We start from the raw sequence: 144,179 nt of genomic DNA on the forward strand, positions 1-144,179 counted from the left end.
CACCCAGCGCCTAAATACTAGGCCTCAAACGCAGCCGCCTGTCTACAGCCAATGTGGACAAGCTGACGTTCATAAAAATGAACCAGGCATGGATCCCACAGGATCTGTCCGTCCCTTGTCCAGATTAGACATTAACTACCTCCCCTTAACCATATATTATTGGACTCCAGGGCACTTCCTCATTCAATCCTATTTTTATTTTCATTTTACCATTATATTGCGAGGCTACCCAAAGTTGAATGAACCTCTCCTCTGTCTGGGTGCCGGGGCCTAAATATATGCCAATGGACTGTTCCAATGTTGGGTGATGTGAAGCCTGATTCTCTGCTATGACATGCAGACTGATTCTCTGCTGACATGAAGCCAGATCCTCTGTTACGGGACCTCTCTCCTCTGCCTGTGTGCTGGGCCTAAATTTATGAAAATGGACTCTTACAGTGGTGGGTGACGTGAAGCCTGATTCTCTGCTATGATATGAAGACTGATTCTCTGCTGACATGAAGCCAGATTGTCTGTTACGGGACCTCTCTCCTCTGCCTGGGTGCTGGGCCTAAATATATGCCAATGGACTGTTGCAGTGGTGGCTGACGTGAAGCCTCATTCTCTGCTATGACATGCAGACTGATTCTCTGCTGACATGAAGCCAGATTGTCTGTTACGGGACCTCTCTCCTCTGCCTGGGTGCTGGGTAGTGTTGAGCGCGAATATTCGAAAAGCAAATTTTTTTCGCGAATATCGCAACTTCGCGATTTCGCGAATATTTCGAATATAGTGCTATATATTCGTAAAAACGAATATTCGTTTTTTGTTTTTTCCCCCCCCCACAAAATTACAGTACACATATAATTGATTGTTTCCCAAAGGTCCAACAGCTCAGATCTTACTCACATTGCCTAGAAAGTGATTGAGGCGCGAATCTTCGTAAGGCGATTTTATTAGCGCACATGCGAATATCGGCACGTCCCAGAACAGAGGCAAAGGGCTTTGCATTCATACATTAGTGAATTGAGTTGCGAATCTTCGTAAGGCGATTTTATTAGCGCACATGCGAATATCGGCACGTCCCAGAACAGAGGCAAAGGGCTTTGCATTCATACATTAGTGAATTGAGTTGCGAATCTTCGTAAGGCGATTTTATTAGCGCACATGCGAATATCGGCACGTCCCAGAACAGAGGCAAAGGGCTTTGCATTCATACATTAGTGAATTGAGTTGCGAATCTTCGTAAGGCGATTTTATTAGCGCACATGCGAATATCGGCACGTCCCAGAACAGAGGCAAAGGGCTTTGCATTCATACATTAGTGAATTGAGTTGCGAATCTTCGTAAGGCGATTTTATTAGCGCACATGCGAATATCTACACTTGTCCCAGAACAGAGGCAAAGGGCTTTGCATTCATACATTAGTGATTGAATTGAGCTGCGAATCTTCGTAAGGCGATTTTATTAACGCAAATGCAAATATCTACACTTGTCCCCAGAACAGAGAGGCAAAGGCCTGTGCATTCATATAGTATAGCACCATATTCGCGAATACGTAGAACTTCGTAAAATTCGATTTACGAATATTCGTATTTTTTATTTTACTTTCCACCTTACAGATTACATTGATCTGTACTCTGTCAACTACTGTCATCACCCCCCACTGTATCTCGATTGATTCCCAAAAGTCTCACATTCCCTAGAAAGTGATTGAGTTGCGAATCTTCGTAAGGCGATTTTATTAGCGCACATGCGAATATCTACACTTGTCCCAGAACAGAGGCAAAGGGCTTTGCATTCATACATTAGTGATTGAATTGAGCTGCGAATCTTCGTAAGGCGATTTTATTAACGCAAATGCAAATATCTACACTTGTCCCCAGAACAGAGAGGCAAAGGCCTGTGCATTCATATAGTATAGCACCATATTCGCGAATACGTAGAACTTCGTAAAATTTGATTAACGAAAATTCGTATTTTTTATTTTACTTTCCACCTTACAGATTACATTGATCTGTACTCTGTCAACTACTGTCATCACCCCCCACTGTATCTCGATTGATTCCCAAAAGTCTCACATTCCCTAGAAAGTGATTGAGGTGCGAATCTTCGTAAGGCGATTTTATTAGCGCACATGCGAATATCTACACTTGTCCCAGAACAGAGGCAAAGGGCATTGCATTCATACATTAGTGATTGAATTGAGTTGCGAATCTTCGTAAGGCGATTTCATTAGCGCACATGTGAATTTTGCATAGCATATGTATTATGCGATGCGAAAATTCGAATTATCGCATATGCGAAATAATAACGAATTTGAATAATCGCGAATATTTTACGAATATTCTTTCGAATATTCACAAAATTTCGCGAATTCGAATATGGGACATGCCGCTCAACACTAGTGCTGGGCCTAAATTTATGACAATGGACTGTTGCAGTGGTGGGTGACGTGAAGCCTGATTCTCTGCTATGACATGCAGACTGATTCTCTGCTGACATGAAGCCAGATTGTCTGTTACGGGACCTCTCTCCTCTGCCTGGGTGCTGGGCCTAAATATATGCCAATGGACTGTTGCAGTGGTGGCTGACGTGAAGCCTCATTCTCTGCTATGACATGCAGACTAATTCTCTGCTGACATGAAGACAGATTCTCTGTTACGGGACCTCTCTCCTCTGCCTGGGTGCCGGGGCCTAAATATCTGAGAATGGACTGTTCCAGTGGTGGGTGACGGGAAGCCAGATTCTCTGCTATGGAACCTCTCTCCAATTGATTTTGGTTAATTTTTATTTATTTAATTTTTATTTTTATTCATTTCCCTATCCACATTTGTTTGCAGGGGATTTACCTACATGTTGCTGCCTTTTGCAGCCCTCTAGCTCTTTCCTGGGCTGTTTTACAGCCTTTTTAGTGCCGAAAAGTTCGGGTCCCCATTGACTTCAATGGGGTTCGGGTTCGGGACGAAGTTCGGATCGGGTTCGGATCCCGAACCCGAACATTTCCGGGATGTTCGGCCGAACTTCTCGAACCCGAACATCCAGGTGTTCGCTCAACTCTAATCACTACCTTTGATGGCTCTGGATGGAATCTAGAGAGATCTTGGCACGACACTGGCCTATCCTCCTTATGGACCCAGATATCCATGATGTATTGCACAAATACCCACAGGTGACGTTCAGAAGAGGCCAAAGCCTTAAGGACTTATTGGTATATAGCCACTTTGCTCCACCGGCTACACCGAATACCTGGCTGAGTCGTTGCTCTGTGGGTAGTTTCAGATGCAGTGGCTTTGTAGGTTGTAATAACATCAACCCTGGTAAAACCTTTTACAGCACCAATCTTAAACACAGCTTCAACATCGGAGATTTTATTTCATGCAGGACTGCTGGGGTTATATACAAGATAACAAGTATTTGTCAAAAAAAGTACATAGGCAAAACGAAACGAGAGCTACGCAGGCGCATAGGAGAACATCTCCTCGGTATAGAAAAGTGGCGCGATACTGCTGTGGCCCGTCACGTATGCAAATTGCATCAAGAAAACCCCAGGGTCATCAAGGTCATGGGCATCGAGGCTGTTAGCCCCCCTAAACGAGGGGGAGACTGGGATAAGATCTTACTACAGCGTGAGTCACGGTGGATATTTCTCCTACAGACGGTCACGCCGACAGGTCTCAATGAACAGCTGAATTATAGCTGTTTCCTGTAGACAAGTGTCTGTTTTTGGTGACCGTCCCCACCAACTTAATTGGCTTCATTTTATCTATAATGTCCCTCCCCTTTAAGTCAGCAGTACTCTGCCTAGGGCCTTTATCTCTGTCATTTACTTGACATTGTTTCATTTTTACCACCTATTACTTTGACAGTCAGTATTCACCACCGATTAGACTTTTCCTTAGATATATGATTATCTTTGGTACTGACTCATTGTGACCTGTCTCTCTGTTTGTATCACTGTACATGAGTCGATTTTATCCACTATTGGATGAATAACCTTGAATATCTTTAATTGGAACCGATTGTGGTTAAAAAATATTCGGGTGTATGTTCGAATGTCCGATCGTCTTTACACCTTCGAATATTATGAAGCATTCGATATTGTAGTTGCTTTCGATTATTTTCGCCACCTTGGACGGCTGCCGCGATCTAGCGACATCCAGTACGAGATCGCGCATGCATTTTTTTCCTGCGCTCCAGGCCTCGGTCCGGTTCTACGGTGGATGCATGCGCTGCGCTTACGTGCGGGCTGGCAGATGCGCTCATTGGCCATGGATCTTACAGGTGGCAGCAGCGGGAACCAGGTAGTTATTTAAACGAGGAGGGAACGCCAGGTTAGTTGGCTTCCCATGTGCAGGCATATTTATCCATATACTGCATTACTTCTTCACCTCTCATCCATGAGGTAACCCACGGAGGAACCGACTATCTTGGCGTACCTCAAGACTAGCTGACCGACCATGTCATTTCTGGTCTGTAAGATTGATCATTTCATCTAGGGATCGATCTGCTTGATTTTCTTTCATCTCCCCTGATGAACTGCTCTATGTCCTGGCAGTGAAACATGCGTGTAGGGATTTTTTCATGCATTTTTAGGGACATATAGAACTCCAGATTGAGGGACAGGCTCCGGACGGGGTCGTCCTTATAACGACGAGTGCCCTGTGGTCAGGCTGCTACCATACCTTTAGTATCAGGGTGGACTGGCAAGACAGCTATAGGGACCGTGTAGGGACCCTGCACACATGTGTATTATTGACAGCCTTTTTTGTTTTTCCCTGATGTTTATCCAGATATCCACACAGAATGAGCAACTATCAACACATTGTGTGGTGTAGCATCTGATGACCGTCCCTGGGTACCAGTAGGACACGCTGGTTACTCAGTGCCGCCGAGCACTTTAAACTATTGTACTTAGTTTTGGGATAATCATTGGCATTATTGATTAGTGGTTATTAACCATGTATCCCAATGTTTGTTTTCGCACACTATATTTAGGATTTTTTATCTGCATATTGATTAAATGTTATGTTTTAGGATTATCCTTTCTGATTTACGTATTTACTCCAGGTAATCCATAGTGCAGACATACCTCAGATCTGACCTCTCACTCCCCTTTTGATTAGTAACTTGTTTTAACAATAACAGATGCAGCAAAGACTGCAATATTAAGTACTTTGCCCAAAATGGGTGTTTTTTTTTACTAACAGAATATGACAGCAGTATATAACGCTTGAATTTCACACGTACAGATGCAGCAAGGGATGTAAAATTTAGCATTTTGCACAAAAAGGGTGTTTTTTTAAAACCCAGAAAATTATAGCACCTTTCTAGCTTTATTTGCACACTGACTAATGCTGCAAATGCACTAGATGAAGGGTATTGCCAAAAATGGGTGTTTTTTTTTTAACCCAGATTATTATTGCAGTATTTCAAGCTTGGATTTCAATGTCACAAAAGCACATATGCAGTGCTGGTGCACTGAGCTTGCATAAAATGGCCGCCGCCCCCCACCAAACTAACAGACGGATAAAAGTATTTTTTCTCTGGCACTGGGCTCAGGGCAGGGTAAAAATATTGTGCACTGCACCCACACAACTAAATCTATGTAGATCGCTGAGTTCAATTGCTGTTCTGATTAAAGTTTCTTTCCAATTATCTCCCTCACAGCAGCAGCATCATCCGCTCCCTACACAGAGTGACGGGCAGCGCTACGTGACTCCAGCTTATATAGAGGCTGGGTCACATGCTGCACTGGCCAATCACAGCGATGCCATTAGTAGGCATGGCTGTGATGGCTTCTAAGGGCACAGAGTTAAACACTTGTTGATTGGCTGCTCTGCAGCCTTTCAAAAAGCGCCAAGAAATTGCCAAACACCGAACCCAAACTTTTACTGAAATGTTCGGGTTCGGGTCCTGGGTCCAAAAATCATAAAGTTTGGGTTCGCTGAACCCTAATCTAGAGTCAACAAAGCAGCAGCAGGGCCTCTCCTGTCTAACGGTTCCAAATCCTAAATACCCCAGTGACATTCTCTAGAATTTTTTATTAATTATTCCAGTAACAGGGCATCTTAAGAGTCCTGTATTGTTATTTATCATCATTACCTCCCCCTCCTTTCCTTCCTTCTTCAGATTTAATAACTTTTCCCTCATTTCCGTTCGATCACAATTAAATTTCATCCATTGATCTCTCTTGGATGTGGTGTCTCTTTCTCACGCTACCTCTCAGGCGTGAACCCTGATTCGCCATGTGATCAACATGGTAGGCTCAGAAAAGAACATCGAAAGTTGATAGAGAAGATATCCAATTGGATTGTGAACATCATGGGGACGTGCGACATGGTGGGTCAGTATGTGTGCAAATGCCTACACGAACTGACTGATGGGTCTGCCCCCTGCAAGTTCTGGGTCTCCAAATTTGGCATATGGCCTGAGCTTGCCCTTTACGGCTTTGAGGTGCTGGCCTGCCCTGCAGTCAGTGTATTGTCTGAACGTGCGTTTAGCACGACTGGAAGGAGTTATCACAGGTTATATATTTCCAATGTTTTGGGGTGTACCCTAATTTAAAAAAAAATAACCAAAAGGCAGTGTAGGCTACCTCCTCCTCCACCGCCGCTTCCACCTGCACAGCCACATCCACTGCCTTCTCAACCTCCTACTCCATATGGACCTCGTCCTCCTAGATCAAGATTATAATGTTTTATTTTTACATGTTTAATGTTATTTAAAGTAATTTCCCTATCCACATTTGTTTGCAGAGCATTTGCCATGCTCTTAACCACATTTTTATGCATTTGCAGCCCTCTAGCCCTTTCAATGACATTTTTAGAGACATTTAAGTGCTCAAAAGTTCGAGTCTACATTGACTTCAATGGGGTTCGTGGTCAAGTTCGGGTCACGTTCAGGGCAGAGTCCGTAGTTCCTTGGCCAAACGAGGAGGGGAGACAAGGGGAACACATAGCAGTTCCAACAGAGGCAGGGCAACACTCTCAAAAGCCAGTGACAGTTTCATGACACCCCGCTAGCACCCTCACCCTGATCCGCTGCTTAGTGTCACAAGGAGGGAACATTTTGGAAGATGGTGAAGGAGTACATAGCAGACCGTGTCAGCGTCCTCAATGATCCATCAGTGCCTTACAACTACTGGGTGTCCAAGCTGGACATGTGGCACAAACTGGTGCTCTACACCTTGGAGATGCTGGCCTGCACTGCCGTCAGCATTTTGTCTGAGCGGGTCACCAGCAGGCCCGCGCCTCAAATCTTTTACTGGGTCAGCTCACTAGCAGGCCCGCACCTCAAATTTTTTGCAAGGTCAGCTCACCTGAAGACCCTCACATTTAATTTTTTAGAGGGTCAGCTCACCCGCAGGTCCACACATAAAATCTTTTACAGGGTCAGCTCACCTGAAGGCCCTCGCATTTTATTTTTTATAGGGTCAGCTCACTTGCATGCCCTCGCATATAATGTTTTAGAGGGACAGCTCACCAGCAGGTCTGCACCGAAAATCTTTTACAGGGTCAGCTCACCTGCAGGCCCACACCTAAAATCTTTTACAGGGTCAACTCACCTGCAGGCCCTCACCTAATTATACCTAATAGGTAATTTGCGCGCATGCTGCCTTGCTTGGATGTGGTAGCTGTTCTCAGGCTCCCTCTCCGGAATCGAACCATGATTCGCCCATTACCCATGGTCTACATTGTTTGGGCTGAAAATAACATCGTAAGTTGATAGGGCAGACATCCGAATGGATCGTCACCATCACGGGGACGTGCAATCATCCCCAGTTTATATAGAGTCACCAAAGCGGCAGCAGGTCCTCGCCCATAATGTTTTAGATGGTGAGAATAGAAGGCCCTTGCTCCAAATGTTTTTGAGGGTCACCAGTACGCCAATCATAATATTTCAAGGCTGTGTATGATGCCCTCCTTCATGTGTAACAAAGGGTGTATTTGGGTGCTGGTTCCTTGTAATTTTTGGCAGCCCTTTTACTTAGTGCATAGGCTTTATGAGTGTAGGAGTCACACTACATAAACAATTGTACCACAATGTGAATGAGGCACTCCTTTATGTGATATACAGGTTGTATCGGAGTGCCTCTTTCTTGTAGTTTTTGGCAGCACTTTATATACAAGTAAATATACAGGAAAGAACGTTTCCTTTAAATTTTTTCTCTAAAATTGGTTTTGTGCGTATTATTGTCAGTCTGTGAAAAGTGGCGTACTATTCGGACAACATCGTTCCCAGCAGTGACCTGCGAGTACAAGATACATCCAGACATCCTCCCCATGCTGTTCCAGAGCCATTTCGGTGGTGTTTCCATCAATTTCTAACATTTTCCTATGAACCTATGTACTAAGCACCCTCCCCTCTTCAGAGCAGGGTGTGCCTGGTTTAATGCTTGGGTTCTCTCATTGATTTCCATTATACTCGGGTGCTCGATCAAGCACCCGAACATCCCGATGTGTTCGGCCCGAGCCCCCGAGCACTACGTTGCTCAATCAACACTAGTCTTGACCCAAAAATTCATCTTCTGCTGCTCACCTCTTTGCTGTCATCTATTCACCTTGTTTTTCTTGTTTTCTTTAAGAAAGATCATAGAAGAACACTAACTAAAAAAGATGGATAAGGCAGGAAACATTAGCTTGTTCTGAGCTTTGATATCGTTTGCAGCAATTTATTTAAATTTTGTAATGTGTCAAATGACTTCTAGTCAGTCATTGTGATGCCAAAATTGTGATAGTATGTTTTATCAACTGAAAAACTATCTTTTCAGATGTATTTTTACAATTAATCATGATAAATTAAAAATGACAGGCATTCATTTAAAGAAGTCAATGCAAATATTTAAAATGTTACCTTTTTTTTTACAATGTTTCAGGTGGCTTATCAGTATTAACCGTAATGTGTGTGCACATGACAAATTTCAGGTCATTATATTTTGTATTTACACCAGGCAGGTGAAGAAAAGTGCTCATTAGAGACTCAAGACTTAAGTTATTGTTGATGAGCTGGTGCAGCTCCTGCCACCCCCCCAACCCCCATACCCCCTCCAGCAGTCATTGCAGTGGAGTATGATCTCAGAGGGTCCCCCCAGTTAGACCTTCTTGAGGATGTGCGATGGAGCACGTAGGCAGCAACCAACTGACTACAAATGATGTCTCGATTGTAGCTGGGTTTTTCATCCCTCTCAGAAGGTGTAAAAAGGGCCCCATTTTGGACCAGTAGCGAGGGGATAACATTGTGAAGAGGCAATAGTCATCTCTCTGCCGAATTGTGATAATGCAGCTATGACTACACAAGCAACTCAGCATATATCTTGCTATTTGCCCAAGGGATTTGGAGGAACTCCCTGCCTCCATCTCCACTGCATACTGCTATGGTCTGTTGGGGTCATCTTTGTTGTCGCCTTCTATCTCCTCCTGCCCCACTGCTGTCAAGTTGGCAGATAAACCACCAAGTTCTGTAGAAAATTCCTGGGCGATTATGTCCTTGTCCTTATCCTCCTCTTGTGCCAGTTCAGCCTCCACAGGGTTCAGGTAGCCGAGAAATGTAGGCTCTACATCTTCTTTCCCCTCACCAGTCAGATTAATAAGCATCCTTTCCAGGACATGAAGGAGTGGAATTAAATCATTCATCTGTACTTCTGGTAACTGACCAAAATAGTGGCCTCCTCAAAGGACCTGAGCCAACGGCAGGTGTTATGGACGAGCTACCACTGTCTAATATCAAAATTACATAGGGGAGTCATCCTGTTATCTGCATCATAAAGAAATCAGTCACGAGTTTCCTCTGCTCATACAGTCGGTCCAACATGTGGGGCGTGGAGTTCCAACGTGTGGAAACATTGCATATAAGGTGATGTAGGGGAACACCAAGGACAGCGTGTTTTGCATGGTAAGAGTGGCTGAAGTGCACGCACAGTTTCCTTGACATTTTTAAGACATCTTGTAGTTGGGTGGAGCAGTTCCTCCCTGATGTGACACCGTATGTCCAGGCTGACCAGGTGCACAACCGCGTGAAAATGCCATGCTTTGAATTGGTGGTATGCTGGAGGACCACCCTGAACTGTGCCACAGTGGAGACTGAGGACAAGGTGGAGAATGAGGAGGCAGAGGAGGACATTGGTGCAGAAATTCCATGATTACAACATAGAGGCAGTTTTGCCATCACCTGGCCTGGTTGCTGGTGTACTGTACCTGGGCCAGAACCACATTTACCCAGTAGGCTGTAAAGGATATATATTTACCATAATTACAGCTCCACATGTCAGCGCTGGCATGAACTGTACCAGAGGCTGACAGGCTCAAGGACTGGCCCACCTTCTGCTCAACATATGTGTGCAGGGCTGGTACAACTTTCTTAGAGAAGTATTGACAGCTTGGGACACTGTACCTTGGGTGGCCACAAGCTATCAGTTCTCTGAAATGTTCACGATATGGAAAGGGAGGGACTGTAGTAGCAGGAACTTGGCCAGGTACACATTCAGCTTCTGCACAATTGGATGAGTAGGAGGAGCGTCAGGAGCAATAGACGAAGGAAAGGAACGACAGCTTCCTTCTGCTGAGGTTGAGGAGCTCTGACTGCTGGAGAAAGCATGAGGGCCGTTGGGAGATGCAGCGGTTGCTGTGTCAGGTTGTACCATATTAGTACCATGGTTTTACCAGGCCACTTTATGGTGACATTCCATGTGTTGATGTAGTGCCGTTGTGCCAACATAAGCACCCTGTCCACGCTTCATCTTCTACATACATATGCTGTATACCGCCATGCTAATGTCCTCCATTGACTTGATAAAATATTCCCACACTGCAGAGTATGGCATTTTACCCCCAGGACTCCATGCTGACTGCCTGACGCTGCCTTTATGAACCTGTGCACTGCTAGTTGTTTCCTGACAGGTAGGCTCCTGAGTAGCAGATAGTCTACGCTGGGCACATTTGACTCCAGATCTCACACTGTTTCCACCATGCTGGCTTATTGGCATGCTGTCACCCTGATGCTGTCTCACAGGCTTGCTGCCACCCTCAACCCCTGATGATGATAATGAAGCCCCCTCTTCATCCTATGTGCAATCAGCTACATCATTACTAAATAACGACCCTAATGTCCCAGATAACTACATTTACATATATTACATGAAAATAGCTTAAGCTATACAGTTCTGTTTACGGCCTGTTATTCTTTTGTTTTAAAATCTAAATTTTAATATCAAATAATTAAAACCTTAGCGTGTTAATTACAAAAAGCCTTATGTGATCCTAAAATTTTCAAAGGTTTTGGTATTTTCTTTATTTCACTGATTTATCAGAGTGGCAATATTTGGAATTGGGTGCAATGAGAAGTGTTCATTTCACACTATCGCCATTCTTTTTTCTACTTTATTTCATTTACTGCTTCAATTATTTATCTTCTAGCAAGGGTTATATGTTGCTTCCTGTTAGTAAACCTTTGTCTAATTCCTCTAGGTACTCGCAACAAACAGTTACTGTCCTATACATTGGTTTACATGCACAGGTTAACATACACAAGAAAAGCCCACACAAGTGTTGGGCAAAATTGTCTGAACCTAACAAAGCCAGCTCAGCATCATGAAGTAATCCTAAAAAAGCAAACAGACTAAATAGGCTAAAATAATCAGTAATTTTTATTAAATACATAAATATGACAAAAGACACAAAAGTACATCAAAAGATGTGGTACAAATCACTCCTGAGGAATAGCATAACACAGATGTATATAAATGGAGGCTTGTAATACAATGCTAAAACGTCCCTGGAGATGGAAGGGAAGATAAGTGTTCAAGTGGGGCTGCCATAAAACAACACCAGAAGTCATCTCATTGGTTTTAAATCCCAAGGTACCAATACAAAGAGGTAGTGCACCACAAAGGTAAGATCTATGTTAAACCCTGAAATAAGGGAAAATGACAACAAGTATATGCAACTACCTAAATTGTATATAAGTATCAAAAACAGCGACAAACAATGAACTGGCAGTCACAGTGAATCACTATCAATGTGCGCTCCCAAACCTCCTAACATAGTTAAAGTGCAGAGTGCAAAAAGCAGGGAACAATGCCCTCATATTACTAACAATTGGATCCCATGAACCTACCCATGAAGTTAGCGGGAGATGATTCCTCAGGAGAGCCATACACCCCAATGCACGTTTCGGCGTCTGCCTTCTTCTAGAAAAAATTAATTGGACAAAGCAAAAAAGATAAAATAGGTGATAATATGAAAGTATGATACATACAATAGGATTGTTATAATTGTTTAGCAAAATAACAGAAATTATAGACATATGTAGCATCAAAGAATGAAACTACAATAATTGAAAAGAACTTAATTAAGATTGTCATATTTGCTTGGGAAAACAACTGAAATAAAAGACTTGTGTAGGTAGCATCAAAGATTGGGATTACAACTATTGAAAATAACTAAATAAGATTTCTTTTAAAAATGATATCCCCCTAAAAAACACTAAGTGGGAAGACATGCGCAGAGAGTGATAAATCCAGGAAAATGCCAAAAGTATAAATAAAAGAAGTGGAGAGAAACTAAGTCCAATGACATGCGCAATAGGCATACAGGCTGCGAGGCCGGAGTCTATATCCCACATACAAGCGCTAAAATGAGGAGCTAATAGGAGAGGAACTCCGGGGATCAGATTTGGTAAGTGATAGGTACAGAAGGAGACGGGCATTCTGTCCTATCAATTGACATGTACTGTCCGCATAGTTTAAATATGAGTCGCGCTATGAATGGATAAGAAAAATAGAGAAGGGCTTTGATCCCCAATAAATATACATAGAAATAAGCGCTCGGTTTAGTTGCTCCATACCCCTGAAGAAGCCACAGATGTGGCGAAACATGTTGGGGGGGGACACTAGTTCTAACATTTTAGACAAAAGCATTGGCATTGATACAGAGAGTTGTACTGCAGACAATCTCTCTGTGGTGAAGCAATCAGCTGATATATGACACCACATTATGAGAGAATGATAAAGCGGAATTGATGAGTGCCTGGGAGTGAGGGATATAAAGTGTTTCTATATATATATATATATATATATATATATATATATACACACACTGTATATATAAACCTAGAGGAAAGAGACACATTTCATTGAGAAAGGAATTTAGATATCAACTAATAAACCAATATATTGGAAAGTAACTGTTTGTTGCGAGTACCTATTGGAATTAGACAAAGGTTTACTAACAGGAAGCAACATATAACCCTTGCTAGAAGATAAATAATTGAAGCAGTAAATGAAATAAAGCAGCAAAAAAGAATGGAGATAGTGTGAAATTAACACTTCTCATTGCACCCAATTCCAAATATTGCCTCTCTGATAAATCAGTGAACTAACAGTAAATAGTAATACCAAAGCTTTTGAAAATTTTAGGATCACATAAGGCTTTTTGTAATTAACACGCTAAGGTTTTAATTATTTGATGATAAAAGTTAGATTTTAGGCTTAGGCTATTTTTGATGTAATATTGGCTACATCATCATCCACTACTGTCTGTTTATAACTTATGTCAACCTCATCAGTCTCAGGGCCGCATCCCTGACCGCGCTCAACAGGTGCTCCCACTCGATTATCATCATCGCTAGTTGAACGCATAAGGGAGGACGCAGTGTACCACTCCTCCAAGTCTGTGCTGGCCTGTAGCATTGACTGTCCTCACTAAGTTGTCCTTGCTGATATTTGGAGCAGACCCGGCAGCATGCATAACTTCCTGAGCAGAAGGAACAGCAAGAGAAAGAGGCAGTTACAGTGTGAGATTGTGGATAAACTCTGCCTGTATAATGTTTATGTTTAAATTGTATTGGAGCTGTCATTTGGCATTCCAGGCACTAGAGGCCACTGTTTTGCAGCATAGTCAGCACACTCTGGGATCTGCATATGCAAAGCAGATGATAACTCATGCTAGCTGCTTCTGAAAACCAGGAAGTGCTGATCTGACATGGTGGAAGCAATGTTCTGAGAGACTGAATCCGATTCCATCCTGGCTTGTGGACGTCCGGGAGTGAATGGACACGCAGAGGAAAGAGATTTGCTGTTGTCCCCTTACTGGATCCGGCTCTTTGAAAGAGAGATTGTTCCAGGAAGACAGTGTACAGCGTGTGGGCAGAATTCTTATTATCAAGCAAGGCCGTACGGTTGCTGAGATGTTGGTGGCCATCCCGGGTAAGCGACATCCTCGGGCCCAGAACGGACGCAGGTCAGTACACCTGGATACTGACTGTGTTCTACAGTGTGGCACCTGAAGTAACAGAGACTAGCCTAGGCCTTATAGTAGTTAGATAGTTAGGGTTATATGTTTTGCTAGGCCTTACTGTACTGGACCGTGGCGCAGTATTTGACTTGCAGGCTCTGCTGCGTCCACCACCGGCTAGGTGTGTCCTTTTTAGCGGCATGGCACGACTTGCAGGCTCTGCTGTGTGTGCCATCAGGACAGGGACGGTGACTGTGGGCCTGGGGTATAACTTAGTCTGTGTATACATATATTGTGTTTTCACTATTGTTAAACTTTCTGTTCTTGCATATAAAGCTTGTGTCAGTGTCGCTTTACTTGTCTGTGACTTTGCTGTATCCTGGGGAGCCCACCCCGGTACACAGCTTACAACTGGACAGGTGAGGACACAGAGATTGTTCCTGGGCCATGCCAACTAAGTGTGTTGTCAGAGGAACCCACCGATTCCTGGCTGTTGAGTATTCTGTTCCCATTTTTTAAAATCATTTGCATAGTATTAACAAGTCTATCAATCCTGTGATTTTCATAATTCCATGACTTTTCTTTATTAGTGTTGCACTTTCAATGTTGAAGAGTGTATAGACTAATACCACATTTCTATGTGATAATTAACTCAGAGGTTCTTAGCAAATATACTTTGATCAAAATACATCAAAATACTTTTATATTTTATATTTTGATCAAAATACATTTGTGTCCACCTACCATGGCAAGGTGACTTAAGTCCAGGCAGGAACCTACTGTATTTAACACCTATTTCAGTTGGGTTGGGTCTCAAACCCAATTCTAATGAGTTGGCTGCTTTATATCTACAGTAACCTACATAGATATATGGGACATATGAACATTTTGAACTTATATATATAAGGTAGGGGCAATAGAAATTCTGTGCTGTGTTTTTTCTGTAACAAAAATTCTCCAAATGGCACAGAGGCACTCTTTTGCATATCATGCATATGACAGCTGATGTTCATATCTGACTCAAGAGCAATTGCTCTAAAGTTATTTAAGTTGACTTCCTCTAGAATTCATGAAATGCCATTTCAATTTTATCACACAGAATTTTAAAGTCACGCTTATGTGCACAAGTGGAAATTGCTCTATCCGTGCCATAACAATTTAAATGAGCTCCCTCTCCATAAGCTGACGATGTGTTTAAATGTCTGGTTTCATGAGCACAATTTACATTGTCAGCTTTTGCCACCAGTATGCTATTATTGCTAATTGCTGTGGTATTTCACTATAAATCAGATGGCTTTATTTCTTACATGCACAGATGCTAGCATCTCTTTAGCACTCAATATATACATGTATCACACCAGTGCTTAGAAATACTCAGTTTAACCATATTGTTTCATTTCAATTGAACATTGGCATTCACTGCTGTGGCAGCATTTTAGATCAGGCTGCATTAGTTTCTATCATTTCTATACCTATGTCATTTAACTATTTCAAAGGTCAAAGCCAGGGATGCAAAGCCCTCCAGCTGTTGCAAAACTACAACTCCCAGCATGTCTGGACAGCCTACAGCTATTAGGGAATGCTGAGAGTTGTAGTTTTGCAACAGCTGAAGGGTCAAAGCAATTAAAAAACTGTAACTTTGGTCTAAAGCCACTTAAAATAATAGTTGTGCTGTGATCAAAATCACTGCCATTAGCACACGGGTGTAAACGGCACACCCCCTTCCCAATGCAAATTTCTTAACCTAACCCCTTTCCTTCAGCCCATGGCCCTTCGGCTGCCCCCCTTTTGCCCCTACCTGGTGCTGCCTGAGGCGATCGCCTCACCTGGCCTCATTGGTGGTACACCCCTGCATTAGCACAACATTTATAACCTGCTGGTATTTTGTCAACACAGTTAAATCGACCAAAAACAGCAGCCAGTATTGTGCTTTTGGTTCTGCAAAAAAAGTATCACATGAGCTTTTAAATGAAACAATTATGATAATAACTTTATTTTAATTAGGCAGTTGCTATTTAGCAATTCTCCCAAAAAATTAAGCGGGTCATTCATTAAAACATTTTAGTTGCTGGTCTTAATAAGGCCATGCTGTGGCGGCTGATCCATAGAAATTAAGTCGAGGTCGCCGGGAACTCATAGTGGCCTGAAAAAAATAAAGTGGCCTCATATTGTAGGTGAAGCTAAACTGGTAGAAGGTGTGGTCAAGCCAAATAGGCATGTTTTTATTTTATTTTTTTGCAAGGAAATCAGTAGTTTTTATTGATATGATTTTGGAATCTATATGCCATTTTATTCTTTTTTTGGGGGGATATGAGGTGTCAAAAAAAATGGATAAGGCTACTTTCACACTAGCATTTCTATTTTCCGATATTGAGATCCGTCGTAGGCTCTCAATACCGGAAAAAAAAACACTTCCGTTTTGTCCCTATTCATTGTCAGTGGGAACAAATCATAGTTGATTCATTCCGTTCTGTTTGGTTGAACAAAATGCATTCTGTTCCATTTGGTTGCCTTCTTATACCGGAGAGCAAACCGCAGCATGCTGCGGTTTTCTTCCCATCATGGGATGCAGAGCATCTCTCACACTATCTGACACAACAGAAAATGGATCTGTCTCCCGTTGACTTTCAATGGAGTTAATGACAGATCCGTCTTGGCTATGTTAAAGATAATACAACCAGATCCGTTTATAACAGATACAGATGGTTGTATTATCAGTAACGGAAGCGTTTTTGCTGAACCCTGCCGGATCCAGCAAAAATGCTATTTCAAAGTACCCTAATCTGTCATTGTGACCTTTTTTCTACTAGGGCATTCACCATATGGAGCATATGTTTATATTTTAATAGTATGGGAATTTTAATCTTTAATTTTGAATGTTTATTTTTGTATTTAATAAGAGGAAAAGGGCTGATTTAAAAGGGCTGATTTGCATTTTTATGTTTTTTTTTTACATTTTTAAACAACTTTTTGTTCACCTTTTTCTCACTTATTTTTGGTGCCCTTAGGGGACTTTAACATGCAATTGTCACGGTAGGTGGGGAAAGGAGGAACACCAAATAAACAAACTACAACAGTAACACAGACTAGGCCCCAAAGCTAGTGAGGGGGGGGGGGGCGGAAGGTAACCTCCTAGTTATCCCTGAGCCTCTCCCTGACTGTTAAAAGTATGAGCAAATCCTAATAGTGGAAGAACTCATACACCGGAACCTGAGACCTGCTGAAACTGACACAAACACTAAATTAGGGAGCGGGAGCGGAGAAGAGACTGCTGGGACCTTCCACCACGAAGGGACCAGCGTCTCCCTGAGACCTAGACACAACACAGACACAAAGTAGAAACAGGATGACTTCGCTTGAGATGAGTAAGAAGTAGGAGAATGCTAACAACCAGCTTGGAACTCCAGAAGGAAATAACAATCGCAAGGTATGCAGTGAGAGGTGGGCTAAAATAGAGTCACTAAACAGCAAATGAGCAGAACCTGTGGAGATATGAGATCCTGCCCACAACAACAGACAGCAAGAAAAAACAGAAAGACCTGTCAGATAGACTCACATGCTGCAAGTCTATCTGATCTTCTCAGACCTCTCACAGGGCAGGCAGTGACAGCAATCATCTGATCGCTTCACCCATAGGCTGCAATGATTTACCTTTGCACCCTATAGGAGATTTATTGTGTTCCCATAGAGACATGTCACAGGCAGGCCTCCATAGGAACATTGTTATGGTAGGCCTTTATTCGTGTCTTTCAAAGGTCCAACGATACCATGTCAACTGAACGTCTCCCTTAATCTCGGCACAAAGCTCCATGGTAATGATACCTTAGATGCTGTGGCCATAATTGCATGCGATGGAATGAATTCCTTGATCAATATTATTGCAGATCACATACAAATGCCTTTGGGTGTCTGCTGTGCAAAGCAGCAGGCACCTGGTGGCTATGGCGCCTGCTCAGCTTCTGAGCGGGCACCATGTTTAAAGTCCCGACTTCCACTGTGCATGTATGGCAGTAGTCAAAAAGTTGTTAAAATAAAAGTAATTCCACCATATAACTAGTGCCTTCAGCATTCTAATAGTGCTTGAGAAAATCCTTGTGTATTTGAAAACTTTTATTCCGCTTTTATACAAATTTTCACTGCCACATCTCGAATCCAGCATCATCTATATGCAAGGCAGAAACTTTACCTGCTGAGCCACAGGCTTGACTGTGATGAATAAGAGGAATTTCTCTAACTAAAAACCGTCACTATTATTCATGCACACTGCACTGGTTTCTACTGTAGAGGTTCAGTTCCGATCTGCCTTTTTTTTTTTTTAGTTCAGACTTGCATCAATTTGGGTTGAATTGGTATAAATAACTCAGAATTTTTTCTGGAGTTTTGCTTTTTCTCTTCCTTCTCACTTCTCCCTAAGCTTGGGTACACAATGACAGCAATAGTAAATAATTTCTGAATGACACTGACATATAGAGACTTAGCTGATGTTAAGAGGGGGGGGGGGGGGGGGTTAGACATCTATTATCTGCCACGTATAATGCTGTCTTGACACCTTTTTCTGGGAAGTCTTTATCACCTACTGACTCCAATTAGGATAATGGAATCAACACCTTTGACCCAATGCTGGGTATAATTACCAGATGTGGATTCAGTTACATATTTATTCCCCGAATTTTTGTACAATCACTCAGAATTGAGAAAGCTCGTTGGAAGAACGAGTGAAACGTTTTCAAGAAATCCACAGTACGTCCAGTTGCCTTGATTTATTATTTACAGATATATACCATGACCTGGATAAATGAGAACGTTCATAGACATATATCCCAAATACTTGCCTTCTTCCAAGCCGATGGCACACTTTTTAGAGTTTGCAGTGAGACCCGCCTGTCTTAGTGAATCCACAACCGCCTGCACTTTTTGTCGGTGAGACTCCCAGTCGCTACTGTAAATTATTACATCATCCAGATATGCTTATGTATAACCAATATGTGGCCTTAGGATCCTATCCATCATACGCTGAAAAGTCGCCGGGGCCCCATGGAGGCCAAATAGCAGCCTAGTGTATTGGAAATGACCGTTGGGTGCAGAAAAAGCTGTCTTTTCCTTGGCCCTTTCAGTTAGCGGAATTTGCCAGTACCCTTTAGTTAAGTCCAATGTTGTTAAGTACCGAGCACTACCCAGCTTGTATATTAGCTCGTCTACTCTGGCCATTGGGTAGGCGTCAAACTTTGAGACCTAATTTAACTGGCGATAGTCATTACAGAACCTTATGGACCCATCAAGTTTGGGAATTAAAACAATGGGACTAGACCACTCACGGATTCTTCTATTACCCCTAGATCTAACATCTTGTTAATCTCTTGGGTAATGACCTCGCTTCGGGGACTCGGTAGGGCTTAATCTTCAGCTTAACACTGGGTTCTGTGACAATATCGTGTTTTATCACATGAGTGAGGCCTGGGAGTTTTGAGAAGAAATCGTTATTTCTCATACCGAATTCCTGTGATTCCTGTTTTTGATGGGGAAACAGGGACTCAGCAATTCTAACCTCAGGTATGGTGTAGCTTCGTGGTACCGAGTTTACCACCAGAGCTTCCCTATCTTTCCAGGGCTTTATCAAGTTAATATGATAGTTCTGTTCGGGTTTTCTCTTCCCAGGCTGATGAACTAGATAGTTCACCTCGCTTATCTTTTTAACAATTGTGAAGGGCCCTTGCCATTTTGCTAAGAATTTGCTCTCTACTGTGGGTATTAATACAAGCACCCGGTCCCCTGGACTAAAATGATGCAGTTTTGCACCCCGGTTATATATTCTACTTTGGGCCTGTTGGGCTTGCTGCATATGTTCTCGAGCCAAGGGCATGACTGCCTTGATCCGGTCCTGCATCTGTGACACATGCTCAATTATACTGCGGTACGGGGTAGATTCTTGCTCCCACATCTCTTTAGCTATGTCGAGTAGCCCTCGGGGCTGCCTGCCATACAGAAGTTCAAAGGGTGAAAACCCCGTAGATGATTGCGGTACTTCTCGAATGGCAAACAGTAAATAGGAAAGTAGGCAATCCCAATCCCTACCATCCTTGGCAATCACCTTTCTTAACATGTTTTTCAGGGTTTTATTGAATCTTTCCACCAATCCATCTGTTTGCGGATGGTAGACTGAGGTTCGGATATGCTTCACCCTGAATAGCCGACATAATTCTTTGGTCACCCTGGACATAAATGGGGTGCCCTGATCCGTTAAGATCTCTTTAGGGATCCCAACCCTACTGAACACCAGGACCAACTCCTTGGCTATGGTCTTTGTCGTCATATTTCTTAATGGAATAGCTTCTGGATATCTGGTGGCGTAGTCTAGGATCACCAGTATGTACTGATGTCCGCGAGCCGATTTCACTATAGGGCCTACCAGATCCATAGCTATTCATTCGATTGGCACTTCCACAATGGGTAAGGGTACCAATGGGCTTCTAAAGTTAGGGGACGGAGCTGTATATTGGCAATCGGCACAAGATGCACAGTAATCTCATACCTCTGCTACTAGCCCTGGCCAAAAGAAACGCATTAAAATACGTTCTTTTGTCTTTTCCATCCCCAGATGCCCCCCCAACACATGACCATGTGCTAGATCCAAGACCATCTTCCTAAATGGCTTGGGAACTATCAGTTGTTCTATGATGTCTTCACCTTGCTTGTCTACTTGATACAGTAAGTTATTTTGCATCGCGATATGGGGATAAGCAAGCGTGACATCTGGGTAAACCAGAACACCAGTTATTATTTTTACATTCTCCCGGGCCAGAACCAAAGTAGGATCATTCAGCTGCGCTGTGGCAAAATTGTCGGGTGAAACCCTTATATCCGCTAAGACATTGTCAACCCTCTCCTCTGGCTCCCCACTTACATCAGTGGTTTCGGTGTCCCCTGACATTACATCAAAAGGAAACACGGCCCCATCAGGAGATGACAGAACCTCATGAAGAAGCTCAGGTTCTGTGACTCCTGTTGCCCTTTCTCCAGAGATCGTAACCACTGTTGGCTCTTTAACCCTTTTTTCCCACAATTCCCAGAAAGGAAAATCCCTCCCCAGTATTACGTCATACATGAGAGTGGGTATTATCGCTACCTGACAGGTTACCTGTTTGAGCACAGTTCCTATGGTAACACGTGCCATATTATACTCACGAGTTTCCCCATGAATACAGGTGACCCCTACTGACTGGGTCTGTAAGCTATCAGAGTTTACCAAACTGGCTTTGACTAACGTGATCATACTGCCAGTATCCAGGAGAGCCTGCACCTCTCTCCCCTCTACTGACACAGGACACAGATGTTTATCGACCTTTTCAGGGGTCCTAATAGAACAAACCCCTTGGGCAAACATCAATTTCGTATTTGGCATAGCACTCATATCACACTGCATGGATTCTGAGTTTAACGGACAGTTAGCAGCAATATGTCCTGGCCCCTTACACCAGAAGCATTTGATAGGTTCTGGTCTCAGAAAGTCAGACTTGGACCTTTCGGAGCGTTCCGGCCAGAGTTCAGCTTTGGACCTTGTGTCTCTGTTAGGGGCCCCACCCCTCGCATGAGTACCCCCCTGCCGGGTACTTTCCTGGGTTAGGCGGGGCTTTTGTAACAGGTCCTTTGCCGCAGCATATCTTTCCACCAGAGAGACCAACTCATCTGTGCTGTTAGGGTCACCGTGGGTAACCCACTTGCATATTTCAGGTGGAAGGGCTCTAAGATATCTGTCCACTACCACACGTTCGACAACCTCTGGAGCCGATAGAACATCTGGTTGTAACCACTTCTTGGTTAAGTGTACCAGGTCGTACATTTGGGAGCGAGCTGGTTTGTTTGCCTGAAAAACCCAATGGTGCACTCTTTGGGTCCGAACTGACAAAGTAACTCCCAGACGGGCAAAAAAATCTCTGCTTTCAGCTTACAGTAATCCTGACCGTCGGCAGGATCCAAATCATAATAAGACTTCTGAGCCTCTCCACTCAGAAAAGGGGCTATCAACCCCGCCCACTGATCTAGTGGCCACCTTTCACACTCAGCGGTGCGCTCAAAGGTCATCAAATAAGCCTCCACATCATCCGTGGCAGCCATCTTTTGTAGGTAGTTCCCAGCACATATGTCCTTCTTCCCCATGGGACCAATTTCAGTCGACCAAAGGGTCTGGTCTGCAAAGCGCTGCACCACCTCACTCAAAGCAACACGATCTTTGTTTTGCATCTCGGTTAGAGCGGTAAGTTGCATTGCCATAGACCACGCCAGATCCTCTGTCTGCCGATTAGCTTCTTGCTGCACTTTGTTTGCATGTTGCTGGGCTGCGGTGGCTTGCAGCAAAGCTTTTAACATATCCTCCATGTCAGGAATCTCTCTATGCAGCAACGTAGCAGGTTTTAACCAGGACATAAACCTGTTACCAAGTCCAGAAACAATTTGTAAGCAGGCGTTACCCTTAGCAAGTATTCAGAAGCACCTGTTCCACTGAGCAAACAGGCTTCTGGCCCTTTAAGTTCCCACACAGCACTGCAGCATTCAGCTTTTCTGAGGTGTCTGAACAGCAACCTGTGATACTTGCAGTTTGCAGGCTCTGGACCTTCAGGGTCCCTCAGTGAGATGTGGCTTCTCTCACTCCCAGGACGTTCTGAGCAAGTGTGTTGACAGCCCAGTTATCTAGCAACTCCCCAGGTGCATCTCATCAGGACCCAGGCTTAGTTTTTTTTAACCCTTTCCTAAATAACTTTCTTCAGCATATGCTAAGAACCTGGGAGACACATATATACCCTCAATTACTTCACCCTGTGAGACACCACAAGGGGTACAGATTCCACTTTGGGGCCGCAATTAACAATGTACAGAAAAGAGCACAGAACATTGCTCCTGCCTGTACATCCCTCACTGAGGCCCGACAGTGGAATTTGTATACCCATATGCCGCTGACAACGATGTAAGAGTGTGTGGATTCCAAAATTCAATAGACACCTGAACTTTAGGTGTTTATTTTAGAAGGAAAATCGAAAAAAATATAGTATACCAGTATTACAAAAAATGATTACATGTAGTTTTTAGTGGTTGAGTAGTTTAGGTTAGGTACACTTTGATATTTTGGGGTACACATGAAGGCTACATGCACAAAAACGTATTTTGTTTCCATGTCCGTTCCGTTTTTTTGTCAGTATGTCCATTCCGTAGCCCCGCAATAGTCCTATTCTTGTCCGTTTTAGGCATTGTTACAATGGATCCGCAAAAAAAACGGATGGCATCCATTTTTTTTGCAGATCCGCAAAACACAGGGCCGGCTCTATCATAAGGCAGCCCAAGTGGCTGCTTGAGAGCGCAGGCAAACAATTAACTTACATTTACCTCGCTGAGCCTGTTTGCTAAGCAGCCCGGCCGCCCCCCACCCTGACTCTCACTCTCTCTCTCTCTCTAAGTCACAGAGCGGCACGCAGCTGACAGGATGAGGCAGCACACACACTCTGAGCTACGAGACCCTGGTGTATTTAAATCTCTTTCAGAAAAGTTTTTCCTGGGATTCAAACTCACAACCTTTCACATTAGAGGCACGACATTTAACCACACAGCTATGACAGCAGCTGTATAGGCAATTACATAATAATAATAAAAATATATATAAGACTTCTACTATAGATAACTTTGATACCTAGTGTACATACACATGACAGCTTCCCCAGCACACTGTGTATGGATGTAGCAGAGCTGGGTGTGTTGGGGAAACTGTCATGTGTATGGTTGTACCCTAGCTATCAATGTTATCTACAGTAGAAGTCTTATATATTTTTTTTAAGTAACTGGCTATATAGCTTTCATAGCTGTGTGGGTAAATGCCTTGCCTCTGATACAGAAGGTCATGGGTTTGAATCCCATCACAAACTTTTATCAAAGAAGGCTAAATAAGAACACGAGCACCAAATCTTCAACACTAGAGGCTGCTGGGAACACAGGAAGAGGAAGAGGCTGCATTGCATCGCTGACATGAAGGTAAGTATAAACGTTTTTTTTTTTTCTCAAATACCGGACTGTTTACTGCCATGGGGTAGGGCGGTAGGGGGGTAGGTGGGGCTATTGGCGCCATGATACTGGCACATGGAGGGGGAAGGAGAGAGGCACTTGATACTGGCACATTAGGGGGCAGGAGGAAAGGATGGCACTATGATATTGGCACATGGGGGGATATGAATCATGAGGGGCAGAAATGTGAAATGATGGGGGGGGCAAGAAATGGATATTAATCATGAGGGGCAGAAATGTGAAATGATGGGGGGGTCAAGAAATTGACATGAATCATGAGGGGCAGAAATTTGAAATGATGGGGGGGGGGGGGCAAGAAATTGACATGAATAATGAGGGGCAGAAATGTGAAATAATGGGGGGGGGGCGCCAAAATGTAGATTCGCTTGTGTTGACAAAAATACAAAAATCCCTGCACCGGCCCTGGCAAAACACATATGCTCGTGTGCATATAGCCTAATTCTGTATGTATTTTTGAAGAGTAGCATCTTTGAGCCACAAGGACTGTGATATATATATTTTTTTTAAGCAGATAAAAAGAAAAAGGTGTTTCATTGTTAATGTTGAGGATCATGAGATGGTCCATTGATAGAAATAATGTATTAGTACCACCAAGCATTTATACCATGCCACAGTATACTAAATAACATATAAATATTGAACAATAGGCTTTTTATGACACAGATTTGTGCTCTTGTGAAGCCGTCCTCACATACTTTTGTGCTGAAATACTGCCGGATCAAGGCACAGACTCATTTGACTATTCCAAACATGAAATGTGGTTAAATGTTGATTTTTACTTGCTTGCTAAATTACAAATGCTAAGTCTAAGTCATTATGGCAACTGTTACCATTCTGTAGACTTATTTCCTCAATTAAATGTGAACATCTGAAAAGGCGGTAATAAAATCAGCGCATATTGTACAATCTATATTATTTGTGTCGTTTCCTGTCAGTGTTCTGAGTTTTAACTCAGTAATGCTTGTTAACATATATATTGTGTATTTGGAGTGAATGTGATTTGCTTTGCCTTTTAAGAAGATTTTTTTTCAACACAGTCTGTTCTGTATTGATGTGATATATACCTGCTTGCTTTATAATGGATTATAAATCAAACCTGGCCAGCGAAAATATCCAATTTATGGCTAACAAAATTGAGCCATTACTCAAGGTAACAACTGCTCCACTTAAAGTATCCTCATAGATGTACCACTGACCATACGCCACAATAACCTGATCTATATTACTATATTTATGTTGTACACACAGATGAGATTGTTACCTGGACAGATAGAACGAGACTTCTATCTGAGGTTAATTCCCATCTTGTACAGTGGTTTCATATTGTTAGATGGAACAGAAATTCAAAGGGGTTTCATCCTCAGGATAGGGCATCAGTATCTGATCAGCGGAGGTCCAACTCCCAGCACCCCTGCTGATGAACTGAAGAGGCCGTGGCAATCTAGTGAGTTCTGCAGCCTTTTCCTAGGCCAGTGATATCACGTTCATTGGTTGCATGGCCTAGGAGCAGCTTAGTCTCAGTGAAGTAAATGGGGCTGATCTGTGATACCAAGCACAGCCGCTACCCAATGGATGGCGCTATGCTTGATAAGTTACAAGGAAGTTGTGAAGAATGCAAACCATATTGTGAACAGTACAGCTCCTAAAGCCTGACTGAGCCCTATTAAAACCCTACATTTATGTACATATCCGATATTTACATGTTCGCATGGGTACAGGAATCAACCTTATGCACATATATAAACAATAGAAACCCCAACGCGTTTCCTCCACATCTGGCGGTTCATCAGGGGGTGATAATAATGAATGTTCATAGGGATTAATATAATCATATAAAGGAGATGATACATACATGATAAGGTACTTATCTCCCTGAGTTCACATGTGGGCTCAAGGTGTGTGTGAGACCATGTCAGCAGATACTGATATACAATGCCCACCGTGCCTGGCACGCTGATGTATGGGGAGTGTTAAGCCACTTAAGCACCTTATCATTTATGTATCATCTCCTTTATATGATTATATTAATCCCTACGAACATTCATTATTATCACCCCCTGATGAACCGCCAGATGCGGAGGAAACACATCGGGATTTCCATTGTTTATATATGTGTATAAGGTTGATTCCTGTACCCATGCGAACATGTACATATCGGATACATACATTAATGTAGGGTTTTAATAGGGCTTTTGGCACGGGGACAGGGGGCCTCCACCATCAGGGGGCTTCCCTGGGCAGAGACTACAATTTAGGGCCAATAATAGGGATAGAATTTTCTACCCTGAGGCTCAACTTTGCTACTCCAGACATACCTACCGTTTCCTGCATTAGCCCTGCTATGAAACCAGTGACTATTTTGTTTTGTTAGGCGAGAGCCTGTATTTCTTTGGTTTATCACTAGGGTATTTGCCCTGTTACCCCTAAGGTAATTTTAGAAGCATGTTTATTTCCCTCATTAAATTTTCCAAACTAATGAATACATGTTGCACATCCATCATATCTACTATAAGTATTTTTTCTGAAACAGTAGAGTTCCCCCTATAATACACACACACACACACACATTACACACTCATAAATTTCCCCTGTAATATATAAATTACATGTATTTTTTCAAAATAATTAGCAGCTCCTCCATGCAGTACACACACAGCACTGTATATCCAGAGCTTCTCCACTCACAGTTATATATTCCTTTTCTCCAGTTGCAATATATATATATATGCAGCTCCTCCACTCACAGTAGATATATATATACTTTGGTGTCCATGTAATATGTTATATGTGGGCGAGACAACGTTGGATTTTAAAACTTGGTGTAATCAACACAGGTACACTATTCGTAAAAAACCTATGGATCTCCCTGTATGTAAACATTTTATAGATTTGGGCCACAAAGAGAGTGATCTCAAATGCATTGTTAATTGATCAGGTTTCGGTTTCCCGGGGGGGGGGGGGGAGAGAGGGGGGTTGCAATATAAGGCTGATGTTGAAAAAACGGGAATTATATTGAATCTCGATAAATACGTTAAAACCAAATGGACCTAATGTGGATTTCAAACCCTTGACTGTCATTTAAGATCTTGGGATTCAGGATTTTATGTCTTGCTTCATTTTCTGGTGTTCGATTGACTTGTACGTTTTTATCAACATTTTTTGTTTCTCTCTTTTTTAAAAATCTGCAGATGAAGAGTGAGGAACTTAGGACTGATGCAGGCCACATGGATTTATTCCCTTTAGGAGCTTCATTTAATTCTCTATGTATTTTCTATATGTGATACTCTTTTTTTCTTTTCCTTTTTGACCCTTTATTTAAATTATTGATTCATGTGTCATCCTTCCATTTTTTTTACCTTTAATAAAGAACTCCTTTTTGGGACTGAAGGGTAGTGATGCTTGGTTCAATCTACGATTTTATATGTTATGAGTATTATGTTTGACGGTTTGACGGTGAACTCTTCATGTGGGGTTTCGTGCTGTTGACGAGGTGTGACCCCGATGTGTTCCCTTTGCAGTCAGTAATCCCTGTGCAATAACATGCATGGGTTTTATTAATCAAAATACTGTTGCTGTCACCTTAGTAGTAGTTGTCCCTTTCACAATATATAATAGGCACGGATGTGCTTTACACTCTTGACCAGCATTGGGGTCCGATGTATGTGGTCTGGTGTGATTTATTTTGCTCCGGTTCCCAGTACACATATTAATTATATATATGATCATGATTAGGGATGAGCGAACTCGAACTGTATAGTTCGGGTTCGTACCGAATTTTGGGGTGTCCGTGACACGGACCCGAACCCGGACATTTTCGTAAAAGTCCGGGTTCGGGTTCGGTGTTCGTCGCTTTCTTCGCGCTTTTGTGACGCTTTCTTGGCGCTTTTTGAAAGGCTGCAAAGCAGCCAATCAACAAGCGTCATACTACTTGCCCCAAGAGGCCATCACAGCCATGCCTACTATTGGCATGGCTGTGATTGGCCAGAGCACCATGTGACCCAGCCTCTATTTAAGCTGGAGTCACATAGCGCCGCCCGTCACTCTGCTCTGATTAGCGTAGGGAGAGGTTGCGGCTGCGACAGTAGGGCGAGATTAGGCAGATTAACTCCTCCAAAGGACTTGATTAACTGATCGATCTGCAGCTGTGGATCATTGAGCTGCTGATCCTCAATTGCTCACTGTTTTTAGGCTGCACAGACCGTTTGTCAGTCTCATTTTTCTGGGGTGATCGGCGGCCATTTTGTGTCTTGTGGTGCGCCAGCACAAGCTGCGACCAAGTGCATTTAACCCTCAATGGTGTGGTTGTTTTTTGGCTAAAGCCTACATCAGGGTGAAGCTGTCACACCAAGTGCATTTATCCAGCAATAGTCTGTTCATTTTTTGGCCATATACAAAATCAGGGGCAAGCTGCGCCTGTCACCAAGTGCATTTAACCCTCAATGGTGTGGTTGTTTTTTGGCTAAAGCCTACATCAGGGTGAAGCTGTGACACCAAGTGCATTTAACCAGCAATAGTCTGTTCATTTTTTGGCCATATACAAAATCAGGGGCAAGCTGCGCCTGTCACCAAGTGCATTTAACCCTCAATGGTGTGGTTGTTTTTTGGCTAAAGCCTACATCAGGGTGAAGCTGTCACACCAAGTGCATTTAACCAGCAATAGTCTGTTCATTTTTTGGCCATATACAAAATCAGGGGCAAGCTGCGCCTGTCACCAAGTGCATTTAACCCTCAATGGTGTGGTTGTTTTTTGGCTAAAGCCTACATCAGGGTGAAGCTGTCACACCAAGTGCATTTAACCAGCAATAGTCTGTTTATTTTTTGGCCATATCCCAGTCTAATTCTGTCACTAAATCCATACCGGTCACCCAGCGCCTAAATACTAGGCCTCAAATTTATATCCAGCTAAATCTGTCCCTAGTGCTGTAGCTGGGCGAGTTATTTAGTGTCCGTTCAAGCACATTTCTTGTTCTGGGTTGAAATACAATTCCCAATTTAGCAATTTCATAATTTAGTGGTTCCTGCTATATCAGAGCTATTTGAAATCTATCCCAAAAAGGGTATATAATATTGAAGGTGCACATTGGGTCATTCAGAATAACTTCACACACACCCGCTACTGTGTATTTCCAAGTCTAATTCTGTCACTAAACCCATACCTGTCACCCAGCGCCTAAATACTAGGCCTCAAATTTAAATCCCTCTAAATCTCTCGTTACCCACCGCTGTACTGTTGTTGCTGGGCAAGATATTTAGTGTCCGTCAAAGCACATTTTTTGTTCTGGGTTGAAGTACAATTCCCAATTTAGCAATTTCATAATTTAGTGGTTTCTGCTATATCAGAGCTATTTGAAATCTATCCCTAAAAGGGTATATAATATTGAAGGTGCACATAGGGTCATTCAGAATAACTTCACACACACGCTTCTGTGCATTTCCAAGTCTAATTCTGTCACTAAATCCATACCGGTGACCCAGCGCCTAAATACTAGGCCTCAAATTTAAATCCCTCTAAATCTCTCGTTACCCACCGCTGTACTGTTGTTGCTGGGCAAGATATTTAGTGTCCGTCAAAGCACATTTTTTGTTCTGGGTTGAAGTACAATTCCCAATTTAGCAATTTCATAATTTAGTGGTTTCTGCTATATCAGAGCTATTTGAAATCTATCCCTAAAAGGGTATATAATATTGAAGGTGCACATAGGGTCATTCAGAATAACTTCACACACACGCTTCTGTGCATTTCCAAGTCTAATTCTGTCACTAAATCCATACCGGTGACCCAGCGCCTAAATACTAGGCCTCAAATTTAAATCCCTCTAAATCTCTCGTTACCCACCGCTGTACTGTTGTTGCTGGGCAAGATATTTAGTGTCCGTCAAAGCACATTTTTTGTTCTGGGTTGAAGTACAATTCCCAATTTAGCAATTTCATAATTTAGTGGTTTCTGCTATATCAGAGCTATTTGAAATCTATCCCTAAAAGGGTATATAATATTGAAGGTGCACATAGGGTCATTCAGAATAACTTCACACACACGCTTCTGTGCATTTCCAAGTCTAATTCTGTCACTAAATCCATACCGGTGACCCAGCGCCTAAATACTAGGCCTCAAATTTAAATCCCTCTAAATCTCTCGTTACCCACCGCTGTACTGTTGTTGCTGGGCAAGATATTTAGTGTCCGTCAAAGCACATTTTTTGTTCTGGGTTGAAGTACAATTCCCAATTTAGCAATTTCATAATTTAGTGGTTTCTGCTATATCAGAGCTATTTGAAATCTATCCCTAAAAGGGTATATAATATTGAAGGTGCACATAGGGTCATTCAGAATAACTTCACACACACGCTTCTGTGCATTTCCAAGTCTAATTCTGTCACTAAATCCATACCGGTGACCCAGCGCCTAAATACTAGGCCTCAAATTTAAATCCCTCTAAATCTCTCGTTACCCACCGCTGTACTGTTGTTGCTGGGCAAGATATTTAGTGTCCGTCAAAGCACATTTTTTGTTCTGGGTTGAAGTACAATTCCCAATTTAGCAATTTCATAATTTAGTGGTTTCTGCTATATCAGAGCTATTTGAAATCTATCCCTAAAAGGGTATATAATATTGAAGGTGCACATAGGGTCATTCAGAATAACTTCACACACACGCTTCTGTGCATTTCCAAGTCTAATTCTGTCACTAAATCCATACCGGTGACCCAGCGCCTAAATACTAGGCCTCAAATTTAAATCCCTCTAAATCTCTCGTTACCCACCGCTGTACTGTTGTTGCTGGGCAAGATATTTAGTGTCCGTCAAAGCACATTTTTTGTTCTGGGTTGAAGTACAATTCCCAATTTAGCAATTTCATAATTTAGTGGTTTCTGCTATATCAGAGCTATTTGAAATCTATCCCTAAAAGGGTATATAATATTGAAGGTGCACATAGGGTCATTCAGAATAACTTCACACACACGCTTCTGTGCATTTCCAAGTCTAATTCTGTCACTAAATCCATACCGGTGACCCAGCGCCTAAATACTAGGCCTCAAATTTAAATCCCTCTAAATCTCTCGTTACCCACCGCTGTACTGTTGTTGCTGGGCAAGATATTTAGTGTCCGTCAAAGCACATTTTTTGTTCTGGGTTGAAGTACAATTCCCAATTTAGCAATTTCATAATTTAGTGGTTTCTGCTATATCAGAGCTATTTGAAATCTATCCCTAAAAGGGTATATAATATTGAAGGTGCACATAGGGTCATTCAGAATAACTTCACACACACGCTTCTGTGCATTTCCAAGTCTAATTCTGTCACTAAATCCATACCGGTGACCCAGCGCCTAAATACTAGGCCTCAAATTTAAATCCCTCTAAATCTCTCGTTACCCACCGCTGTACTGTTGTTGCTGGGCAAGATATTTAGTGTCCGTCAAAGCACATTTTTTGTTCTGGGTTGAAGTACAATTCCCAATTTAGCAATTTCATAATTTAGTGGTTTCTGCTATATCAGAGCTATTTGAAATCTATCCCTAAAAGGGTATATAATATTGAAGGTGCACATAGGGTCATTCAGAATAACTTCACACACACGCTTCTGTGCATTTCCAAGTCTAATTCTGTCACTAAATCCATACCGGTGACCCAGCGCCTAAATACTAGGCCTCAAATTTAAATCCCTCTAAATCTCTCGTTACCCACCGCTGTACTGTTGTTGCTGGGCAAGATATTTAGTGTCCGTCAAAGCACATTTTTTGTTCTGGGTTGAAGTACAATTCCCAATTTAGCAATTTCATAATTTAGTGGTTTCTGCTATATCAGAGCTATTTGAAATCTATCCCTAAAAGGGTATATAATATTGAAGGTGCACATAGGGTCATTCAGAATAACTTCACACACACGCTTCTGTGCATTTCCAAGTCTAATTCTGTCACTAAATCCATACCGGTGACCCAGCGCCTAAATACTAGGCCTCAAATTTAAATCCCTCTAAATCTCTCGTTACCCACCGCTGTACTGTTGTTGCTGGGCAAGATATTTAGTGTCCGTCAAAGCACATTTTTTGTTCTGGGTTGAAGTACAATTCCCAATTTAGCAATTTCATAATTTAGTGGTTTCTGCTATATCAGAGCTATTTGAAATCTATCCCTAAAAGGGTATATAATATTGAAGGTGCACATAGGGTCATTCAGAATAACTTCACACACACGCTTCTGTGCATTTCCAAGTCTAATTCTGTCACTAAATCCATACCGGTGACCCAGCGCCTAAATACTAGGCCTCAAATTTAAATCCCTCTAAATCTCTCGTTACCCACCGCTGTACTGTTGTTGCTGGGCAAGATATTTAGTGTCCGTCAAAGCACATTTTTTGTTCTGGGTTGAAGTACAATTCCCAATTTAGCAATTTCATAATTTAGTGGTTTCTGCTATATCAGAGCTATTTGAAATCTATCCCTAAAAGGGTATATAATATTGAAGGTGCACATAGGGTCATTCAGAATAACTTCACACACACGCTTCTGTGCATTTCCAAGTCTAATTCTGTCACTAAATCCATACCGGTGACCCAGCGCCTAAATACTAGGCCTCAAATTTAAATCCCTCTAAATCTCTCGTTACCCACCGCTGTACTGTTGTTGCTGGGCAAGATATTTAGTGTCCGTCAAAGCACATTTTTTGTTCTGGGTTGAAGTACAATTCCCAATTTAGCAATTTCATAATTTAGTGGTTTCTGCTATATCAGAGCTATTTGAAATCTATCCCTAAAAGGGTATATAATATTGAAGGTGCACATTGGGTCATTCAGAATAACTTCACACACACCCGCTACTGTGTATTTCCAAGTCTAATTCTGTCACTAAACCCATACCTGTCACCCAGCGCCTAAATACTAGGCCTCAAATTTAAATCCCTCTAAATCTCTCGTTACCCACCGCTGTACTGTTGTTGCTGGGCAAGATATTTAGTGTCCGTCAAAGCACATTTTTTGTTCTGGGTTGAAGTACAATTCCCAATTTAGCAATTTCATAATTTAGTGGTTTCTGCTATATCAGAGCTATTTGAAATCTATCCCTAAAAGGGTATATAATATTGAAGGTGCACATTGGGTCATTCAGAATAACTTCACACACACCCGCTACTGTGTATTTCCAAGTCTAATTCTGTCACTAAACCCATACCTGTCACCCAGCGCCTAAATACTAGGCCTCAAATTTAAATCCCTCTAAATCTCTCGTTACCCACCGCTGTACTGTTGTTGCTGGGCAAGATATTTAGTGTCCGTCAAAGCACATTTTTTGTTCTGGGTTGAAGTACAATTCCCAATTTAGCAATTTCATAATTTAGTGGTTTCTGCTATATCAGAGCTATTTGAAATCTATCCCTAAAAGGGTATATAATATTGAAGGTGCACATAGGGTCATTCAGAATAACTTCACACACACGCTTCTGTGCATTTCCAAGTCTAATTCTGTCACTAAATCCATACCGGTCACCCAGCGCCTAAATACTAGGCCTCAAATTTATATCCCGCTGAATTTGAATACAATACATTGGGCCAAATAATATATTTGTTGTTGTGGTGAACCATAACAATGAGAAAAACATCTAGTAAGGGACGCGGACGTGGACATGGTCGTGGTGGTGTTAGTGGACCCTCTGGTGCTGGGAGAGGACGTGGCCGTTCTGCCACATCCACACGTCCTAGTGTACCAACTACCTCAGGTCCCAGTAGCCGCCAGAATTTACAGCGATATATGGTGGGGCCCAATGCCGTTCTAAGGATGGTAAGGCCTGAGCAGGTACAGGCATTAGTCAATTGGGTGGCCGACAGTGGATCCAGCACGTTCACATTATCTCCCACCCAGTCTTCTGCAGAAAGCGCACAGATGGCGCCTGAAAACCAACCCCATCAGTCTGTCACATCACCCCCATGCATACCAGGGAAACTGTCTCAGCCTCAAGTTATGCAGCAGTCTCTTATGCTGTTTGAAGACTCCGCTGGCAGGGTTTCCCAAGGGCATCCACCTAGCCCTTCCCCAGCGGTGAAAGACATAGAATGCACTGACGCACAACCACTTATGTTTCCTGATGATGAGGACATGGGAATACCACCTCAGCATGTCTCTGATGATGACGAAACACAGGTGCCAACTGCTGCGTCTTTCTGCAGTGTGCAGACTGAACAGGAGGTCAGGGATCAAGACTGGGTGGAAGACGATGCAGGGGACGATGAGGTCCTAGACCCCACATGGAATGAAGGTCGTGCCACTGACTTTCACAGTTCGGAGGAAGAGGCAGTGGTGAGACCGAGCCAACAGCGTAGCAAAAGAGGGAGCAGTGGGCAAAAGCAGAACACCCGCCGCCAAGAGACTCCGCCTGCTACTGACCGCCGCCATCTGGGACCGAGCACCCCAAAGGCAGCTTCAAGGAGTTCCCTGGCATGGCACTTCTTCAAACAATGTGCTGACGACAAGACCCGAGTGGTTTGCACGCTGTGCCATCAGAGCCTGAAGCGAGGCATTAACGTTCTGAACCTGAGCACAACCTGCATGACCAGGCACCTGCATGCAAAGCATGAACTGCAGTGGAGTAAACACCTTAAAACCAAGGAAGTCACTCAGGCTCCCCCTGCTACCTCTTCTGCTGCTGCCGCCTCGGCCTATTCTGCTGCTGCCGCCTCGGCCTCTTCCTCCGCCTCTGGAGGAACGTTGGCACCTGCCGCCCAGCAAACAGGGGATGTACCACCAACACCACCACCACCACCTCCGTCACCAAGCGTCTCAACCATGTCACACGCCAGCGTTCAGCTCTCCATCTCACAAACATTTGATAGAAAGCGTAAATTCCCACCTAGCCACCCTCGATCCCTGGCCCTGAATGCCAGCATTTCTAAACTACTGGCCTATGAAATGCTGTCATTTAGGCTGGTGGACACAGACAGCTTCAAACAGCTCATGTCGCTTGCTGTCCCACAGTATGTTGTTCCCAGCCGGCACTACTTCTCCAAGAGAGCCGTGCCTTCCCTGCACAACCAAGTATCCGATAAAATCAAGTGTGCACTGCGCAACGCCATCTGTGGCAAGGTCCACCTAACCACAGATACGTGGACCAGTAAGCACGGCCAGGGACGCTATATCTCCCTAACTGCACACTGGGTAAATGTAGTGGCAGCTGGGCCCCAGGCGGAGAGCTGTTTGGCGCACGTCCTTCCGCCGCCAAGGATCGCAGGGCAACATTCTTTGCCTCCTGTTGCCACCTCCTCCTTCTCGGCTTCCTCCTCCTCTTCTTCCACCTGCTCATCCAGTCAGCCACACACCTTCACCACCAACTTCAGCACAGCCCGGGGTAAACGTCAGCAGGCCATTCTGAAACTCATATGTTTGGGGGACAGGCCCCACACCGCACAGGAGTTGTGGCGGGGTATAGAACAACAGACCGACGAGTGGTTGCTGCCGGTGAGCCTCAAGCCCGGCCTGGTGGTGTGTGATAATGGGCGAAATCTCGTTGCAGCTCTGGGACTAGCCAATTTGACGCACATCCCTTGCTTGGCGCATGTGCTGAATTTGGTGGTGCAGAAGTTCATTCACAACTACCCCGACATGTCAGAGCTGCTGCATAAAGTGCGGGCCGTCTGTTCGCGCTTCCGGCGTTCACATCCTGCCGCTGCTCGCCTGTCTGCGCTACAGCGTAACTTCGGCCTTCCCGCTCACCGCCTCATATGCGACGTGCCCACCAGGTGGAACTCCACCTTGCACATGCTGGACAGACTGTGCGAGCAGCAGCAGGCCATAGTGGAGTTTCAGCTGCAGCACGCACGGGTCAGTCGCACTACAGAACAGCACCACTTCACCACCAATGACTGGGCCTCCATGCGAGACCTGTGTGCCCTGTTGCGCTGTTTCGAGTACTCCACCAACATGGCCAGTGGCGATGACACCGTTATCAGCGTTACAATACCACTTCTATGTCTCCTTGAGAAAACACTTAGGGCGATGATGGAACAGGAGGTGGCCCAGGAGGAGGAGGAGGAGGATGAGGAAGAGGGGTCATTTTTAGCACTTTCAGGCCAGTCTCTTCGAAGTGACTCAGAGGGAGGTTTTTGGCAACAGCAGAGGCCAGGTACAAATGTGGCCAGCCAGGGCCCACTACTGGAGGACGAGGAGGACGAGGATGAGGAGGAGGTGGAGGAGGATGAGGATGAAGCATGGTCACAGCGGGGTGGCACCCAACGCAGCTCGGGTCCATCACTGGTGCGTGGCTGGGGGGAAAGGCAGGACGATGACGATACGCCTCCCACAGAGGACAGCTTGTCCTTACCCCTGGGCAGCCTGGCACACATGAGCGACTACATGCTGCAGTGCCTGCGCAACGACAGCAGAGTTGCCCACATTTTAACCTGTGCGGACTACTGGGTTGCCACCCTGCTGGATCCACGCTACAAAGACAATGTGCCCACCTTACTTCCTGCACTGGAGCGTGATAGGAAGATGCGCGAGTACAAGCGCACGTTGGTAGACGCGCTACTGAGAGCATTCCCAAATGTCACAGGGGAACAAGTGGAAGCCCAAGGCCAAGGCAGAGGAGGAGCAAGAGGTCGCCAAGGCAGCTGTGTCACGGCCAGCTCCTCTGAGGGCAGGGTTAGCATGGCAGAGATGTGGAAAACTTTTGTCAACACGCCACAGCTAACTGCACCACCACCTGATACGCAACGTGTTAGCAGGAGGCAACATTTCACTAACATGGTGGAACAGTACGTGTGCACACCCCTCCACGTACTGACTGATGGTTCGGCCCCATTCAACTTCTGGGTCTCTAAATTGTCCACGTGGCCAGAGCTAGCCTTTTATGCCTTGGAGGTGCTGGCCTGCCCGGCAGCCAGCGTTTTGTCTGAACGTGTATTCAGCACGGCAGGGGGCGTCATTACAGACAAACGCAGCCGCCTGTCTACAGCCAATGTGGACAAGCTGACGTTCATAAAAATGAACCAGGCATGGATCCCACAGGACCTGTCCGTCCCTTGTCCAGATTAGACATTAACTACCTCCCCATAACCATATATTATTGGACTCCAGGGCACTTCCTCATTCAATCCTATTTTTATTTTCATTTTACCATTATATTGCGATGCTACCCAAAGTTGAATGAACCTCTCCTCTGCCTGTGTGCTAGGCCTAAATATATGCCAATGGACTGTTGCAGTGGTGGCTGACATGAAGCCTGATTCTCTGCTATGACATGCAGACTAATTCTCTGCTGACATGAAGCCAGATTGTCTGTTACGGGACCTCTCTCCTCTGCCTGGGTGCTGGGCCTAAATTTATGACAATGGACTGTTGCAGTGGTGGCTGACGTGAAGCCTGATTCTCTGCTATGACATGCAGACTGATTCTCTGCTGACATGAAGCCAGATCCTCTGTTACGGGACCTCTCTCCTCTGCCTGGGTGCTGGGCCTAAATTTATGACAATGGACTGTTGCAGTGGTGGCTGACGTGAAGCCTGATTCTCTGCTATGACATGCAGACTGATTCTCTGCTGACATGAAGCCAGATCCTCTGTTACGGGACCTCTCTCCTCTGCCTGGGTGCTGGGCCTGAATATATGCCAATGGACTGTTGCAGTGGTGGGTGACGTGAAGCCTCATTCTCTGCTATGACATGCAGACTAATTCTCTGCTGACATGAAGCCAGATTGTCTGTTACGGGACCTTTCTCCTCTGCCTGGGTTCTGGGCCTAAATTTATGAAAATTGACTCTTACAGTGGTGGGTGACGTGAAGCCTGATTCTCTGCTATGATATGAAGACTGATTCTCTGCTGACATGAAGCCAGATTGTCTGTTACGGGACCTTTCTCCTCTGCCTGGGTTCTGGGCCTAAATTTATGAAAATTGACTCTTACAGTGGTGGGTGACGTGAAGCCTGATTCTCTGCTATGATATGAAGACTGATTCTCTGCTGACATGAAGCCAGATTGTCTGTTACGGGACCTTTCTCCTCTGCCTGGGTTCTGGGCCTAAATTTATGAAAATTGACTCTTACAGTGGTGGGTGACGTGAAGCCTGATTCTCTGCTATGATATGAAGACTGATTCTCTGCTGACATGAAGCCAGATTGTCTGTTACGGGACCTTTCTCCTCTGCCTGGGTTCTGGGCCTAAATTTATGAAAATTGACTCTTACAGTGGTGGGTGACGTGAAGCCTGATTCTCTGCTATGATATGAAGACTGATTCTCTGCTGACATGAAGCCAGATTGTCTGTTACGGGACCTTTCTCCTCTGCCTGGGTTCTGGGCCTAAATTTATGAAAATTGACTCTTACAGTGGTGGGTGACGTGAAGCCTGATTCTCTGCTATGATATGAAGACTGATTCTCTGCTGACATGAAGCCAGATTGTCTGTTACGGGACCTTTCTCCTCTGCCTGGGTTCTGGGCCTAAATTTATGAAAATTGACTCTTACAGTGGTGGGTGACGTGAAGCCTGATTCTCTGCTATGATATGAAGACTGATTCTCTGCTGACATGAAGCCAGATTGTCTGTTACGGGACCTTTCTCCTCTGCCTGGGTTCTGGGCCTAAATTTATGAAAATTGACTCTTACAGTGGTGGGTGACGTGAAGCCTGATTCTCTGCTATGATATGAAGACTGATTCTCTGCTGACATGAAGCCAGATTGTCTGTTACGGGACCTTTCTCCTCTGCCTGGGTTCTGGGCCTAAATTTATGAAAATTGACTCTTACAGTGGTGGGTGACATGAAGCCTGATTCTCTGCTATGATATGAAGACTGATTCTCTGCTGACATGAAGACAGATTCTCTGTTACGGGACCTCTCTCCTCTGCCTGTGTGTGTGCTGGGCCTAAATATATGCCAATGGACTGTTGCAGTGGTGGCTGACGTGAAGCCTCATTCTCTGCTATGACATGCAGACTAATTCTCTGCTGACATGAAGACAGATTCTCTGTTACGGGACCTCTCTCCTCTGCCTGTGTGTGTGCTGGGCCTAAATATATGCCAATGGACTGTTGCAGTGGTGGCTGACGTGAAGCCTCATTCTCTGCTATGACATGCAGACTAATTCTCTGCTGACATGAAGCCAGATTGTCTGTTACGGGACCTCTCTCCTCTGCCTGTGTGTGTGCTGGGCCTAAATATATGCCAATGGACTGTTGCAGTGGTGGCTGACGTGAAGCCTCATTCTCTGCTATGACATGCAGACTAATTCTCTGCTGACATGAAGACAGATTCTCTGTTACGGGACCTCCCTCCTCTGCCTGGGTGCTGGGCCTAAATATATGCCAATGGACTGTTGCAGTGGTGGCTGACGTGAAGCCTCATTCTCTGCTATGACATGCAGACTAATTCTCTGCTGACATGAAGACAGATTCTCTGTTACGGGACCTCTCTCCTCTGCCTGGGTGCCGGGGCCTAAATATCTGAGAATGGACTGTTCCAGTGGTGGGTGACGGGAAGCCAGATTCTCTGCTATGGAACCTCTCTCCAATTGATTTTGGTTAATTTTTATTTATTTAATTTTTATTTTAATTCATTTCCCTATCCACATTTGTTTGCAGGGGATTTACCTACATGTTGCTGCCTTTTGCAGCCCTCTAGCTCTTTCCTGGGCTGTTTTACAGCCTTTTTAGTGCCGAAAAGTTCGGGTCCCCATTGACTTCAATGGGGTTCGGGTTCGGGACGAAGTTCGGATCGGGTTCGGATCCCGAACCCGAACATTTCCGGGATGTTCGGCCGAACTTCTCGAACCCGAACATCCAGGTGTTCGCTCAACTCTAATCATGATTCATCTTTGCATCCTCCCTTCTATTTAATAATTATATACTATGATTTATATTTGTGCGTACTAATGGTTTGACCCACATGACCTACAGTACTATTTATTTAATGTTATTATATTTACTTCTGAGTTTGCCATAGATGGAAATAATGGCCTGATGGGTATATTACATTTATTTTGACAATACGAGGGTCCTATTAAGTGTTAATCTACATTTTTGGGGCGTTTCACTCTGGTCCGATAATGTGATCTCTCTGGTACCACATGATTTGAGGGCTCACGTGGTCGGATGTTTCTCTCCTCGGTGAGCGCTTCAGCCTCGAGCTCCAGGGGAGTGTGGGGTTACGTGATACATTGGTATCGCAAGATTTCTGCACAGCAAGGATTGGAGCACGTCCTTTCACATGTCACGTAACACATTGATATTGCCCGCCCCATTTGCTTTCATCTTATCCTGACATGCGCACTTTATAATATGAGACGCCAGGACCACAGTATACTTCCCATGCTGGTTAGTACAGATCCTCATTTCCTCATTAGTCAACTATGTTTTTAAGTGCTGCACAAGACACTTTATAGGCGTTTTCAATTATCTAATCATGGCTTGATCTTGGCATTTTACAGGTGATATATTTATTCAATTATATTTGATGATATCATGTATGTTATCACACATTATGTTGTGGGATGTTATTATATATGAATTGATGACTCGATTACAGTTTTATTATGTATCACATGAATTTTATTACATTTTGATTATTTTATGTATATTGTTTTAGGCTGGTTTCACACGGGCGTTGCGGATTGGGGCCGGGTGCGTTCAGAGTGCGTTCAGTGAAACTCGCACTATTTTGCAAGCAAGTTCAGTCAGTTTTGTCTGCGATTGCGTTCGGTTGTTCAGTTTTTTCCGCGTGGGTGCAATGCATTCTGATGCGTTTTTCACGCGCGTGATAAAAAACTGAATGTTTACAAACAACATCTCTTAGCAACCATCAGTGAAAAACGCATCGCACCCGCACTTGCTTGCGGATGCAATGCGTTATTCACGCAGCCCCATTCACTTCTATGGAGCCAGGGCTGCATGAAAAACGCAGAATATAGAACATGCTGCGATTTTCACGCAACGCAGAACTGATGCGTGAAAAACAATGCTCATGTACACAGCCCCATTGAAATGAATGGGTCAGGATTCAGTGCGGGTGCAATGCGTTCACGTCACGCATTGCACCCGCGCGGAAATCACGCTCGTGTGAAAGGGACCTTACACTTTTTCATTAATTGCCTGTAATGGCTCATTATCATGTGGGCATGTATTTATAAATGTATGGAGCACCAGTTTGTTGTTGTCACTGCTTAAGAAAGGTTTCATTGTGTGAACCGAAACATTGCTGTTATTTGGTGAATAAAGGTACGCTGTTCCTTGGAAGTGCTATTGAGTTCATATATATATATATATATATACATATATATATATATATACACACAACTTGTTCACTCTCAGCTATACATTCATCTTCTCCAGTTGCAATATATATGCAGCTCCTCCACTCACAGTATATATATATATATATATATATATATATATATATACACACAGTCAGGTCCATAAATATTGGGACATCAACACAATTCTAAAATTTTGGCTCTATACACCACCACAATGGATTTGAAATGAAATGAAATGAACAAGATGTGCTTTAACTACAGACTGTCAGCTTTAATTTGAGGGTATTTACAGCCAAATCAGGTGAACGGTGTAGGAATTACAAGAAATGTGCCTCCCAGTTGTTAAAGGACCAAAAGTAATGGGACAATTGGCTTCTCAGCTGTTCCATGGCCAGGTGTGTGTTATTCCCTCATTACTCCAATTACAATGAGCAGATACAAGGTCCAGAGTTCATTTCAAGTGTGCTATTTGCATTTGGAATCTGTTGAAGTCAACTCTCAAGATGAGATCCAAAAAGCTGTCACTATCAGTGTAGCAAGCCATCATTAGGCTGAAAAAACAAAACAAACCCACCAGAGAGATAGCAAAAACATTAGTAGTGGCCAAAACAACTGTTTGGAACATTCTTAAAAAGAAGGAACGCACCGGTGAGATCAGCAACACCAAAAGACCTGGAAGACCACGGAAAACATCTGTGGTGGATTCTTTCCCTGGTGAAGAAAACACCCTTCACAACAGTTGGCCATATCAAGAACACTCTCCAGGAGGTGGGTGTATGTGTGTCAAAGTCAACAATCAAGAGAAGACTTCACCAGAGTGAATACAGAGGGTTCGCCACAAGATGTAAACCATTGGTGAGCTTCAAAAAAAGGAAGGCCAGATTAGAGTTTGCTAAACGACATCTAAAAAAGCCTTCACAGTTCTGGAACAACATTCTATGAACAGATGAGACCAAGATCAACTTGTACCAGAGTGATGGGAAGAGAAGAGAATGGAGAAGGAAAGGAACTGCTCATGATCCTAAGCATACCACCTCATCAGTGAAGCATGGTGGTGGTAGTGTCATGGCGTGGGCATGTATGACTGCCAATGGAACTGGTTCTCTTGTATTTATTGATGATGTGACTGCTGACAAAAGCAGCAGGATGAATTCTGAAGTGTTTTGGGCAATATTATCTGCTCATTTTCAGCCAAATGCTTCAGAACTCATTGGACGGCGCTTCACAGTTCAGATGGACAATGACCCAAAGCATACTGCAAAAACAACCAAAGAGTTTTTTAGGGAAAGAAGTGGAATGTTATGCAATGGCAAAGTCAATCACCTGACCTGAATCCGATTGAGCATGCATTTCACTTGCTGAAGACAAAACTAAAGGTAAAATGCCCCAAGAACATTCAGGAACTGAAGACAGTTGCAGTAGAGGCCTGGCAGAGCATCACCAGCGATGAAACACAGCATCTGGTGATCTCTATGCGTTCCAGACTTCAGGCTGTAAGTGACTGCAAAGGATTTGCAACCAAGTATTAAAAAGTGAAAGTTTGATTTATTATTATTATTCTGTCCCATTACTTTTGGTCCTTTAACAAGTGGGAGGCACATATGCAAACTGTTGTAATTCCTACACCGTTCACCGGATTTGGATGTAAATACCCTCAAATTAAAGCTGAAATTTTGCAGTTAAAGCACATCTTGTTCGTTTCATTTCCAATTCATTGTGGTGGTGTATAGAGCCAAAAATGTTAGAATTATGTCGATGTCCCAATATTTATGGACCTGACTGTATATATCCTCTGCTCACAGTATATACACAACTTGTCCACTCACAGTTATATACACTTCTTCTTCAGTTGATATATACAGTATATGCAGCTCCTCCACTTATACTATATACACAGATCTTTTATGCAGTTTAACTTACAGACAGGTCCCGTAACCATACAATACATGGATGAAGGTGGAATCACCTGAAGCTCCCCTGCAGTGCTAGAACATCGTTATGCTGTTCAATGGAATTGGACTGGCGCTGGCTGCTGCTGGGCTCAAAGGGGCCAATTATACTAGACCTTTGAAACTCTGCTACCAGCAGTGGTGACCAGGGCAGTTACAGAAGGACAGGCATCAGCAGCTCTAGAATTTCCTTGCCCTGTCTGGGGAATTTCTCCTGCACTGACTGGGTTCTGGTATTTAACTGCTAGGGCTGACTGATGGGTGGAGCTATGCACAAGTCCTACTTCATCCTCTCTATGATACTGTACCTCCAGTGCGTGGCTGCTGGGTGTACACATCAGATGGGCTCTCAATGGAGCCACAGGTTTAATGTGATTCAGTGTAAGCATCAAAATAAGCTGCAGAGTGCAGTAAAGACATAAATGTCCCAGCCTCCTGGCTACAGGTTTAGGTCAATAGGCTTGTAGTCTAGGGCCCAGGTCCTCGATATTCATGCCTAGCATTGTCGTTAATACTAGATAAACGTACTGCATTATTCTGTTGTTTTAATAAACCCATTAAATTCAATGCATTTTAATGTTGTGTTAATGAAGCAGGCACATTTAATGCATCATACTGTTGCCTTAATATACCAGATAAATTAAACACATTATAGTGTTGCATTAATATACCAGATATATTTAGTGCATTGTACTTTTTGTGTTACTAAAGCAGGTACATTCAATACATTATACTGTTGCGTTAATATGCCAGTTAAATTTAAAGCATTTTATGGTTGCATTAATAAAGCTGTTCAATGAATTATACTGTTGCCTTAATATACTTGTTACATTAAACACATTATACTGTTGTGTTAATATACCAGATATATTTAACACATTATACTGCTGCATTAATAAAGCAGTTGAACTCAACACATTATACTGTTGCGCTCATATAACAGATACTTTTAACAAATTATACAGTTTTCTTCAGCACATTATACTGTTGCTTTAATACACATAAAGCCAAAATAAATAATCTTACTGTAATGGTGCAGAACCCCAAACAACCAGACAGAGTTTAAACAATGGTGGATTTATTAAATTATGGCAGTACAGTCCAGACCAGAAATCATATGCAGGTAATCAATCCAAATAATAACTTGTACAGGAAACTAACAAGGGACAGCCAGACCAGGCCAAAGTTCGTATGCACAGAAATAGCCGTGTAATGTAGTGCCTAGGGACTGCTTGATAAAGACCAACTGAGGTCGAAACGTCGCTGTATACTGGCTGCTTGAGTGAATAAATCACCACTATTTCCATCATTTACCGGCGAGTGCTGCGGATTATTGAATTGTTTGAATTGTTTGAATTGTTTGTAAATAGGGACAAGACATTTCCAGGGTCCGATCCGAGGTCCAACACGAGACAAACTGTTCTGCATAGAAGTTTACCACAGGCAGTCTCTAGAGATGGATTGAGAAAGTCAGAGGTCATGCACAGGTAAGTCTGGAAGAATGTGAACAGCAACATATACCCCGGTTGTCAAAACAACAGTGGGCACTGACCAGCCAGGGAGATCATCTCTTAAACACATGCTAACCTATGTCTATTCCTCATAGGCCATATGATTATCCTAATCACTGACACTTATGCGGCCTTGGCTGGTCATTGATCATTTAACCCAGGTCTGCCCTCTACCCTCTAATCTACAAGAGTTTATGTACAGGTATATTCTCCGTCAGCGGCTGGCGTAGCGAATAAGATGCACGTACGTTTGGTGGCATAATCTTTGCGAACCTCCTCTCAAGCGTGTACGCGAACGCTCAAGCGGCCCAGCATGGATACGCGATCACGTCGGCATGGACGCCGGAACCGCATCCGCCCACAAAGGAGTCGGAACTAAAGAATCCGCAGGCACATGCGTAACCTGACGCGCTACTCCAATGGTGTACCCAACTGGCCGAGCCCCACGAGAATTCTTGGGGGCCCCAGTGGACCTCGAAACAAATCACATATGAAATAAACAATAATCAATTACATGGCCTGCCCAATACAATATGGGGGCGAACTCCATTCGCCACATTGTAGCACATGACCATCACCCCATGGTGGAATAACAGATAGGGATTTTTTTTTAAATCAATACATCCAGCCTGGATGAATTCCTCAATAGAATGCCAATTAACTGTCAGTGTTCATAATACTTTATAGCTTTTCCGCTCCCTCCTCCCAAGGATATCTAGTGTGTAGCACTCAGGAATTTGGCCTTCTCAGCACAATGGCAGTATCTAGAGGTGAGCGTATTAAAGCTGACGAAGTGGATTTTTATACAAATTTCCGGAAACTTTGATTTGCAACGTGTTAATGAATCACAATTTTCCTAAAATGGCGGCTACACATGTGAGGACTGAGGACATGGGGCTCTGGAAAGGCAGGATCAACCAGATTGACATGCCTGCATGCAGCCAATCAGCAGCCAGCCCTGTGATGTCATAGCCCTATAAATACGGCAGCCATTTTAGATTCTGCCATTTTACAGCATTCAAAGTGCAGGGACAGATGAGTGAAGGCACTAAGGACAGCTATTGGAAAACCCTCTATGTTTAAAAAAGTGCAGGGAAAGCATAGGGAGGAATCATTTCACAGCATCTTAGTGCAGAGAGAGATGTCAGAAGGCGCTAGAGACATTGATAGGGAAGTGATTTACAAGTGCAGGGAACGATTATTTGGAGATCAAAATAGTCATTAGACAGCTCTGTCATTCCAGCTTTTTGTTCTTGGGCTGCAAGTGTTATGTTGGAAATCCTTTAGTGGCTTATATCTTAGTATCTTATTCAGTATGACAAGAAAAATATATACGCATTTCACTTCTGCAGATATTTCAGTTGAAAGCGTATAGGGGCGTATTTCAATCCAACAAGAAAAATATATACACACTGCACAGTTGCACTTATTTCTGGCGAAAGCGTATATGGGTGTATTTCATAAAAAAAAATACAAATATATACGCACTGCACTGTTGCAGTTTTTTCTGGTGAAAGCGTATAGGGGCGTATTTCAGTACTACCTGAAAAATATATACGCACTTCGCTATTTAATTGTTTTCTGGTTAAAGTGTATAGTGGCCTATTTCATTCCAACAAGAAATATATATTCTCAGGTCACTTCTGCAGTTATTTCTGGTAAAAGCGTATAGGGGCGTATTACAGTAAAAAAAGACAAATATATACGCACTGCACTGTTGAAGTTATTTCTGGTGAAAGCGAATAGGGGCATATTACAGTAAAAAAAGACAAATATATACGCACTGCACTGTTGAAGTTATTTCTGGTGAAAGGGAATAGGGGCGTATTACAGTAAAAAAAGACAAATATATATACGCACTGCACTGTTACAGTTATTTCTGGTGAAAGCGTATAGGGGAGTATTACAGTAAAAAAAATTAAATAAATATGCACTGCATTGTTGCAGTTATTTCTGGTGAAAGCGTATAGGGGCGTATTACAGTAAAAAAAGACAAATATATTTACGCACTGCACTGTTGCACTGTTGCAGTTATTTCTGGTGAAAGCATATAAGGGTGTATTACAGTAAAAAAAAGAAATATATATATGAGGTGCACTGCAGTTATTTCTGGTGAAAGAGTACAGTGACCTAATTCAGTCCAATAAGAAATATATATTCTCAGTTCACTGCTGCAGTTATTTCTGGTCAAAGCGTATAGGGGCGTATTTCAGTACTGCAAGAAATATATATACGCACTTCACTCTTGAATTTTTTTCTGATCAAAGCGTATAGGGTCATATTTTAGTACAACAAGAAAAATTTATTCTCATTGCATTTCAGCAGTTAAATGTGGTAAAAGCGTTTAGTGGCCTATTTAAGTACAAAAAGAAAAATATATTAATCGCTTTTATGGGTGTTTAATTTCCATTTAATTTGTTTAGTTCAGCTACAAGTATGTTAGGCAAAGAAGTGCCAGGCCATGCACAGAGGAGTGGCAGAGGCCTGAATGTTCCTGGCGCAAGCAGAGGTCACAGCTAGTGATGGACGAACATCTGCTGGGACGGTTCGCAAACGCGATCAAATGTTTGCGAACCGCAAGTTTGCGGCGGGTCCCAATCATTTTAATGGCAGGCGAACCTGAAAAACCTCCAGGTCATATTTGCAGCCACAAAATACTTACTAGATATGCACACATAGTCCCACAACATGGACACTGACATACCAGAAGTATTAAGCAAATCTGCGATCTACAAGCATTATTTTTTAAATGCGAAATTTCGGCAAAGTATTAATCGCAAGAGCACATGCGCTAGGAAGGTGTGGCCTACAGCAACTGGTTTGCACCGACTAGAAATTACATGGATGCAATGGTTGGAACCAAGTTCAGCGACGAAGAGGAAGAACTCCTGATGACTGTAAGTAATCTTACATTAAAGTAGTGCATTTGATTACATTTCACCTGCATGTCTGAACAATCACTTTATATGCATAAAGAGTGTTATAAAAATATTGCCAGTGCGACCTTCTGTGCACAAAACTTCACATTTTATAAGGTCTCACTAGATATTAGTGATTGTTGCAGTAAGTATTCCTGTGACCTCACACCCACTATGTTAGTAGCATATTTGTATGGAAAGCAGAGAAATATCTTTCACATGCACATTGCACATCCATTGTCATGCCGCACACTCTATACCACACACACACACACACACCTTATATACCGCACACACACAGGCACACACTATATACTGCACACACACACAGTTTATAGATTCTAATTTGTGTCCTATTAGTCAGGACTCAAGAGAAGCTTTCTTTGTCAGACCTCCAGTATTTGCTGGTTCATTTAGCGTTACCCAGGGTGCACTAGGGGGAGGCGAACCAGCTGTACACCCCATACCGTACCGTCAATTCACTAGAAAAGTACATCTCTGCTTAGCTGGACAATATCTGATAGCTCAGACCCCACCCACATACAGTCGTAATACAATCCCATCTTCTAACCGTAACAGTAAGGCCGCATGCACACGCACATGTTTTTTCACAACTACGGACCGTAAAAACCTGGGCTGCTGTCCTGCAGAGTTGACGAGTGCATGGCATCATTGGTTGCTATGACGCCGTGCGCTTCTTGCCGCTACCGCTGTACAGTACTACACTTGTATAGATCATACAAGTGTATCACAGTACAGCGGTGGTGGCCAGAAGCGCAGGGCGTCATAGCAACCAATGACACCGTGCGCTCTGCAGAAGGGCAATCCGGGTTTTTATGGTCCGTAGTTGTGAAAAAACACGCCCGTGTGCAGGCAGCCTAAATCGAATATTTCCACTTCAAAGACTTAAATACTTTTTGCAGTTAACGCGAGTAAATTATTTTCAATACCATTATTATTAAAAGTTGGGATTATATGCTTGCATTTTTATCTTGCAGCGGATGTTGGGGAGGGGATACGACCGCACCCGGTCCCATGCCGAGAAGCAGCGGATTGTGCGGGAGCTGTCATTTGAGATCTGGAGCAAAACGGGTATAGAACACCAACGTCTAGCCATCATAAATAAATGGTCAGACATGAAGCCCCAGACACCCCAGTTTATAAAAAGAATGCCCAGGTAGATGCGTAAATAACTTTTGTATGTTTTGCCAACACTCTGCAATGTATACAGTGGTAAGCAAAAGTATTCACCCCCTTGACTTTGTTCTTTTTTTGTTGCCTCACCACCTGGAATTAACATGGATTGCTTGAGGATTTGCATCATTTAATTTGTAGAACATGCCCACAACTTGGAACTTTTTTTTAAATTGGTTAGTTGTAAATCATACAACAAATAGGACAAAATAACTAAAAAGGTCAATGTGCATAACTATTCACCCCCCTAAAGTCAGTACTTTGTAGAGCCACCTTTTGCGGCAATCACAGCTCCAAGTTGCTTTGAATAAGTCTCTATGAGCTTGCCACATCTTACCACTGGGATTTTTGCCCATTCCTCCTTGCAAAACTGCTCCAGCTCGTTCAGGTTGGATGTTTTGTGCTTGAGAACAGCAATCTTTAAGCCTGACCACAGATTTTTATTGGATTGAGATCTGGGCTTTGACTAGGCCACTCCAACACATTTACATGTTTCCCCTTAAACCACCCAAGTGTTGCTTTAGCAGTGTATTTGGGGTCATTGTCCTGCTGGAAGGTGAACCTCCGTCCTAGACTCAAATCACGCACAGAGTGGTACAGGTTTTGCTTAAGAATATCCCTGTATTTAGTGCCATCCATCTTTCCCTCAACTCTGATCAGTTTCCCAGTCCCTGCTGCTGGAAAACATCCCCCCCAGCATGATGCTGCCACCACCATGTTTCATCGTGGGGATGGTGTTCTTTGGGTGATGTTATGTGTTGGCTTTGTGCCAGACATAGCGTTTTCTTTGATGGCCGAAAAGTTCAATTTTAGTCTCATCAGACCAGAGCACCTTCCTCCATACATTTTGGGAGTCTCCCACGTGCCCTTTCGCAAACTCACAATGTGCCTTATTGTTTTTAGCTGAAAGTAATTTCTTTCTTTTGGCAACTCTGCCATAAAGCCCAACTCTATGGAGCGTACGGTTTATTGTCATCCTATGTACAGATCTCTGCTGTGGAACTCTGCAGTTCCTCCAGGGTTACCTTAGTTCTTTGTGCTGCCTCTCTGATTAATGCCCTCCTTGCCCTGTTTTGGTGGGCGACCGTCTCTTGGCAGGTTTGCTGTTGTGCCAAGTTCTTTCCATTTGGTTATGATAGATTTGATGGTGCTCCTGGGGATCATCAAAGATTTGGCTATTTTTTTATAACCTAACCCTGACTTCTCAACTGCACTGTCCCTTACTTGTTTGGAGAGTTCCTTGGTCTTCATGGCCGTGTTTGGTTAGTGATGCCTCTTGCTCACGCATTGCAGACTCTGGGGCCTTTCAAAATAGGTGTGTATATATAATGACCGATCATGTGACACTTAGAGTGCACGCATGTGGACATCATTTCACTAATTATGTGACTACTGAAAGTAATAAGGTATAGGTAGCACCAGAGCTTTTTATGGGCTTCCGAACAAAGGGGTTGAATACATACGGACATGGCAATTTTCGGTTTTCTATTTCTAAACAATAATTTTATTTATATATTTTTCTCATTTCCCTTCACTATCTTAGACTATTGTGTTCTGATCCATCACATAAAATTCAGATGAACAAAACCATTAACAGAAGGCTGTAATGTAACAAAATAAGCAAAAAGTCAAGGGGGGTGAATTGGAAGGTACTTTATATACAGTAATGCAAATAAGTATTTCATCGCTTTACAATTGATTAATTAGTACCTGGTGGGACACGCCCCAAATTAACCAAATGACATCAAACATCTCAGCCTAGCTGTGGTTGTATTGTATATATATATATATATATATATATATATATATTTAAACACACAGCGCGATAGAGATTTCGGATGTAACCAGATGATTTCGTACAAGTGACGGACTGAACCTTGAGGGCTAGCCTCCTTCCTACGGACTATGGACCCAGGACTATGGAGACGCCCACTCTGATCTATAAACTCAACCAAAAAAACATGCTTTTTTGGTTGAGTTTATAGGCCACATGTTTCCTATTGCCCATTAAAGTTGCATGGTGTGAATCCATAAACGCAATAAGGATTAACTCTGCACTGAGACTCCCAATGAATCTGTTAGTTTATTTGTCCCTTTGTTCTATTGTGTTAGTGATGGGATTAAGAAGTAGCTGACTCTGGTGTAGAGAAGTAGATCATCCTATGATACACTCTGGAGATAATCCCATTACATGGGTCTCCTCTCTCCCTATTGTTTCATCAACACACTATGGAGGGGAAGTCTGTTTGCATGCTGTTCATTTTTGATAGAGTTATGTGGCATAACACTGGCAGCCACTGCAATTATATATAGATCCTTCCATATTGGAATTTATTGATATTTAATGTTGTTAAGATTTCTGAGTTGTTTCTCAAAAATCTGAACATTCTGTGATTACAGAAGTTCCCATTCCCTCCATTCGGAGAAGGCGATCAGCGGAGGCCGTGGAGGTGGTGGAGGTTGAGGAGGAAGAGGAGAAGGAGGAGGAGGAGGCCGGACCCTCCCAGCCTATTGAGCCACCCACACCAGATGTGGGAGAAGTTAAAGAGGTAGAGGTGGAAAGTGCTGGACCCTCCAGCACCACCCCATCTCAGGACTCGGAGGAAGAGGAGGAGGTCACCAGCCCCCGCCAGGAGGGTAAATATGTGCACCTAGCAATATGATTATGTTTCCATAATATGTACATAAACATTAAAAGGACCAACAATGAGGGGACAACATACACTATAGTAATACAAAAAAAGAACACTGGACAATAACTCTTTAATATACATTAAAACCATTAATTTTACAAATAAATAATATTAAACTCTATTGAACTATCACTAACTAACAAACAAAATAAAATTATACTGTACTGAAATATCACAAACTAATAAACTATATAAGGCTACTTTCACACTTGCGTTCAGAGCGGATCCGCCCAGACGGATCCGCTCATATAATGCAGGCGATGGGATCCGTTCAGAACGGATCCGTCTGCATTATATTGTAGAAAAAATTCTAAGTGTGAAAGTAGCTTCAGACGGATCCGTCCAGACTTTACATTGAAAGTCAATGGGGGACGGATCCGTTTGAAAATTTAGCCATATAGTGTCAAATTCAAACGGATCAATCCCCATTGACTTCCATTGTAAGTCTGGACGGATCCGTTTGCCTCCGCGCGGCCAGGCGGACACCCGAACGCTGTCAGACTGATGCATTCTGAGCGGATCCGCATCCACTCAGAATGCATTAGGGCTGGACGGATGCGTTCGGGGCCGCTTGTGAGAGCACCAAACGCAAGTGTGAAAGTAGCCTAATCATCCTAAATAACACTAACGTATTGAGATTTAAATCGTCAATGTGTATAAAGACTTTAAATAAAAATAAATAAAAAAGGTAAAAAATAGAAAAACAGACATATTTTGTACCGCTGTGTACATATCAAATGTCTCTATAAAAATAAAGGTTTATTAAGAATTGCAAAGAATGTTCATATTTTTCTTTTACCAATAGTAATGAAGACATTGAAGTCCAGAGTGGCAAAAATGCTGAAGTAGCAACTAGAGTTGAGCGAACACCTGGATGTTCGGGTTCGAGAAGTTCGGCCGAACATCCCGGAAATGTTCGGGTTCGGGATCCGAACCCGATCCGAACTTCGTCCCGAACCCGAACCCCATTGAAGTCAATGGGGACCCGAACTTTTCGGCACTAAAACGGCTGTAAAACAGCCCAGGAAAGGGCTAGAGGGCTGCAAAAGGCAGCAACATGTAGGTAAATCCCCTGCAAACAAATGTGGATAGGGAAATTAATTAAAATAAAAATTAAATAAATAAAAATTAACCAAAATCAATTGGAGAGAGGTTCCATAGCAGAGAATCTGGCTTCCCGTCACCCACCACTGGAACAGTCCATTCTCAGATATTTAGGCCCCGGCACCCAGGCAGAGGAGAGAGGTCCCGTAACAGAGAATCTGTCTTCATGTCAGCAGAGAATTAGTCTGCATGTCATAGCAGAGAATGAGGCTTCACGTCAGCCACCACTGCAACAGTCCATTGGCATATATTTAGGCCTAGCACACAGGCAGAGGAGAGAGGTCCCGTAACAGAGAATCTGGCTTCATGTCAGCAGAGAATCAGTCTGCATGTCATAGCAGAGAATGAGGCTTCACGTCAGCCACCACTGCAACAGTCCATTGGCATATATTTAGGCCCAGCACACACACAGGCAGAGGAGAGAGGTCCCGTAACAGAGAATCTGGCTTCATGTCAGCAGAGAATCAGTCTGCATGTCATAGCAGAGAATGAGGCTTCACGTCAGCCACCACTGCAACAGTCCATTGGCATATATTTAGGCCCAGCACACACACAGGCAGAGGAGAGAGGTCCCGTAACAGAGAATCTGGCTTCATGTCAGCAGAGAATCAGTCTGCATGTCATAGCAGAGAATGAGGCTTCACGTCAGCCACCACTGCAACAGTCCATTGGCATATATTTAGGCCCAGCACACACACAGGCAGAGGAGAGAGGTCCCGTAACAGAGAATCTGGCTTCATGTCAGCAGAGAATCAGTCTGCATGTCATAGCAGAGAATGAGGCTTCACGTCAGCCACCACTGCAACAGTCCATTGGCATATATTTAGGCCCAGCACACACACAGGCAGAGGAGAGAGGTCCCGTAACAGAGAATCTGTCTTCATGTCAGCAGAGAATTAGTCTGCATGTCATAGCAGAGAATGAGGCTTCACGTCACCCACCACTGCAACAGTCCATTGGCATATATTTAGGCCTAGCACACAGGCAGAGCAGAGAGGTCCCGTAACAGACAATCTGGCTTCATGACAGCAGAGAATCAGTCTGCATGTCATAGCAGAGAATGAGGCTTCACGTCACCCACCACTGCAACAGTCCATTGGCATATATTTAGGCCTAGCACACAGGCAGAGCAGAGAGGTCCCGTAACAGACAATCTGGCTTCATGTCAGCAGAGAATCAGTCTGCATGTCATAGCAGAGAATGAGGCTTCACGTCACCCACCACTGCAACAGTCCATTGGCATATATTTAGGCCTAGCACACAGGCAGAGCAGAGAGGTCCCGTAACAGACAATCTGGCTTCATGACAGCAGAGAATCAGTCTGCATGTCATAGCAGAGAATGAGGCTTCACGTCACCCACCACTGCAACAGTCCATTGGCATATATTTAGGCCTAGCACACAGGCAGAGCAGAGAGGTCCCGTAACAGACAATCTGGCTTCATGTCAGCAGAGAATCAGTCTGCATGTCATAGCAGAGAATGAGGCTTCACGTCACCCACCACTGCAACAGTCCATTGGCATATATTTAGGCCTAGCACACAGGCAGAGGAGAGAGGTCCCGTAACAGACAATCTGGCTTCATGTCAGCAGAGAATTAGTCTGCATGTCATAGCAGAGAATCAGGCTTCATGTCAGCCACCACTGCAACAGTCCATTGGCATATATTTAGGCCTAGCACACAGGCAGAGGAGAGGTTCATTCAACTTTGGGTAGCATCGCAATATAATGGTAAAATGAAAATAAAAATAGGATTGAATGAGGAAGTGCCCTGGAGTCCAATAATATATGGTTATGGGGAGGTAGTTAATGTCTAATCTGGACAAGGGACGGACAGGTCCTGTGGGATCCATGCCTGGTTCATTTTTATGAACGTCAGCTTGTCCACATTGGCTGTAGACAGGCGGCTGCGTTTGTCTGTAATGACGCCCCCTGCCGTGCTGAATACACGTTCAGACAAAACGCTGGCTGCCGGGCAGGCCAGCACCTCCAAGGCATAAAAGGCTAGCTCTGGCCACGTGGACAATTTAGAGACCCAGAAGTTGAATGGGGCCGAACCATCAGTCAGTACGTGGAGGGGTGTGCACACGTACTGTTCCACCATGTTAGTGAAATGTTGCCTCCTGCTAACACGTTGCGTATCAGGTGGTGGTGCAGTTAGCTGTGGCGTGTTGACAAAAGTTTTCCACATCTCTGCCATGCTAACCCTGCCCTCAGAGGAGCTGGCCGTGACACAGCTGCCTTGGCGACCTCTTGCTCCTCCTCTGCCTTGGCCTTGGGCTTCCACTTGTTCCCCTGTGACATTTGGGAATGCTCTCAGTAGCGCGTCTACCAACGTGCGCTTGTACTCGCGCATCTTCCTATCACGCTCCAGTGCAGGAAGTAAGGTGGGCACATTGTCTTTGTAGCGTGGATCCAGCAGGGTGGCAACCCAGTAGTCCGCACAGGTTAAAATGTGGGCAACTCTGCTGTCGTTGCGCAGGCACTGCAGCATGTAGTCGCTCATGTGTGCCAGGCTGCCCAGGGGTAAGGACAAGCTGTCCTCTGTGGGAGGCGTATCGTCATCGTCCTGCCTTTCCCCCCAGCCACGCACCAGTGATGGACCCGAGCTGCGTTGGGTGCCACCCCGCTGTGACCATGCTTCATCCTCATCCTCCTCCACCTCCTCCTCATCCTCGTCCTCCTCGTCCTCCAGTAGTGGGCCCTGGCTGGCCACATTTGTACCTGGCCTCTGCTGTTGCAAAAAACCTCCCTCTGAGTCACTTCGAAGAGACTGGCCTGAAAGTGCTAAAAATGACCCCTCTTCCTCATCCTCCTCCTCCTCCTCCTGGGCCACCTCCTGTTCCATCATCGCCCTAAGTGTTTTCTCAAGGAGACATAGAAGTGGTATTGTAACGCTGATAACGGTGTCATCGCCACTGGCCATGTTGGTGGAGTACTCGAAACAGCGCAACAGGGCACACAGGTCTCGCATGGAGGCCCAGTCATTGGTGGTGAAGTGGTGCTGTTCTGTAGTGCGACTGACCCGTGCGTGCTGCAGCTGAAACTCCACTATGGCCTGCTGCTGCTCGCACAGTCTGTCCAGCATGTGCAAGGTGGAGTTCCACCTGGTGGGCACGTCGCATATGAGGCGGTGAGCGGGAAGGCCGAAGTTACGCTGTAGCGCAGACAGGCGAGCAGCGGCAGGATGTGAACGCCGGAAGCGCGAACAGACGGCCCGCACTTTATGCAGCAGCTCTGACATGTCGGGGTAGTTGTGAATGAACTTCTGCACCACCAAATTCAGCACATGCGCCAAGCAAGGGATGTGCGTCAAATTGGCTAGTCCCAGAGCTGCAACGAGATTTCGCCCATTATCACACACCACCAGGCCGGGCTTGAGGCTCACCGGCAGCAACCACTCGTCGGTCTGTTGTTCTATACCCCGCCACAACTCCTGTGCGGTGTGGGGCCTGTCCCCCAAACATATGAGTTTCAGAATGGCCTGCTGACGTTTACCCCGGGCTGTGCTGAAGTTGGTGGTGAAGGTGTGTGGCTGACTGGATGAGCAGGTGGAAGAAGAGGAGGAGGAAGCCGAGAAGGAGGAGGTGGCAACAGGAGGCAAAGAATGTTGCCCTGCGATCCTTGGCGGCGGCAGGACGTGCGCCAAACAGCTCTCCGCCTGGGGCCCAGCTGCCACTACATTTACCCAGTGTGCAGTTAGGGAGATATAGCGTCCCTGGCCGTGCTTACTGGTCCACGTATCTGTGGTTAGGTGGACCTTGCTACAGATGGCGTTGCGCAGTGCACACTTGATTTTATCGGATACTTGGTTGTGCAGGGAAGGCACGGCTCTCTTGGAGAAGTAGTGCCGGCTGGGAACAACATACTGTGGGACAGCAAGCGACATGAGCTGTTTGAAGCTGTCTGTGTCCACCAGCCTAAATGACAGCATTTCATAGGCCAGTAGTTTAGAAATGCTGGCATTCAGGGCCAGGGATCGAGGGTGGCTAGGTGGGAATTTACGCTTTCTATCAAATGTTTGTGAGATGGAGAGCTGAACGCTGGCGTGTGACATGGTTGAGACGCTTGGTGACGGAGGTGGTGGTGGTGGTGTTGGTGGTACATCCCCTGTTTGCTGGGCGGCAGGTGCCAACGTTCCTCCAGAGGCGGAGGAAGAGGCCGAGGCGGCAGCAGCAGAATAGGCCGAGGCGGCAGCAGCAGAAGAGGTAGCAGGGGGAGCCTGAGTGACTTCCTTGGTTTTAAGGTGTTTACTCCACTGCAGTTCATGCTTTGCATGCAGGTGCCTGGTCATGCAGGTTGTGCTCAGGTTCAGAACGTTAATGCCTCGCTTCAGGCTCTGATGGCACAGCGTGCAAACCACTCGGGTCTTGTCGTCAGCACATTGTTTGAAGAAGTGCCATGCCAGGGAACTCCTTGAAGCTGCCTTTGGGGTGCTCGGTCCCAGATGGCGGCGGTCAGTAGCAGGCGGAGTCTCTTGGCGGCGGGTGTTCTGCTTTTGCCCACTGCTCCCTCTTTTGCTACGCTGTTGGCTCGGTCTCACCACTGCCTCTTCCTCCGAACTGTGAAAGTCAGTGGCACGACCTTCATTCCATGTGGGGTCTAGGACCTCATCGTCCCCTGCATCGTCTTCCACCCAGTCTTGATCCCTGACCTCCTGTTCAGTCTGCACACTGCAGAAAGACGCAGCAGTTGGCACCTGTGTTTCGTCATCATCAGAGACATGCTGAGGTGGTATTCCCATGTCCTCATCATCAGGAAACATAAGTGGTTGTGCGTCAGTGCATTCTATGTCTTTCACCGCTGGGGAAGGGCTAGGTGGATGCCCTTGGGAAACCCTGCCAGCGGAGTCTTCAAACAGCATAAGAGACTGCTGCATAACTTGAGGCTGAGACAGTTTCCCTGGTATGCATGGGGGTGATGTGACAGACTGATGGGGTTGGTTTTCAGGCGCCATCTGTGCGCTTTCTGCAGAAGACTGGGTGGGAGATAATGTGAACGTGCTGGATCCACTGTCGGCCACCCAATTGACTAATGCCTGTACCTGCTCAGGCCTTACCATCCTTAGAACGGCATTGGGCCCCACCATATATCGCTGTAAATTCTGGCGGCTACTGGGACCTGAGGTAGTTGGTACACTAGGACGTGTGGATGTGGCAGAACGGCCACGTCCTCTCCCAGCACCAGAGGGTCCACTAACACCACCACGACCATGTCCACGTCCGCGTCCCTTACTAGATGTTTTTCTCATTGTTATGGTTCACCACAACAACAAATATATTATTTGGCCCAATGTATTGTATTCAAATTCAGCGGGATATAAATTTGAGGCCTAGTATTTAGGCGCTGGGTGACCGGTATGGATTTAGTGACAGAATTAGACTTGGAAATGCACAGAAGCGTGTGTGTGAAGTTATTCTGAATGACCCTATGTGCACCTTCAATATTATATACCCTTTTAGGGATAGATTTCAAATAGCTCTGATATAGCAGAAACCACTAAATTATGAAATTGCTAAATTGGGAATTGTACTTCAACCCAGAACAAAAAATGTGCTTTGACGGACACTAAATATCTTGCCCAGCAACAACAGTACAGCGGTGGGTAACGAGAGATTTAGAGGGATTTAAATTTGAGGCCTAGTATTTAGGCGCTGGGTCACCGGTATGGATTTAGTGACAGAATTAGACTTGGAAATGCACAGAAGCGTGTGTGTGAAGTTATTCTGAATGACCCTATGTGCACCTTCAATATTATATACCCTTTTAGGGATAGATTTCAAATAGCTCTGATATAGCAGAAACCACTAAATTATGAAATTGCTAAATTGGGAATTGTACTTCAACCCAGAACAAAAAATGTGCTTTGACGGACACTAAATATCTTGCCCAGCAACAACAGTACAGCGGTGGGTAACGAGAGATTTAGAGGGATTTAAATTTGAGGCCTAGTATTTAGGCGCTGGGTGACAGGTATGGGTTTAGTGACAGAATTAGACTTGAAAATACACAGTAGCGGGTGTGTGTGAAGTTATTCTGAATGACCCAATGTGCACCTTCAATATTATATACCCTTTTTGGGATAGATTTCAAATAGCTCTGATATAGCAGGAACCACTAAATTATGAAATTGCTAAATTGGGAATTGTACTTCAACCCAGAACAAAAAATGTGCTTTGACGGACACTAAATATCTTGCCCAGCAACAACAGTACAGCGGTGGGTAACGAGAGATTTAGAGGGATTTAAATTTGAGGCCTAGTATTTAGGCGCTGGGTCACCGGTATGGATTTAGTGACAGAATTAGACTTGGAAATGCACAGAAGCGTGTGTGTGAAGTTATTCTGAATGACCCTATGTGCACCTTCAATATTATATACCCTTTTAGGGATAGATTTCAAATAGCTCTGATATAGCAGAAACCACTAAATTATGAAATTGCTAAATTGGGAATTGTACTTCAACCCAGAACAAAAAATGTGCTTTGACGGACACTAAATATCTTGCCCAGCAACAACAGTACAGTGGTGGGTAACGAGAGATTTAGAGGGATTTAAATTTGAGGCCTAGTATTTAGGCGCTGGGTCACCGGTATGGATTTAGTGACAGAATTAGACTTGGAAATGCACAGAAGCGTGTGTGTGAAGTTATTCTGAATGACCCTATGTGCACCTTCAATATTATATACCCTTTTAGGGATAGATTTCAAATAGCTCTGATATAGCAGAAACCACTAAATTATGAAATTGCTAAATTGGGAATTGTACTTCAACCCAGAACAAAAAATGTGCTTTGACGGACACTAAATAACTTGCCCAGCAACAACAGTACACCGGTGGGTAACGAGAGATTTAGAGGGAATTAAATTTGAGGCCTAGTATTTAGGCGCTGGGTCACCGGTATGGATTTAGTGACAGAATTAGACTTGGAAATACACAGTAGCGGGTGTGTGTGAAGTTATTCTGAATGACCCTATGTGCACCTTCAATATTATATACCCTTTTAGGGATAGATTTCAAATAGCTCTGATATAGCAGAAACCACTAAATTATGAAATTGCTAAATTGGGAATTGTACTTCAACCCAGAACAAAAAATGTGCTTTGACGGACACTAAATATCTTGCCCAGCAACAACAGTACAGTGGTGGGTAACGAGAGATTTAGAGGGATTTAAATTTGAGGCCTAGTATTTAGGCGCTGGGTCACCGGTATGGATTTAGTGACAGAATTAGACTTGGAAATGCACAGAAGCGTGTGTGTGAAGTTATTCTGAATGACCCTATGTGCACCTTCAATATTATATACCCTTTTAGGGATAGATTTCAAATAGCTCTGATATAGCAGAAACCACTAAATTATGAAATTGCTAAATTGGGAATTGTACTTCAACCCAGAACAAAAAATGTGCTTTGACGGACACTAAATATCTTGCCCAGCAACAACAGTACACCGGTGGGTAACGAGAGATTTAGAGGGAATTAAATTTGAGGCCTAGTATTTAGGCGCTGGGTCACCGGTATGGATTTAGTGACAGAATTAGACTTGGAAATACACAGTAGCGGGTGTGTGTGAAGTTATTCTGAATGACCCTATGTGCACCTTCAATATTATATACCCTTTTAGGGATAGATTTCAAATAGCTCTGATATAGCAGAAACCACTAAATTATGAAATTGCTAAATTGGGAATTGTACTTCAACCCAGAACAAAAAATGTGCTTGAACGGACACTAAATATCTTGCCCAGCAACAACAGTACAGCGGTGGGTAACGAGAGATTTAGAGGGAATTAAATTTGAGGCCTAGTATTTAGGCGCTGGGTCACCGGTATGGATTTAGTGACAGAATTAGACTTGGAAATACACAGTAGCGGGTGTGTGTGAAGTTACTCTGAATGACCCTATGTGCACCTTCAATATTATATACCCTTTTTGGGATAGATTTCAAAGAGCTCTGATATAGCAGGAACCACTAAATTATGAAATTGCTAAATTGGGAATTGTATTTCAACCCAGAACAAGAAATGTGCTTGAACGGACACTAAATAACTCGCCCAGCTACAGCACTAGGGACAGATTTAGCTGGATATAAATTTGAGGCCTAGTATTTAGGCGCTGGGTGACCGGTATGGATTTAGTGACAGAATTAGACTGGGATATGGCCAAAAAATGAACAGACTATTGCTGGTTAAATGCACTTGGTGTGACAGCTTCACCCTGATGTAGGCTTTAGCCAAAAAACAACCACACCATTGAGGGTTAAATGCACTTGGTGACAGGCGCAGCTTGCCCCTGATTTTGTATATGGCCAAAAAATGAACAGACTATTGCTGGTTAAATGCACTTGGTGTGACAGCTTCACCCTGATGTAGGCTTTAGCCAAAAAACAACCACACCATTGAGGGTTAAATGCACTTGGTGACAGGCGCAGCTTGCCCCTGATTTTGTATATGGCCAAAAAATGAACAGACTATTGCTGGTTAAATGCACTTGGTGTGACAGCTTCACCCTGATGTAGGCTTTAGCCAAAAAACAACCACACCATTGAGGGTTAAATGCACTTGGTGACAGGCGCAGCTTGCCCCTGATTTTGTATATGGCCAAAAAATGAACAGACTATTGCTGGTTAAATGCACTTGGTGTGACAGCTTCACCCTGATGTAGGCTTTAGCCAAAAAACAACCACACCATTGAGGGTTAAATGCACTTGGTCGCAGCTTGTGCTGGCGCACCACAAGACACAAAATGGCCGCCGATCACCCCAGAAAAATGAGACTGACAAACGGTCTGTGCAGCCTAAAAACAGTGAGCAATTGAGGATCAGCAGCTCAATGATCCACAGCTGCAGATCGATCAGTTAATCAAGTCCTTTGGAGGAGTTAATCTGCCTAATCTCGCCCTACTGTCGCAGCCGCAACCTCTCCCTACGCTAATCAGAGCAGAGTGACGGGCGGCGCTATGTGACTCCAGCTTAAATAGAGGCTGGGTCACATGGTGCTCTGGCCAATCACAGCCATGCCAATAGTAGGCATGGCTGTGATGGCCTCTTGGGGCAAGTAGTATGACGCTTGTTGATTGGCTGCTTTGCAGCCTTTCAAAAAGCGCCAAGAAAGCGTCACAAAAGCGCGAAGAAAGCGACGAACACCGAACCCGAACCCGGACTTTTACGAAAATGTCCGGGTTCGGGTCCGTGTCACGGACACCCCAAAATTCGGTACGAACCCGAACTATACAGTTCGAGTTCGCTCATCCCTAGTAGCAACGCCAGGATATGCAGGCCATTCAGGAGCGGATAAAGGCCATGGAGGAGAGGCACCCCCAGGCCATGAAGGAGATGCTCCTGCTATTGGAAAAGTTGCCTTAACATTTTTTATTTTTTTTCTAATAAGTTATATAAATAGTTTATACAGTTATAACGTGTATTTAGTATTTTTTTTTTATATTGCTCTTTTTTAGTGTAACGGGGTAGTATAAGGCTCCCTTCACACGTCTGTAACGTGTTTTGCAGATCCACGGATCCGCAAAACATGTACACCTGCAATGTGCGATCCGTAATTTGCGGATCGTACATTGCCGGCACTAATAGAACATGCCTATAGGACATGTTCTATTTTTTTTGGAAACGGAAATGCGGACCTGGAAGTGCGGGTCCGCATTTCCGCAGCCTTGGCCACACATTGTGCGGCTCCATAGAAATTAATGGGTCCACAATTTTGCGGAACGAAATTGCGGATGTGTGAATGGAGCCTGTCCTACACATAGCTCGGCCTAAATCAGCCAGAACTGACAGCAGCCGGTAAATACATGTCAAATACATATGTTTCTTGGTCCTTTCACACATCTGTTATGGTTTTTCGGATACGCAAATTGTGGATCGGAAAAACGCAGACAACGGTCATGTAAATGCCTATAGTTAGTAAATGTTCTATTTTTTACCGGAGCCACGGATGTTCATTTTCAAATTTCTGCAAAATTGCTGAATGGATGCGGACCCATTTTACGGACGTGTGAATGGACCCTAAGGGTCCATTCACACGTCTGTAAAATGGGTCCGCATCCGTTCCGCTGAATTGCAGACCCATTGATTTTCAATTCCAGTCAGCAAAATTAGGCGTTCCCAGGATAAATACGTAAGTGACGGCCGGTACAGGCCACAAAAATTATTATGTGGCTGTTGGTACATTAGCCGTTCACAGGATAAATAAGAAAGTGTCGGCCAGTACAGGCCCCAAAAATTAGCCAACAGGCGTTCCCCTGACAGCAAAGAACTTTGTATTATGTGGCTGTTGGTACATTAGCCGTTCACAGGATAAATAAGTAAGTGTCGGCCAGTACAGGCCCCAAAAATTAGGCATTCAACGGACATAAAAGGCCTTTTATGCAGCTGTATTTACCTAAGACAGGGACCATGATTTGTTCTGGGTGGTGGCGGATATTTGTGGGCTGTCAGGAGTAATTTCAATCAGACATGGTCTACTCGTCACATGTGTTGAATTCCTACGAGATCCATGCCTCATTCATTTTTAGAAATGTGAGGTAGTCCACACTGTTGTGAGCTAGGCGAGTGCGCTTATCGGTCACGATCCCCCCCTGCTGCGTTGAACGTCCTTTCGGACAGGACACTGGACGAGGGGAAAGCCAACAGTTCCATGACAAATTGTGCCAGCTCTGGCCACAGGTCAAGCCTGCACAACCAGTAGTCCAGGGGTTCATCGCTCAGAGCGTCCACATCGGCCGTTAACCCGATGTTGTCGGACACCTGTTGGTCTAGGCGTTCCCTGAGGCTGGATCCGGAGGACAGCTGTCGATGGGTTGGCTGCAAGAATGATCTCATATCAGAAGTGACCAACACATCTTCAAACCGGGGGTCTACGTTCGTTGCCACCCAGTACTTGTCCTTGCCCTTTATGCTTTTTATACGGGGTCCCTCTTAAAACACTGGAGCATGAAGGCCCCCATTTGCACTAAACTGGAAGTGTAGTGGCCTGGCTCCTGCTCATCATCCAGGATAATGTCATCCTCGTTCTCCTCCCCCCATCCACGGACAACACCAGGGATCCCAGAAAGGTTTAAAGCATGCTCTTCTTGCTCCTCCTCGGCCCTTGCACCATCCTCCTCTAACTCCTCTTCATACTCCTGTTGTTGACTTGTCTCAGATGGAGTAGCCCCCCTGGGAATTCATCCAGCATTGCAAATTCCTCATCTTCTAGCTCATGCTCCTCGACGGCTTGATCAATGACACGACACAATGCGCGCTCCAGAAAGAAGGCGTAAGGTACAATGTCACTGATGGCACCCTGGCTGTGACTGACCAGTTTGGTGATCTCATCAAATGACCGCAGAAGTATGCATGCGTCGCGCATGAGCAGCCACTGGCGTGGTGAAAAAAAAACAAGCTCCCCAGAATCTGTCCTGCAGCAGAGTTAGTACAGGTAGTCATTAACTGCACATTTCTGCTGGAGCAGCCTATCAAGCATATACAAGCAAGCCGTGGCCGTGTAAGATCTTCTGAAATGGCACGAGATTTTCCTGGCCTGCCGCAAGACGTCCTGGACCCCAGGGTATTTGGCAACAAATCGCTGCACGACTAAGTTCAGGACGTGTGTCATTTTGCCCTGTTTCAACGCGCTCAGCAGATTGGCACCGTTGTCGCTCACCACTTTACCAACTGTCAATTTGAGAGGGGTTAGCCACTGATCGGCCTGTGAACGCAAAGCTGAAAGGAGTGCAGGACCCGTGTGGCCAGTGGTGTACCTACCATATAGGCAGACCACGCAGCTGCTATGGGGCCCGTGGTATGGGGGGCCCAGAGCGCATGGAAGGCCCCGCCCCCTACATCTGTAGACAGTTTATCGGGCATTGAGGCACACCCACTTTCCTCCATTCAGACCTGGCCGGGCCCTGCTTGCTTCCCCTATTCTCAGTCAGGGCCCCCCTCCGAACCTCCCCCGTCCCCCCATTCTGTACACAATAGAGCACACGCTGCTGATGTCCCGACCCTCAGTGTCAGGCTCAAGCAGACAGAACTTCACAGGCCACGTCTACCTGCATTAAGCCACACCCCTGCCCGTAAAGCTGTCTGACACCTCCCTCTATCCTGCTGTTACCTATTATCTCCCTCCTGGCCCCCACAGAACCTCTCTCATATGTCCCTCTACTACTTTCCCAACAGAATATCTGCAACCATCTGTGGCCACCAGCCACTATCATCTTCTATGTTCCCTGAAGTCCCCAGAGACTCCTTGCCATCTTCTGTGACCCAAAGAACCTGTACCAGTTTCTGTGCCCCTTCTCATAACAGAGCCCCTGCCACCTTTTGTATTCCTTGTCACCACCACCCACTCACAAAGCCCATGGAATCCTCTGTCCTCCTCCAATCTCTCTCTGTCCACCCATCAGTAACTGAGCCCCTATCACCTATTGGACTTGATGTGCCCAATCCCTTAGCACAAAGCCCTTGTTAACTTCTGCCCCCTGATCTATCAGAGTCCATGCCACCTGCTTCTTTCCCCTTTCATATAAAAGAGCCCATGCCATCTGCTGCTAACCTCTCTCTAATAACAGATCTTCTCCATCTCCTTTTGTCTTTTATGTTCACTCCCCTCATCGAGCCTCTAGCAGCTTCTAATCTCCCACCCACTGCATTGTCCCTGACATTTGCCTCCTCTAAGGCTCCATTCACACGTCCGTGGAATGGGTCCGCATCCGTTCCACAATATCCACACGGCCGCCACTACATCCCCCCGTCACATGAATGAAAACATCCGGAGATGAAGGGGGGCAGTCAATAGCAGGCCACACTGGGAACAAACTTCCTCCTCTCACGGGTGACGCTAGGAAGGCTCATTTCCTTCACGGCCTGCTGTTGGCTGCACACTCCCCCCGAGCATATGTATTACCTGTATGTGGTGGCCAGGCATTTTGGGGGGGAATAATAGGTGTAACCCCTATAACAGTTAGGATACCAGAGGTTTTTTTTCATTTTTGCATTTACATTTTTCTTCCCTATCTTCCTTGAGTCATAACTTTTTTATTTTTCAATATGAGGGCTTATTTTTTCCAGGACAAGTTGTAATTTCTAATGCCACAATTTAATATGGCATACAATGTAGTGGGAAGCGGGTAAAAAATTCCAAATGGGGTGGAGTTGAAAAAAACCCCCACAATTTCTCCCCCATTTTACAGGTTTTGTTCCTATGGCATTCCCTTTGCGGAGAAACTGACCTGTGCCTTTTACTCTCTAGGTCAGTAGGAATTCAATGGGGGGTGTGACAGAGAGGGGGCCAGGACAGGTGGTGGCATGGGCCAGGCGTGGGTAGTGTGCGGAGTTATGGGGCCCAATGATTTCTATGTACACCCCTGGGTGTGGCTCTTGGCTTCCAGGCACAACAGACGCAGCATAGCATGGCAACGTCTCACCTTGTACGTCGAATAGGTTCTGGGTATCTTGGGGGGCGCAGCGGAAGAGACGGTAGCAGAGGAAAAGGAGGAGTCAGCTGAGTAGGAGAGGAAGGATGGAGTAGGAGGAGGAGTGCCATGGGTTGCATGCTTGACGGCCGTCAGAAGGTTCACCCAGTGGGCAGTAAAAGATATGTACCTTCCCTGCCCATGTTTGCTAGACCACGTGTCTGTGGTCAGATATATCTTGGCACTGACACTGTGTGCCAGAAATACATTTACTTGCTGCTGAACGTGGCCCTATAGCTCTGGGATGCCCTTCTGGGAGAAATATTTCCTTCTTAGGATCTTCCATTGCAGTGTTCCAATGGCCACACATTTTCTAAAGGCCTCCGAGTCCACCAATTTCTATGGCAGTAGTTGGCGGGCTAGCAGTTCCGACAAGCCAGCGGTCAACCGTTGGGCAAGAGGGTTATCCAGCGTCATCATCTTTTTACGCTCAAACATTTGGGCCATGGAAGCCTGTCTTTTGCCAGATAAACGTGAGGACGGCACGGTGGAATGTGGAGTGGAGGACAATTGGGAGGAGAGAGGAGAAGGAGAAGAGGCTGGATGGTGAGCGCCTGCAGTGTGGGTTTGTGGGTTCTAATGGCGTTGCTCCCACTGGGCTCGGTGATGGGAGGCCAGGCGCCTTCTTAAGGCAGTAGTCCCTAGGTGAGTGTTTGGCTTACCGCAACTTATGCATTGAGACCAAAGGCTGCAGATGGCAACACTATTGTCAGCAGCGAAAACGGTAAAAAAAGCCCACACTGCGGAGCCATGTGCCGGTGTCCTGGGAGCGCCAGATGTGACCGTGCATGGTGGATGGCTCGTTCCTCATACATTTGCAGTCTGCTTTTTGCCTCCTGTGCAATGTAAGTTCTACCTGCTTCTCCTCCCTATGTGCTGCTCCGTCTCTCCCTCTGAACTCCCCTCCTCTTCCTCTCTTGTGGGCACCCACGTGACGTCCATCGACACGTCATCATCAACGTCACCTTCCCCACCACTAACATTAGAGATCTCGGAGTAGGCAGCAACAGCGGGCACCAACCTCCTTGGGCTGATCTGGGTACTGTCGTCAGACTGCTGTGTGGCGTCCGTTGCTACCTCCTCTTCATGATCCGATGCCAAGAATGGCTGTGCATTGGAAATGTCTTGTAATTAGAGTTGAGCGGACACCTGGATGTTCGGGTTCGGCAGGTTCGGGACCCGAACTTGACCCAAACTTGACCCCGAACATCATTGAAGTCAATGGGGACCCAAACTTTTGGCCACTAAAATGGCTCTAAAATAGCCCTGGAAAGAACTAGAGGGGTGCAAAAGGCAGCTAAATGTGCTTAAGAGCATGGCAAATGCTCTGCAAACAAATGTGGATAGGGAAATGAATTAAAAAAACATAAAAGACCATAACAAAATAAAAATTAGGAATGATGTAGGAGGAAGAGGTTGAGCAGGCGGTGAATGGGTGGATGTGGCCGTGTAGGCTCGCGTGGCGGTCTAGGTAGAAGCGGCAGTGAAGGAGGAATAGGTAGCCAACACAGATGTGTGTTATTTTGCATTTTTACATAGGGGTAGCCCCCAAAATATTTGGACATATAAAAAATTAAAAAAAAAAAAGGAATAGGTGCACTTGAGTACAAGGATGGATGGTAAGGCTGTTAGAACTGTATTCTGCACAAGGTACAGACAAGTCTTGCGGGATCCAGGCCTGGTTCTTTTTAATGTCTGTCTGTAATGACGCCTCCTGCCGTGCTAAATACACGTTCAGAGAGTACACCATGCCTGCAGGGCAGGCCAGCACCTCCAAGGCATACAGGGCAAGCTCTGGCCATGTGGCCAATTTGGAGACCCAGAAGTTGAATGGGGCATAACCATCAGTCAGTACGTGTAGGCGTGTGCACAGGTACTGTTCCACCATGTTGTTCAAATGCTGCCTCCTGCTAACACGCTCGATATCAGCAGTTGGGGCCGGTTGTTGCGGCGAGGTGACAAAGCTTTTCCACATGTCGGCCATGCTAACCCTGCCTTCTGAGGTGCTGGCGCTGACACCGCTGCATTGGCGACCTCTTCCTCCTCCCCTGCCTTCACCTTGTGCTTCAACTTGTCCCCCGGCGTCAGTCGGGAATGCTCTCAGGAGTGCGTCTACCAGCGTGCGCCTGTAGTCGCACATCTTCCGATCACACTCCAGTGAGGGAATTAAGGACAGCACATTGTCTTTGTAACGGGGATCCAGCAGGGTGGCCACCCAGTAGTCAGCACACATTAAAATGTGGGCAACTCTGCTGTTGTTGCGCAGGCACTGCAGCATGTAGTTGCTCATGTGTGCCAGGCTGCCCAGAGGTAAGGACAAGCTGTCCTTTGTGGGAGGCGTATCGTCTGCGTCCTCCATATCCCCCCAGCCACACACCAGTGATGGGCCCGAGCTGCGTTGGATGCCACCCTGCTGTGAACATGCTACATCCCCATCCTCCTCCTCATACTCCTCCTCCTTGTCCTCCAGTAGTGGGCCCTGGCTGGCCAAATTTGTACCTGGCCTCTGCTCTTGCAAAAATCCTCTTTCTGAGCCACTTCTAAAAGACTGGCCTGAAAGTTTTAGAGATGTGACCCCTCTTCCTCCTCCTCCTCCTCGTCCTGGGCCACATCCTCTTCCATCATTGCCCTAAGTGTTTTCTCAATGAGACATAGAAGTGGTATTGTAACGCTGATAACGGCGTCCTTCGCCACTGGCCATGTAGGTGGAGTACTCAAAACAGCGCAACAGGGCACACAGGTCTCGCATTGGTGGTGAAGTGGTGCTGTTCCGCAGTGCGACTCACCCATGCGTGCTGCAGCTGAAACTCCACTATGGCCTGCTGCTGCTCGCACAGTCTCTCCAGCATGTGCATGGTGGAGTTCCACCTGGTGGGCACGTCGCATATGAGGCGGTGAACGGGAAGGCCGAAGTTACGCTGTAGAGCAGACCATCGAGCGGCGCCAGGATGAGAACACCGGAAACGCGCACAGACAGCCCGCACTTTATGCAGCAGCTCTGAGTTGTCGGGGTAGTTGTGAATGAATTTCTGCACCACCAAATTCAGCACATGCTCCAGGCAAGGGATGTGCGTCAAACCGGCTAGTCCCATAGCTGCAACGAGATTTCGCCCATTATCGCACACAACCAGGCTGGGTTTGAGGCTCACTGGCAGCAACCACTCGTCGGTCTTTTGTTCTAAACCCCGCCACAACTCCTGCGCGGTGTGAGGCCTGTCCCCCAAACACATCAGTTTCAGAACAGCCTGCTGACATTTACCCCTGGCTGTGCTGAAGTTGGTGGTGAAGGTCTGTCACTGACCGGATGAGGAGGTGGTAGAAGAGGAGGAGGAAGCCGAGTAAGAAAAGGAGGCAACAGGAGGCAAAGAATGATGCCCTGCGATCCTTGGTGGCGGAAGGACGTGTGCCAAACAGCCGCCACTACATTTACCCAGTGTGCAGTTAGGGTGATATAGCGTCCCTGGCCGTGCTTATTGGTCCACGTATCTGTGGTTAGATGGACCTTGCCACAGATGGCGTTGCGCAGTGCACACTTGATTTTATCCGATACTTGGTTGTGCAGGGAGGGCACGGCTCTCCTGGAGAAGTAGTGGTGGAAGGGAACGACGTACTGTGGGACAGCAAGCGACATGAGCTGTTTGAAGCTGTCTGTCTCCACCAGCCTGAATGACGGCATTTCAAAGGCCAGTAGTTTAGAAATGCTGACATTTAGGGCCAGGGATCAAGGGTGGCTAGGTGGGAATTTACGCTTTCTCTAGAAGGTTTGTGAGATGGAGAGCTTAACGCTTCTGTGTGACATGGTGGAGATGCTTGGTGACGGAGGTGGTGTTGTTGATGGCACATCCTCTGTTTTCTAGGCGGCAGGTGCCAACATTCCTCCAGAGATGGAGGTAGAGGCCGAGGCAGCAGCAGAAGAGGGAGCAGGAGGGGCCTGAGCCCTTTCTTGGTTTTGAAGGTGCTTACTCCACTGCAGCCTGTGTCTCGCATGTAGGTGCCTGGTCATGCAGGTTGTGCTAAGGTTCAGAACGTTAATGCCTAGCTTCAAGCTCTGATGGCACAGCATGCTAACCACTCGGGTCTTGTCATCAGCACATTGTGTGAAGAAGTGCCATGCCAGGGAACTCCTTGAAGCTGCATTTGGTGTGCTTGGTCCCTGGTGACGGTGGCCAGTAGCAGGCAAACTGTTTTGGCGATGGATGCTCTGCTTTTGCACCCTGCTCCCTCTTTTGCTACGCTGTTGGCTCGGTCTCACCACTGCCTCTTCCTCCGAACTCTGAAAGTCAGTGGCACGACCTTCATTCCATGTGGGTTCTAGGACCTCATCGTCCCCTGCATCGTCTTCCACCCAGTCTTCCTCCCTGACCTCCTTTTAGTTCTGCACAATGCAGAAAGACACAGAAGTTGGCACCTGTGTTTCATCATCATCAGAGACATGCTGAGGTGGTATTCCCATGTCCTCATAAGGAAACATAAATGGTTGTGCGTCAGTGCATTCTATGTCTTCCACCCCTGGGAAAGGGCTAGGTGGATGCCCTTGGGAAACCCTGCCAGAAGAGTCTTCAAACAGCATAAGAGACTGCTGCATGACTTGAGGCTCAGACAGGTTCCCCGATATGCACGGGGGTGATGTGACAGACTGATGGGCATGGGTTTCAGGCGCCACCTGTGCGCTTCCTGCAGAACACTGGTGGGAGATAATGTGAACGTGCTGGATCCACTGTCGGCCACCCAATTGACTAGCGCCTGTACTTGCTCAGGCATTACCATCCTTAGAACGGCATTAGGCCCGACCAAATATCGCTGTAGATTCTGGAGGCTACTGGGACCTGAGGTAGTAGGTTCAGTAGGACGTGTAGCTATGGCAGAACGGCCACGTCCTCTCCCTGCACCAGAGGCTCCACCAACACCACCACCACGACCATGACCACGTTAGATGTTTGCCTCATAGTTACCGTTCACCAAGCAAAGTAAAAAGTGGTTAAGTCTGTTAAAAATTATTAACCGCCAATAAAAACCCTGATGTAGGGTATTGCAGTCAAATCTTTTTTTTAAACTCTATATGACAGCGGTATTTGTGGCCCAAATTTCCCAGTAACTTATGAACGTCTAATCCCAGATGTGTAGTATATCAGAGGGTTTTTTAACCCCAGTAAGCAAAAAGCCATATTTGTGGCCTAAATGTGACACTCACTTATGCACGTCTAATCCCAGATGTGCAGTATATCAGAGGGTTTTTTTTAACCCCAGTAAGCAAAAAGCTGTATTTCTGGCCTAAATGTGACACTCACTTATGCACCTATAATCCTAGATGTGCAGGATATGAAACAGATGTTTTTTTTCACCCCAGTAAGCAAAAAGCCGTATTTGTGGCCTAAATTTCACAGTCACTTGTGCATGTCTAATCCCAGATGTGCAGTATATCAGAGGGTTTTTTTAACCCCAGTAAGCAAAAAGCCGCATTTGTGGCCTAAATGTGACACTCACTTATGCACGTCTAATCCAAGATATTCAGTATATCAGAGGTTTTTTTTAACCCTAGTAAGCAAAAAGCCATATTTGTGGCCTAAATGTGACACTCACTTATGCAGCGATAATCCTAGATGTGCACTATATGAAAAAAAGTTGTTTTTTTTTACCCCAGTGTCTCCAAGCAGTATTTCTGGACTTGCAGACATGCAGATATCCTGTGCTGGTGCACTATCGTTGCATAAAATGGCTGCCGATTATGTATTGATATTGACTAACTGAAGGAAAAAATATTCGTTTTCAGCAGTATTTGGCTCAGGGCAGGCTTAAAACAATTGTGCACTGCACCCACAAAACACATTTGCTGTAGTAAAGAAGCAGTTCTTTGTAAGATTTCTCCCTGATCTCTCCCTCACAGCAGCTGCAGCCTATCCCTACACGAATCCGAGCAGAGTGACGGGCGGTGCTAAGTGACTCCAGCTTAAATAGAGGCTGGGTCACATGCTGCAGTTGGCCAATCACAGCCATGCCAATAGTAGGCATGGCTGTGATGGCCTTTTGGGGCAAGTAGTATGACGCTTGTTGATTGGCTGCTTTGAAGCCTTTCAAAAAGCGCCATAAAAATGTTCTGGTTCGGGTCCGGGTGCCGAAAAACCTAAAGTTCGGTACGAACCCGCTCAACTCTACCTGTAATGGATTGGAAAATAATTCCTGTGACTCAAGCGGAGGGTATATGGTGGTGGTGGTGTTGGTGGTGGTGTCTTTGGGGGTGCACACAGCAGAGAGTGAAGAGGGTGCAGATAGAGAGGATGAGGAGGGTGCAGAAGCGGAAGGCTGAGTGAGCCACTCAACCAAATCTTGTGCGTCCTTTGACGTAATCGCACGCTCCTTCTGCAACTTCCAACTTAGGCTCTGGCCTGGTGCTCCTACCCGACACCTACCACCCCTGTGGAAGGGCCTGCCTATTAATTTGCCTGTCATTTTTTAAATGACCCTGTGACAAAAGTCTCTATAGAAGCACAGTATTTGTGGAAGACGGTATATAACACCCCGCTTCAATCAGCTGTTTTGGGGGGCGACTGGTATATCACACCAGCTATAATTATTTTTTCCAGTACCGTTTGTCACTGTGTGTAGCAGAAGGAATGCAGCAAAACAGCAAACAAAGGCTGCAGTACCCAAATACACTATAAAGAAAGTATATTGGTATATAACACCCCGCTGCAATCAGTCGTTTTGGGGGGCGACTGGTATATCACACCAGTTATAATAATTGTTTGTAATTGCGTTTGTCACTCTTTGTAGTTGTAGTATCTCTGCAGAATCGCTCACCACTTACCACCACTGCTGCACAATACAAATCCACTATAATATGCTTTTTATGTTAGAAAGTATATTATAAGTGTATTACACCCGTCTGTACTGCACACCTATCAATAGTACACCTATACCAGTCCTTAAAAGGACTTTTGTGGACCTATTAGCTAGCGATTTGTGTCCCTAACAGTCTGCCCCTGCTCCACATAGCAACCTCTCCCTACACTGACAAAAGACAGAATGTAAAATGGCGGCCAGATCGGGTCTATTTATAAGGTAGGGGGTATGTCCATGTGCTGAAACTTTTCAATTGGCTGTCCTGTACCACCTGATGGATGTGTCATGGGTCAAAGTTCTTCACAATGTAAAAGAATATGGCGGGTGCGAATATCGCCATATGTTTGCATGTTCGGCGAATCGGGAACAAGCAAAAATCACTGCGAACCGACCGCTGGGAGAACTGCAAGGCCATCTCTAGTCGCAGCAGAGTAAGGGGTCGTGGCAGCAGTAGTGGCAGCAAGAGGCATGAGCTCCCGGTGTCATCTAGCATTGTGTCTTGACCAGCAACGCTGCAGTTCTTGATTGGTAAACTCGGTCATCTACGTCATCCCAAGTGACATCAGACACCGTCAGCCAACAGTCGGAGGGTTCGTCAGAAACAACCCTTAGTTGGCATGGCCCAGGATCAGGCCCTGTGCCCTCACCTGTCTTCAACCTGCCTCTGGCCTTTTCTGTTCCATCACCGCAAAAAGTACTACATGCAGTGGGGTCAGCTTCACTTTTCAGCCAGGATAAGCTACTAGAGGACAGTCAGCAGCTACTGCCCAACCAAGATGTGGAGGAGACTTCCGCCACTTCCTCCACTAGGCAAAGCAGTGATGAGGATAGTTGCATGGGAGGTTGTGTTGCGAGTGGTCAGACTTCAGCCCAGAGGCCGTTGAGGAGGACATCAGTGATGTGCAGACACTACTCGATGATGATGCCGATCGCACTTGGGAGCCGGGTGAAGAAGGTGCTTCCTCATCAGGAGAAGAGGGTGGCAGCTTGCCCGTCAGCCAGCAATTCGCTAGCGTGGCCGGGAGTCAGCATGGTGGCAGCAGTGGGAGGTTGGGAGCCAAACGTGCCCAGGGTAGACCACCTGCTTTGCAGAAGCCTACCTGCCTGGGAAGTAGTGGTGTAGGGGTTAATGGAGGCAGCAGCAGTAGCAATCAGTCAGTGAGGACTGTTTGGGGGAAAAACCCCTACTCGGCGGTGTGGCGGTTATTTTTCAAAGCACCAGAGGAGGTGAACGTGGCCATATGTCGCATCTGTTGGCAGAAGGTAAAGCGTGGCCAGGGTGCCAATCTTCTGTGGAAAAGAGGTTAACGGGTGCCGCGCTAAATTATGAAGCAGTATACGGGATCAAGAACCAGAATACAACGTGCCAAATTCGTATGATGCACAAGCGAAAAATTCCAAATCCATAAACAATAGTATACAGGCGGATCTCACACTTCCATATATACCATGCGAAGATTTTCAGCAACCTGTTACTCAGCTGCACATATATGAAGACGGCTGTCTTACGTCTTCCAGTTCACATGCAAAGGAATGGATGTCCGCCTGCAATATGCGATGAAATATCCCTTTGGAGTAACAATCACACGAAAAGCTTGATCCGAAACAGCCCGGATTACCAAAAAGCAAGTTTTCACAAGCATGTAAAATACCCGACCCAGGTTTCGCACTTAGCTTCGTCAGGGGCTGCAATCTTCTGCTGGTCCAGCTGCTCCTGCTCCTCCTACTCTGTGGTCTCTTTGCCACTCTGTGGTCTCCTCATGCTGCTGCTATCTCCACACTATGTCACATTGCCACTCTGTGGTATCCTGCTGCTGCCATCTTCACACTACGTCACCTTGCCACTCTGTGGTCTCCTCATGCTGCTGCCATCTCCACACTATGTCACTTTGCCACTCTGTGGCTTCCTGATGCTGCTGCCACCTCCAAACTATGTCACCTTGCCACTCTGTGGTCTCCAGATGTTGCTTGCCATCTCCACATTATGTCCCCTTGCCACTCTGTGGTCTCCTCATGCTGCTGCCATCACCACACTATGTCACCTTGCCACTCCGTGATCTCCTGATGCTCCTGCTGCTGCCATATCTACATTATGTCACTTTGCCACTCTGTGGTCTCCTCATGCTGCTGCCATCTCCACACTATGTCACCTTGCCACTCTGTGGTATTCTGCTGCTGCCATATCAACACTATGTCACCTTGCCACTCTGTGGCCTCCTGATGCTGCTGCCACCTCCAAACTATGTCACCTTGCCACTCTGTGGTCTCCTCATTCTGCTGTTATCTAGACACTATGTCACCTTGCCACTCTGTGGTATCCTGCTGCTGCTGCCATATCCACACTATGTCACCTTGCCACTCTGTGGCCTCCTGATGCTGCCACCACCTCCAAACTATGTCACTTTGCCACTCTGTGGTCTCCTCATGCTGCTGCCATCTCCACACTATGCCATATTGCCACTGTGTGTATCCTGCTGCTTCTGCTGCCATCTCCACACTATGTCACCTTGTGGGTAGAAAACACAGAAGACATGCAAATATTCCATTCATGTGTCATCTCTGTTTTACATCCACTCCTGGTTTCTTTTGGCATTAGCAATACTGATGGATTATTGACCAAATGCTGACCGTATGCTCTACAGACAGGATCCGTTTTTTGTGGGTTATTTGTAAATCTTCTATAAAAATAAGACCGGTGGAGAAAAAAACAAAAAAAAACAAAGTAGAGGCAGTGAACCAGTTGAAAACTGAGACCATCTATTCATCAAAGAAAACTTCATTGCCCCAGACCTATCTGTTTGGATTAATGTTCATGCAAAAAAGACGTCCAACATCGTCCTTCAATGGATCTCTCCAAAGCAGACAGCTTCTGTTTTAATAAAACATTCTTTGGGATTTTGCTTTAATACATGGGATGCAAGTGAATTAAAAAGGTGGCCAGCTGGAGTAGTTGCTAGGCAACACTATGCCAATTCTTACAAGGGTTTATGCAGTTCCCTCATAAAAGATCTTGCTGGTATAATTTATGCAAACAATTAATTTTAATATGCACTATCTACAGTTTATCTATTTATTTATACACATATTCCATTTGTATTTTAAGCAAAAAACTATTTTTTTATTTTTATCTTTAACATTTTCAACTGAAAAGGAAAAGGTCCTGCAGCAAAACTTTTGCAAGCTAGTACCTAGTAGCACTCCCTTTGGCAAGTAGGGAGCAGCTTGTAAATGGTTTATGGAGCCAGCCAAGAGTCCTTCAATTCTTGTTTATAGGGATTTTCATTCAAAAGATTTCCAGTTCTATGAGATTACTGGGCTGTCTTGTATTCACTGCTCTTTTGAGGGCTATCCACAGATTTTCAATGCTGTTTAGATAAGTGGACTCTGAGGGCTATGGTAAAACCTTCAGATTGCCCCTTTTGAGGTAGTGTATTGTGGATTTTGAGGTTTGTTTACGATAATTATCCATTTGTAGAAGCCATACTCTTTTCAACATCAGCTTTTTACCATTGGTGTTATGTTTGCTTCCAGAATTTACTGGAATTTTATTGAATCCATTCTTTCCTCTACCCGTGAAATGTTCCCTGTGCCATTGGCTGTCACACAAAGTATGATTAATCCATCCCCTTGATTTCAAGGGGTTATCCAAACAAAAAAAAAATGCCCAGGCCGTTTATATATATTATACTTACCCTTCTTCCTGGCAACCACGTCGCTCCTGATCCCGCACAGCCGCCACTTTAATTGTGTAGATCTTACACACTGCTGTGGTTTTGTGTGCTAGCCTTGTAGAGAAAAATGCCATAAGGGAGTTGCTTGGACAGAGCTAGAAGCAGCAGATCTTGACCTAAGTCTGCCACGTTTTGAGCCTCTAGAACCAACCAATACCTCAGATAACATTAAACATGAATCAAGGGGGCCTAGAATAACATAAACCGACTCCTACAGCAGAACTAACTAGTAGCCCCTAATAAATATGCAAATAATCTTGTATAAAATATAGCAAAAATGTTTATTAGTAATAGAAATACATACACATACAGTGAAAACATGGGGGGGGGGGAGGCCCATAGGACACCTCCACCACAAAACCCTTGGTGACGGAGACCACCCGAGAGAAACCACAGGTCACAGGCCCATGGGATATACAATAAATGGTGCCAACAAACAATTCACATACGGTATATGCAGCCTGGTTAAATACAAAGCAGTGGCGGATCCAGAGCCTGGTCTTGAGAGGGGCACTTCCAGATTATTTTCTGTCCGCCGCCACAAAACAATGTGGTGCTTATAGAACAGACTACACAGTGTAGACGTATACTGTATATTGTGTGGCACAGTGTATGCTATATGTGTATAACAAACATATTTCACATGAAAACTTGGGGATCTCAGACACCACTTCAACACTTTGGCCAGGGGCTCGGTGGAGCTGATGTTGTGTTTTATTAAAATGAGAAATATTTCATAATAAGGATTTGGAGAAGGGGCAGAGGGATAGCAGAGCAGGGAAAGGCTGGTACTGCTACTAGGGAGCTCATACCATGGGGGAGTAATAAAGCCCACCATAATGCCCCCCCAGTAGAAATAATTCACTTTATAATGAGACCCCCTTGTAATGCCCCCAGTTGAGCTAATGTCCCCATAGTGCCCCCATAATGTGCCAGTATAAAATACCCCTATATAGTGCCCCCAGTAAATGACCCCATAGTGCTCCTCTCCCCCTTCCTCCTAGTGCAGCACGCCAGACCCACAGAGTATTGCGATTGTGAGGTCACGGTTAATGGGCAAGCGAGGGTTACTTACAGTTCTGTAGGAAAACCCTGGGCAGGCGTATAGCAGTGAAGGAGAGGCTGGCACAGGGGTCCTCTGGGGCACACTCTGTATATAGGGACCAGGCCTGATGGTGGATGAGGTGCCCTGGATGTTGCAGGTGTTTTATGTGCCTGGGGCAAGGTCCCTTTAAGAAACGTGACGCCAGTGCCTGTAACGGGGGCACATCGATTTATAGTGGTAATTGTAGTAATTGAGGAACACGGTGGTATGGTAAACCAAACTTTGCTTTACTTGAACAACAGTTCAACTTTGTACAGTTCAGTTTCAGTTCCACATTGAAGCAATGAAGATTAGCAGGCTCTTTATTAATGGCAGACAAATGTTCTTTGCAAGATACTCAGAGGGTAACAATCAACACTTCCCAGACCAGGCTGCACTAATCCTCAATCATTCTGGCTGGCTGTATTCCAAGGCCCGTATGCCCAAATGCTGGCTTTTATCCTTGGTAGTAATCTTCCTCAGGTATATATCACTTGCCTTAGCTCAATGTCCCTTCTGCCCTTCAGCTTACTTGATTAGCTGGTACAATGGCTCTGCTCGGCTTGTGGGAACTGCAGGTTTCTCCCAGGAGGAAAACTCTTCTGGTGGGGTGACTCTTCTGAGCTAACAAAGACTCAGGAACTTCAGGCTGGCTAGACTACACTACTAGCCACCTGGACTGCACTGCCCTTCCTTGTCTGGACCTAGCTATATATACTAAGGGCTTACTAGCTCCCTCTAGTGTATAGGAGGCTAAACTACACTCCAATAGGCCTGCTACCCAGATAACACAGGGAAAATGAACATAAACATCACAGTAGTACAACAGACATATTAACCCTTGTGTAGTGCCCACTTTTACCTTGTGGGACACTACACTAGTGCCCCCCATAATGTACTAGTATAAAATGCCCCAGTAGATGCACTCAGTGTCCCCCATAATTTGCAAGTATAAAATACCCCTTCTTAGTGCCCCCCATAGATGACCCCATAGTACTCCTCTCCCCCCTTCCCTATAGTACCCACCATAATGTGTCCCAGTATAAAATTCTACTGTACAGAGCCCCCCCATATACAATGCCCCTTCTTGGTGGCCTCAGTAGATGCCCCTATAGTGCCCCCAATAATATACCAGTAATACGTGCCCCCAATAATGTGCCAGTAATAAGAGCCCCCCCAATCATGTGCCAGTATTAAAAGCACCTCCAATCATGTGCCAGTAACAAGAGCAACCCCCCAATCATGTGCCAGTAACAAGAGCCCCCCATCATGTGTCAGTAATAAAAGCACTCCCCCCATCATGTGCCAGTAATAAAATCACTCCTCCCATCATGTGCCAGTAATAAGAGCCCCCCATCATGTGCCAGTAACAAGAGCCCCCCATCATGTGCCAGTAACAAGAGCCCCCCACCATGTGCCAGTAATAAAAGCATTCCCCCCATTATGTGCCAGTAATAAAAGCACTCCCCCACATCATGTGCCAGTAATAAAAGCACTCCCTCACATCATGTGTCAGTAATAAAAGCACTCCCCCATCATGTGCCAGTAATAACAGCCCCATAATGTGCCAGTAATAACACCCCCCCAATGTGCCAGTAATAACAGTCCTCCAATGTGTCAGTAATAACAGCCCCCCCTGTGCCAGTAATAACAGCCCCCCCTCCAATGTGCAAGTAAAGTATTGTATATATATATATATATATATATATATATATATGTATATATATCCATAGGAAAAGTCTGGCAGCACTCCCTTTAAGACTTTTACGATGTAAGTGTAGGGTGCCCATGGTGATCCCTCGATTCAGGACGGAAGACAGACAATGAAAGTTCGCAGCACTCCTTGAAAAATAAAAATGTGCTCTTTATTCACACATATCAAATGACAACGTTTCGGTTCTCTCACAGAACCTTTCTCAAGTCAGGTGAAATACAAAGTGTAGTAGTGCCAATATAAATACATAGTAGGGTTGGTACCAATTAGTTAATCAACCAATACAAAAAAAGTGCACTCCCCGCAGTAACCAGAGCCTTCCCCCCTAAAGGGTTAATCTCCTGCAGTACAAAGGGGTCCTCTTACCACATGTTGCTTTCATTTATACACTGAGCAGATGGCAGCTCTCCCTTCCCTGGTCTGCGCTGCTTCAGCTCTGCATTCTCCAGCTCTGCTGAGTGAGGGAGCGTCTGCCAAGCGCAGGGACAGGGAGAAGTGCACACAGCCCAGGCACTGTTATCAGATGCTGGGGAGGACCTGGCTTTAATCATTTGCTTACAGTCCCTGGCTGTCAGTAATGTGACCTTGCACGCTGCGTGCTTCTGCGTCCTCCGTCCTTGAACACATAGACGGACCATGCCTAGCAATTTTTCAATTAAAACTACATTTCTATATACATTTTTCTCTAAATGTATTGTTCTACATGTCTTTGACAAAAAAAAATGCAATAAGTGTATATTTATTGGTTTGGGTAAAAGTTATAGGGTTTACAAACTATGGTGCAAAAATGTGAATTTATGCACTTTGACTTTCTGAGGTTCTACAATGCCCAGACAGTAGAAACACCCCACAAATTACCCCATTTCGGAAAGTAGACACCCTAAGGTATTCGCTGATGGGCACAAGTTAGCGGAAAATGATGATTTTTTTTCTTTTCTTACAAAGTCTCATATTCCACTAACTTGTGACAAAAAATAAAATTTTACATGAACTCACCATACCCCTCACGGAATACCTTGGGGTGTCTTCTTTCCAAAATGGGGTCACTTGTGGGGTATTTATACTGCCCGGGCATTTTAGGGGCCCTAAAGCGCGAGACATAGTTTGGAATCCAAATGTGTAAAAATGCCCTGTGAAATCCTGAAAGTACTCATTAGAATTTGGGCCCCTTTGCGCATCTTGGCTGCAAAAAAGTGTCACACATGTGGTATCGCCGTACTCAGGAGAAAGAGGGCAATGTGTTTTGGGGTGTATTTTTACATATACTCATGCTGGGTGAGAGAAATATCTCTCTAAAAGACAACTTTTCCCATTTTTTTATACAAAGTTGTCATTTGACAGAGATATTTCTCTCACCCAGCAAGGGTATATGTAAAAATACACCCCAAAAACACATTGCCCTACTTCTCCTGAGTACGGCAATACCATATGTGCGACACTTTTTTGCAGCCAAAATGCGCAAAGGGGTCCAAATTCCAATGAGTACCTTTTAGGAGGGCATTTGGATCCCAGACTTCTTCCCACGCTTTAGGTCCCCTAAAATGCCAGGGCAGTATAAATGCCCCACAATTGACCCCATTTTGGAAAAAAGACACCCCTACGGTATTCCGTGAGGGGCATGGCGAGTTCCTAGAATATTATTTTTTTGGGCACAAGTTAGCGGAAAATTATTTTGTAAGAGAAAAAAAAGTATAAAACATTTTCCGCTAACTTGTGCCAAAAAAAAATATATTCTAGGAACTCGCCATGCCCCTCACGGAATACCTTGGGGTGTCTTTTTTCCAAAATGGGGTCACTTATGGGGTTTTTATACTGCCCTGGCATTTCTGGGGACCTAAAGCGTGAGAAGAAGTCTGGAATATAAATGTAAAAAAAAAATTACGCATTTGGATTCCGTGAGGGGTATGGTGAGTTCATGTGAGATTTTATTTTTTGTCACAAGTTAGTGGAATATGAGACTTTGTAAGAAAAAATAAAATAAAAATTCCGCTAACTTGTGCAAAAAAAACAAACTTTTTAGCGCCGCAGCGATTTTGCTGTGTTTTTGCAGTGATCAGAAAAATATATATTTCTGTCACTGTGGTGGGGTGGACTGAACGCAAGTGTGCGCACAAGATCAGGCCTGACGCAGGCGAACACTGCATTTTTTTGTAGAGCCTATAGAACATGTCCTTTTCTTGTCCGCAATTGCGCACAAGAAAAGGCATTTTCTATATAGTTAATGTGCGGATCCGCTAAATGCAGAAAGCACATTGCTGGTGTCCGTGTTTTGCAGATCCGTGGTGTCCGTGTTTTGCAGATCCGCAGATCCGTGTATCCGCGGTTCCGCAAAACACATACAGACGTCTGAATGGAGCCTTACAGGGTGCTGATCAATGACAGGGGGGTGATCAGGGGTTAATAAGGGGTTAAAAAGTGACAGGGGGGTGTAGTGTAGTGTAGTGGTGCTACTTATTACAGAGCTGCCTGTGTCCTCTGGTGGTCGATCCAAGCAAAAGGGACCACCAGAGGACCAGGTAGCAGATATATCAGACGCTGTTAACAAAACAGTGTGTGATATACCTTTCAAGGGTTAAAAAAATTGCATTTACAGCCTGCCAGCGAATGATTGCCGCTGGCAGGCTGTAGATCCACTGGTTTACCTTGCGATCCTGTGAACGCGCGCTCCTGTGTGCGTGCGTTCACAGGAAATATCGCCTCTCGCGAGATGACGCGCCGGCGCGTCTAGGAGGAGGAACAGGGCCGCTGCCAGGACGCAATTCTGCGTGCGGCGGTCCTGGGATGGTTAATCACCACAATCCAATGCTCATAAAAATAAAATAAAAAAAAGAGACAGTTATACTTTAAAGATAATACAACTGTATCCGTTCATAACGGATGCAGATAGTTGTATTATAAGTAACGGAAGCGTTTTTGCTGAACCCTGCCGGATCCAGCAAAAACGTTAGTGTGAAAGTAGCCTAACCCAAATATTGTATCCCGCCAACCCTCCCCACCCCCAATTCTGCAGTTGTTCCCCATGTTCTCTGTTTCACGCCTGCTGTCTTGTATGTTTTGAAGCGTAACTTAATGTCTTTCCTAGGCTTGATGAGTATAATGAGGTATTAGTTAGCAGGAGTTGGGGTAGCTAAAAGCAGAAGCTAGACAAGGGCCAGAGAGAAAGCATGGAATAGGCATTCAGATCCTGCAAGTCAGTATCCCAGAGTGGATTTATGCCTGAGTGACCTGGATTCCCACTACAGCACTATAATTGGCGACGAGGATTAAGAATTATCAGCTAAAGGTGTTTCAGTCTTACAACAAACTGTCTACAAGACTGTAATGCTACCTTCAGCCATAGCCTGTTTACCCTTCTTTCCTGCATTTGATGTGCACCAACCTCAATCAAACTTGGCAGCCTGCTGGAATACATGGCTGAAATGCTTTGAGATATTCCTGCAAGCTATGAGCATTAGGGCTCATTCACACAAACGTGGGCTGCCCGTTGCCGTATTGTGGACCGCATTTGCGGATCTACAATACACGGGCACCGTTTCGTGTGCATTCTGCATCACGGATGTGGACCCATTCACTTTAATGGGTCCGCAAATCCGGAAATGCGGAACGGTGTGGAAAGGAAGCACGGAACTGAACACTATGGAAGCACTACGGAGTGCTTTCTGGGGTTCCGTTCCGTGCCTCCGCACCGCAAAAAGATAGAACTTGCTCAGATCGGACGTATTGCGGACCCATTCAAGTGAACGGGTCTGCGATCCCCATGCGGCTGCCCCATGAACGGCGTGCATTATGTCCTGTGGAAGCCCTGGTGGATACAGTGGCATCTGTCAATGTTATTTGTCACGCAGTCAATAATCAGTTTCAGAACAAACCTGCTTAAGTATTATTATTTTTTTTTTCTATATGTCTCTGTTACTGCCTTAACCCTGTGTGGCAAATTTCAGTCAGAAGTAGCATCTGATGGCAAATCCATCACTGACACTTTCTATGTAGTGGAGTGCTCTGCAGACACACTGCTCAGCTGCAGTAGTGCAGCATCTATGGGTCTTGTGAAACTGGTAAACAAATTCTTCTGTCCAAAACATTGTGCAGAAATATCTTCAAATGTTTAAAGGCCTGGGTAAACTGAAAGACTTTCAAGTAAAATTGCACATTGATCAGTCAGTGCATCCTCTCCGTTCAGCCTCACAGGGGCATCCCATTCCATATCCGCAAGCTTATGGAGCAAGAACTTCAAGACCTAGAAGCATCTGTTATTGAATGTGTGGAAGGCCCAACTCGTATATCAAATGCCAATCGAGCAATTCAAAGAGAAAGGCACATCATGCCTACTAATAATTACATTTTCACAGATCTAAATGGTGCAAAAATATTTTTTTTAATTGATCTAAAATCTGTCTTGAGTTGCACCCTGGCTCTAGATATTACTACTTTTAGCACTCATGCGGGTCTATGAAGATTCACAAAGTTGAACTTTGGTATTTTATCAGCTGCAGAAATAATTCAAAATGTTATCAGGCAGGTTCTTTCAGGAGATTCTGGGGTCCTCAATCTCAGTGATGACATTGTTATATTTGGAACAAGCCAAGAGGAACATGACAATCACTTAGAGATTTCAGAGACTGCAAACCTGCAATTTAGGGTGGGTTCACACTAGCATTAGGGATTCTGTTATGGCTTTAACATGGTTATAACGCAAAATAACGGAATGCCCAGACGGAATTCAAAATGGAAGCCTTTAAAAGGCATTCAGTTTGCTTTCCATCCTAATAGAAGTCTGGGTCCCGTTATGCACGACAAGTCCTGTGGACTTTGTTTTCCGTCTTGCATAACGGGAACCAGTTGGATCAGTTTTGATTCCCATAGACTTCCATTAGGACGGAAAGCAAACAAAAGGCCTTTTAACCACTTCAGCCCCGCTAGGTGAAACCCCCTTCATGACCAGAGCACTTTTTACACTTCGGCACTACACTCCTTTCACCGTTTATCGCTCGGTCATGCAACTTACCACCCAAATGAATTTTACCTCCTTTTCTTCTCACTAATGGAGCTTTCATTTGGTGGTATTTTATTGCTGCTGACATTTTTACTTTTTTTGTTATTAATCAAAATGTAACGATTTTTTTGCAAAAAAATGACATTTTTCACTTTCAGCTGTAAAATTTTGCAAAAAAAACGACATCCATATATAAATTTTTCGCCAAATTTATTGTTCTACATGTCTTTGATAAAAAAAAAATGTTTGGGCAAAAAAAAATGGTTTGGGTAAAAGTTATAGCATTTACAAACTATAGTACAAAAATGTGAATTTCCGCTTTTTGAAACAGCTCTGACTTTCTGAGCACCTGTCATGATTCCTGAGGTTCTACAATGCCCAAACAGTAGAAAACCCCCACAATTGACCCCATTTCGGAATGTAGACACCCTAAGGTATTCGCTGATGGGCATAGTGAGTTCATAGAACTTTTTATTTTTTGTCACAAGTTAGCGGAAAATGATGATGATTTTTATTTTTTTTATTTTTTCTTAAAAAGTCTCATATTCCACTAACTTGCGACAAAAAATAAAAAATTCTAGGAACTCGCCATGCCCCTCACGGAATACCTTGGGGTGTCTTCTTTCCAAAATGGGGTCACTTGTGGCGTAGTTATACTGCCCTGGCAATTTAGGGGCCCAAATGTGTGAGAAGAACTTTGCAATCAAAATGTGTAAAAAATGACCGGTGAAATCCAAAAGGTGCACTTTGGAATATGTGCCCCTTTGCCCACCTTGGCAGCAAAAAAGTGTGACACATCTGGTATCGCCGTACTCAGGAGAAGTTGGGGAATGTGTTTTGGGGTGTCATTTTACATATACCCATGCTGGGTGAGAAAAATATCTTGGTCAAATGCCAACTTTGTATAAAAAAATTGGAAAAGTTGTCTTTTGCCAAGATATTTCTCTCATCCAGCATGGGTATATGTAAAATGACACCCCAAAACACATTCCCCAACTTCTCCTGAGTACGGCGATACCAGATGTGTCACACTTTTTTGCTGCCAAGGTGGGCAAAGGGGCACATATTCCAAAGTGCACCTTTCAGATTTTGCAGGCCATTTTTTACACATTTTGATTGCAAGGTACTTCTCACACATTTGGGCCCCTAAATTGCCAGGGCAGTATAACTACGCCACAAGTGACCCCATTTTGGAAAGAAGACACCCCAAGGTATTCCCTGAGGGGCATGGCGAGTTCCTAGAATTTTTTATTTTTTGTCACAAGTTAGCGGAAAATTATGATTTTTTTTTTTTCTCTTTTTTCCTTACAAAGTCTCATATTCCACTAACTTGCGACAAAAAATAAAAAATTCTAAGAACTCGCCATGCCCCTCACGGAATACCTTGGGGTGTCTTCTTTCCAAAATGGGGTCACTTGTGGCGTAGTTATACTGCCCTGGCAATTTAGGGGCCCAAATGTGTGAGAAGTACTTTGCAATCAAAATGTGTAAAAAATGGCCTGCAAAATCTGAAAGGTGCACTTTTGAATATGTGCCCCTTTGCCCACCTTGGCAGCAAAAAAGTGTAACACATCTGGTATTGCCGTACTCAGGAGAAGTTGGGGAATGTGTTTTGGGGTGTCATTTTACATATACCCATGCTGGATGAGAGAAATATCTTGGCAAAAGACAACTTTTCCCATTTTTTTATACAAAGTTGGCATTTGACCAAGATATTTTTCTCACCCAGCATGGGTATATGTAAAATGACACCCCAAAACACATTCCCCAACTTCTCCTGAGTACGGCGATACCAGATGTGTCACACTTTTTTGCTGCCAAGGTGGGCAAAGGGGCACATATTCCAAAGTGCACATTTCGGATTTCACCGGTCATTTTTTACACATTTTGATTGCAAAGTTCTTCTCACACATTTGGGCCCCTAAATTGCCAGGGCAGTATAACTACGCCACAAGTGACCCCATTTTGGAAAGAAGACACCCCAAGGTATTCTGTGAGGGGCATGGCGAGTTCCTAGAATTTTTTTTTTTTTTTGTCGCAAGTTAGTGGAATATGAGACTTTGTAAGGAAAAAAGACAACTTTTCCTATTTTTTTATACAAAGTTGGCATTTGACCAAGATATTTCTCTCACCCAGCATGGGTATATGTAAAATGACACCCCAAAACACATTCCCCAACTTCTCCTGAGTACGGCGATACCAGATGTGTGACACTTTTTTGCAGCCTAGATGCGCAAAGGGGCCCAAATTCCTTTTAGGAGGGCATTTTTAGACATTTGGATCCCAGACTTCTTCTCACACTTTCGGGCCCCTAAAAAGCCAGGGCAGTATAAATACCCCACATGTGACCCCACTTTGGAAAGAAGACACCCCAAGGTATTCAATGAGGGGCCTGGCGAGTTCCTAGAATTTTTTTATTTTTTGCATAAGTTAGCGGAAATTGATTTTTTTGGTTTTTTTCTCACAAAGTCTCACTTTCCGCTAACTTAGGACAAAAATTTCAATCTTTCATGGACTCAATATGCCCCTCAGCGAATACCTTGGGGTGTCTTCTTTCCGAAATGGGGTCACATGTGGGGTATTTATACTGCCCTGGCTTTTTAGGGGCCCTAAAGCGTGAGAAGAAGTCTGGAATATAAATGTCTAAAAATGTTTACGCATTTGGATTCCGTGAGGGGTATGGTGAGTTCATGTGAGATTTTATTTTTTGACACAAGTTAGTAGAATATGAGACTTAGTAAGAAAAAACAAAAACAAAAAAAAAATTTCCGCTAACTTGTGCCAAAAAAAATGTCTGAATGGAGCCTTACAGGGGGGGGTGATCAATGACAGGGGGGTGATCAATGACAGGGGGGTAATCACCCATATACACTCCCTGATCACCCCCTGTCATTGATCACCCCCCTGGTAAGGCTCCATTCAGACGTCCGTATAATTTTTACGGATCCATGGATCGGATCCAAAAAACACATGCGGACGTCTGAATGGAGCCTTACAGGGGGGTTATCAATGACAGGGGGTGATCAGGGTGATCACCCCCCTGTCACTGATCACCCCCCCTGTAAGGCTCCATTCAGACATCCGCATGATTTTTTACGGATCCATGGATACATAGATCGGATCCACAAAACACATGCGGATGTCTGAATGGAGCCTTACAGGGGGGTGATCAATGACAGGGGGGTGATCAGGGAGTGTATATGGGTGATCACCCGCCTGTCATTGATCACCCCCTGTAAGGCTCCATTCAGACGTCCGCATGTGTTTTGCGGATCCGATCCATGTATCCATGGATCCGTAAAAATCATGCGGACGTCTGAATGGAGCCTTACAGGGGGGTGATCAATGACAGGGGGGTGATCAATGACAGGGGGTGATCAGGGAGTGTATATGGGTGATCACCCCCCTGTAAGGCTCCATTCAGACGTCCGCATGTGTTTTGCGGATCCGATCTATGTATCCATGGATCCGTAAAAATCATGCGGACGTCTGAATGGAGCCTTACAGGGGGGTGATCAATGACAGGGGGGTGATCAATGACAGGGGGTGATCAGGGAGTGTATATGGGTGATCACCCCCCTGTAAGGCTCCATTCAGACGTCCGCATGTGTTTTGCGGATCCGATCCATGTATCCATGGATCCGTAAAAATCATGCGGACGTCTGAATGGAGCCTTACAGGGGGGTGATCAATGACAGGGGGGTGATCAATGACAGGGGGTGATCAGGGAGTGTATATGGGTGATCACCTCCCTGTAAGGCTCCATTCAGACGTCCGCATGTGTTTTGCGGATCCGATCCATGGATCCGTAAAAATCATGCGGACGTCTGAATGGAGCCTTACAGGGGGGTGATCAATGACAGGGGGGTGATCAATGACAGGGGGTGATCAGGGAGTGTATATGGGTGATCACCCGCCTGTCATTGATCACCCCCCTGTAAGACTCCATTTAGACGTCCGTATGCGTTTTGCGGATCCGATCCATGTATCCGTGGATCCGTAAAAATCATACGGACGTCTGAACGGAGCCTGACAGGGGGGTGATCAATGACAGGGCGGTGATCAATGACAGGGGGGTGATCAGGGAGTTTATATGGGGTGATCATGGGTGATCAGGGGTTTATAAGGGGTTAATAATAGGGATGAGCGAACTCGAACTGTATAGTTCGGGTTCGTACCGAATTTTGGGGTGTCCGTGACACGGACCCGAACCCGGACATTTTCGTAAAAGTCCGGGTTCGGGTTCGGTGTTCGTCGCTTTCTTCGCGCTTTTGTGACGCTTTCTTGGCGCTTTTTGAAAGGCTGCAAAGCAGCCAATCAACAAGCGTCATACTACTTGCCCCAAGAGGCCATCACAGCCATGCCTACTATTGGCATGGCTGTGATTGGCCAGAGCACCATGTGACCCAGCCTCTATTTAAGCTGGAGTCACATAGCGCCGCCCGTCACTCTGCTCTGATTAGCGTAGGGAGAGGTTGCGGCTGCGACAGTAGGGCGAGATTAGGCAGATTAACTCCTCCAAAGGACTTGATTAACTGATCGATCTGCAGCTGTGGATCATTGAGCTGCTGATCCTCAATTGCTCACTGTTTTTAGGCTGCACAGACCGTTTGTCAGTCTCATTTTTCTGGGGTGATCGGCGGCCATTTTGTGTCTTGTGGTGCGCCAGCACAAGCTGCGACCAAGTGCATTTAACCTAAAGCCTACATCAGGGTGAAGCTGTCACACCAAGTGCATTTATCCAGCAATAGTCTGTTCATTTTTTGGCCATATACAAAATCAGGGGCAAGCTGCGCCTGTCACCAAGTGCATTTAACCCTCAATGGTGTGGTTGTTTTTTGGCTAAAGCCTACATCAGGGTGAAGCTGTCACACCAAGTGCATTTAACCAGCAATAGTCTGTTTATTTTTTGGCCATATACTACATCAGGGGCAAGCTGCGCCCGTCACTAAGTGCATTTAACCCTCAGTAGTGTGGTTGGTCAAGCTGTGACACCAAGTGCATTTAACCAGCAATAGTCTGTTCATTTTTTGGCCATATACAAAATCAGGGGCAAGCTGCGCCTGTCACCAAGTGCATTTAACCCTCAATGGTGTGGTTGTTTTTTGGCTAAAGCCTACATCAGGGTGAAGCTGTCACACCAAGTGCATTTAACCAGCAATAGTCTGTTTATTTTTTGGCCATATCCCAGTCTAATTCTGTCACTAAATCCATACCGGTCACCCAGCGCCTAAATACTAGGCCTCAAATTTATATCCAGCTAAATCTGTCCCTAGTGCTGTAGCTGGGCGAGTTATTTAGTGTCCGTTCAAGCACATTTCTTGTTCTGGGTTGAAATACAATTCCCAATTTAGCAATTTCATAATTTAGTGGTTCCTGCTATATCAGAGCTATTTGAAATCTATCCCAAAAAGGGTATATAATATTGAAGGTGCACATTGGGTCATTCAGAATAACTTCACACACACCCGCTACTGTGTATTTCCAAGTCTAATTCTGTCACTAAACCCATACCTGTCACCCAGCGCCTAAATACTAGGCCTCAAATTTAAATCCCTCTAAATCTCTCGTTACCCACCGCTGTACTGTTGTTGCTGGGCAAGATATTTAGTGTCCGTCAAAGCACATTTTTTGTTCTGGGTTGAAGTACAATTCCCAATTTAGCAATTTCATAATTTAGTGGTTTCTGCTATATCAGAGCTATTTGAAATCTATCCCTAAAAGGGTATATAATATTGAAGGTGCACATAGGGTCATTCAGAATAACTTCACACACACGCTTCTGTGCATTTCCAAGTCTAATTCTGTCACTAAATCCATACCGGTGACCCAGCGCCTAAATACTAGGCCTCAAATTTAAATCCCTCTAAATCTCTCGTTACCCACCGCTGTACTGTTGTTGCTGGGCAAGATATTTAGTGTCCGTCAAAGCACATTTTTTGTTCTGGGTTGAAGTACAATTCCCAATTTAGCAATTTCATAATTTAGTGGTTTCTGCTATATCAGAGCTATTTGAAATCTATCCCTAAAAGGGTATATAATATTGAAGGTGCACATAGGGTCATTCAGAATAACTTCACACACACGCTTCTGTGCATTTCCAAGTCTAATTCTGTCACTAAATCCATACCGGTGACCCAGCGCCTAAATACTAGGCCTCAAATTTAAATCCCTCTAAATCTCTCGTTACCCACCGCTGTACTGTTGTTGCTGGGCAAGATATTTAGTGTCCGTCAAAGCACATTTTTGTTCTGGGTTGAAGTACAATTCCCAATTTAGCAATTTCATAATTTAGTGGTTTCTGCTATATCAGAGCTATTTGAAATCTATCCCTAAAAGGGTATATAATATTGAAGGTGCACATAGGGTCATTCAGAATAACTTCACACACACGCTTCTGTGCATTTCCAAGTCTAATTCTGTCACTAAATCCATACCGGTGACCCAGCGCCTAAATACTAGGCCTCAAATTTAAATCCCTCTAAATCTCTCGTTACCCACCGCTGTACTGTTGTTGCTGGGCAAGATATTTAGTGTCCGTCAAAGCACATTTTTTGTTCTGGGTTGAAGTACAATTCCCAATTTAGCAATTTCATAATTTAGTGGTTTCTGCTATATCAGAGCTATTTGAAATCTATCCCTAAAAGGGTATATAATATTGAAGGTGCACATAGGGTCATTCAGAATAACTTCACACACACGCTTCTGTGCATTTCCAAGTCTAATTCTGTCACTAAATCCATACCGGTGACCCAGCGCCTAAATACTAGGCCTCAAATTTAAATCCCTCTAAATCTCTCGTTACCCACCGCTGTACTGTTGTTGCTGGGCAAGATATTTAGTGTCCGTCAAAGCACATTTTTTGTTCTGGGTTGAAGTACAATTCCCAATTTAGCAATTTCATAATTTAGTGGTTTCTGCTATATCAGAGCTATTTGAAATCTATCCCTAAAAGGGTATATAATATTGAAGGTGCACATAGGGTCATTCAGAATAACTTCACACACACGCTTCTGTGCATTTCCAAGTCTAATTCTGTCACTAAATCCATACCGGTGACCCAGCGCCTAAATACTAGGCCTCAAATTTAAATCCCTCTAAATCTCTCGTTACCCACCGCTGTACTGTTGTTGCTGGGCAAGATATTTAGTGTCCGTCAAAGCACATTTTTTGTTCTGGGTTGAAGTACAATTCCCAATTTAGCAATTTCATAATTTAGTGGTTTCTGCTATATCAGAGCTATTTGAAATCTATCCCTAAAAGGGTATATAATATTGAAGGTGCACATAGGGTCATTCAGAATAACTTCACACACACGCTTCTGTGCATTTCCAAGTCTAATTCTGTCACTAAATCCATACCGGTGACCCAGCGCCTAAATACTAGGCCTCAAATTTAAATCCCTCTAAATCTCTCGTTACCCACCGCTGTACTGTTGTTGCTGGGCAAGATATTTAGTGTCCGTCAAAGCACATTTTTTGTTCTGGGTTGAAGTACAATTCCCAATTTAGCAATTTCATAATTTAGTGGTTTCTGCTATATCAGAGCTATTTGAAATCTATCCCTAAAAGGGTATATAATATTGAAGGTGCACATTGGGTCATTCAGAATAACTTCACACACACCCGCTACTGTGTATTTCCAAGTCTAATTCTGTCACTAAACCCATACCTGTCACCCAGCGCCTAAATACTAGGCCTCAAATTTAAATCCCTCTAAATCTCTCGTTACCCACCGCTGTACTGTTGTTGCTGGGCAAGATATTTAGTGTCCGTCAAAGCACATTTTTTGTTCTGGGTTGAAGTACAATTCCCAATTTAGCAATTTCATAATTTAGTGGTTTCTGCTATATCAGAGCTATTTGAAATCTATCCCTAAAAGGGTATATAATATTGAAGGTGCACATAGGGTCATTCAGAATAACTTCACACACACGCTTCTGTGCATTTCCAAGTCTAATTCTGTCACTAAATCCATACCGGTCACCCAGCGCCTAAATACTAGGCCTCAAATTTATATCCCGCTGAATTTGAATACAATACATTGGGCCAAATAATATATTTGTTGTTGTGGTGAACCATAACAATGAGAAAAACATCTAGTAAGGGACGCGGACGTGGACATGGTCGTGGTGGTGTTAGTGGACCCTCTGGTGCTGGGAGAGGACGTGGCCGTTCTGCCACATCCACACGTCCTAGTGTACCAACTACCTCAGGTCCCAGTAGCCGCCAGAATTTACAGCGATATATGGTGGGGCCCAATGCCGTTCTAAGGATGGTAAGGCCTGAGCAGGTACAGGCATTAGTCAATTGGGTGGCCGACAGTGGATCCAGCACGTTCACATTATCTCCCACCCAGTCTTCTGCAGAAAGCGCACAGATGGCGCCTGAAAACCAACCCCATCAGTCTGTCACATCACCCCCATGCATACCAGGGAAACTGTCTCAGCCTCAAGTTATGCAGCAGTCTCTTATGCTGTTTGAAGACTCCGCTGGCAGGGTTTCCCAAGGGCATCCACCTAGCCCTTCCCCAGCGGTGAAAGACATAGAATGCACTGACGCACAACCACTTATGTTTCCTGATGATGAGGACATGGGAATACCACCTCAGCATGTCTCTGATGATGACGAAACACAGGTGCCAACTGCTGCGTCTTTCTGCAGTGTGCAGACTGAACAGGAGGTCAGGGATCAAGACTGGGTGGAAGACGATGCAGGGGACGATGAGGTCCTAGACCCCACATGGAATGAAGGTCGTGCCACTGACTTTCACAGTTCGGAGGAAGAGGCAGTGGTGAGACCGAGCCAACAGCGTAGCAAAAGAGGGAGCAGTGGGCAAAAGCAGAACACCCGCCGCCAAGAGACTCCGCCTGCTACTGACCGCCGCCATCTGGGACCGAGCACCCCAAAGGCAGCTTCAAGGAGTTCCCTGGCATGGCACTTCTTCAAACAATGTGCTGACGACAAGACCCGAGTGGTTTGCACGCTGTGCCATCAGAGCCTGAAGCGAGGCATTAACGTTCTGAACCTGAGCACAACCTGCATGACCAGGCACCTGCATGCAAAGCATGAACTGCAGTGGAGTAAACACCTTAAAACCAAGGAAGTCACTCAGGCTCCCCCTGCTACCTCTTCTGCTGCTGCCGCCTCGGCCTATTCTGCTGCTGCCGCCTCGGCCTCTTCCTCCGCCTCTGGAGGAACGTTGGCACCTGCCGCCCAGCAAACAGGGGATGTACCACCAACACCACCACCACCACCTCCGTCACCAAGCGTCTCAACCATGTCACACGCCAGCGTTCAGCTCTCCATCTCACAAACATTTGATAGAAAGCGTAAATTCCCACCTAGCCACCCTCGATCCCTGGCCCTGAATGCCAGCATTTCTAAACTACTGGCCTATGAAATGCTGTCATTTAGGCTGGTGGACACAGACAGCTTCAAACAGCTCATGTCGCTTGCTGTCCCACAGTATGTTGTTCCCAGCCGGCACTACTTCTCCAAGAGAGCCGTGCCTTCCCTGCACAACCAAGTATCCGATAAAATCAAGTGTGCACTGCGCAACGCCATCTGTGGCAAGGTCCACCTAACCACAGATACGTGGACCAGTAAGCACGGCCAGGGACGCTATATCTCCCTAACTGCACACTGGGTAAATGTAGTGGCAGCTGGGCCCCAGGCGGAGAGCTGTTTGGCGCACGTCCTTCCGCCGCCAAGGATCGCAGGGCAACATTCTTTGCCTCCTGTTGCCACCTCCTCCTTCTCGGCTTCCTCCTCCTCTTCTTCCACCTGCTCATCCAGTCAGCCACACACCTTCACCACCAACTTCAGCACAGCCCGGGGTAAACGTCAGCAGGCCATTCTGAAACTCATATGTTTGGGGGACAGGCCCCACACCGCACAGGAGTTGTGGCGGGGTATAGAACAACAGACCGACGAGTGGTTGCTGCCGGTGAGCCTCAAGCCCGGCCTGGTGGTGTGTGATAATGGGCGAAATCTCGTTGCAGCTCTGGGACTAGCCAATTTGACGCACATCCCTTGCTTGGCGCATGTGCTGAATTTGGTGGTGCAGAAGTTCATTCACAACTACCCCGACATGTCAGAGCTGCTGCATAAAGTGCGGGCCGTCTGTTCGCGCTTCCGGCGTTCACATCCTGCCGCTGCTCGCCTGTCTGCGCTACAGCGTAACTTCGGCCTTCCCGCTCACCGCCTCATATGCGACGTGCCCACCAGGTGGAACTCCACCTTGCACATGCTGGACAGACTGTGCGAGCAGCAGCAGGCCATAGTGGAGTTTCAGCTGCAGCACGCACGGGTCAGTCGCACTACAGAACAGCACCACTTCACCACCAATGACTGGGCCTCCATGCGAGACCTGTGTGCCCTGTTGCGCTGTTTCGAGTACTCCACCAACATGGCCAGTGGCGATGACACCGTTATCAGCGTTACAATACCACTTCTATGTCTCCTTGAGAAAACACTTAGGGCGATGATGGAACAGGAGGTGGCCCAGGAGGAGGAGGAGGAGGATGAGGAAGAGGGGTCATTTTTAGCACTTTCAGGCCAGTCTCTTCGAAGTGACTCAGAGGGAGGTTTTTTGCAACAGCAGAGGCCAGGTACAAATGTGGCCAGCCAGGGCCCACTACTGGAGGACGAGGAGGACGAGGATGAGGAGGAGGTGGAGGAGGATGAGGATGAAGCATGGTCACAGCGGGGTGGCACCCAACGCAGCTCGGGTCCATCACTGGTGCGTGGCTGGGGGGAAAGGCAGGACGATGACGATACGCCTCCCACAGAGGACAGCTTGTCCTTACCCCTGGGCAGCCTGGCACACATGAGCGACTACATGCTGCAGTGCCTGCGCAACGACAGCAGAGTTGCCCACATTTTAACCTGTGCGGACTACTGGGTTGCCACCCTGCTGGATCCACGCTACAAAGACAATGTGCCCACCTTACTTCCTGCACTGGAGCGTGATAGGAAGATGCGCGAGTACAAGCGCACGTTGGTAGACGCGCTACTGAGAGCATTCCCAAATGTCACAGGGGAACAAGTGGAAGCCCAAGGCCAAGGCAGAGGAGGAGCAAGAGGTCGCCAAGGCAGCTGTGTCACGGCCAGCTCCTCTGAGGGCAGGGTTAGCATGGCAGAGATGTGGAAAACTTTTGTCAACACGCCACAGCTAACTGCACCACCACCTGATACGCAACGTGTTAGCAGGAGGCAACATTTCACTAACATGGTGGAACAGTACGTGTGCACACCCCTCCACGTACTGACTGATGGTTCGGCCCCATTCAACTTCTGGGTCTCTAAATTGTCCACGTGGCCAGAGCTAGCCTTTTATGCCTTGGAGGTGCTGGCCTGCCCGGCAGCCAGCGTTTTGTCTGAACGTGTATTCAGCACGGCAGGGGGCGTCATTACAGACAAACGCAGCCGCCTGTCTACAGCCAATGTGGACAAGCTGACGTTCATAAAAATGAACCAGGCATGGATCCCACAGGACCTGTCCGTCCCTTGTCCAGATTAGACATTAACTACCTCCCCATAACCATATATTATTGGACTCCAGGGCACTTCCTCATTCAATCCTATTTTTATTTTCATTTTACCATTATATTGCGATGCTACCCAAAGTTGAATGAACCTCTCCTCTGCCTGTGTGCTAGGCCTAAATATATGCCAATGGACTGTTGCAGTGGTGGCTGACATGAAGCCTGATTCTCTGCTATGACATGCAGACTAATTCTCTGCTGACATGAAGCCAGATTGTCTGTTACGGGACCTCTCTCCTCTGCCTGGGTGCTGGGCCTAAATTTATGACAATGGACTGTTGCAGTGGTGGCTGACGTGAAGCCTGATTCTCTGCTATGACATGCAGACTGATTCTCTGCTGACATGAAGCCAGATCCTCTGTTACGGGACCTCTCTCCTCTGCCTGGGTGCTGGGCCTAAATTTATGACAATGGACTGTTGCAGTGGTGGCTGACGTGAAGCCTGATTCTCTGCTATGACATGCAGACTGATTCTCTGCTGACATGAAGCCAGATCCTCTGTTACGGGACCTCTCTCCTCTGCCTGGGTGCTGGGCCTGAATATATGCCAATGGACTGTTGCAGTGGTGGGTGACGTGAAGCCTCATTCTCTGCTATGACATGCAGACTAATTCTCTGCTGACATGAAGCCAGATTGTCTGTTACGGGACCTTTCTCCTCTGCCTGGGTTCTGGGCCTAAATTTATGAAAATTGACTCTTACAGTGGTGGGTGACGTGAAGCCTGATTCTCTGCTATGATATGAAGACTGATTCTCTGCTGACATGAAGCCAGATTGTCTGTTACGGGACTTTCTCCTCTGCCTGGGTTCTGGGCCTAAATTTATGAAAATTGACTCTTACAGTGGTGGGTGACGTGAAGCCTGATTCTCTGCTATGATATGAAGACTGATTCTCTGCTGACATGAAGCCAGATTGTCTGTTACGGGACCTTTCTCCTCTGCCTGGGCCTAAATTTATGAAAATTGACTCTTACAGTGGTGGGTGACGTGAAGCCTGATTCTCTGCTATGATATGAAGACTGATTCTCTGCTGACATGAAGCCAGATTGTCTGTTACGGGACCTTTCTCCTCTGCCTGGGTTCTGGGCCTAAATTTATGAAAATTGACTCTTACAGTGGTGGGTGACGTGAAGCCTGATTCTCTGCTATGATATGAAGACTGATTCTCTGCTGACATGAAGCCAGATTGTCTGTTACGGGACCTTTCTCCTCTGCCTGGGTTCTGGGCCTAAATTTATGAAAATTGACTCTTACAGTGGTGGGTGACGTGAAGCCTGATTCTCTGCTATGATATGAAGACTGATTCTCTGCTGACATGAAGCCAGATTGTCTGTTACGGGACCTTTCTCCTCTGCCTGGGTTCTGGGCCTAAATTTATGAAAATTGACTCTTACAGTGGTGGGTGACGTGAAGCCTGATTCTCTGCTATGATATGAAGACTGATTCTCTGCTGACATGAAGCCAGATTGTCTGTTACGGGACCTTTCTCCTCTGCCTGGGTTCTGGGCCTAAATTTATGAAAATTGACTCTTACAGTGGTGGGTGACGTGAAGCCTGATTCTCTGCTATGATATGAAGACTGATTCTCTGCTGACATGAAGACAGATTCTCTGTTACGGGACCTCTCTCCTCTGCCTGTGTGTGTGCTGGGCCTAAATATATGCCAATGGACTGTTGCAGTGGTGGCTGACGTGAAGCCTCATTCTCTGCTATGACATGCAGACTAATTCTCTGCTGACATGAAGACAGATTCTCTGTTACGGGACCTCTCTCCTCTGCCTGTGTGTGTGCTGGGCCTAAATATATGCCAATGGACTGTTGCAGTGGTGGCTGACGTGAAGCCTCATTCTCTGCTATGACATGCAGACTAATTCTCTGCTGACATGAAGCCAGATTGTCTGTTACGGGACCTCTCTCCTCTGCCTGTGTGTGTGCTGGGCCTAAATATATGCCAATGGACTGTTGCAGTGGTGGCTGACGTGAAGCCTCATTCTCTGCTATGACATGCAGACTAATTCTCTGCTGACATGAAGACAGATTCTCTGTTACGGGACCTCCCTCCTCTGCCTGGGTGCTGGGCCTAAATATATGCCAATGGACTGTTGCAGTGGTGGCTGACGTGAAGCCTCATTCTCTGCTATGACATGCAGACTAATTCTCTGCTGACATGAAGACAGATTCTCTGTTACGGGACCTCTCTCCTCTGCCTGGGTGCCGGGGCCTAAATATCTGAGAATGGACTGTTCCAGTGGTGGGTGACGGGAAGCCAGATTCTCTGCTATGGAACCTCTCTCCAATTGATTTTGGTTAATTTTTATTTATTTAATTTTTATTTTAATTCATTTCCCTATCCACATTTGTTTGCAGGGGATTTACCTACATGTTGCTGCCTTTTGCAGCCCTCTAGCTCTTTCCTGGGCTGTTTTACAGCCTTTTTAGTGCCGAAAAGTTCGGGTCCCCATTGACTTCAATGGGGTTCGGGTTCGGGACGAAGTTCGGATCGGGTTCGGATCCCGAACCCGAACATTTCCGGGATGTTCGGCCGAATTTCTCGAACCCGAACATCCAGGTGTTCGCTCAACTCTAGTTAATAAGTGACGGGGGGGTGTAGTGTAGTGTAGTGTGGTGTTTGGTGCGACTGTACTGACCTACCTGAGTCCTCTGGTGGTCGATCCTAACAAAAGGGACCACCAGAGGACCAGGTAGGAGGTATATTAGACGCTGTTATGAAAACAGCGTTAATATACCTGTTAGGGGTTAAAAAATTCGGATCTCCAGCCTGCCAGCGAACGATCGCCGCTGGCATGCTGGAGATCCACTCGCTTACCTTCCGTTCCTGTGAACGCGCGTGCCTGTGTGCGCGCATTCACACGAAATCTCGCGTCTCGCGAGATGACGCGTATATGCGTGACTGTGCGCAGCGCTGCCACCTCCGGAACGCACATGTGCGTTAGGCGGTCCGGAGGTGGTTAAACGCTTCCGTTTTGCATTCCGTCATAATGCAAGTTTATGGGCAGAAGAACGGATCCGTCCTTCCGTTTTAAGGATTCTGTTATTTTCCGTTATAACTATGTTAGTTCAACCAAAATGTGAGTTCAACCCAGGGCCGTCTTTACCAAGGGGCAAAAGGGGCAGCTGCCCTGGGCCCAGGTGCTCCTGAGGGGCCCAAGGCAGCTGCCTCTTGAGCCCTGCTAGCTACTGCCCCGGGTGTCAGGCTGTCGGCTACACAGGCATCATGATCGTACTGTGTTAATGATCTTAATTCTAGGACCTTAATGAGTTTTGCTCTAGGACCTTAATGACATCATTACCATGTGACCAGTAACCTAGCAATTACTGGTCACATGGCTATGAGGTCATCACAGGTCCTACTGAGTGTTGCAGATGTTAACTGTGGAGCTTTTTTGTGTAAAGATTACATCAGAAAAAGGTGACAGGGGCTGTTATGTTAATATACTGTAAACTACTGTATAGTGGGGTGCTGTATACTGTGTGGTGGGCTGTATACTGTGTGGTGGGCTTTATACTGTGTGGTGGGCTGTATATTGTGTGGTGGGCTGTACATTGTGTAATGGGCTGTATATTGTGTAGTGGGCTGTATACTGTGGAGGTGTGGGGGGTGGCCTGTATACTGTGTGGGGGCCTGTATACTGTGTGGTGGGCTGTATACTGTGTGGTGGGCTGTATACTGTGGGGGGCCTGTATAGTGTGGGGGGCGTGCTATACTGCTGTACTGTATAGTGTGGGGGGCTGTATCGTGTATAGTTTGGGGTGCTGTATACAGTAAGGTGTTGTATACCGTGAGGTGCTGTATACTGTGGGCTGCTATACTGCTCTACTATATACTGTGGGGTACTGTATAGTGTGGGGTGCTAAACTGCATACTGTGTGGTGCTGAATACTATAGGGTGCTATACTGCATACTGTGGGGTGCTGGGGTGCACTGTAACACTAGGGTGAGCCGAGCCCTGGTCTCCTTCCTGCAGAGCGGTGCCCACTTCCAGCCTGAGCCCAGCTGCCCAGAGCACTGATCCTGAGCCGCTGGAGTCTTCAGAACTGGAAGTATTTACAGTCATTCACTGGACTCTACCAGATGTGTGGATTTTTTGTGTGTGTGTTGTGGTGGAGGGCGTGATTGCCTGCTAAGGTGTGGGGAGGCGGGATCCAGGGGGCCCAAGTAAATTTTTGCCCAGGGTCCAATCAATATTAAAGACGGCCCTGGTTCAACCAAAAGTCATTTGGTCAAACTTATTTGGCTATATTTTTCCTACAAATAGTGTATTAGCTGACCTTCAGAAAATAGCTGCCAGTCAGCCTCAAAATGTATCAGAAATTCAGAGCTTTCTAGGACTGGTCAAACATGGTGGACCTTTCATACCTAATCTGGCTACTGCTTCTGAAACCATGCGACAGCTCACCAAAAAAGATTATACTTGGTCATAGACTATCAGACATAAAATAGCATTTGACACACTGAAGTCCAGTCTAACTAGTGACACAGTTATGGCCTTTTTTGACCCTCTAAAGTCTACAGAGCTTATTGTGGATGCCAGTCCAGTAGGCCTTGATGCTATTTTAAATGGTGTCCAAAACTGACGTAAATTCACAGTGGTAAGTGACCATAAACCACTCATTCTGATCCATCAAGGTGTGGTAAATACCAAGCAGTTGCTTATGGAGATGGTATAATATCAAATTTTATTTCACAATGCATTAAAACATATGAAAAAAATGCAGCAAATCACATATAGTAAGAGAATCCCACAGTAGATACAAAAAGTCAATATATTGTAAAAAAAAAAACCATATATAATAATCAATGGCTATATCATAAATAGGTGATGGCTAATATTAGGGATGAGTGAATTGACTTCGGCTGCAGAAAACATTGTTGAAATACTGTACAGAGTGGGATCTCCATACAGTATTATAATGTTTTGGCTCTGATGAGCCAAAGTGATAACTTCAGCTCATCTGAGCCAATACATTCTAATACTGTATTGAACTCCTGCTCCGTATAGTACTAAAACAAAGTTGTATGCAAAACAACTTTCGATGAAGCAGCTGAAGTCGATTCACTCATCCCTAGCTAGAATGTAAAAAATGTAAATAGTATATGCATGATTGGTGAACAGCAGCACAAAATTTACTTAAACAGTATAAGTATAATGTATATTATAAAATCAACATTCAAAGATTGTCATATTGTGCTACACAACCAACAAGTAAAGGAGTGCACTATTATATAGCCATAACATAGTACATAGTACTAAGGCCGAAAACAGACATCTGTCCATCCAGTTCGGCCTGTTATCCTGCAAGTTGATCCAGAGGAAAGAAAAAAAAACCTGTGAGGTAGAAGCCAATTTTCCCCACTTTAGGGGAATAAAAAATTTCTTCCCAACTCCAATCAGGCAATCAGAATAACTCCCTGGATCAACGACCCCTCTCTAGTAGCTATAGCCTGTAATATTATTATGCTCCAGAAATACATCCAGGCCTCTCTTGAATTCCTTTATTGTAATCACCATCACCACCTCCTCAGGCAGAGAGTTCCATAGTCTCACTGCTACGTAATACCGTAAAGACCAAAGTAATTGACCCTCACCCCCTGACAAGTGTTTTGCTGTGGCTTTTTCCAAGGAGAATGGAGCACTACATTCAAATAATAGTAGCTGACAAATAATGATGATACCTTACAGATTTTTTTAAAGTAGGGATGACATCTAAATTAGACACATGTATCACCAAAATAAAAATAAAAAAACTTTTTGTTTTATGAAAAAGCACTGATTGAACAGTTTGAGGCTAACACCAGATTTCCCTCTGTGGTAGCTATGAACTGTTCAGTTCTTTTACATAACATGTTCCTTTTATGGGTAGCCTCAAACTGTTTAATCTGTGCTTTTGTCATAAAGGAAAGTTTTAAACCTTTGGATTTCTGGGAAAGATATTCAAATTACAGAAGCTTTCCTTCCACAAGAAAAAAGAAAGCTAAGCTTTTTTGATGCCAACAGAAGTAAGAAATGCAAATTGGAATTTTATTTTTCCAGAAACTCAGGGCAGAGAGAGAAAGACAGAGAGAGAGCTTATGATGCTACACTAGATTTTTTATAAAAACATTTGTGTTGGGTACTTTTTCTCATTATGGAGAGTGCTTAGCATGCAAGATGAGTATTGCAACTCATCTTGCATGCTAAGCACTCTCCATAATGAGAAAAAGTACCCAACACAAATGTTTTTATAAAAAATCTAGTGTAGCATCATAAGCTCTCTCTCTGTCTTTCTCTCTCTGATTCACCTGAAAAAAATCACAAGAAGTTCACTAGAATGAGCCTGATGTCTAGGTCTGTGAATCAATGAGAGGGGGGCATGTGCTTAGCACAGGGGGTGTTAGATAGAAGTGGTCAGAGTATTCAGCCCCGCCTCCTAGTGCTTGAATTGCTTATTTGTATATTAATACAAATAAAACAAACATTTCTCTGCAGTTTTAATCAGCATGATGAGCCCTACCAGAGAGTATGTCTGGTTTATTAGGGTTGATCCTGGTTTCAGAGCCACTGTAAATGAACACAATGGGGAGAATTTATAATAAGGGTATTATTTTAAGAGTTTTTCTTAAGTCTGCATCGGTGTACTTTGCACCAGATTTATCAAACATTGCATGTTGTTTTTTAAATTTGTTTTATTTTAAAATCTAACATTTTTGTCTAGAAATGCTACCTCAATTTTCTGCACCAGCCATCTGACACTGGCGGATCCATTGCCCCCCCCCCCCCGAGCTGGCGGTGCGGCCCTGCTCAGAAGTGGGGGGCGGTGGCAGCGGTGGGGCACAGGGAGGAAGCGCTCATCTCCATAGTCATCTGTCCTCAGGACAGCGATACAGATGGCTGTGCTGCGGCAGGGGAGGGAGAGGCGTGTCTTTTTCTCTTCCACTGATAGGATGCAGGCACTAGGCCGGCAGCCTATCAGAGGCCAGCACAGGCGGCGCGATGATGTCATTGTGCAGCCTGAGCCATACAGCGCGGGACACAGGCCGGAAGAGGCCTGCATTGCATCACTGACATGGAGGTAAGTATAAGTGTTTTTTTTTTATATATATATATATATACACACACACACAATGAAAGTCCGCAGCACTCCTTGAAAAATAAAAATGTGCTCTTTATTCACACATATCAAGTGACACCGTTTCGGTTCTCTCGCCGAACCTTTCTCAAGTCAGGTGAAATACAAAGGGCAGTAGTGCCAATATAAATACATAGTAGGGTTGGTACCAATTAGTTAATCAACCAATACAAAAAAAGCGCACTCCCCTTTATAGGAATATTATAATTCATTCATTTCAACCACATCCCAATGTGAGCAGGGACTGCCAAGCGTCCTGCATATATATTATGACATTATAACAGTGATATCATTTACAATTTCAATTTTTCATGATCATGGTGCATATAAATAAAGTGCATATAATAAAGTGCATAGTGCAGTTAAAACCATTGAACATACATCTATACCTTGCTGGGAGATTGTGGAGTGAACCAAGAGGATGGCCTCTTAACTCGCGTAGATGCACGCCAGTTCTGCACGTCTATTCCTCGCTACTGCGCATGTGTCAACCCTTACCCCTCTTATTAGGCGGTACATAACTACTGTACATCACCGAAAGGCAGAGACCAAACGCTGCAACGTCTGGTGTCAATAAAGCGTCAGCACGCTCAGCGCGCATCACGTGCCCGCGAACCTGTGGTCACCGCTACCAGCACTGCTTTGTTTGCCTTTTCCACCATTTTACATAAGGGCAATCTTTTGGGCAATGAATATGTCTGTCACCCTCTTTGTTCCCACCACTTTATATAAACCCAATCTCCAACCCAGCAGGTGAAGTTCCTGATTGTACACTCAAATCATACAACAATATATAAAATCACATTGTGGCATAATTAATCCGCGTAACTTCCACTGGATCCACCTAGTACAGCATTCTGGATACACAAGGACATAAGCAATAGAGGAGGGGGCACTAGCCCACCATCCCCCCTTTCACCCTAAAATCAACATTTAGACCTTTGGGTTTCAGGGTGTCTAGGCAGAAAATCCATCTGAGCTCATTTTTCTTTAATACAGTTAACCTATCATCTCCTATTTCTAACGGTTTTACATGATCCAAAATCATAAATCTCAACTCATTTTCCTTATGATTTTTTTCCACAAAGTACTTGGACACCGGCAAATCTTTTCTTTTATTTCTGATGGATTGTCTGAGGTTATTTAAACTGGTTTTCAGGTCACATGTGGTTTCACCCACTTAAAGCATTTTGCATGGACACCTTAACACATATATTACCCATGATGAATCACATGTAAGGTAATATTCAATGTTAAAAGTTTCTCCCAAGGGGTAGAAAGCAACCTGGTGGTTCCTCTGCAGTGAAGTTTGAGAAACTGCTGAACCACTAAGTTGAACATGTGGGCTAGGCATGGTATGTGTGTGAGCTTGCCGAGCTCCAAAGCCGCCAACAAGTTATGGGCATTATCAGACACAACCATGCCTGGTTGTAGGTTGAGTGGCGAGAGCCACAGCTCAGTCTGGCCACTTATACCCTGCCACAGCTCTGTGGCAGTGTGCTGTTTGTCACCTAAGCAAATTAGTTTCAGCACGGCCTGTTGCCGCTTCCCCACTGCAGTGCTACACTGCATCCAGCTACTGACTGATGGCTGACTGGTGCTGCAAGATGAGAATTCAGAGGTGGAAGTGGAGGAGGAGGTGGCGTAGGAGAAGGGGGTATTGCAGCCACTAATGTAGATGGTGGCGGAAATCCTGATGGAAGTAGGGCCAGCAATGCTTGGCGTCAGTAGCACCTGTGCCATCCCAGGATACGACTCGCTCCTGGCCTCCACAGTGTTCACCCATTGTGCCGTCAGGGTAATGTAGCGTCCCTGGCCAAAAGCACTTGTCCATGTGTCAGACATTAAGTGGACCTTACCAATAACTGCGTTGGTCAGGACACGGGTGATATTACGGGACACATGCTGGTGTAAGACGGGGACGGCACACCAGGAAAAATAGTGGCAGCTGGGGACTGAGTAACAAGGGACAGCTGCCGCCATCAGGCTGCGGAAAGCCTCAGTGTCCAGAAGCCTAAATAGCCACATATCCAGAGCCAGCAATTTGGAAAGTTGCGCATTTAGTGCTATGGCCTGTGGGTGGACGTGCTAGCTGATGGTGCTTGCGAAAGTCCAGGTGCAGGGTGGGAGGCATCCGGGCCTGCATCTTGGACAGGGGATTGGCCAGCACGCAACACAGAAGGCAGTGGTGTGACTCGCAGACACTGATTGTGGACCCAGGCATTCGGCCCACCTATTAGGGTGCTTTGATGCCATGTGGCAGATCATGCTGGTGGTGGTGAGGTTGCTAATGTTCACGCTCCTGCTCATTTTGGTACGGCACAGGTTGCAAATGACAATTATTTTATCGTACGCAGTTTCCTCAAAAAAAGCTCCAGACTGCGGAACACCTACCCCTTAGCAAGGGAGATTTCCGCAAGGGAGTGATACGGGGAACAGTTGTGGGCCTGTTTGGTGTCCCGCCTTCTCCCTTTTTGCCACCCCACTGCCTCTTCCAGCCTGTTGCGGTGCTGCAGATCTCTCCCCCTCTGTACTGCTGTCCTAGCTCGGCTTGCCACCTTCCCAGGTTGGGTCAGTGATTTCATCGTCCACCATCTCCTCTTCCACTTCCTCACTCTGGTCATCCTCCTGACTTGTTGACCTAACAAGAACCTCACTTATTGACCACTGTGTCTCATCCTCATCATCAACCTCTTGAGACACTAATTGCCGTTGACTTATTGGCTACTGTGTCTCATCATCATCTACCTCGTGAAACATTAATTGCCGATCCCCACCGTCATCTTCTTCTGACTGTGGATGCTCAAGAGTTTGGGAATAAGTGCACAAGATCTCCTCACGAGGGCTTGGCGAGAGGCCCAAATCAAGGAATGGCGATGAAAAGAGGTCCTCGGAAGATCCGAGTGTGGGATCACTTGTTTGCCAAGACTCTCCATGGTGGAAGGAAGGAGAATCAGGGTGAGAATTCTGTGAGACTCTTGGCTACTGAGACTGGACTTTGTGGAAGACAGGGTGGTGCTTAACTGACTGGAAGCATTATCTGCTGCAATCCAAAACGACCACCTGGTCGCACTGGTATGACTTCGAGAGTGGTGTCCTGCGCCGCCCTACAAACTGGGACATGAAGCTAGGTATGATGGATGAGTGTGTTTCTTGTGCTCTGACAGCAGGCACAGTTTCACCGCGCCCAGGGCCACAGCCTCTGCGTGCACCATCAGCAGCAAGGCCATTCCCCGACCCTTACTGCTTGCCATTAGTATATTAAATGGTATATATGTTTGCAAGTATGTCACATGTTAGTATGCGCAAATGTAAGCGGATGCAGCGGCCAAACAATTGTACACAATTTAGCACAGGTTGCGCTAATAATATATATTGCAGCCAGATAAAACAATAGTCCTTAAAAAACTAAACTATTCCTGTCCCTACACTATCTGTCTTTTCTGCAGCAGCTCTCCCTGACTAAGACTGAGCCGAACGGCCAGCCAATTACTGTAATGCCAGTAACAAACAATGCTACGGCATTACAGTGAGTGCCAGTACTTCCGCCCATCTTTATTGGCTGCGTAGATTCGAGCATCGAGCGCGAGCACATGCGGTGTTGTCAGCCCAAACACGCGATGTGCCGAGCATCGCGATGCTTGAGTCAAAATGGTGTTCGGCCAAGCATGCTTGCCTAGCACTAGTAGATATCACTGGTGGCATTGAATGATGAAACATGTGCTAAAACCTTAGAGCTGCTACTGAGGTGGACAGTGAAATAACGAAAAGAACAAACAACAGTGATCAAAAAGTCATACACACCTTAGAATGGTATTAATTGGTAAAAAAGTAGTTGTCCCGCAAAAAATGAGCCCTCACACATCTCTATGCACATAAAACTAAAAATGTTTTGGTGGTCAAAATATGGCAATACAAATTTCATTTCATTTTAATTATTTTAATTTTATATATAAAAATATGTGGTATCCTTGTAATCATGGTGACACAGAGAATAAAGGTAACTGGTCAGTTTTACCACACAGGAAATGGTGTAATAAAAAAATAAATAAAAAATTCCACCCTATTTGGATTTTTTTTGTCCTGCTTCCCATCACGTTGTATGAAACTGTAAATGGTGCCATTAGAAAGTGCATCTTGCCCTGCAAAAAAACAAGAGGGCTGGGAGTAAAAAAAAAAAAAAAAAAAGGAAAATTGCCCGGTCATGAAAGGGTTAAGAAATGTTACAGAACACTTTGAATCACTTAAGTAAAACTCAGTGGGATTTTTGCTGCTCTTCTATATTTCTCAACGACATGCAAGTCTCAAATGTTCTGCTTTCTAAACACTGGAAATTCGTTGAGACAGATATCACTGTGGTACATACAGTACATGGATTTTTTTTATTTTTTATAATGTGATGCATTTTCTATGTAGGGACCACAGTCTGTAGGAAATTGTCTCTAAAAATGAAAGATCATTCAATTTAACATCCTATCTCTATTCTTCCCACTGGAGACAATTTACTGTTATTTAAGTAACTAGCTCTTTACAGACATGAGCTCGCAGTATCTTTGTGATTAGCGGGAGGGAGTAGGGAAAATGATTCCTTACTATGAGGGATGTCCATCACACCGCACAGTCTCTTCCATACATTCAATACTCTTCAGCGGCTACTGTACTGTGGAATCCCAGATGTTTCTTTATCTCCTGCTTGCAGAGAGCAGTTGTTAAGTGATATACTCAGTAAACCCTACGCTAGTATTGCCTACCTCCAATATTTTCAGCTTCTATTACATGGCATATGCATTCACATTTCAACAAATAGCTTTTCCACATAAAACATAGCTTTTTTTGAATTTGTTAGTAATATTACAGGTATATTCCATGAAAATGTATTTAAAATTATGCTCAAAGGGAAGTAGATGTCTGAATTTGGCAAATCATTCACTAATAGTCTGGTTAGATGCTCACTTTATCTTCTGTATTCACTTTATCACTTTTTTTTTTTACTTGAATCCTGAACCTGTGCTGTAGTAAATAAATTGCAGTATATATTAGTGTTGAGTGAAGCAAAGCATTCGAAGCTGAACTTGTTCCGAAGTTTAGGAAAACTTTGATTCTCAACGAATCCGAATTTCTTTGCGCTTGTGGTAATGAATCAGGTTTTCCTAAAATAGAGGCTGCACATGTTACAAAATGAAACTAAGTGTAGAGGAGACAAGCCCAGGAATGCAAGATCACCCATAATGCCGTGCAGACAGACAATCCGCATATAGCCATCCCCTGTGATGTCACAGCCCTAAAAAAAACCTTAACAAGCATGGTCACCACCATTGCTCTGTGAGCTGAGCATAGGGAGAAACGTGGCAAGCGTTTATGTGCTAGGGACAGTGTTCCTGAAAATGATTGATACAGGGTGGTCCACAAAATAGTAGCATGCCTCCTGTGATAGTATGACAAGATGAATAAGCAAGTGGATTTTTTATTTATTTGTTTGTACCCACAAGTCACAAAAGATTCTGAAAGTGTACTCCTTTCACCTCTATGCATCTTTGGGCACATCAGAGTATGTTGACTGATACTGCTTCCAGCTCTTCAAAACTTACAGTCATAAATATTGGGACATCGACACAATTCTAACATTTTTGGCTCTATACACCACCACAATGGATTTGAAATGAAACTAACACGATGTGCTTTAACTGCAGACTGTCAGCTTTAATTTGAGGGTATTTACATCAAAATCAGGAGAACGGTGTAGGAATTACAACAGTTTGCTTATGTGCCTCCCATTTGTAAAGGAACCAAAAGTAATGGGACAGAATAATAATCATAAATCAAACTTTAACTTTTTAATACTTGGTTGCAAATCCTTTGCAGTCAATTACAGCCTGAAGTCTGGAACGCGTAGACATCACCAGATGCTGGGTTTCATCCCTGGTGATGCTCTGCCAGGCCTCTACTGCAACTGTCTTCAGTTCCTGCTTGTTCTTGGGGCATTTTCCCTTCAGTTTTGTCTTCAGCAAGTGAAATGCATGCTCAATTGGATTCAGGTCAGGTGATTGACTTGGCCATTGCATAACATTCTTTCCCTTAAATAAAAAACTCTTTGGTTGCTTTTGCAGTATGCTTTGGGTCAGTGTCCATCTGCACTGTGAAGCGCCGTCCAATGAGTTCTGAAGCATTTGGCTGAATATGAGCAGATAATATTGCCCGAAACACTTCAGAATTCATCCTGCTGCTTTTGTCACATCATCAATAAATACAAGAGAACCAGTTCCATTGGCAGCCATACATGCCTACGCCATGACACTACCACCACCATGTTTTACTGATGAGGTGGTATGCGTAGGATCATGAGCAGTTCCTTTCCTTCTCCATACTCTTCTCTTCCCATCACTCTGGTACAAGTTGATCTTGGTCTCATCTGTCCATAGGATGTTGTTCCAGAACTGTGAAGGCTTTTTTAGATGTTGTTTGGCAAACTCTAATCTGGCCTTCCTGTTTTTGAGGCTCACCAATGGTTTACATCTTGTGGTGAACCCTCTGTATTCACTTTGGTGAAGTCTTCTCTTGATTGTTGACTTTGGCACACATACACCTACCTCCTGGAGAGTGTTTATGATCTGGCAAACTGTTGTGAAGGGTGTTTTCTTCACCAGGGAAATAATTATTCGGTCATCCACCATAGTTGTTTAAAGTGGTCTTCCAGGTCTTTTGGTGTCACTAAGCTCACCGGTGTGTTCCTTATTTTTAAGAATGTTCCAAATGTTCTTGTTGTTTTGGCCACGCCTAGTGTTTTTTTATATCTCTCTGATGGGTTTGCTTTGTTTTTTCAGCCTAATGATGGCTTGCTTCACTGATAGTGACAGCTTTTTGGATCTCATCTTGAAAGTTGACAGCAACAGATTCCAAATGCAAATAGCACACTTAAAATGAACTCTGGACCTTTTATCTGCTCATTGTAATTTGGATAATGAGGGAATAACACACACCTGGCCATGGTACAGCTGAGAAGCCAATTGTCCCAATACGTTTGGTCCCTTAACAAGTGGGAGGCATATATGCAAACTGTTGTAATTCCTACACCGTCCACCTGATTGGGATGTATACACCCTCAAATTAAAGCTGACAGTCTGCAGTTAAAGCACATCTTGTTCGTTTCATTTAAAATCCATTGTGGTGGTGTATAGAGTCAAGCATGTTATAATTGTGTTGGTGTCCCAATATTTATGGACCTGATTGGTATGCTGCAGATAGTGTTTGTCATGTTTTCCTTGAGTTCATCCTGGGGATGTGGATTGTTAGTGTACGCTTTCTGTTTTAAATTTCCCCTCAGACATAGGTGTGTGCAGCCTATTGCATTAGGGTGTGCACCCTAAAGCACAAACACGCACGCGTGTGTATGCATGTATGTATAAATATGTATGTATGTATAAATATATTATATACACATACACACATATATATATATATATATATATATATATGTATATACGTTGGTAAGGCTGATTAGTCAGCATGCATTTGTGGGAGGGGCAGAGGCTCTTCATATACGAGCCACACCCTCACTCACAGGCGTGTGTTTTCAGGTGCACAGCTGCCGCTGGGTGTTATTAGCAAACTAGCTTCTCTGGTGGTAGGAGTCTTTCTTTGCAGCATGGAGCTTGTTATTTTGCTCTCCGCTACAGTAGCATGCACGCTCCATACCACGTAAGTAGGTTGGGCCGGGGCCGTCTCTCCTGGCCGGTCGGAACCGACTTCGCTAGCGAACGGGAGGCTTTGCCTCAGAATCTGCTACCTCAGGTTTGCTCGTTGGGCCTAAATACTTCTATTTTCTTTTCAATTTTGTTTGTTGGTAATAGGAGTTAGTTCCTATAAATCTTACAAGTTTCACTTTGCTTCGTTCGTCTCGTATGAAAAGTTACTTCAGCCGGTTGCTGTAAAGAAAGAGTTACCTGGGCTGCATGTGACGTCATGTTTGGAGATCGGACGCAGTGTTTATTGTTTAGGCCTTTTGCTGTAGCTGTTCCTTGCCATGTGTCTACCCCCCTCCCCCCCCCCCCCCCGCTACCACCATCTTTAGACTTCATGTATTTCACTTTTGTAAGCCGTGTACCGGGGTGGGCTCCCCAGGATACTGCAAAATCACAGACAAGGAAAGTGACACTGACACCAGCTTTATATGCAAGAATATAAACTTTACTTTGGAAACAGTATTAACACAAGTACAAACAGTATAAGTAATACCCCAGGCCCACAGTCACCGTCCCTGTCCGAGGGACAGGCCTAGCCTGTTGGCGTACACAGCAGAGCCTATAATTCGCACTGTGCCGCTATAGAGGACACACCTAACCGGTGCCAGATGCAGCAGAGCCTGCAAATCAATTACTGCTCTGCAGTCCAGTACAGTAAGGCCTAACAAAGCTATAACCCTATCTAACTAGCTAATAGAAGGCCTAAGCTAGTATCTGTTACTTTAGGCGCCAAACAGTAAAGTACAATTGGTAATCAGGTGTACTGACCAGCGTCCGTTCTGGGCCCTAGGATGCTGCTTACCCGGGATGGCCACCAAGCTCTCAGCAACCGTGCGGCCTTGCTTGATGCTAAGGTTTTCTGTCCATACACTGGAACTGGTCTTCCTGGGACAACCTCTCTATCAAAGAGCTGGATCCAGACAGGGGACAGCAGATACTCTCCTTCCTTTGAGTGTCCATTCACTGCCGGACATCCGCAAGCCAGGATGGAATCAGATTCAGTCCCTCACAGCACAATCCTTCCACCATGTCAGATCATCACTTCCTGGTTCTCCCAGAAGCTTGTGCCCGGAATGCCAAATGACAGCTCCAATACAATTTAAACATAAATATACAGGCAGAGCTTATCCACAATCTCACACTTTCATGCTCTGCTGTTATCCTGAGCGGCATTTACACTTTTGGCTTTTATTTCATGTCTTATGCTGCATCCGCACGTTGTTACTGTACTGCACTTTTCTACTCTTGGTTCATATTCACTCAGATTGGTCTCACATTCAAGCTGCGCTCACCTGTTGGCTGTGACATCTCATTCCGTCCCCAGCCGACAGCCGGATCCGTATTACATGCCTGTTTTTACATGTTGTATACTCGGCTTACAGACATACCTGCTACTGTTACTCCGTTTTCATGCTCTGGACGCACCAACCTGGTGTTCCCACCTTGCTCCACTCACAACCAGAGCTGCGTTTATACCAAATTTCATGCTCTGCTTATTCCCAAAGTTGTGTTCACACTTCTACTGCTACACCAGGTCGTATACCCCACTCACCAAAGCAGCTTTCCATGTCTGCTGTCACATCAAGTTAATATTCCGTTCACATCCAAAACTGCGTCCGCATGTCTGCTGTTCACATCTTGTCCTATACTCCTTTCACTACTAGAGCTGTGTCCACGTGTCTGCCTTTGCATCACGTCAATACTCTGCTCACTGTCAGTTTGTATTTCTACGTCTGCTTTATACCATGCTTTTCATGCGCTACCCATACTCGGAGCTGCGCCTATACCATGTTTTTTAGGTACCACTCACATCCAAAGCTGCATTCACCCATTTGTTGTTACATCATGTGTTGTACTCTACTCCGACTCAAAGCTGCATTCTCCTGTTTATTGCTACATCATGGTTTTGCTCAATCTCACCGAGGCAGTCTGGACCCACTGCTCTGGTACCTCTCTCCTAACAAACATAACTGCGTTCTTTTCAGGCTTACGTTCCCTTCCTCGGTGGTCTGTTACATTCCGTAGGCCTACTTTAATCCTGGTTCGTATTCACTCAGACTGGTCTCCTTTTACTTCTGGTTTGTATTCACTCAGATTGGTCTCCTGCCCCAGTTCACCAAACAGCTCCTCAGCGGAGGTCAGTGGGCCAGTAAGTTTCCTGCTATGTTTTCACAAGCTGTTCGTTTGTTTGTCACGATAAGAGACTTCTCTTAGCAAACTTGCAATGCCCCAGGCATTTCATGTTTACGTTTATGGTTTGCAGTGGTTAATGTTTTATGTATGCACGTGCTTCGGATTACTAATGTCTATATTTTTAACGCTTGTTGGCAGTCATGTTCCTTAGGCCACCTTCTAGCTAATCCAATCATTCAAGTCGCTTCATATGCCATCAGGTCCGTTTTAATTACTTATCGTCACCGCAACGTCATCCCTCTGGCTTCGGGGGCCCTTTTTTATGTTTTGTTTGTTAAGGGTACGACATGGTTGTAGGCTGGTTAGTGTCCCAGGTTTGCTGTTGGAGGGGGGTCATGGTTATGCGAGTCCCCAAGGCATTCTGGTGCTGCATAAGTGGTTTATAAAAAAATAAAAAAAATAATCATAAGAGGCTCGCACGAGTGGCTCTTCGCTTATAGGACCTCACGACTGGCATCGTCATTTGTAGTTTGCACGGTCATCTGATACTTGTCCCGCCATAAGGGGCTCTCACGCATGCCTCCCGCCATAAGGGGCTTGCTGGAGTGGCTCTTGGCTTAGAGGATTTCACAATTGTCATCGACATTGGTAGGTCATATGGCCATCTGATACTATTTTCCATGGCACACCTTTCAGAAGTTTTCTTTTGTCCATTTATATTTTGCAGATTAGTACTTGTGGTTCATTTCAGCCTCATTTCATTAAGAAGCTTTACCACATGTCTTTGTCTTTCTAGGTTATCGAGTCCTGGTTGCTTACTAAACCCGTTGGGTTAAGCCCCAATCTTTTCCCCAGCCGTCCTTAATTCTAATGTTCTCATTCCGGCGGCTGCCCGGCCCCATGGGCCCCTGGTGGTTGCTTCGGCCCCATGGCTTCAGGGGTCTGACCAATGGTTGTCTGTCCACCTGTGCAGCTATGCTTTTGAATGACTTATATCTTTACCTGCTTGCCAGCTTATGTTATTAATTTTAGTTAATGTCCGTTATTATCTCCATTTTCTGTCACGTTTCCCTTCGTCTTTTTAGGTCATGCAGTTGAACTCATATTGGGGTCTCGTTCCTAACGATATTTCGCCTTGCATGTTATTCAGGCCACGTAGTTTATCTTCGGTATCGCCTGCCACATCGGTCAGGCTCATGGTTTAATTTCACCTGCACCTTATTCAGGTCACTTTTCAAAGTTATAATTCTATTTAAAAAAAAAAAAAATCGGTCCCATGGCTTCGGGGGCCCGATGATGGCTTCTGGGCCCCAACGACAGCTTTGGCCCCATGGCTTCGGGGGCCCGACTACAGCTTTGGCCCCATGGCTTCAGGGGTCTGATGATGGCTTTGGGGGCCCGATGACAGCTTTGGCCCCATGGCTTCGGGGGCCCGACGACAGCTTCGACCCCATGGCTTCGGGGGCCCGACGACTGTTTTCAGTCCTGCTGGGCTGATTGCCTGCTTGGTTGTCCATCTGTGCATCTAGGCTGATTTGGCCCCTATGTATCGCATTCATACCTGCTTCCCTCATTTCCTAATAATCCATGTAGATCGCTCACTTTATGTTTTGACCGCAAACTGGTCCGGTTCGCCCTACAGCATCATTGTCATGTCTTACGCAGATATTTTGTCTTTCTTTAATTGTTCATGTTTTCATTCAGGTCCTGCCAGAGGAAGAACAAGTAGGGCAATTCCCTCTAGCATTTCAGTCTCTGATCGTAGTCGATCATATCTTGTCAACCGGGTTCCCGCGCAAAGTCTTTGCCTTTTTACCACGACCAGGAATTCATTTTCGCCAGTAGCTTCATTGCATTGCATTCCCTCACTCATGGGAGGGCATAGAAAGAATCTTGTATGTTATGGCTTCATAGCTTCTTGCCGCACTAACCTCCGACTCCCTACAACCACGTTGAATTGGATTTTGGACAAGGTCCAGCATTTCCTCACGGTAGAAGATTCAGACAGTAGGTCGGTCTTCACGTCTCAAGCATAAAAACAATTCACAGGGGCGCACAGAAGAACAACGCGCGGATAGATGTTGTCTGAGGAACTATTCTAGGATTCTCTTCCAATCTACATGGTTCTTTTTTGGCCCTCATTCCTGCATAGTCTAGGCAGTTAGGTTTCGGTAGCACTATCTCCTGACGCTAGGGCATTGCCAGTACTCGCACTAGAACCAAACTTTACAAGTTTTTCAGTTGTTTTTTATGATCCATTTCACAACGTATTCCCGGTCCTCCATTCCACTTTGGGGCAGTATCCGCAATATTGAGCATCTTGTCTCTGGCCTTGTCATCCACAAGATGGGTTGTAGGTCTCCTACTGGTCTTGCCTCATAACCCGAATTTTCGCTCTAGATCACTGATGCCTTGCTTGGCTTGGGGATTAGTTTGCACATCCCATTCAAATTCCTTTTCTACCCTACTTGGCTTGGTTTTTTGCCCACTTATAAGCCTACCCACGATCATGGCTTAGGGCACACAACAAGCCATTTAGTCAGGTCAGCTAAGACACGCCTAGCTGGGTTAGGTTGTTCCCGTTGTTTCTCTCCCTAGGGTTCTTCGGATATCTCTTGGCCATAGCCATGACCACAAATACACATATCTGCATACATATATACAGACCCTCACTCATATAATTATCAATATAAACAAAAATAAAGGTTACATTACCCCTGTATAATAATGTACCCTGATACCCCTAGTTATATTACCCCCTGTATAATTTACCCCTTGGGAGGGGCACTTCCAGATTGTTTTGTGGCAGCGGACATAAAATAATGTGGTGTTTACGTTTTTTTTTTTTTTTTTACAGTGTGCAGATAGTATTGTACCCCTCCAAACATCCCACTCCCCCCCCTTACTCACATAAAACAAGTAATATATATATATATATATAATATAGCTTTCTGTGAATTACTGTAAATACTTATAGTTCTGAAGACTCCAGACTCTGGGCAGGGGCAGCTGGGCTCAGGGCTGGAAGTGGGCACCGCTCTGCAATTCAGGAAGGAGACCTATAATACTCTATATATTTTAGAGAGGGACAATATTTTAGAGAGGGACAATAAGAAAAAAAAATTTCATTACACCTCAGGTCAGACCACCAATTAGACCCCCAATGTTAATCAGACCTCAGCTGACAGCCACAATCAGACCCCCAATGTTAATAAGACTCCAATAAGACCTCAAATCAGAACCTTATCAGACCTCAGCTCAGACCTGTCACCGCCACTTCTGTGAGAAGGTCTGTTAGATGTTCTTCTCTACCTGCATGAAGTTCTTTGTTTTGGTTTCACTTTGCCATCTCCTTTCCTTCTCCCAGCTGTCACCTATTTACACTAATTCTCTCCCTTTATATTCCCTCCCATACTGCCTCACTTTGCGGTTTATACTTCTTCTTGGATTGTGTTCACTGCTGGATGCTGCTTCTGGTGATTTCTCAGATAAGTCTGTTTCCTTTATTTGTGTTTCCTTGCTGGCTTGATTCTAGGTGACCCTGACTCTGTCCGTATTAAGCGCAGGGAGCCGGTGGTCGTGTCCCCTCACTATTATAGGGTTTTCAGATGTCACATAGTATGAGGTATGTGGACATGCAATCGTCTACCATAAAGACCTTTGCATGGGCATAGCAGTCAGGGAGAGCTCTAGGGGTTTTATAGGGCTCAAGCCAGTCGGATGTTTTATTATAAGTTCCTGCTTTCTGCAACACCATCCGTGACATTATAAACCGCCATAACCATCTTAAGCATGGATTCGGTTTCAGCCTTGATTGACCGCATGCAGGGTCTTTCGTAAAACTGTGTCTCAGTTTCAGGTGGCATTCATGGAGTTTGTTCCGAGCCTAAGATCTTGCTTCCGGATACACTGCTCAGGAATAACACTAAGTCTTGGGCTTTCCGCTGCTGGTCGGGGCACGGCCCCTCCGATCGGTGGATGAATTATTTGTAGCCCTGGGGCAGATATATGATGACCCAGATCGTATTGCTCTGGCTGAATCTAAACTGTGTCTTTTATGTCATGGTAAACAGTCCGCAGAGATACAGTACAGACCAAAAGTTTGGACACACCTTCATTCAAAGAGATTTCTTTATTTTTATGACTATGAAAATTGTAGATTCACACTGAAGGCATCAAAACTATGAATTAACACATGTGGAATTATATACATAACAAAAAAGTGTGAAACAACTGAAAATATGTCATATTCTAGGTTCTTCAAAGTAGCCACCTTTTGCTTTGATTACTGCTTTGCACACTCTTGGCATTCTCTTGATGAGCTTCAAGAGGTAGTCACCTGAAATGGTCTTCCAACAGTCTTGAAGGAGTTCCCAGAGATACTTAGCACTTGTTGGCCCTTTTGCCTTCACTCTGCGGTCCAGCTCACCCCAAACCATCTCGATTTGGTTCAGGTCCGGTGACTGTGGAGGTCAGGTCATCTGGCGCAGCACCCCATCACTCTCTTTCATGGTCAACTAGCCCTTACACAGCCTGGAGGTGTGTTTGGGGTCATTGTCCTGTTGAAAAATAAATGATGGGCCAACTAAACGCAAACCGGATGGAATAGCATGCCACTGCAAGATGCTGTGGTAGCCATGCTGGTTTAGTATGCCTTCAATTTTGAATAAATCCCCAACAGTGTAACCAGCAAAGCACCCCCACACCATCACACCTCCTCCTCCATGCTTCACGGTGGGAACCAGGCATGTAGAGTCCATCCGTTCACCTTTTCTGCGTCGCACAAAGACACAGTGGTTGGAACCAAAGATCTCAAATTTGGACTCATCGGACCAAAGCACAGACTTCCACTGGTCTAATGTCCATTCCTTGTGTTCTTTAGCCCAAACAAGTCTCTTCTGCTTGTTGCCTGTCCTTAGCAGTGGTTTCCTAGTAGATATTCTACCACGAAGGCCTGATTCACACAGTCTTCGCTTAGCAGTTGTTCTAGAGATGTGTCTGCTGCTAGAACTCTGTGTGGCATTGACCTGGTCTCTAATCTGAGCTGCTGTTAACCTGTGATTTCTGAGGCTGGTGACTCGGATGAACTTATCCTCCGCAGCAGAGGTGACTTGGTCTTCCTTTTCTGAGGCGGTCCGCATGTGAGCCAGTTTCTTTGTAGGGCTTGATGGTTTTTGTGACTGCACTTGGGGACACTTTCAAAGTTTTCCCAATTTTTCGGACTGACTGACCTTCATTTCTTAAAGTAATGATGGTCACTCGTTTTTATTTACTTAGCTGCTTTTTTCTTGCCATAATACAAATTCTAACAGTCTATTCAGTAGGACTATCAGCTGTGTATCCACCTGACTTCTCCACAACGCAACTGATGGTCCCAGCCCCATTTATAAGGCAAGAAATCCCACTTATTAAACCTGACCGGGCACACCTGTGAAGTGAAAACCATTTCAGGTGACTACCTCTTGAATCTCATCAAGAGAATGCCAAGAGTGTGCAAAGCAGTAATCGAAGCAAAAGGTGGCTACTTTGAGGAACCTAGAATATGACATATTTTCAGTTGTTTCACACTTTTTTTTGTTATGTATATAATTCCACATGTGTTAATTCATAGTTTTGATGCCTTCAGTGTGAATCTACAATTTTCATAGTCATGAAAATAAAGAAAACTCTTTGAATGAGAAGGTGTGTCCAAACTTTTGGTCTGTACTGTATATTGTTCAGAATTTCGGAGATGGGCAGCTGATATTGGTTGGAATGATGCTGCACTCCGAAGTCAATTTTGCCATGGTCTTTCGGAAAGATTGAAAGATGCATTTGCTTTTCATGAGAGACCAGCCTCGTTAGAATCTGACATGTCTCTAGCTGTTCGTACTGACTGGCATCTTAGACAAGAGAGGAGACTACTCCTTCCTGTCATATTCAGTCCAAGAACAGTGGGGATGTCTCATTCAGTGTGCAGGGGTCTCAGTCGGTCTCAATCCCCTCTGAGGAGGAGGTCATGCAGCTGGGTTTGCTTGTCTCTGATAGTAGAGGATTCAGCTCTCAGAGGAGGGTTTGTTTCTGTTGTGGGGGTATAAATCATTTGGCAAATGTTTGCCCCTCTAGGAGATTCATGGAGCTTTCTGAGGGTAATAAAAGAAAAACAAAAATAAAAAAACCCTCTAAAAACTTTTCATTTGCTACTATTGGCAAGGTTGACGTGGAAATTGAAGGTTTGCCATTTACTTGTAGTTCCCTTTTTCTCCTACCTGCCAGGGTGGCGCTAGACAGAAAGAACATTGTTTGTGAGATTTTTGTAGATAGTGAAGCAGCTGTCAATCTCATTGATAATCAATTTGCAATAATGCATGGTTTCCAGGTATGCACTTTGGAAAAGGATATACCTGTTTTTGCTATCGATTCCACTCCACTTTCTCAAAAATCTTTAAAGGGCATTTTTCGTCTTAAGCGGATTACCTACTCCTCTAGTGTTGGGGCTACCCTGGCTCACTAAACATAACCCCACCATTAATTGGCAAGCAAGGCAAATAAATGGTTGGCCATCTTTTCTCTCTGAATTATCGGATGTGTTTTCCGAGAGTGGTGTCCAGGAGTTGCCCCCGCACCGGGAATAAGACTGCCCTATTAATCTCATCCCAGGCGCCAAACTGCCAAAAACACATTTTTACAATCTCTCCCAACCTGAAAGAGTCGCTATGCGTACTTATATCTCTGAGAGCCTGAAAAAGGGACACATCCGACTCTCGAAGTCACCTGTTAACGCAGTTTTTCCACCTTATCACCACGACAGCTACAAGGAGATTGACCCCTGACCTCTGTAGGGGCAGGAACAGAGAGAGGGTTTAAATCCCCCCTCCCACCACCAGCACCAGTGTTTCCTGTCCCTACAGAGGACAGGGGCAGAGAGAGTCTCCCTGTGGGGAGATGAAGATGAAGACGGTAACTTCCTGACACCTTACCTGGTGTTCCCCCTGCCCTCCTGCGGTCCTTGTACTAACGCTGGGCAGGGGTGAAGGAGGGAGGCCTCGCTCTATTACAATATGTGAGCCTGCTCCCGGGTCGCGATCTCCCGCCGGGCCTGCTTGGCTATCGCCGGGTGCGCGCCTAAGTGCTTCAGGAAAGCGGCAGACGTCACTTCCGGTGGACGAGGGAAGTGACGTCATCCAGGAAGCGTCTCCTGTTCAAATTTCGGCGCCAGCAAGTGCCGAATGTCTCAGTGTGCAGTCATGTCGACTGAACTCCGCTCCGGAGACCCTACCGTAAGTTCCCCTGTGGCTAAGCGCTTCTTTGCCCTGTTACTTGTTCCTAGACACTGTACCAGGTTGCTTGTTCCTCCTCCTCCACATCTCTGGCTTGGGGCTTCTGATTGTTTTAGCTCCATGTATACTTAACATGGCTAATGGGGGTTATTCTTCCCAGGTCGCTAAGGAGGCTCAGAAAAAAATCTGAAAACAGTCTAAGTGTGTGTCCTGCCTCAAACGGCTTCCGGACGACTACTGCAAAAAACTTTGCAAGGACTGCATCTCTACCGTTATCGCTGAAGAACAGCCTTCCTTCTTTAATGAATTGAGGTCCATGATTCATGAGGAAGTGAAAATCTCCTTATCCCAAATGCCCTTACCCAGGGATCCACCTCCACCTAAAAAGCGAAGGGGACAATCTCCTTCTTTATCAGACCCGGAGATGATAGAGGAAGATGCCTCATCATCTAGAGCCTGGGAGGACGAGGCGGCCTCCTCTGATATTGATACTTCAGAATCAGATAGGAAATTTTGCTTTTCATTGGATGAGATGCCAGACCTTCTAAGGGCTGTCCGGGCCACTATGGGGGTAGAAAAAACCCCAAGAGCCCAGTCAGTCCAGGGCGAGATGTTTGGGAGACTCAGGGTTAAAAAGACCCGGGTGTTCCCAATTAATGAGAACATACGAGATATGGTGCTCGACGAGTGGTCCAACCCAGAGAAGAGGTTGGGGGTGTCCAGCTCCTTTAAGAACTGGCTGTTTGACACTAGCGAAGTGAAAATTTTAAGTGAAACACCAAAAGTTGACATTCAGGTCGCAAAGGTCAACAAAAAGACTGCCTTGCCTTTCGAAGACACTTCTCAGCTGGGTGACCCCATGGATAGGAAGGCAGATAGCCTCTTAAAAAAATTGTGGGAAGCGGCGATGTTTAATTTAAAAGCAAACATCGCAGCTACCTCAGTTGCAAGGTCCATGAGGCTGTGGCTAGAGGAGCTGGAATCTCACATCAGAGATAATACTCCCAGGGATGAGATCTTAAGGTCCCTCCCCCTATTGAAATCCGCCAAAGCATTTATAGCAGACGCCTCGGCTGAATCTGTGAGATTTGCTGCGAAGGACGTCGGGCTCTCCAATGTGGCCCGCCGCGCCTTGTGGATGAAGAGCTGGTCAGGCGACAACACATCAAAGATGAAACTATGCTCCATCCCGTTCTCAGGGGAATACGTCTTTGGCCCTGTCCTAGATCGTATCCTGGAAAAAGCTGCGGACAAGAAAAAGGGGTTCCCAGAGGAGAGACCTATAAAAGGAAATATCCCTTTCGGGCCCCCACTAGCCAGAATAGATCCTTTAAGGATAAAGGAAAGTCAGGACGCTGGAGTTATCCAAAAGGGGGCTGGGGTAGAAGTAACCCCTCCTCTTCCCAGAATAAGTCCTCGGATAAGCAATGACGCCAGAGTTGGGGGGAGATTGAAGAATTTTCTGACTCCTTGGGAGTCCATTACCCCGAACCCTTGGGTCCGGGACATCATAAAATCCGTATACCGAATCAAACTTTCTTCATCTCCCCCAAACCGCTTCATTGTCACCAGCCCAAACTCCCCCAAGGTACGCAAAAAGATTCTGCAAGGGATTCAAAGCCTTCTGGCGACGGATGTTATAGTACAAGTCCCATCAACACAGCAAAGACAAGGGTTCTATTCAAACATGTTTTTGGTAGAGAAAAAGAAGGCTCATTCCATAAAATTATAAACTTGAAAGCCCTGAACAAGTTTGTTATCTATCGGAAGTTCAGGATGTAATCCCTGAAGTCCCTGATTCCGTTAATCGGGAGGAATGCCCTGATGTGTTCAGTAGATCTTCAGGACGCCTACTATCACGTCCCAATACATCCAAATTGTCACATAGTCACAAAGGTTCTTGAGGTTTGCCATCCAGGACCACAAGGGATTAACCCGTCACTTCCAGTTCACGGCCCTTCCCTTTGGGATATCATCTGCACCCAGAGTCTTCACGAAACTGGTAGTCGAGATTCCTGTCTCTCACCCAAGATCTAGGGTGGTTGGTGAACCTGAAAAAAATCGAACCTGGTACCCTCCAGCACTATCCAGTTTTTGGGCGTCATCCTGGATTCCCGAGCTCAACATACCTTTCTTCCACCAGACAAGGTCAAAAACCTCCAATTGAAGGTTCGACGATTCCAGAACAGGAGGTCTTGTCCCATAAGGGAAGCTATGAGTCTCCCGAGTCTTCTCTCGTCCTGCATTGCGTCCGTCCCATGGAGCCAGTCCCACTTCCGATCCCTCCAGTCGTGGATTCTCAGAACTTGGAACAAACAGCAGTCCTCCTTGGATCACAAAGTTCTGATCCCTCTAGTGGTGAAGACCTCCCTAGACTGGTGGAAAAGCACAGGCAATCTGTCCTTGGGAGTTGCCTGGGAGAAGACTCCCTACATTCAAGTGCTTACGGATGCAGGCGAAAAAGGATGGGGAGCGAAAGTGGGAGATCATTTGTTTCAAGGTTCCTGGATTCCAACAATCCGCTCTCAGTCCTCCAATTTCAGAGAGCTGGAAGCAGTCTGGAAAGCCCTGAAAGCTGCAGAGATCCTTCTCGTGGGTCAACACGTAAAGATTCTTTCAGACAACACGACGACGGTGGCTTACCTCTCTCACCAGGGAGGCACAAGATCGAAGAAACTGATGTCCATTGCAAGGAAGATTTTCAATTGGGCAGAGTCCCACGTGAGATCCATCTCCGCAATTCACTTAAAAGGGATACTAAATGTGGAAGCAGACTATCTCAGTTGCCAGTTAATAGACCATACCGAATGGTCTCTAAATCAAGAAGTGTTTCAGGTCCTGGCAGAAAGATGGGGCACTCCACAAGTGGATCTGTTCGCCTCCAAGAAGAACGCAAAGGTACCAACGTTCTGTTCTTTAAACCCACGGGACAATCCCCGGGCGCTGGATGTGCTCACGATTCATTGGGACTGGGATCTCAGTTATGCATTTCCACCCTTGCCTCTACTTCCCAGGATAATCCAGAAACTCTACCTAGAAGATACGACGCTAATTCTAATAGCTCCTTATTGGCCGAAAAGGAGTTGGTTCCCTGCTTTAAAAAATCTATCAATAGAGGATCCATGGCCTCTTCCTTCCAGGAGGGACCTGTTTCACCAAGGGCCAATTCTACACCCAAACCCGAGCTTCCTCAAGTTGTCAGCTTGGATCCTGAGGTCCAGAGGTTGAAGTCACAGGGGCTCTCTGACCAAGTGATATCTACCCTGAAAGCGAGTAGGAAGAAGATTACCTTCTCGATTTATCTAAAGATTTTGAAGAGATTCTGTACCTGGATTGGTAACCCTGCCCCAAACTTAGAGCCGCCCAATTTTCTGAAAATCTTGGACTTCCTCTAGCAGGGACTTGAATTAGGTCTTAGACCCTCTACCCTGAAGGTACAAGTCTCGGCCCTAGCTTGCTTCTTTGATCGAGATCTAGCCAGTCATTGCTGGATCAGAAGATTTATGAAAGCTGCCTCTCGACTACGCCCCTCTCTAAAATCCAGGATCCCCAACCGGGACCTCAATACGGTACTCACTGGCTTAACACTTGCCCCGTTTGAGCCCCTATCTAGTTGTTCCACCAAACATCTATCGTTTAAGACCGCATTCTTGGTGGCCATCACGTCCGCAAGAAGGCTAGGTGAGATTCAAGCACTATCGATACAAGAACCCTATCTCCGTATCAACGATGATAGAATCATTCTTAAATTAGATCCAGTTTTTTTGCCTAAAGTAGTATCTGATTTCCACCGTAACCAGGAGATAGTCTTACCTTCCTTTTGCAGTAATCCCTGTAATGTTAGGGAATCTAACTTCCACTCACTAGATGTAAGACGCTCTGTCTTACGGTATCTCGAAGTGTCAAAAGGTTTCTGTAGATCCAACAACCTATTTGTCTTATTCTCAGGTAAGAATAAGGGTCTAAAAGCCTCCAGGTCCTCCTTAGCACGGTGGATAAAGGATTCCATTTCCTTTTCCTATGAGTCCCAAGGCCTGTCTTGCCCCTCAAATTTGAGAGCTCACTCTACCCGGGCTCTGTTCTCCTCCCAGGCCGAGCGGGCCGGATCTTCTCTTGAGGATATCTGTAAAGCCGCTACTTGGTCTAACATCCACACCTTTACAAAACACTATAGGTTAGACCTATCTAGTTCAGACCTGTCTTTTGGACATAGGGTCCTTCAGGCGGTCCCCCCCCCCCAAGCTATAATTTTTTATATCTCCTTGTAGCCGTCGTGGTGATGAGGTGGAAAGCCGGAATTAGACTTACCGGTAATTCAGTTTCCACGAGATCACCACAACGGCACATATATTCCCTACCCTTCCTTTAGCCTTACCTGGGAGGTTATGAAGTAATACCCTCTCGATTTATTATTTTTTTGTTCTCACCACTTATTCCTGTCTCTGTAATTTTGGACACACTGGTGCTGGTGGTGGGAGGGGGGATTTAAACCCTCTCTCTGTTCCTGCCCCTACAGAGGTCAGGGGTCAATCTCCTTGTAGCCGTCGTGGTGATCTTGTGGAAACTGAATTACCGGTAAGTCTTATTCCGGCTTTTTTTTGTTAAGAAAAAAGATGGTTCTTTAAGACCTTGTCTGGATTTCAGGGAGCTGAACTGTATCACGATTCGTGACCCATATACGCTTCCTCTGATCCTGGACCTGTTTAACCAGATTATTGAGGCTTAGTTTTTTTCTAAGCTGGATTTAAGAGGGGCATACAACCTAGTCAGCGTCAGGGAAGGGGACGAATAGAAGACTGCCTTCAATCCCCCTGAGGGTCATTTTCGAGAATTTGGTTATGCCTTTTGGTTTGATGAATGCTCTGGCCGTCTTCCAACATTTTGTGAACAGCATTTTTCATCATTTAATGGGAAAATTTGTACTGGTGTATCTGGATGACATTTTGATTTTTTTTCTCTCCTGATTTCAAGACTCATCGAGACCATCTACGTCAGGTCTTGCTGATTCTGCGGGATAATAAATTGTACGCTAAACTTAAAAAAATGTGTGTTTGCGATTGCGGAGATTCAATTTCCTGGTTTTCTTCTCTCCGCTTCTGGTTTTCGCATGGACCCTGAGAAGGTCCTCGAAGTGCTTGATTGGGAGCTTCTTGAGAATCAGAAGGCGCTGATGCGGTTTTTGGGTTTTGCCAATTATTACAGAAAGTTCGTTTTGAATTATTCTTCTGTTAAGCCACTCACTGATATGACAAAAAAGGGGGTAGATTTTTCTTTGTGGTCGGTAGATGCGCTTAAAGCTTTTTCTACTATAAATGAGAGTTTTGCTTCCGCTCCCATTTTAGTACAACCTGATGTCTCTCTACCTTTTATTGTTGAGGTGGACGCTTCTGAGGTGGGTGTGGGTGCGGTCTTATCTCAGGGTCCCTCTCCTGCCAAATGGCGACCGTGTGCCTTTTTCTCAAGGAAACTCGCCTCTGCAGAGAGAAATTACGATGTGGGAGATAGGGAGTTGTTGGCCATCAAATTAGCTTTTGAGGAATGGCGCCATTGGTTAGAGGGAGCCAGACACCCTATTACTGTGTTTACAGACCATAAGAATCTGGCCTACTTGGAATCGATCAAGCGTCTGAACCCGAGACAGGCCAGATGGTCTTTGTTCTTTTCTAGGTTTAATTTTGTTGTTAAGTTCCGCCCTGGGGTTAAAAATGTGAAGGCGGATGCCCTGTCACGTTGCTTTCGGGGAGGTGGGAACTTTGAAGACCCGGGTCCCATTTTGGCTGAAGGGGTGGTCGTCTCTGCTCTTTATCCTGATTTGGAGGAAGAGGTTCAGGCAGCCCAGGCAGAGGCTCCTGATCTTTGTCCCCCTGGGAGGTTGTTTGTGCCTCTCGCTTTACGACACAAGGTTTTTAAGGAGCACCACGATACTGTCCTTGCTGGGCACCCGGGGAGCAGAGCCACAGTGGATCTCATTTCTCGTAGATTCTGGTGGCCGGTTCTTCGTAAGACGGTTGAGGGTTTTGTGGCAGCCTGCGAGACCTGCGCTCATGCCAAGGTCCCTCATTCACGGCCATCGGGTTCTCTCCTCCCTCTACCCATTCCTTCCCGTCCTTGGACGCATCTGTCCCATGGACTTCATTACAGACCTGCCTTGTTCCTCGGGGAAGACTGCAAGTGTTTGTTGATCACATTGTTAAATTGCATGGCATTCCTTCAGACATCGTCTCTGATAGGGGCATGCAATTTGTTTCCAGATTCTGGAACACCTTCTGTTCTCCCTTGGGGGTTCGGTTGTCGTTCTCTTCTGCCTTTCACCCGCAGTCGAACGGTCAGACCGAACGCGTCAATCAGAACCTGGAGACATATCTGTGCTGTTTTGTGGCGGAGAATCAGGAGGATTGATGTTCTTTTTTGTCCCTTGCTGAGTTTGCTTTAAATAACCATCGCCTCTGATAAGTCACCATTTTTTGGTGCATATGGGTTTCATCCGCAGTTTGGGACATTCTCTGGAGAGGGGTCTTCTGGTTTACCTGATGAAGAGAGATTTTCCTCGTCTGTCATTTATTTGGCAAAAGATTCAGGGTAATCTGAAGAGGATGAGTGAGAGATATAAGCGTGTGGTGGATAAGAGACGTGTGCCTGGTCCGGACCTGAATGTGGGTGATCTGGTGTAGACAGTGGCTGTCTACAAAGAATATCAAACTGAAGGTTCCCTCCTGGAAGTTGGGTCCAAAGTTTATTGGGCCTTACAAGATCTTATCCGTCATCAATCCCGTTGCCTTCCGTCTTGATCTTCCTCAGACATGAAAGATTCATAATGTTTTTCACAGGTCCCTATTAAAACCTTATGTTTAACCCACTGTACTCTCCTCTTTGCCTCCTCCTCCGATTGTTGTTGATGGTAATCTTGAATTTCAGGTCTCTAGGATTGTGGATTCTCGCATTATCCGTGGTTCTCTCCAGTACCTCGTTCATTGGGAGGGTTATGGTCCTGAGGAGAGGATGTGGGTCCCAGTGGCCACTCGTCTTATCAGGGCTTTCCATAGGTCTCATCCTGAAAAGGTTGGCTCTGAGTGTCCGGAGTCCACATGTAGAGGGAGGGGTACTGTTACCGCCACTTCTGTGAGAAGGTCTGTCAGATGTTCTTCCCTACCTGCATGAAGTTCTTTGTTTTGGTTTAACTTTGTCATCTCCTTTCCTTCTGCCAGCTGTCACCTATTTACACTAATTCTCTCCCTTTATATTTCCTCCCATACTGCCTCACTTTGCGGTTTATACTTCTTCTTGGATTGTGTTCACTGCTGGATGCTGCTTCTGCTGATTGCTCAGATAAGTCTGTTTCCTTTATTTGTGTTTCCTTGCTGGCTTGATTCTAGGTGACCCTCACTCTGTCCGTATTAAGTGCAGGGAGCTGGTGGTCGTGTCCCCTCACTATTATAGGGTTTTCAGGTGTCACATAGTATGAGGTACGTGGACATGCAATCATCTACCATAATGACCTTTGCATGGGCATAGCAGTCAGGGAGAGCTCTAGGGGTTTTATAGGGCTCACCCATATGCTCCTTAGTTTGGGATCAAGCCAGTCGGATGTTTATTTATAAGTTCCAGCTTTCTACAACACCATCCGTGACAAGACCCCAATGTAATTGACCCCCACTAAGACCAGATAAGAGCTCCATGCCTCTCATCACCCCCATTATCAGCCCTTATGCCTCTTAGCCCCCATTATCAGCCCCTATGCTTCTCATTAGCCCCATAATCAGCCCTTATGCCTCTCAGCCCCCATCATGCCTCTCAGCCCCCATTATGCCTCTCAGGAGTCTCAGCCCCCATTATGCTATTGCCTTTCAAAGTTAGCCCAATTTATACATCAGCCTCCCCCCCCCCCTTAATTATGCCTATCAGCCCAATTTATGCCTCAGTACCCCACCATTATGCCTCTCAGCCCAATTTATGCCTCAGCCCCCCCATTATGCCTCTCAGCCCAATTTATACCTCAGCCCACCCATTATGCCTCTCAGCCCAATTTAGGCCTCAGCCCTCCCTCCCATATTATGCCTCTCAGCCCCCAGCAACCTGGCCATTATGCCCCAATTGCCCCCAGCAACCTCAGATAAAAAAACTAAAACACTTACCTCTCCTGCTCCTGGACCCTGCCGCTCCTCATTAGCACCTCCCGTGATCTTCTTCCTCCTGCTGTCGGCTGGCGCGCACAGCGTGACGTCACAGAGCGACTCACACTGTGTGCAGCCCTGCAAAGCGTACAGTCGAGGAACAGGAAGCGGTGAGTACAAATCCTTCACCGCTTCCCAGTCCTCCAGTACTAATCAAAATGGAAGCGCTGATTAGTATTCACAGTGTTAAAGGGGAATCAGTGGGGGGGGGGGGGGGCACCTGGGAGCATGGAGGTGACAGGCTTTATTACACCCCGTGTGTACTCTACAGATATAAATTGCATGTGGACAAGTCTGGGGAACATGGTGGCCATAACCCCTTCCTTGCTCAACATTCGCTCCTCTGTAAACAGTTCATGAATAGGGTTGATAGTTCATACCGAACTTTAGGATTTTTGGACCCCAGAACCAAACCCAAATTTTTCAGTAAAAGTTCAGTTCGAGTTTTGTGTTCGGTGATTTAATGGCGCTTTTTTAAAGGCTGCAGAACAGCCAATCAACAAGCGTTTAACTCTTGTGCCCTATTAAGACATCACAGACAATCCAACTAATGGCATGGATGTGAATGGCCAGTGCAGCATGTGACCCAGCCTCTATATAAGCTGGCGTCATGTAGCGCTGCACGTCACTCTGCTTTTACTAGTGTAGGGATAGGATGCTGCTGCTGTGAGGGAGAGAATAGGAAAGAATCTGTTATCAGAAGTGCTTGTTAACTATGCGATCTACAACGATTTTGTTTTGTAGGTGCAGTGCAGTGCACCATTTTTTCACCCTGCCCTGCGCCCAGTGACACACCTATTTGACTGTCACACCCATTTTTGGCAAGATAATACATTTGCGACCTTTGTTGCATTTGTTACAGTCAAATACAAGCTTTAAATGCCACAGTTATGTTATGTGTTAAAAAAAAACACCCATTTTGTGCAAGACAGTACAATTTGGGCCTTTGCTGCATTTCTGACAGTCCAATACAAGCGTTAGATACTGCTGTTATATTCTGGTATTAAAAAAACACCCATTTTGGGCAAGATAATACATTTGCGGCCTTTGTTGCATTTGTCACAATCAAATACAAGCTTTAAATACTGCAATTATATTCTGGGTTAAAAAAAAAACACCCAATTTGTGCAAGATCCTAAATCTGGGGCCTTTGTTGCATTTGTCACAGTCAGATACAAGTTTTAAATACTGCAGTTATATTCTGGGTTTAAAAAAACACCCATTTTGTGCAAGACCATACATCTGGGGCCCTTGCTGCATTTGTCACAGTCAAATACAAGCGTAATATGCTGCTGTTATATTCTTGTTTTAAAAAAACTCCCAATTTGGGCAAAATAATCCATTTGCTGCCTTTGTTGTATTTGTTACAGTCAAATACAAGTTTTAAATACTGCAGTTATATTTTGGGTTTAAAAAAAACACCCATTTTTTGCAAGATAATACATTTTGGGTCCTTTGCTGCATTTGTTACAGTCAAATACAAGCTTTAAATACTGCAGTTATATTCTGGATAAATAAAAAAAACACCCATTTTGTGCAAGATAATACATTTTGGGACATTGCTGCATTTGTGACAGTCAAATACAAGCATTAGATACTGCTGTTATATTCTGGTATTAAAACACCCATTTTGTGCAAGATAATACATTTGGGGCCTTTGCTGAATTTGTGATAGTCCAATACAAGCGGTAGATGCTACTGTTATATTTAAATTTAAAAAAAACACCCATTTTGTGCAAGACACTACACTTGGGGCCTTTGTTGCATTTCTGACAATTCAATACAAGTGTTATACACTGCTGTTATATTCTTGTTTAAAAAAAAACACCCATTTTGGGCAAGATAATAAATTTTTGGCCTTTGTTGCATTTGTGACAGTCAAATACAAGCGTTAGATACTGCTGTTATATTCTGGTATTAAAAAAAACACCTATTGTGGGCAAGATAATACATTTGCGGCCTTTTGTGCATTTCTGACAGTCCAATACAAGTGTTATATACTGCTGTTATATTCTGGGATTAAAAAAACACCCATTTTCTGGCAAGATAATACATTTGCAGCCTTTGCTGCATTTGTGAAAATGAAATACAAGCGTTAGATACTGCTGTTATATTCTGGTATAAAAAAAATAAAACACCCATTTTGGGCAAGATAATACATTTGCGGCCTTTGTTGCATTTGTCACAATCAAATACAAGCTTTAAATACTGCAATTATATTCTGGGTTAAAAAAAAACACTTTGTGCAAGACCATAAATCTAGGGCATTTGCAGCATTTGTCACAGTCAAATACAAGCGTAATATGCTGCTGTTATATTCTTGTTTTAAAAAAACACCCATTTTTTGCTAGATAATACATTTGGGGCCTTTGCTGCATTTGTTACAGTAAAATACAAGCTTTAAATACTGCAGTTATATTCTGGGTTTAAAAAAATCACCCATTTTTTGCTAGATAATACATTTTGGGATATTGTTGCCTTTGTGACAGTCAAATACAAGCATTAGATACTGCTGTTATATTCTGGTATTAAAAAAACACCCATTTTGGGCAAGATAATGCATTTTCGGCCTTTGTTGCATTTGTCACAATCAAATACAAGCTTTAAATACTACAATTATATTCTGGGTTAAAAAAAAAATATTGTGCCAGACCCTACATCTGGGGCCTTTGTTGCATTTGTCACAGTCAAATACAAGTTTTAAATACTGCAGTTATATTCTGGGTTTAAAAAAACACCCATTTTGTGCAAGACCATACATCTGGGGCCCTTGCTGCATTTGTCACAGTCAAATACAAGCGTAATATGCTGCTGTTATATTCTGGGTTTAAAAAAACACCCATTTTTTTTGCTAGATAATACATTTGGGGCCTTTGCTGCATTTGTTACAGTAAAATACAAGCTTTAAATACTGCAGTTATATTCCGGGTTTAAAAAAACACCCATTTTGGGCAAGATAATACATTTTGGGTCTTTTGCTGAATTTGTGATAGTCAAATACAAGCTGTAAATACTGCAGTTATATTCTGAGTTTAAAAAAACACCCATTTTGTGCAAGACCATACATCTGGGGCCCTTGCTGCATTTGTCACAGTCAAATACAAGCGTAATATGCTGCTGTTATATTCTGGGTTTAAAAAAACACCCATTTTTTTTGCTAGATAATACATTTGGGGCCTTTGCTGCATTTGTTACAGTAAAATACAAGCTTTAAATACTGCAGTTATATTCCGGGTTTAAAAAAACACCCATTTTGGGCAAGATAATACATTTGCGGCCTTTGTTGCATTTGTTACAGTCAAATACAAGTTTTAAATACTGCAGTTATATTCTGGGTTTAAAAAAAACTCCCATTTTTTGCAAGATAATACATTTTGGGTCCTTTGCTGCATTTGTTACAGTCAAATACAAGCTTTAAATACTGCAGTTATATTCTGGATAAATAAGTAAAAAACACCCATTTTGTGCAAGATAATACATTTTGGGACATTGCTGCATTTGTGACAGTCAAATACAAGAATTAGATACTGCTGTTATATTCTGGTATTAAAACACCCATTTTGTGCAAGATAATACATTTGGGGCCTTTGCTGAATTTGTGATAGTCCAATACAAGCGGTAGATGCTAATGTTATATTTTAATTTAAAAAAAAAAACACCCATTTTGTGCAAGACACTACACTTGGGGCCTTTGTTGCATTTCTGACAGTTCAATACAAGTGTTATACACTGCTGTTATATTCTTGTTTTAAAAAAAACACCCATTTTGGGCAAGATAATACATTTTTGGCCTTTGTTGCATTTGTGACAGTCAAATACAAGCGTTAGATACTGCTGTTATATTCTGGTATTAAAAAAAAACACCTATTGTGGGCAAGATAATACATTTGCGGCCTTTTGTGCATTTCTGACAGTCCAATACAAGTGTTATATACTGCTGTTATATTCTGGGATTAAAAAAACACCCATTTTCTGGCAAGATAATACATTTGCAGCCTTTGCTGCATTTGTGAAAATGAAATACAAGCGTTAGATACTGCTGTTATATTCTGGTATAAAAAAAAAAACACCCATTTTGGGCAAGATACTACATTTGCGGCCTTTGTTGCATTTGTCACAATCAAATACAAGCTTTAAATACTGCAATTATATTCTGGGTTAAAAAATAAATAAATTGTGCAAGACCCTACATCTGGGGCCTTTGTTGCATTTGTCACAGTCAAATACAAGTTTTAAATACTGCAGTTATATTCTGGGTTTAAAAAAACACAATTTTTTGCAAGATAATACATTTTGGGTCTTTTGCTGAATTTGTGATAGTCAAATACAAGCTGTAAATACTGCAGTTAAATTCTGAGTTTAAAAAAACACCCATTTTGTGCAAGACCATACATCTGGGGCCCTTGCTGCATTTGTCACAGTCAAATACAAGCGTAATATGCTGCTGTTATATTCTTGTTTTAAAAAAACTCCCATTTTGGGCAAGATAATACATTTGCGGCCTTTGTTACAATCAAATACAAGTTTTAAATACTGCAGTTATATTCTGGGTTTAAAAAAACACCCATTTTTTGCTAGATAATTCATTTGGGGCCTTTGCTGCATTTGTTACAGTAAAATAGAAGCTTTAAATACTGCAGTTATATTCCGGGTTTAAAAAAACACCCATTTTGGGCAAGATAATACATTTGCGGCCTTTGTTGCATTTGTTACAGTTAATACAAGCTTTAAATACTGCGGTTATATTCTGGGTTAAAAAAAAACACCCATTTTGTGCAAGATAATACATTTTGGGCCTTTGCTGCATTTGTAACAGTCAAATACAAGCGTTAGATACTGCTGTTATATTCTGGTATAAAGAAAAAACACCTATTTTGGGCAAGATAATAAATTAGCAGATAATAAATTAGCAGCGTTAGATGCTACTGTTATATTCTAATAAATAAAATAAAAAACATTTTGTGCAAGACACTACACTTGGGGCCTTTGCTGCATTTCTGACAGGCCAATACAAGTGTTATACACTGCTGTTATATTCTTGTTTTTTTTTTAAAAAACACCCATTTTGGGCAAGATAATACATTTTTGGCCTTTGTTGCAATTGTTACAGTCAAATACAAGCTTTAAATACTGCAGTTATATTCTTGGTTTAAAAAAACTGAAAATTTTTGCAAGATAATACATTTTGGGTCCTTTGCTGAATTTCTACCAGTCAAATACAAGCTGTAAATACTGCAGTTATATTCTGAGTTTAAAAAAACGCCCATTTTTTGCAAGACCCTACATTTGGGGCCTATGCTGCAATTCTGACAGTCCAATACAAGCGCTAGATACTGCTGTTATATTCTGGTATTTAAAAAAAACACGCATTTTAGTCAAGACAATACATTTGCGGTCTTTTTTGCATTTGTCATAATCAAATACAAGCTTTAAATACTGCAATTATATTCTGACTTAAAAAAAAACAACTATTTTTTGCAAGATAATACATTTGCGGCCTTTGTTGCATTTGTTACATTCAATGCAAGCTTTAAATACTGCAGTTATATTCCGGGTTTAAAAAAAAACAAAAACATTTTATGCAAGACCCTACATCTGGGGCCTTTGCTGCATTTGTCGCAGTCAAATACAAGCGTTATATGCTGCTGTTATATTCTTGTTTTAAAAAAACACCCATTTTGGGCAAGATAATACATTTGCGACCTTTGTTGCATTTGTTGCAGTCAAATATAAGCTTTAAATACTGCAGTTATATTCTAGGTTTATAAAGAACACCCATTTTGTGCAAGATAATACATTTGCGGCCTTTGTTGCATTTGTTACATTCAATGCAAGCTTTAAATACTGCAGTTATATTCCGGGTTTAAAAAAAAAAAAAAACATTTTATGCAAGATAATACATTTTGGGCCTTTGCTGCATTTGTGACAGTCAAATACAAGCGTTAGTTACTGCTGATATAATCTGGTATTTACAAAAAACACCCATTTTGGGCAAGATGATAAATTTGCGGCCTTTGTTGCATTTCTGACAGTTGAATATGCGCCTTAAAGAGGACCTTTCACCTGGAAAAACATTGTGAACTAAGTATCATAACATATACAGTGGAGCCCAGGGATCTCACTGCACTTACTATTATCCCTGGGCGCCGCTCCGTTCGGCCGCGATGTCCTCCGGTATCTTCGCTCACTTGTTTATAGTAGGCGGAGACTGCCCTTGTTCTGTAGACATTTCCTTCTCCCATGCTGTAGTGCTGGCCAAACGCAGCGGAGAGCTCTGCGCTGCGCTTGGCCAGCGCTACAGCCTAGGAGAAGGAGACGCCCAGCAGAACAAGGGCAGACTCCGCCTACTAAAACCAAGTCCCCTTAGTCTCCGCCTACTATAACCAAGTGAGCGAAGATACCGGAGGACATCGTGGCCGAACGGAGTGGCGCCCAGGGATAATAGTAAGTGCAGTGAGATCCCTGGGCGCCGCTGTATATGTCATGATACTTAGTTCAATGTTTTTCCAGGTGAAAGGTCCTCTTTAAATACTGCAGCTATATTCAGGGTTTAAAAAAACACCCATTTTGTGCAAGACCCTACAACTGGGGCATTTTCTGCATTTGTCACAGTCAAATACAACCAGTCAATACTGTAGTTACATTGTCGGTTGACAAATTATAATTTTTTGTGACCGTGAAGTAGTTGTATAAAATTCGCCTGTCACACTGTTGTGTGACCTCAATTTTTTTTTCCTCTTCATGACACCAGCACTGCCTTACTCTCAGTGAACTTAATTTTTGACTATTGGCGGTTACATTATCACCTGACAAAAACCATCTGTTAGTTTGATGGGTAAATGCAAAGAATGAGGAGATGTGGCCCCAGACATGGTGCTGCTGGTGGATCTCCTGTTGCAGGGAGAGGACCTGGTCGATCTATGCCAGCTACATGCACAAGTGAAACACCTTCCTCAGGTGAAAGTAGGCGACAGAACCTTCAGTGTTATTTGGTAGGGCCGAATGTGGCTCTATGAATGGTGAGGCCGGAACAAGTACAGGCGATAGTAGATTGGGAGGCTGACAGTGCCTCCTGTTTCTTCACATTGTCTCCCACCCAGTATCCTGCTGAAAGATCAGAGTTGGCACCTGTAGCCCATGCCCATCAGTCTTTCACCTTACCCCCTTGCAAATCAGCCAAGCAGTGTGAGCCCCAAGTCATGGAGCATTCTCTTCTGCTTTTTGATGACTCTGCTAGCAGGGTTTCCCAGGCCCATCCACATAGCCCTGCCCCAGAAGTGGATGGCCCTGCACCGACTCCAAACCACTTAAGTTTCAGGATTAGTACATGGGAGGACCACCTCGGCACATCTCAGATGATGACGAAACACAGGTGCCAACTGCTGTGGCTTTCTGAAGTGTGCAGACCGACAAGGAGGGCAGGGGTGAAGATTGGGTGGAAGATGATGTGGAGGACGATGAGGTCCTTGACCCCACATGGAATTAAGGTAATGCGAGTGACTTGTGAAGTTCGGAGGAAGAGGCGGTGGTCGCACAGAGCCACTACCAAAGAGGGAGAAGAGGGAGCAGGATGCAAAAGCGGAGCAGCCGTCCCCTAAACAGTACGCCTGCTACTGCCCACCGCACCAGGGGACTGAGCACGCTAAAGCCAGCTCCAAGGAGTTTCCTGGCGTGGCAGTTCTTCAGACAATGTGCTGACGACAAGACACGAGTGGTTTGCACGCTGTGCAATCAGAGTCTGAAGTGAGGCATAAACGCTCTAAACCTGAGCACAACCTGCATGACCAGGCATCTAAGTGCAAAGCATGAGCTGCAGTGGCGTAGACGCCTCAAAAACAAAGAAAGGTCTCTGGCTCCTCCTGCTTCCTCTTCTGCTACAGTCTCGACCTCCATCTCCCTCTGGAGTTACAGTGGCACCTGCCACCCCGCAAACAGAGGATCTGCCAGCAACGCCACCACCTGGGTCACCAACCATCTCCACAATGTCCCATGGAAGCGTTCAGCTGTCTATCTCCCAAACACTGGAGCAAAAGAGGAAGTACCTCCCTACCCTCCCGCGATCCATGGCCCCGAATGCCAGCATTTTAAAATGACTGTCCTTTGAAATGCTGTCATTCCGTCTGGTGGAGACAGAGAGTTATAAAAGCCTTATGGCGGTGGCTGTCCCACAGTACGTCGTGCCCAGCCGCCACTTATTTTCCAGGCGAGCCATGACTTCCCTGCACAACCAAGTGGGGGAAAAATTCAGGTGTGCACTGCACAACGCCATCTGTGGCAAGGTCCACCTAACTACGGATACATGGACCAGTAAGCATGGTCAGTGACATTACATCTCCCTAAATACACACTGGGTAAATGCAGTGGTGGCTGGGCCTGAGGTGGATAGCAGTTTGGCGCATGTCCTTCCACCACAGAGAATTGCAGGGCACTTCTCTTTGCCTCCTGTTGCTTCCTCCTTCTATTCCGCTTCCTCATCCTCTACTGCCTCCTCATACGTCAGCGTAACACCTTCACCACCAACTTCGGCACAGCCAGGGGTAAACGACAGCAGGCAGTTTTAAAATGTATCTGTTTGGGGGACAAACCCCACACCGAACAGGAGCTGTGGACGGGCATGGAACAACAGACCAATGAGTGGTTGATGCCAATGAGCCTCAAGCCCAGCCTGGTGGTGTGCGATAATGGGCGAAATCTCGCAGCAGCTCTGGGCCTAGCCGGTTGATGCACATCCCTTGCCTGGCGCATGTGCTGAATTTGGTGGTGTCAGCACTGCAGCATAAATTCGGCTTTCCCGCTGAACGCCTCATATACGACGTGCCCACAAGGTGGAACTCCATCTTGCACATGCTGGCCAGACGTGGAGTGGAGAAATGGATAGAGGAGTTTCAGCTGCAGCACGCACTGGTGAGTCGCTCTGAGGAACAGCACCACTTCATCATCAATGACTGGGCCTCCATGCAAGACCTGTGTGCATTGTTGCGCTGTTTCGAGTACTCCACCAACATGGCCAGTGCCGATGACGCCGTTCTCAGCGGTACTATCCCACTTCTATGCTTCATTGAAAAAATGCTTTGGGCGATGATGGAAAAGGATGTGGCACAAAAGGAGGAGGGGAAAGAGCTATAATTTCCTAGGGTTTCAAGCCAGCCATTCACAAGTGGCTCCGAGCGTAGGTTTCTGCACCCACAAATGCCAGGTACACAATTGTCCTGCAAGGGCACAGTTCTGGAGGATGATGAGGTGGAGGATGAGGAGGATGAGGAGGAGGAGGAACTGTGCTCACAGCAGAGTGGCACCCAAATCAGCTCATGGCCATCACTGGTGCATGGCTGGGGGGATACAGAGGACACAGACGATACACCTGGCACACATGAGCGATTACATGCTGCAGTGTCTCTGCAACGACCGCCAAGTTGGCCACATTCTAACTTCTGCTGATTACTGTGTGGCCACGCTGCTGGATCCCCGTTACAAGGACAATGTACCATCCTTTATTATGTCACTGGAGCGAGATCGTAAGATGCGTGAGTGCAAGCGCACACTGGTAGACACGCTACTGGTGGCATTCCCACCTGACAGCGGGGGCACAGTGGAAGCCTAAGGCGAAGGCAGAGGAGGAGAAAGAGGTCACCAACGCAGCTGGGGCACCTTCAGCACCTCAGAAGGCAGGGTTAGCATGGCTGAAACCTTTGTCAGCATGCCACAACAACCAGCACCACCAGCTGATAGAATGTCTTAGCAGGAGGCAGCATTTCAGCAACATGGTGGAGCATAATTTGTGCACACACCTACACGTACTGAATGTTGGGTCTGCCCCCTTCAACTTCTGGGTCTCCAAATTGGGCACATGGCCTGAGCTTGCCCATTAAACCTTGGAGGTGCTGGCCTTCCCTGCAGCCAGTGTATTGTCTGAGTATGTGTTTAGCATGGCAGGGGGTGTTATCATAGACAAGTGCAGCCGCCTGTCCACAGGCAATGTGGACAAGCTTACGTTCATTAAAATTAACCGAGCATGGAATCCACAGGACGTCTCCGTACCTTGTGCAGAATAGACATGTATACCGGCCTTACCCAGCCTTTGTTATACTCCAGCGCAATTGCTCATTGTTGTATTTTTGATATTTCCCACTCTTTTGGGGTGTACCCTAATTTCAACAAAAAAAAATTACAACAAAAAAACTGTGTTGGCAACCTCCTCCTCCACCGGCACTTCCACCTACACCGCTACATCCACCACCACCTCAACCTCCTATGGACCTCCACCTCATAGTTCAAGGATATTATTTTAAATTTTTACGTATTTTATTTTATTTTAAGTCATTTTACTAATTTGTCTGATACATTGTTGGGTGACATATCCCAAATTTTTGGCTGGGATATACCACTTCTCTACCTAGTAGACAGGAAAATATATTTCACTAATTTGCCTGTTACACGGTCAGATGAAATTAACCAATTTGTGGCTGTGATATACCCCTGCTCTACCTAGTAGACATAGAAATACATTTCACTAATTTGTCTGTTACATTGCCGGGTGAAATTCACCAATTTCTGGCTGTGATATACCCCTGCTCTACCTAGTGGACAGGGAAATACATTTTACTAATTTGTCTGTTATATTGTTGGGTGACATCTACCAAATTTTTGTCTGTGAAATACCCCTGCTCTACCTAGTAGACAGGGAAATACATTTTACTAATTTGTCTGTTACATTGTCGGGTGAAATTCACCAATTGTTGGCTGTGATATACCCCTGCTCTACCTAGTGGACAGGGAAATACATTTTACTAATTTGTCTGTTACATTGTCGGGTGAAATTCACCAATTTTTGGCTGTGATATACCCCTGCTCTACCTAGTGGACAGGGAAATACATTTCACTAATTCGTCTTTTACATTGTTGGTTGACACATCCCAAATTTTTGGCTGCGATATACCCCTGTTCTACATAGAGGAAAGGGAAATACATTTCACAAATTTGCATTTTTGGCTGTGATATACCCCTGCTCTACCTAGTGGATGGGAAATACATTTCACTAAGTTGCCTGTTATAGTGCCGGGTGAAATTCACTAATTTTTGGCTGTGATATACCCCTGCTCTACCTCGTAGATGGGGGGTAAAAAAAAAATCACTAATGATCGACATGATCGATCCCTCACGAAGCCATGCTGATATGGCGTTATTTGCTTATTTCCTTAACGGAAATAAGCAAATAGCGCCATATCAGCATGGCTTCGTGAGGGATCGATCATGTCAAACAAATTTAATCAGTTTCTATGAGGAGGTAAGTTCTAGACTTGACAGCGGCGAATCAATGGATGTCGTGTATCTGGACTTCTCCAAAGCATTTGACACTGTACCACATAAAAGGTTAGTATATAAAATGAGAATGCTCGGACTGGGAGAAAACGTCTGTAAGTGGGTAAGTAACTGGCTCAATGATAGAAAACAGAGGGTGGTTATTAATGGTAAATACTCAGATTGGGTCACTGTCACTAGTGGAGTACCTCAGGGGTCAGTATTGGGCCCTATTCTCTTCAATATATTTATTAATGATCTTGTAGAAGGCTTGCATAGTAAAATATCAATTTTCGCAGATGACACTAAACTGTGTAAAGTAATTAACACTGAAGAGGACAGTATACTACTACAGAGCGATCTGGATAGATTGGAGGCTTGGGCAGATAAGTGGCAGATGAGGTTTAACACTGACAAATGTAAAGTTATGCACATGGGAAGGAATAATGCAAGTCACCCGTACTTATTAAATGGTAAAACACTCGGTAACACTGACATGGAAAAAGAGCTAAGAATTTTAATAAACAGCAAACTAAGCTGCAAAAAACAGTGTCAGGCAGCTGCTGCCAAGGCCAATAAGATAATGGGTTGCATCAAAAGGGGCATAGATGCCCGTGATGAGAACATAGTCCTACAACTTTACAAATCATTAGTCAGACCACACATGGAGTACTGTGTACAGTTCTAGGCTCCAGTAAACAAAGCAGACATAGCAGAGCTGGAGAGGGTCCAGAGGAGGGCAACTAAAGTAATAACTGGAATGGGGCAACTACAGTACCCTGAAAGATTATCAAAATTAGGGTTATTCACTTTAGAAAAAATACGACTGAGAGGAGATCTAATTAATATGTATAAATATATCAGGGGTCAGTACAGAGATCTATCCCATCATCTATTCATTCCCAGGACGGTGACTGTGACGAGGGGACATCCTCTGCGTCTGGAGGAAAGAAGGTTTGTACACAAACATAGAAGAGGATTCTTTACGGTAAGAGCTGTGAGACTATGGAACTCTCTGTCTGAGGAGGTGGTGATGGTGAGTACAATAAAGGAATTCAAGAGGGGCCTGGATGTATTTCTGGAGCGTAATAATATTACAGGCTATAGCTACTAGAGAGAGATCGTTGATCCAGGGATTTATTCTGATTGCCTGATTGGAGTCTGGAAGAAATTTTTATTCCCCTAAAGTGAGGAAAATTGGCTTCTACCTCACAGTTTTTTTTTGCCTTCCTCTGGATCAACTTGCAGGATGACAGGCCGAACTGGATGGACAAATGTCTTTTTTCGGCCTTATGTACTTATGTACTATGTAATTCCTCTGTTACATTGTTGGGCGACATATCCCAAATTTGTGGCTGTGATATACCCCTGCTTTACCTAGTAGACAGGGAAATGCATTTTACTAAATTGTCTGTTACATTGTTGGGTGACATTCACCAATTTTTGGCTGTGATATACCCCTGCTCTACCTAGTGGATGGGAAATACATTTCACTAAGTTGCCTGTTATAGTGCCGGGTGAAATTCACTAATTTTTGGCTGTGATATACCCCTGCTCTACCTCGTAGACGGGGGGAAAAAAAATCACTAATTCCTCTGTTACATTGTTGGGCGACATATCCCAAATTTGTGGCTGTCATATACCCCTGTTCTACATAGTGGAAAGGGAAATACATTTAACTAATCTGTATTTTTGACTGTGATATACCCCTGCTCTACCTAGTAGACAGGGAAATGCATTTTACTAATTTGTCTGTTACATTGTCGGGTCAAATTCCCAAATTTTGGGCTTTGATGTACCCCTGCTCTACATAGTGGAAAGGGAAATACATTTCACTAATTTGTCTGTTACATTGTTGGGTGACATTCACCAATTTTTGGCTGTGATATACCCCTGATCTACCTAGTGGACAGGGAAATACATTTCACTAAGTTGTCTGTTACATTGTCAGGCGAAATAAAAAAAATGTATGGCTGTGATATACCCCTGCTCTACCTAGTGAACAGGGAAATACATTTCACTAAGTTGTCTGTAAGATTGTTGGGTGACATTCACCAATTTTTGGCTGTGATATACGCCTGCTCTACCTAGTGGACAAGGAAATACATTTCACTAATTTGTCTGTTACATTGTTGGTTGACAAATGCTCATCTTTTGCACTAGAAAGTAAATTTGCTGCCTACACTGAAATTTTGGACAGTACAAATGGTGAGGCCTGAACAAGTACAGACTATAGTAGATTGGGGGGGCTGACAGTGCCTCCTTTTCATTCACATTGTCTCCCACCCAGTCCCCTGCTGAAAGATCAGAGTTGGCACCTACAGCCCATGGCCATCTGTCTTTCAACTCGCCCCCTTGCAAATCAGCCAAGCAGTCTGATCCCCAAGTCATGCAGGAGTTTGTTATGCTTTTTGTTGACTCTGCTGGCAGGGTTTCTGTGGACCATCCACATAGCCCTGCACCAGAAGGGGAAGAGATTGAGTGCACTGATGCCCAACCACTTATGTTTCAGGATGAGGACATGGGAAGACCACTGCAGCATGTCTCTGACATCATACAGTTGCCAACTGCTTCGGCTTTCTGACCAACAAGGAGGGCAGGGGTAAAGAGTCGGTGGAAGATGATGTGGAGGATGATGAGGTAATAGACATCACATGGAATCAAGGTCATGCAAGTGACCTGTGTAGTTTGGAGGAAGAGGTGGTGGTCGCACAGAGGCACAGGCACAGCAAAAGAGGGAGCAGGGTGCAAAAGCATCTGTTACATTCTTGGGTGACATTTTACCATTTTTGCCATGAATAAACCCCTGCTCTGCATAGGTGACTGGGACCTACAGTATATTTTAAAAAATCGTCTGTTACATTGTCAGGTGACATTTTACCAGGGACCTAATTTTTTGTAAAATCGTCTGTTCAATTGGTGGGTGACATGAACACAGTTTTGCCGTGAATAAACCTCTGCTCTGCATAGTTGACAGGGACCGAAATTTTTAAAAATCGTCTGTTCCATTGGTGGGTGACATAAACCCATTTTTGCCGATGAAAAACCCCTGCTCTGCATAGGTGACAGGTGCTTAAATTTCTAAAATTTGTCTTCAATTGATGCACACCCCCTCCTTTTATTTGATCCTTCCACTTTAACAACTTGTCCCACATTTCCACTCAATCACATTTCAGCTATTGACCCTTTCTCACACTACCTCTCCGGCGTGGAACCCTGATTCCCACTACCCGTGATCACTATGGGGTTGTGCGATCAGGCAGAAGTTATCTAGAGTCAACAAAGCGGCAGCAGGGCCTCTCCTGTTTACCGGTTCCAAATCCAAAATACCCCAGTGACATTCCCTGTAATTTTTTATTAATCATTCCAATAACAGGGCATCTTAAGAGTCCTGTATTGTTATTTATCGTCACTACCTCCCTGAGTCGGGAGTGGGTAATTCCTGCCGCCCCCTCCTTTACTTGGAAGCTTCTGCTTCAATAATTTGTCCCACATTTCCGCTCGATCACATTTTATTTCATCCATTGACCTCCCTTGGATGTGGTATCCCTTTCTCAGGCTCCCTCTCCAGCCTGAAACCCTGATTCCCCGCTACCTGCGATCATCATGGTAGGCGCACAATAGAACATTGAAAGTAGATAGAGAAGATATCCAATTGGATCTTGGACGTCACAGGGACGTGCAATATGGTTGAGCAGTATGTGTGCACACGCCTACACGTAATGACTGATGGGTCTGACCCCTTCAACTTCTGGTCCCCTTAAATTGGGCACATGGCCTGAGATTGCCCTTTACGCCTTGGAGGCGCTGGCATGCCCTGCAACCAGTGTATTGTCTGAACGTTTGTTTAGCATGGCTGGAGGGGGTTATCACACGTTATATTTCCCAATGTTTTGGGATGTACCGTAATTTAAACCAAAAAAATTAAAATGAAATACAATTAAAACCAAAAAAACTGTGTTGGCTACCTCCTCCACCGCCGCTACACCTACACCGCCTCATCCACCGCCTCCTCAACCTCCTAATCCATATGGACCTCCTCCTCCTAGATCAAGATTTTTATTTTATTTTTTACATATTTTATGTTATTTGAAGTCATTTCCCTATCCACATTTTTTTGCAGAGCAATTGTCATTCTCTTAACCACATTTTGCTGCTATTTTGCTGGCTCTACTTCCTCCAAATCACCCTTCTTGGTCTCCACGT

Source organism: Bufo gargarizans, chromosome 2 (genome assembly GCF_014858855.1).
Source record: "Bufo gargarizans isolate SCDJY-AF-19 chromosome 2, ASM1485885v1, whole genome shotgun sequence".
NCBI classification, from domain to species: domain Eukaryota; kingdom Metazoa; phylum Chordata; class Amphibia; order Anura; family Bufonidae; genus Bufo; species Bufo gargarizans.